We start from the raw sequence: 121896 nt of genomic DNA on the forward strand, positions 1-121896 counted from the left end.
TGGTGTGGGATGTTAATGACAGGGACACATGGTTGGCAGGGAGTTCTCCAGGGCATATATCCAGGGTACATAAAAATGTTTGGATATTTTCATAGTGGATACAATTAAAAACAACAACTGAGGGAGTGCTGAGTTCCTAGCCAGGGGAGCTCTATCACAGTCCCTAAAGGAACAGCAGCAATCCCCCAAGTGCAACGGCAAAGACCAAAAAAGAAAGAAGGTCCAACAAATGAGCCCTTGATACTAATGACTATGCTTGTGAGCCTGTGCACCTGAAATAAGAACTAGGCCTAGAGCTGCAGGGTGCCTAAGAGTTACCTCCTGAGAGTCTCCGTGTTGCTCAAATGTGGCCAGTCTTGAAGCCAAACAGCGTGTAAATGTGTTGCCTTCCCACCAGCGTGGGACATGACTCCTGGGGATGAGCCTCCCTGGTGCCGAGGGATTACTACCAAGTACCAGCTGATGATGTAACTAGAAAATGACCTTGAATAAAAGGTCAACTCGGACCAGCAGAATATAAGTCTACAAATAATACCAGGAGTTAAAAATGCTTTTTGACTTGAATCAAGGGGGAAACGGAAAGGACAAATGAGTTTATATGGCTATGAGTCTCCAAAAAGAGCCAGGAGGTTATCAGAGGGGTTGCCCTTATGCACACCTCAGCAGAGACAGATAAAGTAGATACAACCCCGGGTATCGGTTCTTCTGAGGGCTACAGAGACCCACGGGTTCTATGGACATGGCAGATGGAGTTCAGTGCCATGTCAGTTGGCCCTTCTTTGGAGTTTGTGTTTCTGTGTGATGGAGCTGGAGTCAGATGTGATCTTTTTTCACAAGCATCTCCTGTTACTTTTATCAGAACTGTAGTTGGTGCTGGGGTTTAATATATACTCAGGGGACCTGAATCTCTGGACTGACCATATGACAGCCAGGCCCTGAGCCTCAACAGACTTCAGCTCCTACACTCTGGTTTATTGGACTTACCCCACTCAGCTAACATGGAGTTGAAGGTCAACCACCACACCATGGAGCCAAGAGTACCTACAACTGTAAGCAGGAGGATTGCATCCAGCATCCATGTGGAATCTAAGCCCCCTCTTGATATAGATGTGGAGTGGACACAACCATTCCAGAGTCCACAGGATGGAGAATAGAGTATGGATTAGAGTGGACTTGCTGATATTCTATTCATGAACTATTGTGATTAGTAATGGAAAGAAATGTGGCATTGATGTGGAGAAAGTGGCCATGGTGACTGCTGGGGGTGGGGAATGGAAGAGATGAGATGTGGAGGTGTTTTCGGGACTTGGAGTTGTCCTGGGTGATGCTGCAGGGACAGTTACCAGACATTGTATGTCCTCCCATGGCCTAGTGGGTGGAATGTGGGAGAGTGAGGGTCAATGTGGACCATTGACCATGAGGTGCAGCAGTGCTCAGAGATGTATTCACCAAATGCACTGAATGTCTCATGATGATGGAGGAGATTGTTGCTATGGGGGGAAGGAGTGGGGTGAGGGGGGTGGGGAGTATATGGGGACCTCATATTTTTTTAATGTAACATTAAAAAAAAGACCAAAAAATAAAATAAATGACCTTCCAAAGTCCAGGAATGACTTGGATTTGTCAGTTTGTTTTATTTGAAAAGGCTTGAACAGAGAGCTCAAGTCAGTGATCCCTTCAGAGATGGCTAAAAAGGGGCAATAGGTTACATTAGTCAGTAAACAGCTGATGGGCCGGAAATAATTTAGAAATTATGAAGGTTTTAATCAAGTCGTCATCTCCCACTACCGACAGAAGCAGGATGAAGCAAAGAATCCTTGAGCAGAGAGAAAAACCCAGAGCTGGCCTTCGCGAGCGTGAGGCGGAAGCAGGTGCGAGCCCCGGCTTGACTGGCTACTTGGAAGCCAGGCTGGGTAGAGAAGACACAGCCTGCCCTTGCGGCCCCGTGCGCAGGGGGGGCCGCTGCTCCCGCAGTGCAGCCCACCGTGCCGGCAGGGTCCCGACATCCCGAAAAGTTTCTACTTGAGCCCAAAACACCCTAATGATAAAGCAGTAATTGAAAAGCCACGAAGATCAGTGAGGAACCCGATTTTATTTCAAGTCTTTCTGTCAAGTGTATTAGGATCTCTTGTGTCCCAAATTACCGCAGAACTTCGTGGCTTAGAAAGACCCCCCCTGACGGGCTCGGGCGGTGGACCAGGGTCTGCGGCTTAGCGGGGAGCCCAGGACCCCGCCGAGGCCGAGCCCGGCGTCCTCCCCGTGGCCGCCAGCAGGTGCGCGCAGGTGCGCCCAGGTGTGCGCAGGTGAGCCCAGGTGTGCGCAGGTGTGCCCAGGTGAGCGCGAGGCCCCCGCGCCCGCACGCCCCGCCCCCACGCCTCCCGGTGGCGAAGACGGGCGAGGGCGCGCGGGTGACGCCCCGCCTGTCAGGGGAGGCCGGGGGCAGGGCCGCTCCGGGGCCACCTCGGGGTCGCCGGCGGGGCGGGGTCCTGCGTGCAGCGAGACCCCCGGGCGGCGGGCTCGGGAGCGGAGGCCGGCTCCAGCCTCGCGCCCCGCGCCCCGCGCCCCGCGCCCCGCGCCCCGCGCCCCGCGCCCCGCGCCCCGCGCCCCGCGCCCCGCGCCCCGCGCCCCGCGCCCCGCGCCCCGCGCCCCGCGCCGCCCTGACCTTACCGGGGCCTCGTCAGGGCGGGATTCGGTTTCTCCAAACTGCAGGAGCAGGAGAGAGAAAACCCCACCCTCCGCGCCAGCCGTCCGCGGCCCCGCTGGGGAGGCGCCGCCCCTCCGGGCGTCCCAGCTCTCGGGGGCAGCGGCGGCGACAGCGCTCCGGCCGGGGCGCGCCACCTGCTGCCGTTCCAGCGTCGCCGCGCGGCCCGAGGGCAGCCTGCCCGAGCCCCTGCCCGAGCCTCCGCGCCCGGAAGGCCTAAGCGACTGTTAGAACCCGCCCCGACCCGTGGGAGAGCGCAGCCTTGGTCCTGGCAGGCGCGCTCCCCACGTCTCGTTATTGGGCGTGTATGTTCTCTTCTTACAGTTTGAGGCAACTGAAAAGCAGTGGAGCTAAATCCCAGGGTTAACAGTGCAGGTGGTTCGCCTTCTCCAGGATAAGCCAGTGATGGCTTCTAAACCATTTTTAAATCTTGACATACAACTATGAAATCAACCACAAAGAATAATTCGTATACGATACAATAAAACCTGCGTTATTAAGCACTTTATCAACTGAAATTAAGTTTGGTAACATTTTTTAGATTATCTAATATAAATCTTTAATCTAGTAACTAATTGCAATGTTCACATACTTTAAAAATAATGACCTTTGATTTTACAGAGCCGTTTCCATCACCAGTAGGCATGTATCCAGCCCCTGCTGTATTCTCTGCTTTGTGCTCTCTGGTGATTTTTGCACAGCAGGACTTCAGGCAGGTGGGAAGAGCAGGCTCCCTCCAAGAGCACAGCCCCCCGAGGACAGGGACCGTGTCCCGGGGAGGCCTGGCAGGGGGGCGGGGTTCAGAAATACAAAAGTAACAGCTGGAGCAGATTGATATGGTCATGAATTCCAAAAACAGATCATGGATTATGTTTGTCATCTGGTCTGTACCTGGGCATGATTATGATTGGGGCTTTGATTGGGCCACGTCATTAGGGCGTTGAGTCCCCTTGGTGGGTGGGGACTCACAGATAAAAGGCGAAGGACGGAGTTGAGGGCTTTTAACGTTGGAGTTTTGGTGTTGGAGTTTGATGCTGAAGCTGGAGCCCCAGGGAGAGACACAGAGCCGTTCACCTGAGAGTCTCCAGCTGACCTTGGAGAGAGGCAAAGTCTAGAGAGCCTCATAGTCTACAGCTGACCTTGTGGAGAAAAGAGGAGCTGAGCCCAGAGAGGAGCAAGCCCAGGAACGTAGGAGCCCGGGAAGCCTGAGCCCCCGCAGACGTCGGCAGCCATGTTGCTCCAAATAGACTTTGGTGAGGGAAGCAACTTACGCTTTATGGCCTGGTGTCTGTAAGCGCCTACTCCAAATAAATACCCTTTATAAAAACCAGCTAATTTCTGGCATTTTGCGGCAGCACTCGTTTGGCTGACTAATACACAGGTCTAGTGAACATTTTGACTTGAGTTTTCTAAACATGAGACCCTACACGTAAGTGTAACTGACCTGTGCCCTTCAGCCCTGCTCTAGAATGACCACTGGTCTCACTGAAGGGCTCAGTGATGACAGGGACCAAGGGCCGGCAAACTGGCCCATCAACTGGGAAGAGCTAAAGAATATAGACAAGACAGAAATCACATGTGACCCATGCAGCCTCAAGCATTTACCATCGGCCCTTTACCAAAAGAGTTCAGCTGCACTCAAGTGTGTAGACTGATTCAAACATTTTGGTGAAACTTTGGCCAAATACAGGTGAAATAGTAGTATGGTTAAGTAAGCTCCCCTCAGACCCAGCCCCCTGCAGATAAAACCAGGAGCTCTGCACAAAAATAACAAATAATATTAGCCACAACCTTTTTTTAAGAAGCCTGATGGCACTAGAGAGAGTAAAGAAGAAAGAAAAGCTGCCAATTCCGGGGGAGAGTCAACACTTGAAGAAAGGGCAGGAGATCTGTTTCCATCTTCACAGCTGCACCACGCAGGGCAGCTCAAACGCGGATAAAAACATGCAGTCTCCACCGTGAAAGAGCAAAGGACGCAGCTCAGGGCACCCAAAGCTGCTCAGAGAGGAATATCCCAGAGGCGGGGCAGCACACCGAGGCCGCAGACTGTAGACTCCTAGACCCCCAGCTATTTCCTGACACGTGCAAGCTTGGGGCAGGCTGCACGCAGCCCGCGAAACAGAATAAAGACAGATAGGTTGAAAGTAAATGGATGTGAAAAGATGTACCCTGTGGAAAGTATGTATGAGAGATGGCACTGCTGTATTAATACCAGACAATGTTCTAGACCAGTATTACTGGAGACAAAGTGATTAAAGGGGAAGCAAATGTGGCTCAAGCAACTGGGCTCCCATCTTCCACATAGGAGGTCCGGGGTTCAATTCCTGGAGTGTCCTGGTGAAGGAGAGTTGGCCGGTGCAGAGAGCTGGCACAAGAAGATGACGCAGCAAAAAGGGACACAGAGGAGAGATGACAAGAGATGCAGCAGACCAGGGAGCTGAGGTGGCGCAAGAGAGTGAGCACCTCTTTCCCACTCCAGAAGATCCCAGGAACAGTTAATAAATAATCTTTTTTTTTTTTTTTTAATGATAAAAGCGTTGAGGGAAGCAGACTTGGCCCAGTGGGTAGGGCATCTGCCTACCACATGGGAGGTCCGCGGTTCAAACCCCGGGCCCCTTGACCCGTGTGGAGCTGGCCCATGCGCAGTGCTGATGCACACAAGGAGTGCCAGGCCACGCAGGGGTGTCCCCCGCGTAGGGGAGCCCCATGCGCAAGCAGTGCGCCCCATAAGGAGAGCCGCCCAGCGCGAAAGAAAGTGCAGCCTGCCCAGGAATGGCGCCGCACACACAGAGAGCTGATGCAGCAAGATGACACAACAAAAAGAAACACAGATTCCCGTGCTGCTGATAAGGATGGAAGCGGTAATGGAAGAACACACAGTGAATGGACACAGAGAACAGACAACTGGGGGTGGGAAGGGGAGAGAAATAAATAAAAATAAATCTTTTTAAAAAATCCTATTTTAAAAAAAAGCATTGATTCATCAAGAAGACAATGCAATCTTGATTGTGTATATTTCCACTAATAGCACTTCAAAATAAAGGAAACAAAACTTGAAAGAATGAAGGGGAGAAATAATTACATAAGTGTAGTAGATTTTATCACCCTTTTCTTAGTAACTGTCAAAACAACAGCCAAAAAAAATCAGTAAATTCCCAATGATCTAAACAATACCATCAGCTACCTTGATCTAACTGATATTTTCAGAGCACTATATCCTCCAATACCCATTTTTGTCAAGTGCACATGGTATATTTTATATGAAAGCCATATGCTAGGATGATAAAACAAGTTTCAATATATTTAAGGGGATGGAAATGATATGGAAAATGTTCTCACTACACTACAATGGAATTAAATTAGAACTCCTAAGATTTTAGGAAATCTCCAAATATTTGGAAATTAACACACTTTAAAAGTAACTAATGGATCAAAAGAGACATCACCAAATAAATTAGAAAACAGTTTGAAATGTGTGATAAAAATACAACTCAAAATTTGTGGTATTCTGCTAAAGTAGCGCTTAAAAGGAAATTTATAACTTTTAAATTAGAAAAGAAGAAAGGTCTAAATTCAATGATCTAAGTTTTCACCTGAAAAGAGCAAAACAAACTCAAAGAAAGTAAAAGGAAAGAAACAGTAAAAATAACAACAGAAATGAACAAAACAGGAAAAAAATAATAGGGGAAATTAGCAAAGCCAAAAGCTAATTCTTTGAAAAGATGAACAAAACTAACACATACCTCAGGAGACTGACGAAAAAAAAAGAATGCAGATTACCCATATCAAGAATGAAAGAGCAGTTATCACCACAGATCCTACAAGCATCAAAGGCATAAACAAAGTATTGCAAATAACTTTATGGGAACAAAGCATAAAAAACCAAAGTTGCCAAAACTCTTTTAAAGAAGAAAGATAACCTGAAAAACCCAATATTCACTTAAGAACTTACTTATCAAAACTCTTCCCGCAAGGAAAACTCTAGGCCCACATGATTTCCCTGGGGAATTCTATCAAACATTTAAGGAAGAAACAACACAATACACGTGAATACACAATATTCATCAAGAAATAGAGGAGGGGGTAGCTTCCAACTCTTTTTATGAGACCAGCTTAACCCTAATACCAAAGACAATAAAAACAAGAAGAATATATATCCCCTGTGAGCCAGATGCAAAAATACTTAACAAAATATTAGCAAGCTGAAACCAGTACTACAAAGAAAGGACAGTATATCATAACTATGTAGGGTTTATTCGCAGAATGCATGGATAATTAAACATTTGAAAAACCAGAGTAATTCACTATAACAGCAGAAGAAGGGAAACCATATGATCATGTTAATAAATGCAGAAAAAGCACTTGACTTCCAGTTGTCTAAACACTCGTCAGTGTGGGAACAGAAGGGAACTTCCTCAATCTGATAAAGGGGCATCTTCCAAAAAAAATACAGCAAATGAAATATTGAACCTTTTTCCTAAGATGAAGACCAGGCGAAGATGCTTTTCCCCACTTCAACACTGTACAAGAAGTTCTAGTCATTCTAATAAGGCAAGGAAAAAGGAAAAAGCATAAAGCTAGGAAAGAAAGGAAACTCTTCTATCTGCAGATGGCAAGATTGTAGAAAATCCTAAGAAATATACAAAACAACTACTAGAATAAGTGAAATTAGCAAGATATAAGGTTAATATACAAATATCAACTATATTTTATATGCTAGCAATAAATAATTAGAAAATGAAATTTTTACACAATTCCATTCAAAATAACATCGGAACACATACAACACTTAGGAATAATCTTGTAAAAAATGTGTAAGAGCTCTGCACTTAAAATCTCAATACATTGCTGACAGAAATTAAAGGCCTAAATAAATGTAGAGATTTATCTACATTTACCATGTTTGTAGATTAGAAAACTCAATATTGTTAATTTGTCATTCTCTCCACTGATCTACAGATGCAATGCAATCCCAAGAAAAATCTCAGCACGTGCTTTAAAAATAACTGACACGTGGGAGAGTGTGGACTATGGTGTGGACCACAGGCCATGGGGTACAGCAATGCCCAGAGATGTACTCACCACATGCAGTGGATGTGTCATGATGATGGGGGAGAGTGTTACTGTGGGGGGAGTGGTGGGGTGGGGGCAGTGGGGGTGAATGGGGACCTCATTTTTTGAATGTAATATTTTTTAAAAAATGAATAAATTGAGTAGAATTTGGAAAAATAAAATGAAATAAAACTTGATTATAAAAAAAATAATTAACAACGTGATTCTAAATTTAATACAGAAATACAAAGCAACTGTAATTTCCAAAGCATACTTGGAAAAGATGAGCGACGTTGAAATTAAACAACTTCATTTCAAGACTAACTATAAAACTATATTTAATCCTAACAGTATGGCACTGGCACAAGGAATGACAAATCAACATAATAGAAAAGAGCTCAGACTCAGATGACACACAGCCCAGGCTGTTGACAAAGGCTTCAAAGTAAATAGGAAAGGAGGTCTTAGCAAATGGTGCTAAAGCAACTAAATATCCATAGTGAAAAAAGAACCTTGACCCCGTCACACACCATACACAAATATTAATTTGAAATAGGTCAGAGGCCTAATGTAAAACCAAACACCATAAATCTTTCCAGGGAAAACGGAGGAGAATATCATCATGACTTGGGATAAGCACAAGTTTCTTAGGTTACGGAAATCAGTAACCCAAAAGAAAAGTTACAAATTAGACCTCATCAAAACCAAGGCATGGAAGGGGCATGGAGTTTTCCTTTTTGGAGTAATGAAATGGTTCTAAAATTTTTTGTGGTGATGAATGCACAACATTGTGATTATAACTAAAAGTCACTAATTATACACTTTGATAGATCATATGGTATGTAAATACATCTCAATAAAACTGCTAAGTGTTTTTAGAAATGAAAAGCTTGCACTTATCAGAAGATTTCATTTAAAAAGGGATAGTCCAGCCACAAATTGCGGGAAAAATTACTCACAAAACACATATCTGACAAAGGACTAGTATTCCAAGTTGAGAATTCCTATAACTCAATGACACAAAACCCAGTTTTTTAAAAGCAGGCAAAAGATTTGTACAAACATTTCACAAAGCAAATAAACCCATCCTCATTATTCACAGACTCCGCATTTGTGAATTTCTACTCACTAAAATTTATTTGTAAGCCCAAAACCGATACTCAGTGCTTCACTGTTCGTGGATACACACAGTGGAGAGCATCTGACACGTTTCCAGCGAGACTGAACAAGATGACACTCCTTGTGTCAGCTCTCGTTGCTGGGTACGAGCGTCCTTTCACAGGATATTTAGTGCCTCTTTTTCACGCTGGTGGTTTCACTGTTTAAAATGGCCCCCAAGTGTAGAGCTGGAGCCGAGTCCCCGAGCACAAGAGGGCTGAGATGTGCTCTACGTGCATAAGCTTCACGCAAGCGTGAGTCCCGGCGCTGCTGGCTGAGTTCACTGTTAATGGGCGAACAATGTATACATATAAAACTCAGGTGTCTTTAAACAGAAATACACCTAAAACCAGATTATACACCATCGTGAGTGCAGATGTTGTGACCAAAGGCTTTCAGGAATCTACCCTGAAATCCCCCTGGAACAGTGACTTGCCCCTCAGCGTTCACAGCACTTCACAGAAGATGACTATCTCCGAGCAGCGAGAACCGACTCGTGCATAAGCACAGCACGGGGTGAGACACGGTAACCTCAGTAGTCAGCAGGGAAAAGCAAATTAAAAGCACAGGAGACCAGCACAGATCCAGCAGAATGGCTACAGTGAAAACGACTGGCCCACCACGTGTTGGTAAGGGCGTGGGACAGCGGAACGCTCACCTATTACTGGTGTGAGTACAGAATAATACAAGTGCTCTGGAGAAAAGCCTGGCATTGTATTATAGGACTAAACAAATATATACCTATCATATAACCTAACAATTCCACTCCTAGGTATTTGCCCCAAAAGAAATATGTATCTACAAAGACTTGTAAATGAATGTCTAGATTCGTAATAACCAAAACCAGGAGACAGCCCAGCGGGCCACCGTTAGCGTGGACGTGCTTTGTTGCACACATACGAGGATCACTACCCAGCGGTAACGGGACAATTTCCAACACGTGGAACACTATCTCAAAAACATTACGCTGAGTTTCTAGTAGCCCAATGCAAGAGAGTAAAAACTGTGTAAAACCATTTATGTGAAATTCCAGAACAGGGCAAATTAGCCCAAGATAGAAAAAAGCCAAACGTGACCTCTGCAGGCTGGAGGTGGGCTCTAGGAGGCGCGGGAGCAGCTTTCTGGGTTGGTGGTCTCTTGCTAAGAGGTTTGGGTCATATAGTGTGTGTGTCAGAACTCCAGAGCACACGCTTAAGACCATGTGTTCCAGTGTGCAACACCAGTATGTAAAGTTTACATTAAAAATAACTTTGCCCTCTAGTTCAATGGTATGTGTGCTTATGTATTTAGAAGTGTATTAATGTCAGCTATTTATTAATACTTTGAAATCCACCCAAAATAGGATGGATAAAGGGGTGGATAGATGGAGAACTATAAAGCAAAAACAGTAAAATGTTAACAGTAGAATCTAAGTGGTAGGTATACTGGTTTATACTATAAAAATTCTTTCAACTTTGCTGATGTTTGAAAATTTCCATAATAAAATGTTGGGGGGCGGAATTAAATAGTTTAAATTCTAACATGACAGCCCTAAAATATGACCAGGATATGTGTACCCTTTTACAAATATGAAGACAAATGGAGAAAGATAAAATAATTAAATAAAACAGGTCAAGAAACAGGAGAAATTAAATAGCAAACCAAGCCTGGCCCTAGAGCACTTTCCCTCCCTACTTTAGTGACCGCTCCTAGAAACAATTCTGTGTCTTTAATTCTTCTTGGCACTCTTTCTTATTCCTCTTTGTCGACAAAAATATAAATACAAAGAATCGTAAATATCAGGCTTCTCAGCCATTGTGTGCCAGGCGTCCTTTAAATATACCCACATCAGCTGTACTTCAAGAGCGCTGCAGTGCCAGCTCCTGTTCAGCCCATGTGCAGCTGTGATTTCTGTGCGACTCTCTTCAGTACTGTTGTCAAATCATCATTCATCAAAAAACCACTGAACACGTGCTAATCTCTAGTCTCAGGGCTTCATGGAAGCAGAACGACGAACCATACGTTGCATGGTGTGGTGAAAAAAGAGGGGAAAGAGGCAAACGTTGATTTCAGTGAAGGGAAGTTTTCCTGAAGGTGATGCTTCACCCGAGCCTTAAACAAGCTGACACTAAAAACAAATGGGATGCAGAGAGCCACACATAGGTTTACAGGATTTGTAAGTACCCAGTAACTTTTATTAATTTTTTTTGTGTGCCAAACAGTAGGCTAAAATTCTTTACATATACCATGTTACTTGATTTTCATAATATCTTTTAAGAGGTTGGCACGATTTTTGCCCATTTTATGGATGAGATTAAAGCTTAAAAGAGGCAGCCTGCTCCACAGTTGAACGGAAGACCCAGGATTTGAACCTGCAGGCTAACCGCAGAGCCATCGCTAAGCCACGGCACTAACCTCTTAACCACAGTTTTGCAAATACTGCTGAGCCTTCAGTCTGAGTGACTGACAGGAAGACCAACAGCTAACCTTTCCTGTTTTGGCTTTCCTTGTTAATTCCAAACCAGAAAGAGGCAGTAGGACCTAACGACATGTGCCAAATCCTTGAACATAAGACACGCAAGCTAGTCATGCACACGCTAAGAGAAGGAAAAACAAGGAGGTTGGCAGCCAAAAATTCCAGGCCAAATAGGAATTTTCATACTCCATGACATTTTTCTGCAAACTTAGCAACTCAGGAACTGGTCAACTGTCAACCGAGTGGGGGCAACACTGTTAGTTCCCACCGCGCTCTTAGGATGGTCAGTGAGAACCGAGCTCCCGGCGGCAGGGTCCAGAGGCCCCCAGCGCGGCTTTTCTCTCGCTTCTCCACTCATTTCCTCTAAAGCCCGTGACTCATGTTCCCTCCTGGAGGACGTGCTCTGCTCTTAGAGCTGAGCTCCCAGGACGTCGGGCTCTTAGTGGACGAGCCTGTAGACCAGATGCCTCGGGCTGATGGGAGGCTATGGGGGGGCTGTTCATCTCGTCGTGGATGACCTGAGCTGTGTGTCCTGAGCTGTGCATGTGGGACAGTGAGAGCTGCAGCCCTGCCCTTGGTAACCATGGCAACAACGCCAGTCCCCGGAAAAAGTTTAGCAATGCAAACTCTATAAACTTTAACTATTCAGGGAAAATGCAAACCAAATGTGCTAAAAGCTTACCTAGGATGTGGAAGATATATGTTAATTCGAGCTTATTGAGCACTGAAACAAAGAACTATTTGGCCCTTCCTCTGTATAAAAAGAACCAAAAATCTTGTTCAGGGCTTGGATTTGAACAGAAAGCCCAGCTAGCTGTAAATGAATTCCTTTTTTCCCTTCCCAAAATTATTCTGAGTCCTGGCCTTTTTCATATACAAATAACTGAACCTCTCTCAACATCTACAACATCTGGGATTTGCAAATGAAGGCCAGAGAAGGCAGCATTTCACTTCCAGATCCCCAAGGAAGCCGGGAGGGCTCAGGTGAACCCCAATTTGGGTGCCCCTGGATTACATTTAATCCAGAAAAGATGTGTGTTCCGCCAGAATCTTCCCGACGAAAATCGAAGAAAAAATCTGGGAACGAAAAATACTCCAAACACAGAAATCGGTAAGACTCCCCAGGGAGCATAGTCAAGAAAAACGAACTTTAAATGTTAGAAGAGGAAGTCTGATCCACTTCCGAGAAAGCCCTAGTACCTCCAGGAATTTGGTGGGAAGCCGTTCTCTCAAGGTCTGAAAGGAAAGGAAAAAAAAGGAAAAAAGCCTGGTGTTTGGGTCTGTCTAACTGCATGTTAACATCTGGTTCTGGTCTTGTCTCCACTGAGGTAGTGAAGGCTTGATTATAATAAGAAAGGATGTTTATAGGTTCGAGCCCTAACATCCTGGAAATTGGTCTGGATTTTGAGAAACGTGGTTACAGGAAAATGAATTGGCTTTCTAGTGAAGCTTGGTCTGGGTATAAAGTTAAACAGTAAAAAGGTCTAGCCGGAATCTTTTGTTATGGTGCTTAATTGCAAATGAATTTGCTGTAAAGACATCAAGCATAAGCAGGAGATTTAGTGTTTTTTTTTTTTTAAGATTTATTTATTTCTCTCCCCTTCCCGCCCCCCACCCCAGTTGTCTGTTCTGTGTCTGTTTGCTGCGTCGTCTTCTTTGTCTGCTTCTGTTGTTGTCAGTGGCACAGGAATCTGTTTCTTTTTGTTGCATCATCTTGTTGTGTCACTTCTCGGTGTGTGCAGCACCATTCCTGGGCAGGCTGCACTTTCTTTCGCACTGGGTGGCTCTCCTTACAGGGAGTGGGGCTCCCCTACATGGGGGACACCCCTGCATGGCAGGGCACTCCTTGCGTGCTTCAGCACTGCACATGGGCCAGCTCCATATGGGTCAAGGAGGCCCGGGGTTTGAACCGTGGACCTCCCGTGTGGTAGATGGACGCCCTAACCACTGGGCCAAGTCCACCACCCCTGTTTAGATATTGTTGAGTGTTCTCTCTTCCTAAAGTTTGTAATGGCTGCGGGGGCAGCCATGCCAAGGAAAATATAAAACTTGTAAGTCAGATTGATAATTTTTGTACTTCTGTCTGTGTCTATTAAATACTGGTGTTAATTTGTGTAATTATATAAAGTGGTGAATTTGGTTAAGCTGGAATCCTCCCTTGCCTTTGGCAAAGGAGTGAATTGACTGTAGTTTATAAAGCAAAACCGCGGCGTCTGAATGTGTGTGCACATGCTCTGCTGTCTTGCCTCTCTGGGTCCACCCATTTGCCAGATCCCAGGGATTGTCTGTGTCAGTGTCCGCGCCATGCACCCAAGTTTTTTAAAACTGGTCCAGTCAAGGTAGCTGATGGAGCCAGTAACTTAAACCACAGCCCTGCCAGGGCGGGGGGCGGGGAGGGTGGTGAGAGGGGAGAGGCACCGAATTTGAAAAGTTCAAGCCATTTTAGCAACCTGGAACTCACCACCATTACCTTCCCCCGTCCTCCCTTTAGAAGGATACATAGGGGGAAAAACCAGAAAGCCTGGGACAGGGGGGAGTGGCTTGCCCACTTCCAGTGATCCACGCCTTCTATTCATAAACCACATTCCTACTTAATCGCTATGCACCCGACTGCCTGGAAGGGGGGAGGTGAAGAGGGGCACCAAGCAATACCAGAATAAATGCAATAAAATTCCCTCCCTAAAGTGTCAAAGGCCACAATAAATTGACTTCTGCCCAGGTTCTGCTTTTCTGAATCTCTCTCTTTGTAAGTCTATGTAGAAATGCTTTGAAATGTTTTAAAGCTGTAAACTTGTCTAAAGGAAGGAGGCTATTGCTTGAAAACAACAGACCTCTAATCATTTGATAGCCCTTTTAATGGTCTGGCTGGGAACAGCAGTAAGGGTCATAAAAACTGCAGGTAAAAAAAAAGGTAAATCTGAAAACCCAGAACCTCTTGTCATGTCTCCTTAAAAATTGAAAAAAATAAAATAAACCTCAAACTTCTCAGTTTAAACTCAATTGCACCTATAAAAGGTATAAATAGTAATCAAAATAAGACCTCATGTGCCATCAGTTAGGGTCAGGGAGTTCCTTAAAATGCTAAGATATGGAATTCTTTTGTTTTAATCTGTGCTTAACTTTCAGTTCAACTTTAAAACCTGTGTTTGGATTTTGTCAGTTTGCTTGCGCCTAAAATGCACAGTAAAAGGTAACTTAAAAGCAATCTTTAAATGCCAATATTGTCTTGCTAGGTAATTAAGTGCATAACCCACAGATGAAATTTGTTCAGTTACTAGGAAAACAGGAAAGCATCGCAATGTTGTTACTAATAAGGTTCTTGTAACTTAATTAAGGTATCCAGTTCATCTTAAAATAGAACACACTAAAAACTGTAAGAATTAAAATCATTGTATAAGTACCTTTATATATATATATATACATATAAATCTACAACTAAAGCTATTAAAACAGAGTAAATGTGGCCATTGTAATAGTGATACGGAATTAATTTGCCTCTATTTATGGCTACTTCATCTAATTATTTACTGTAATAGTGGTGGTTATTACTCAAACTTATCCTATAGTTATTTTATAACTAATTTCACCCCTGGTCTTCAACTATTGTGATGGTAATTATAAACTGTGTTTGCATTTACTTACAGTTCCCGCAGGTCTGGCCCACCTTTTACAAACCAATATAATAATTAAACTTTAACACTTATAGTTAAATTTAAAAAGGGGGGTGATGCATATCATTTTTGTGCTATTCTAAATATTTTTAGTCTTCTCATTTCCTCTTTACCCTTTTAAAGGAAAAACCAGTCTTTTTCCTTGACCTTTAAAATAATATAAATTAATTCTGATTGGCCCGTTTCCACCAGAAATCAGAAATAACTGTTGCCAGGTTTTCCAGGAGTAAACCATACTCTTCTCAGTGCCAGGCCTCACTGAGTACCAACCCCCCCACATTGTTCAGGCTGTCTCAAAGGAAGAAAAAAGTAGTAAAAGCCACCTGGTTTCTTTCCAATCTAAACAAAAGCCCAAATGCTTGCCAGGTTCCCTCCAAACAGCGATGCAACTAGGAAAGTCAGTGAGGGAACTATATTTTAAATAAACCAGCAAAGAAAAAGGTTTTAAATAGTGTTTCTGTATAAAACCATTCCTGTCTGCCTATTTGCTAAAGTTAAATATGCAGTTACATAAGTAATATATATTTCTAAAGCCTAAATTAAACGGTATAAAAGGTCATGTAAAAATTCTAAATACAGAACTGTTGAAGAGCTATGAAATCCCTATTAAATCATAATTAAAACAGGTTAAATAATTGCTTTATATTCCAGCGCCTAAAAGTTAGTATGCTTTTGAAATTATTCCGTTTTAAAATTATCAAAAACAAAAGGTTTTAAGCCCCTGTAAAAAAAGAAAACAACATTCTTTGTTTAATCAATAACAATTTCAACTTGTTTAGCTTAAGTACTATATCTTGGGTTTATGATTACCAGGCTAATAAGTTAACATTGTATGTGTTGAATCTTTAAAATAATGGAAACTGTAAGCTCGTGTCTAATGAAATTAAATAAGTATAAAACTGCTCTCTCTTAAATGCATGAGGTAGATTCCATTGGTTGCCAATTGTAATCTGGAGTAAATTTGCCAGTCTATAATTGTGGTCAATTGTAAAAAGTTTGCAAAAAAACATCTTCCAAACTGAAGTATTTAAATGGTTCTAGTTCTAGAAACCATTGTTAACTAAAAACCTAGATTGGTATTGATAGCAAAGAACTAACTTCGTGATAATAACACCTGTCTGAAGATCACCGCACAGTGTAAATTTAAGTAAATGGTAATGAAAAGTTACCTTGATTCCATTGGGAATCGTCTGTTTTCATTTTTACTAAAGTAAAATGCCTGCTAATATCTTCATGGTAAAAGTGTAAAAAAGTAAACAGTCATTTGATATATGATGTCTTGCATTAAAAATGTTTAAAAATATATAAAATCAAAAGATAAAATTCAACATTGTCAAACTCTCTTGTGCATTCAAATCAGCCCTTAAATACATTACAGGTTGCCCCTCCATATGAGTTACTGGCTAGGCTGGTCACTGACTAGCCAAACAACAGAAATATTTACTACATCACGCCTCTGGTAGTGCTCCTGAAGTTGACGGAAACTACTTTGCAGTTTCAAACTCCTGTAGTAGCCAACAAGGGCTTGTTACAGCCAAATGTACAATGGATATTGCCTTCAGCCTGGCACTGTTACATAGTGCCAGAGAGCGCTATGCACCAGGCCAGTGAAATGCTAGAAACTACCTTCTTAGCTTCTGTAGCAGTTTGATATAATTGGTGAATTCCAAAAAGAAATGCTGGATTATGTTTGTAATCTAATCTGTTCCTGGGCATGAATGAGTTATGAGTAGGGCGTGGGGTGCCCACCCCACCCACAGATAAAAGGCATGCGAAGAACAGAGTCGAGGGCTTTCAATGCTGGAGTTTAGATGTTGGAGTTTGATGCTGAAGACTTAAGCTGGAGCCCTGGGAAGTAAGCTCACAGAGGAAAGAGAAGTCAGTCCCAGGAAGAGAGGAATCTTGGATCCAGAAAAAGGCAAGCCCCAGGAACGTAGGAGCCCAGGAAGCCCGAGCCCTCGCAGACGTCGGCAGCCATCTTGCTCCAGACAGACTTTGGCGAGGGAAGTAACTTATGCTTTACGGCCTGGTGTCTGTAAGCTCCTACCCCAGATACCCTTTATAAAAACCAACCCATTTCTGGTATTTTGCATCAGCACCCCTTTGGCTGACTAATACAGCTTCTCAAGGATCAATGATGCTGCGACTTGCTCACTGTGTGAAGAACATACTAAGTGGAGCCATGATCACCAGAATACTGTAAGTAAAACTTAAACACAATTGGCATTACAGCCTGCTCCCATGGAGAGATTACATATGAAGTATTACAAACCTGAAACTTAAAACCATTAATTGCAACTCAGAATACTTATGCATTAATACATTAAGTGCTGTACCTTTATCCTGTTCTAAATATATGCCTAATAATTATAATGTTATCTTTTCTATTCTAAATCAAGTACAAAAGTACATGAGACATTTTAAATTCCTAGTAAACTTCATTTTCTAAATAGTTAATAAACATGTCTATAAAGTAAAATAGCCATCTTAGCTAAAAACAATGGGGCCACCAGTGGCTTACAGGTAACCTGCTAATTAATACCAGGCTCAGCCACCTACTACTCTACTGTACTCTATTGTGTAGCAAAACGAGGCTTGCTTGCTAGTGATGGGTGACCTAGTGAACGATCAAAATTACCAGGAATTGTACAATTAAAAACAAAATGTAAAAAAACTTCATCTGCAGTTCTGATCACTCTCACCAGCTAAAAACTAAGAGAATTCCCAACTTGGTGCACTAATCCTGAATGAAACCAACTGCCCAAAAGTTGCCAATTCACCAGAAGCCACTGACAGAGCACATGAGTGCCAACCGTTAAACAGCCTGGAATTCATCTTCAGAACAAAGGTAAGTACCTAACACTGTTATCTATTATAATTTCTCTCTGAAAATAAATAACTTAATATATATTTATATACTGTTCTCCACCAACTTTTAAAAGGGGTGCCATTTTTATAAGCACCTAACCTTGTCTACCTCTGTAATCCAATTTCCTCTTTTAAAAACAGGTATTCCAAAATTCTAATTAAGTTTGTTTCTTCCAGAATGAACATCTTATTAACCATGTGAAAACTTCATCCAGCTTCATACAGAATGCCAGATCCATCTTCCTCCAGTCAAAATAAAATAACAAAGTTTTTACACCTTGGTAGGTAAGGACTACAACCCATGGCCAGCAGGAAGTAGTTACAGAAAAGAGATCCTCTCCCTTCAGCACCCCTTTACGATTAAAGGCGTAAACTCTCTAAGGATAAAATAAAATTAATAAATGGATCTGGAGCCTGGCAAGAAATCCACGTTAGCACCAATAACCCCCAGGATTCTGCTGTCCAGGAAGAGAACTTCTTCTGAAAACAGGATAAACCCCGGATGTTACCCAGGAACTTTGCCTTCGGGCCCTCACTGGGAAACTGAGAGGTGGGACAATCAATGAAAACAACCAACAGCCACCCACCTCATAACTCAAACAATAATTATGCCAAAGCTTAGCAAGTTAAGCTGGCAAAAAGGGGGGAAACGATGTAGGCTTTGGGGGGGGGGGGGGGGGAGGGGGGCTGTTCATCTCTTTGTAGATAACCTGAGCTGTGTGTCCTGAGCTGTGAGTGTGGGACAGAGAGAGCTGCAGCCCTGCCCTTGTAACCATGACAACAACTCCAGTCCCTGGAAAGAGTTTAGCAATGCAAACTCTATAAACTTTAAATATTCAGGGAAAATGCAAACCAAATGTGCTAAAAGCTTATCTAGGATGTGGGGGATATATGTTAATTCAAGCTTACTGAGCACTGAAACAAAGTACCATTTGGCCCTTCCTCTGTATAAAAGAACTCAAAAATCTTGTTCCAGGCCCCAGTTTTGAACAGAAAGCTCCCAAGTCCTGCCGGCCATAAATAAATTCCTTTTTTTCCTTCCCAAAATTATGAGTCCTGGCCTTTTTCATGCACAAATAATTGAACGTCTCTCCGCCTCTGCAAGGGCAGGCCCCCTTCCCCGCATGGACACATGGACACATGGACACGTGCAGAGGGCGCCCCACCACCGCGCCCACACCCACCACCGCGCCCACACTCGCTCTTGAAGTTTCCGGTCAGAAGGTCTGCTGCGGGGTCACACGCCATCCCGCCTCAGGCCTTAAATGAGACAGTTCTTCTGTTTCTGGGCAATACCTGGTTCCAGAAGTGGATGCAGGTCCGGCCGCCGGGCCACCTCGCCAGGACCCCACAGCAGCAGCCCTGACGCGGGCTCGGCCCTTCCGGGGCCAGGCAGGCCCCTTCTCTCACGTCCCTCCTCTGTCCCTGCTGAGGAAGGTCACAAAAGACCCCAAGCTGCTTGAGGTAAGGTCTCCGTTCACTTTATTTTATTTTTTTATAAAACACCAACCTAAGACCATTGTGCTCACGATTGGAGAAAGGGTGGGTGGGTGACATGACCTGGACGGCAAAGAACTTCCTTCCCCTTCCAGACGTCATCAGCTCAAGCCCGCGCCCCGCGCCCCGCGCCCCGCGCCCCGCGCCCCGCGCCCCGCGCCCCGCGCCCCGCGCCCCGCGCCCCCGCGCCCCGCGCCCCGCGCCCCGCGCCCCGCGCCCCGGCCCCCAGCGGCGCGTCCAGCCCGGGGGTCGTCGCGGACCAGCCGAGGGGCAAGGACGGCCTGCCCGGGCGGCCACGACCCGGCTCCCCGGCTCCCAGGCCACGTGCCGGCGCCCCCCCGCCCACCGGCGCCGACGCCCCGGAAGCACCTGCCGAGCCCCGCGACACGCCGCGTCCGCCGCCAGAGCCTCCCCCAGCCGAGCCCGCGCTCCGCAGCCCCGACGCCGCGCCGGTCCCCGCCGCTCAGCTACCCGTGGGCCTTCCAGAACCTTCCAGGCCCCACAGCCTGGCGGCACAGGGCCCCAAGTCCTTTCTCAGCAGACCCCGCCGAGGAGACGCTCGAGTGTCCAGTCAGGCACACAGCGGCGGCCGTGGAGGCGCCAGCACTACCCCAGGCCGCCCCCGCGGGGCAGGGGTCGCGGCGGGGCAGGGGCCGGGCGCTGGACGCGGGCAATGGGCCGAGCGGCGGCTCCCGAGGCCGAGGCCGAGCGGCCCCGCAGCCCCTTCCCAGCGCAGGGCGCGCCCCGACGCCGCGGCCTCCACCCCGGCCTCCACCCCGGCCTCCACCCCCGCACCTGGAGGCTGGGGAAGCGGAAGCCTCCCCCAGGCCCTGCCGCGCCCGCGCACCTGCTTGGGCAGTTTCAGCCCAGGGAGCAGAAGTATTAGTGCGGAGTGGAAACAGCTTTGTGGGGTGTTAGCTCCTGTTAAGGTAAAAGACAGCATGGGAACCCACATGGCAAAACACGTCCCCACGATTTTCCAGCACGTACCAAACCCCAGGGGCTCCTGGCGCCAGCGCGGCACTTTGGAGTCCAGGAAGTACAGCGGACGCAGGCTGCGGTCCAGAAAGGCGGGGGAGGAGGCCCCGGGCGCGGGCGGTGCCTCCGCGCTCCGCCCGCTCAGCAGGGAGCCTCCCGGGCACAGGCACCCCGGCCCACCGCACCCCCACCCGCCTCCCGGGGAGGGAGCGGGGCAGGACTAAGGACGGGCCGAGCACGGCAGGCGCGCGGCTGCTGCCCACGGCCCGGGGGCGCTGGGTTGGGTGGGGGACTGGCCGCAGCACGGAAATGGGAAATGACCAGCGTCCCGGAGGGCCCCGGGGGGCTCAGCCACGAGAGCGCAGCCTCCCCCGCGGGCACGTGCGCGCGCAGGTACACACCAGCACACGTACACGTGCACACACACGTAAATAAGCCTTGAACGGCAAGTCTGAAACGTTTTAAATAATAGTTGTTATTGAACTGCAAAACCACGAGGCAGCTGTCCTGGGCCTGCGCGCGCAGCCGGGCCCGCGCCGACCCCCGGGCCGGGCCCTGGTGGGGAACCCCGGCCGGCCAGGGCTGCGGCGGGGGCAGCGCGGGATGTGCGGGCCCGCGTGGCCGACAGCAGGGCCCGCGGCTCGTCCCTCCCACTCGTGCCGCTCCGGCCAGGGCCTGGGCCGCAGCAGTGGGCGTGCCCGGGCCCTCGGGAGCCCGCCCCTCGCCCCTCGCCCTGCGCCCCTCGCCCTGCGCCCTGCGCCGGAGCGCCCGGGGCCTAGATGAACTTGAAGCACTTGGTCTTGTCGTGGGGCAGGCGTGTCTTGAAGAGCACGGAGTCCACCCTGAACTGCGTGTACAGCAGCGGCATGTAGCCGTACACCCTGACGAAGAAGTTGATGCAGCGGTGCCGCTCGTGGAAGTGGGAGTCGTCGTGGGACAGGGCCTGCGGGCATCCCGGGCACCGGAAGGTCCACCGCGAGGTCACCTGCAACAGAGGACACGGTTACGAGGCAGGGCCGGCTTCCGCCTCCGCCCGGCGGACCCCGGGCCTCCCCTCTGCTCAGGGCGGGCTCCTCCTCCAGGCATCGCCCAAGGCCTTTTTCACAGCGCCTGAAAAGCCAGGTCTAGCCCGATCCCTGCGTGGGTGCGCACCCCGGAAGCAGCCTCACACGGGCCTCGGCGGGGGTGTGGCCCAGCTCCACGCGGGAGGGTCTCGGTCCTACTCCTGGAGCCCTGTGTAAGAGGGAGACGTGGTCAGGAAAAGCCAGGACGCCAGACGCCGAAGGCGAAGGCCGGCGGGACCCGGAAGGGAAGGGCGCGCCGGGGGGCCGGGGGGCCGGGGGGCCGGGGGGCCGGGGGGGGCCGGGAGGCCGGGGGGGCCGGGGGGCCGGGGGGCCGGGGGGCCGGCGGGACCCGGAAGGGAAGGGCGCGCCGGGAGGCCGGGGGGGCCGGGGGGCCGGGGGGCCGGCGGGACCCGGAAGGGAAGGGCGCGCCGGGAGGCCGGGAGGCCGGGGGGCCGGGGGGCCGGGAGGCCGGGGGGGCCGCGTGGGCCGCGGACCCGGGCGGCAGATGGGGCGCTTGAATCTTTTCTTAGCCTCAAAAACGTGAGCTAATAAATTTCCCATGTTTAAGGCAACCTGTTGCCATGGTATTTGGTTGAGCAGCCAAGGAAACTAAAACAGGGCCTATACATAATGATAAGCTTTAAAATGCTTTGTTGTTGTTTATCTCAGTAATTTGACTTCTAGTGTTTGCCTTGGTTGTACATCAAGATGGAGGTACAAAGTATCAGCAGTAAGGAGGCTAAATAATTATAAAATACTATACATCCATTTAAAAAATGGCAACTTATTAGGAAATTTCAAGCAATTAGAAAAGCATGAAGAATAATGTAACTTCCAAATAATGTGGCAGACCAAGTATCATTTTAAAAAACTCAGTATAGAACACCTGAAAATACAGGATAAAATATATAAACCATCTCTAACTATATGGCTGAGCTTGCAGTTGAGGGAAGGAAATCCTTAAGAGGCCAAAATAATGAAAAATCCTGACTGCAGTGAGTAGCCAGGAAGTCTGGTTTCTAACAGGTTGAGGACGGCAACAGGTGTGGGTGCACGGGCAGTCAGGCTTGAGATGTTTTGAAACACGGACCCCGAAAAGTGATCTGGTCACCAGGCAGCACGGCCAGAGGACGCCCCACAGAGAGATGGAGAAGTGTTTCCTTCTCTGGAGAAGTCCCTCTGAGCTCAGGACCACGCTGGCCACAGCCTCCCACACGCCACAAGCTGGAATTTGTTACAAGAGATTCTGCACAACTCATTTACATAAAGGTCAAAACTGACCCTGGAACAGAAAAAAGACCTGGGTCAAGACCAGAGAAACCTGAATACAGTCTGGACTTCAGTAAAAACGATGTGCCGGCCCTGGCTCTGAGTGGTGGCAAATGTGCCACACGGGCACACCTCGAGATAGCACAGGTCCAGTTCCAGACCAATGCAATAAAACGAATAGCGCAGGAAAGCAAGGCACGTGGATTATTTTGCCTTCTCAGTGCCTATGAAAGTTATGTTTGCATGAACCTGTAGTTTATTAATTGTACAACAGAATCATGTCTAAAAAGAAAAGAATGCACATACCCTAATTAAAATGTGACACAAAGTGAGCACACGCTGCTGGAAAAATGGTGCAGATAAACTTGCTCTTTGCAGGGATGCCACAATCCTTCAATTTGTAAAAAGTGCAAAATCTACAAAGGGCAATAGACAAGGAGCAATAAAGTGAGGTATACCTATACTAACGTGAGACATTAAAATAGGGGAAAGCGGATGAAAGGTATACAGCACGCAGCATATGGTCTATGGCACACAGACAAACAGGCCAACAGAACAAGGACTCCTTAAGCAGACACGTACAGACACAGGAACTAGTGCTGCAGCTCACTGAGGATGCCTGATTTGAAAACTGGTTATATAAGAGGAAAAACTGAAACTGGATCCTTATAACATACACAAAAATCACCTCCAGAAGGATTAATGAATTAAACATGAAAGAACAAAACCTAAAATCAGAAGATTCTGCAGAGAGTATCTTTATGACTTTGGGCTATGGCACATTGAAAACTAATGAATTACAGCTACTAGAATCAACAGTAAGCTCATAAAAATAAGTTTTAAAAAAGCAAAACGCAGAGGACTACTTATAGTTTAATTTCATTTAAAGTTCAAAAATGGTAAACTATATCATTCAGGGATAAACACATATATGGCAAAAGCATATTTTTTAAAGGGGGAAATTCAAGGTAATGGTTCCCTGCTGAGAGAAGGAGCAGGGGGCTTTGGAGGTGCATCTACAACGCGGTGGGCACAGCTGGAGTTATACTTTCTTGTTCTGAATGTTGAGTATATGGAAGTTTATCTAAAGAAGGGCTGTGTGGTTAAAGAATTACATATGGGCATTAAATGTACTTGTATATATTCTACATACTCAAACAGATGAAACATTTGCTACTGCTAGCTTGAAATATATAAATGAAATGTTATGTTTTTAAAAATGAAGAATACAACACTTATGCACCCATGAGTTTTGTCAAATAACATTCTGACATATTTGTTTCGGTTTACATATTTTTCTTCCTTTTCTTAATAAAGAAATAAAAACACTATAAACAGAGTTGATGCCTTGCATACTCTACCCCCTGGTTCCTCTCCCACTAGGTCATGGGAGTAGGATTCATTTTCACTTGTACTTTATAACACCAAAATTACCTCAAAACAGAGACGCACACCACTGCCTGCACCCTCCAGGGCTCTATAATAGATTCAATTTCTACCACCTGTAGCAACACTTGGTAACTATCAGACTTTCATTTTTGCTCATCTGATGGGTGTAAAATGATATTCCATTGTTTTAATTTACATTTTCTTGATTATTACTGAAGTTGAACATCTTTCCATATGCCTATTAGTCATTTAGGTCTCTCCATTTTGTTGCTTTTTTATACACTTTATTAATTTGTCTATTGAATTTGTTTCTAATTTACTTAGAAATTCCTTCTTCTGGTATTCTTTTTCATTTGTACGCATTGTAAATATCCAAATCTGTGACCTGTTTTTTCACATATGGAATATGTGAATAAAGTTTTTAATTTTACTATATTCAATTAATCTTTTCCTCTGTATTTTGAACTTTTTGTTTCTTAATATAGTTCTCTTTGCCTATATTCACAGAGATAGTTCCTATAATTTTCATTTTGAGGTTTTAAAGTTTTTAATTCACACTTAGTTCATTAATATACCTGCAATATATTTTGTATATCCATATGGATATCCAGTTATTCCAGGCCTAATTTGTAAATGTCACCTCTATTCTATCACAGAACAGGTCTCATATATGCATGGCTCTATTGCTAAACTCTACTTTGTTCCAAAGACCTGTTTATCTCTGTGCCAATATCACATTGTCTTAATAATGTAGTTTTATTATTTGTCATGATTTCTGACAAGGTAAGTCCACAAATACTGCTGCTGCTACTACTTCATCACCAGTATACTGGCTATTCTGGCCTGTGCCCTGCAATGCACATTTTAGGATGTTTGTCAAGTTCCGTACGAAATCACCTGAAACCAAACAAAATATCCTAGTAGGAATTTGATCAAAGTTACATTAAATTTTTAGGTTTGGGAAGAACTACTATCCTAATCATAGTCTTCCTATCCATGTATATGGTCTCTGTGTCCATTTATTTAGTAGATAACATCGTCTTGTTACTGACTTGAATGGGAATTTTCGAAGTTTCATCAAGTATGATCTTTGCTGTGTTATTAAAGTCTGAACAATTCTTAAAATTTCTCATATTATAGTTTTCAAAGTTGCCTTTCCCCTATCTTGATTCTCCCCATCCTGCATTTTTTTTTAAAGATTTATTTTTCATTTCTCTCCCCCCATTGTCTGCTCTTTGTGTCCATTCACTATGTGTTCTTTTGTCTGCTTGCATTCTTGTCAGCGGCACCAGGAATCTGTGTCTTTTTGTTGCATCATCTCACTGCGTCAGCTCTCTGTGTGTGTGGCACCCCTCCTGGGCAGGCTGCGCTTTTTTTTTTTTGCGCGGGGTGGCTCTCCTTATGGGGCACACTCCCTGCACGTGGGGCTCCCCTATGCGGGGGACACCTCTGCGTGGCGTGGCATTCCTTGCATGCATCAGCACTGTGCATGGGCCAGCTCATCACATGGGCCAGGAGGCCCTGGGTTTGAACCCTGGCCCTCCCATGTGGTAGGCGGACGCTTTATCAGTTGAGCCACGTCCGGTTTCCCCTCTTGCATTTTTGTTGGACCTTCTCCTTATAGCTTCCATGTCTCTCGCCTCTCCCTTATTTTCTGTCTCCTTAGATCTGTGATCTTTCTCAGATAATTTCTTCACATTTATCTTCTACTTCATTTGTCTTCTTTTCATCTATGTTTGCTCTTTTTATCTTATTCACTGAGATTTTAATTGCTATAATTTTCATTTCCAGTGGTTCTATTTAGATCTTCCAAATCTGCTTGTTCTTTTTTCTTAGTGGATTGTTGCTTTTTCTATTTTCAATTCCTTATTTGAAATAGTTTTATCATTTTAGTCACTTTAAACCTACTTATTTTATAGTCTATCCCGTAATTTTATTACCTGAAATTCTTGGAGAATTAACCTTACTGTTTGTCATGTCTGTTGACTCTTGCTCAGGATCAACTGTTTCCTCGTGTGACTGATAATCTGGGATCATGAGCTCCTCATCAATGTGGCATATCTGTGGGTTCCTATGTGGCCTGAGGTAAAGGAAAGTCTAACGGGTCATGGGAGATCATTTGTAGTCTAAGTTTCATATTGCATGAGTCTGCAAATTAACGGAGGCTCAGACCTAGGTTTAGAAATTCTCAATTTGTACATATTCCTTTTGGGAAACGGATGTGGCTCAAGCGATTGGGCTCCCATCTACCACATAGGAGGTCCAGGGTTCAATTCCCAGGGCCTCCTGGCCCACACAGAAGTACTGTCCCATGCAGAGAGCTGGCGCAGCAAGATAACGCATCAAAGCGACACAGAGGAGAGACAATAAAAGACACAGCATACCAGAGAGCTGAGGTGGCAAAAGAGATTGAGAATCTCTCTCCCATTCCAGAAGGCCCTAGGATTGGTTCCTGGTGCCACCTGAAGAAAAGACAAGCAGACACAGAAGAACACACAGCGAAGGGACACACAGAGCAGACAACAAGGGGTGGGGGGAGTAAATAAATAAATCTTTAAAAACCAAAACAAAACATTTTCCTTACAACTTGCCAGAGCTCAGTTTTAAACACACAATTTGCCCATGGCAATGAGTAGATCTGAGATGTCAGTTCCAACTTCCTGCCTTTGAAAGAACCAAGGGCTCTTTACTCTTTCACATAAGTGACAGAAACCAAGCCTCCAGATGACAAGTGACAGCTTCATGCTTACCTCGCTGGCTTTTAATTCCGCCTTCCTCTCCTGCTCCTGGCAATCCTCTTACTTTTTAGAAGCCCAACTACACATTGCGGGGGAGCATAAAAAATATGGTAACAGCTATTACCACTTCTAGTTTTAGGTATTTATAGTGACTAGATCTTTATGTTACCTAGTCCACCATACTGCCAGAACCAGAAAGTTTACTGCCAAGTTTTTAAAAATCAGACTGCAAAAAAAGTAGATGATTTTAAAAAATAAAAATACAAGAAACAACCACCAGACAGGAAACCAGAGAGCCTAATGCAATACACCACAAGGTTTGTGTGATTTCTTTATCCTTCTGAATATATCTGTCTTTCCCAAATAATTTTTAAATTGTAATTTGAGGAAAAATTTAACAGTCCATATCATAATACACATCTAAAGAGTAATCACTGCCAGTGGCCAGCACTTGCCATCAGATCCAGGCCCCCAGAATCTGAACTGAGAGGTGAACAGGGTCAGTGCTCCACGCTGCAGCGCAGCTCAGAACGGAAACGCTGGGGAAGCCGCGCGGCTGCTAACTGCTTTCTCGTCACCCCTCCCTCTCACCCACTGGCAGCTCTCAGGGAACCCTCAGGCTTACAGACAACAATGAGTTTTCACTTTCCGCCAGCTGTCACTGGAACAGAGCTATGTCAAGAATTTAGATAAGAATATTATCAAACAGCATCGAGATGCAGCATTTCACTTTGTTCAGCTAACTAAAAATCTTCCTCCTTCTCCCAGATATCAGCACCTAACCTCAGCAGGAAGGCCCTTAACTTGTAAACGACTGGCTGGCAGAAAAAGCTACTGGTTTCCAAATGTTTTAAATCATGTAACCCATCAATAATTTTTGAGACTAAATCCCCAATACATTTCTAAAGTATATAAATATAGTAGTGTAATACATCATAAAGCATACAAAAAAAGAAATCAAGGAGAAGTAACAACTAAAGATAAATGGAAGTTTGAGTATTTACTTAACCATTACTGTGGATCCTTTCATGCAGAAACATTCCAGGTAACTCGGTCTGACTAAGAGAATATACATGTTATGCTTAGTTAAGAGTAAGGAAACTCTTTAGCCAATGTTGAGTCCTATACTACAACGTTCTTTACTTTCTAGTCACCTCGGCCATCTACAATCTCATGCCTTCTACGTGAGTTTTTCATCCTTTATCTAAATGAAGCCTATTATATTTTCTAGATCTTTCTCCTCCATTCAAAGGTAACAATACATTATTCCAGGCAACAGTACATTAATTTCCTGTTCTTTATTTAATTGATAATATTAAGATATTAACAAATCAGCTGCTAACCATATTAAACAGCCAAACCTTCCTAACTCTCGCAAGGAAAAGAACAGTTTGACAGTGTAATTTTGATGCAATTAAAACAGGAAAAAAAAATTGCTACCTTTGAGCATAAACAGTACTTATACTTGATACTACTAAAATTAAATTTAAACAATTAGACACAGAATTTGAAGGAATTAACTCTAAATTTGAAGACATTTTTAATTTATTGAGTCTTTGATTTTAATCTTGAAGTCCTCCTGTATTCCAATAAGATTGAGAAAATTCAGAGAATACTATTTTTGATATTTTTACTTGGTAATAAGAATGATGCAAAAAAAAAGACAATTAAAATTTAAAAATTTTAAAAAAAGAAATATAAAGAAAAAAAAAAGAACCATGCATATAACAAAATAAAAAAGAGAAAAAAAAACAAGATCCATGCACACAATGGCCAAAGTATTTGCATCTTACTCTCTACAGTGAAGGCTTAGTTAATGAAACACTGGCCTAACAATTTAGTAGGTAAATACACTGTAGTGAAGATGTAAAAGTCATCATATCTGTGGGTGTTATCAGGTGACTAATGCTATTATGATGTGCTTTTTTTTAAATTTCTCTTCCCCCCCCCCCCATTGTCTGCTCTCTGTGTCCATTCGCTGTGTGTTCTTCTGTGTCTGCTTGCATTATCATTAGGCGGCTACAGGAACCGATCCTGGGACTTTCTGGAGTGGGAGAGAAGCGATTACTCTCTTGCACTCCCTCAGCTCCCCACTAATGCTATTACTAGATACCTAATCAGACACCTGAAATTTTCATGGAGTAATATTTTCTAATCTACTAGCGAGGCATAAAAAGAATCATACATCTTGCCTGAAGTACAGTACCTGGCTACATAATAAAAGACAAAGAAAGAACAGAAAATTCACCAATCATTAATTTCTAAAACCTCTGCCTCCCTAACCTTAAAATTTACCCCCAAAAATGTGCTTTTGATTTTTTAATATCAGATCTACCACTATTCCTGAAAATGTACTATTTTTATATAAATAACTGTTACTATTATCATTCCCAGTAAAAAAAAAACAGAAAAAAAAAGTCTGATGCATTATTTTGTTAATTATTTTTCTTTTGTGAGTTTTTAGCAGAAGTTTCGGCAATAGAAAAAATGATGGGGCAATCAGGAGTTAAGCTGTAAACCTCTGCCACACCTGGGAAAAGATTTATTTAGTACAAATGGACGCATAAGGCCCCCAAATGCCTTTCTCTCTCTCTCTCATGCTTTGTTGCACGAAAACAGTGTGCTCTGGTTATCACACTGTTTACCACTAAAAACCACAAATTTAGTTATTATTACATGCTAGTGGTTACTCAGACTTATATTCAAAACGTAAGAATCAACTATGCACACAAGTATTATTTACATATGGTGCTAATGACATCCATGAAGATAAACTTAGTGTTTTATAAAATTGGGTTTTTTTAACAATAATGAAAATAAGGCCTTCATTAGTTTGCTGACCTTTCTAAGGACATCGGGTGTGAACCCATGACATAAGCAATGGTAAAGCACATTCATAAATGTTGTATTTTGAATCAACAAGCAGATCCTCTAGTATGGACGGCTGTGAGGCCCTCGGCAGGCCCAGCGAGGTCTGCTGCTGTAAGACCTGGGGCTACCCTGACCTTGCAGGCACCTGAGCCTGCTGCCTGAGGAGACAAAGGGTGACGGAACTGGTCTTTCTGTATGCTGTGAGAAGGGTACATTCTGGCCCTAACCTATTCAGTGACTCAAAGACAAAAATAGAACCCAAAGCTTTACAACACTGGGGGCGTTTTTGTTTTTGAGCAAAAACCTTATACAGTACTTATTTACATGCCAACCACAGTTCTTAAAGCTTTCCACATACTAATTCAGAAATTCTTTAATTTCTGTGCAGTGGATATGCCCTCTGCTCCACTCCAGCTTGGCAATCTGGTGAAGCCTGTGGACCCCTTCTCAGAATGAGGCTTTTAAATGCATAAAATACATAAAATTGCAAAGGAAGCACATTATATTGAAATACAGTAATATACGGCTTTAAAAAAATATATAGTAAATAGCAAGACCTAGAAGGTCTAACAACTACCATAATTTCAGAGTAATGACGAACATAATACTTTGAGTTATTTGCAACAAAAGTAATATGATATGAAAAAAATACCTATGATTTCTACTGGCAACGAATCACAGTTACAGCGAATGCCATTATGAAGGAAACAATATATATCAGTTAGAGAAAGGTGGAAATAAAAATGTAGTGTTTTTCCCATCCAAGTTCCCAGCCTTCTCATTTCTATGCAGGGACACCTTGAGGTAAAGGGCATCTGTAGGAGCAACTCGCCAGGCCCTCGTTTCCTCCCCATCCCCGCCCTGCACAGGAGGACTCTGAGGTGTGTCGGTTCAACCAGGGCGTGAGGCAGCGCCCCCGGAACCCCTCCAGGAGGCTCACCTTGATCGGCGGCTTCCGAGTGATGTGGGAGACGAGGAAGTTCATGGCGATGTCCTCGCAGTTGGTGTACTCGTCCACCATGTCCCGGATGGCCTGGGGCATCACGAAGGAGTACAGGTAGGCGTAGTACTGTTGGAGGAGAAAGACCCACACGCAGTGAGCGGCGCTGCTGCCCGAACATTCAGGGAGCAGGGACTGGGACGGTGACAGCCTGCAGGGCAGGGCCTCTCTGTGGATCCTCTACCACGAAGAATTATCCCATCCCACCACCGTTATTACTCCCTTTGACAAAGAGAGCTTCACTTAGTCTCTTTTGTGCCTCGGTCATTTTGCAATCAATATCAAGATTTGTAAATCAGGGCAGGCACTGGTTGAGTTGCGCAATATCCCATCCCTGTCAACGGCAATAAAGGATCAGTAAGGAGGAAAGCGTGGTCGTCTTCCCAAACCTCCATAAACCATGGTCCTGTAAAACACCCATGCCCTTAGCGGCTTCCTTATGGGCTCTGGAATCTGACCACAACTTCCTGCCCCTCCACTGGCTTCTCCCTGCTCCCTGCCACCAGCATGTCTTGTAGGATTTATTAAAAATGTCCTCTAAGTGGTCTCTGCTGCACACTTGTTTTCCTACAGACTATTCTTAGCGCAGCAAAGTGATCAAGTTTTTAAAGACAGGAGAACGGAGTGTCTGTCATGCCTTTAATCTAAGCCCTCCAAGAGCTAAAGCCTTTAAAATGTCCTACAAGATCCCACAAAGTGGAGCCACTTCACACCTGCTAATAAATACAAATTGCTAAATTTTCAGGAGTTTTGCAAGTTGACTGTTAGACACAGCTATTAAGATTCTCTTTATATAAATTTTAAATGCTACATTAAAAACAAAGGGGAGATGTCACAAACATGACGCCGTGAGGCACCCCTGAAAAACACTCCCCAGAGATTTAGGGAATACAAGACCAACCCCAGGTGCTTAGAACCCTGGAGGACGGCAGACGCTAGAGAAGGACTGGACGATGGGAGTAGAAAAACGCCAGGCGGGAACCACCCGGGTGCCAGGCCAGGTGCCACCCCCTCGGGCCTGCGCGGAGCTGCAGACAGCACGGCGGCCCCTCCACGCAGTGCCTGCAGTGGGGTCACACCCCACGCACACGCAGGAGTGGAGCACAGGAGCCACGTGCAGCCACAGGGCCACAGGGGTAGAGAGAGCGCGCACAGCAGTGCTGCCAGGTGTGCTGCCCCTCACCTGCCCGGCCCCCGGCGGGCACCGCGGCAAGGGCTGAGGCGGCCCACCTTGCCGACCCGAGCCCACCTGGCTCCTGAGGCGGCCCACCTTGCCGACCCAAGCCCACCTGGCTCCTGAGGCGGCCCACCTTGCCGACCCAAGCCCACCTGGCTCCTGAGGCGGCCCACCTTGCCCACCTGGCTCCTGAGGCGGCCCACCTTGCCCACCTGAGCCCACCTGGCTCCTGTAACGGCCCACCTTGCCGACCTGAGCCCACCTGGCTCCTGAGGCTGCCCACCTTGCCCACCTGAGCCCACCTGGCTCCTGAGGCGGCCCACCTTGCCCACCTGAGCCCACCTGGCTCCTGTGACGGCCCACCTTGCCGACCTGAGCCCACCTGGCTCCTGAGGCGGCCCACCTTGCCCACCTGAGCCCACCTGGCTCCTGTGACGGCCCACCTTGCCCACCTGAGCCCACCTGGCTCCTGGGGTGGGACACCCCGTGGGGAAGAAATAAGAGTTTTGTTTTTGTTTATTCTTATTGTTTGAATAATGAAAGCTATCTAAGAATGAAGTGACGAATGCACAAATATGTGATTATACCAAATACCACTGATTGTAGACTTTGAATGGATTTATGCTTTATAAATACGTATCAATAAAGTTGATTTGTTAAGTAAAATACACTAAAGGCATTCAAAAGATTTGAAAAGGCAGAAAAAAGAATCATGAAATAGAAGACAGGACAACTGAAATCATACAGAGAAAAGAACAGAAAAAATTGAGCAGCAGCTCAGGGATATGACTGACAACATGAACTGCACATACACTTCATGAGTGTCCCAGAAGAAAAGGGGAAAGGGCCAGAGGGAATATTTGAGGAAATAAAGGCCAAAAATTTCCCAGCTCCTATGAAAGACATAAATATACATGTCCAAGAAGCACACCTCAAAAGAGAATAAATCTCAATAGACCTACTGCAAAACACATACTAATCAGAATGTCTAATTCCAAAGATGAAGAGATAATTCTGAAAGCAGCAAGAGAAAAGCAATTCATCACATACAAGGAATTCTCAATAGGACTAAGTGCTGACTTCTCATCAGACACCAAGGGGGCAAGAAGGCAGTGGGATGATGTATTTAAGGTACTAAAAGAGAAAAACTGCCAGCCAAAAATTCTTTATCCAGCAAAAATGTCCTTCAAAAATAAGGGAGAGTTTAAAGTATTCACAGATAAACTGAAACTGAGAGATCATCAACAAGAGACCTACCCTACAAGAATTACTAAAGGGAGTTCTGCAGGGTGAAGGGAAAAGTCAGGAGATAGTGGCTTGGAGTGGTATAAAGAAATGAAGCCTATCGGTAAGGATAACAAAAAGGGTAATCTGCAAAACCCAATAGTACTGTGTCCTCAAAATACAATTGAACAAGAAAAAGTCTTATTTCCATAATGGGCACATGAAATATAAAGAGGTAAAGTGAGACACAAGCCACATAAAAGGGGACACCGCGATACGGGAGCAGGAAACACGTGTGCTAGTGAAGTAAGAACCGTGTTTATAGTAATAACCTATGTGCTCATGGATTAAACCCCAGTCAAAAGACAGAGATTAGCAAAATGGGGGGAAAAGTATGCTCCAGCTATATAGTGTATACAAGAGACTCACCCTAGACCCAAAGACATAGCTGAGCGTGAAAGGTTGGGAAAAGATATTCTATGCAAACAGGAACCAAAAAAAGGGCTGGAGTAGATATAATAATATTGGACAAAATAGACTTTCAGTCAAAAGCTGTTACAAGAGACAAAAAAAAGGACACCATATATTTTTTAATAAGGCCAATCAACCAGGAAGAAATACTCAAATATTTATACAACTAACCACAGTGCCCCAAAATACCTGAAGCAAAACTGAAGGGAGAAAAAGACACCTCTGCATTGGTAGCTGGAAACTTCAAGATACCACTCCCATCAATAGACAGAACATCTAGATAGAGATTACGATGGACACAGAGAATATGAATAATATGACAACTGCACAGACCAAACAGACATATACGAACACTGCACTCCAATACAGAAGGATGCACATTCTTCTAAAGTGTACATGGGTCATTATCCAAAACAGACCAGATCTTGGGTCACAAAGCAAGTGTCAATAAATTTTAAAAGATGGAATTCATACAAAGCATCTTCTCTGAACATAATGGAATGAAGCTAAAATCAGTAACAGGCAGAGAACTGGAAAATTCACAAATATATGGAAGTTAAATAACACACTCTTGAAACAGTCAAGGGGGTCAAAGAATAAATTACAAGGGAAATAAGTAAATTATCTTGAGACGAATGAAAATGAGAACAGAACACATCAAAACTTATGTGATGCACTGAAGGCAATACTGAGAGGAAAGTTTATAAGCCTAAATGCTGTCAGGAGAAAAGAAGAAAGTGCTAAAATCAAAGACCTCGCCGCATATGGGAGGAACTAGAAAAACAGCAGCAAACTAAACCCAAAGCGAGCTGAAGGGAAGAAGTAACAAAGACTAGAGCAGAAATATTAAGAAATGAAATTCAGGATAAAAAAGCAATGTAGAGAACAAACAAAACCAAAGTTGGTTCTTTGAAAAGATCAATAGAATTGGCAAACCCTTAGCCTGACTGACAAAGAAAAAAAGAAAGATGCAAAAAAATAAATTCAGAAATGAGAAGGGGAACATTACTGCTCACCTCACAGAAATAAAAAGGGTCATAAGAAGATACTACGCACAACTGAAAGTCAACAAATTAGACAAGTTAGATGAAATGGACACATTCCTAGAAACACAGGAACAATCTATTCTAACTCTAGAAGAAAGGGAACACCTAAACAGACTGAGTACAAGTTGAGACTGAGTCAGTCAACAAAAATCTCCCAACAATGAAAAGTCCAGGACCAGATGGCTTCACAGGTGAAATCTACCAATCATTCCAAGAAGAATTAACTCCAGTTCTATTCAAACTCTTCCAAAAACTTGAAAAGGAAGGAACACTACCTAACTCATTCTATGAAGCCATCACCACCCAAATACCAAAGCCAGATAATATACTATAAGAAAACTACAGACCAATTTCTCTTATGAATGTAAATGCAAAAAACCTCAATAAGTATTTTGCCCAGATTGTAGAGGAATAAGACAAGGATGCCCACTGTCACCACTGTTATTCAACATTGTGCTGGAAGTTCTAATCAGGAAAGAAAAAGATATAAAAGGCATCCAAATTGGAAGGAAACAAGTAAAACTTTCACTATTTTAATATGATATGATCCTATATATAGATAGTCCTGAAAAATCTATAAGAAGCCACTAGAGCTAATAAATGAGTTCAGCAAAGTGGTGGGATACAAGATCAACATGCAAATATCAGTATTGTTTCTATATACTAGTAATGAGCAATCTGAGGAGGAAATCAAGAAAAAAAATTATGTTTACAATAACAACCAAAAGAATCACATATCTAAGAATGAATTTCACTAAGGACATAAAAGACTTATACATGGAAAACCACAAAGCATTTGTAAAAGAAATCAAAGATCTAAATTCCATGCTTATAGATTGGAAGAGTAAATATTGTTAAAATGTCATTTCTACCTAAAATGATTTAAAGATTCAATGCAATCCCCACCAAAATTCCAACAGCCTCCTTTGCAGAAATGTAAAAGCCAATTATCAAATTTATTTGGAATGGAAGGGGCCTCAAATAGCCAAAAACATCTTGAAAAATAAGAAAGAAGTTGGAGGACTCAGACTTCAAAACTTTAAAGCTTATTACAAAGTTAAAGTTGACAAAACAGCATGATACTGTCAAAAGGATAAATATATAGACCAATGGAATAGAACTGAGAATTCTGAAATAGACTCACATCCATGGCCAACTAATTTTTGATAAGGCTGCCAAGCCCACTCAGTGGGGAAAGAACAGTCCCTTCAACAAATGGTGCTATGAGAACTGGATGTCCACATGCGAAAGAATGAAGGGGGACCCCTAGCTCACACCATATACAAAAATTAACTCAAAATGGATCAAAGGCCCAAAGGCAAGAGCCAGGACTAAAAAGCTCCTAGAAGAAAATCTAGAGAAGCACCTTCAGGATCTTGTGTTAGGAGGTGGTTTCTTAGACTTTACACCCAAAGCACAAGCAACACAAGAAATAATAGATTAATAGGACCTCATCAAAATAAAAAACTTTTATGTATCAAAGGATCTTTTTATAAAATCACGGAAGGGAAAAAAAAAACGTAACCAACAGGAGAAAATAATATTTGCAAACTACATTATCTGTTAAGAGTTTAATATCCAGCATATATAAAGAAATCCTACAACTCAACAATAAAAAGACAAACAACCCAGAAGCGGGCGTGGCCCAGTGGTTAGGGCGTCCGTCTACCACATGGGAGGTCCACGGTTCAAACCCCGGCCTCCTTGACCCGTGTGGAGCTGGCCCATGCGCAGTGCTGATGCGTGCAAGGAGTGCCGTGCCACACAGGGGTGTCCCCACGGAGAGCTGACACAACAAGATGACGCAACAAAAAGAAACACAGATTCCCATACCGCTGACAACAACAACAGAAGCAGACAAAGAAGAACACACGCAGCAAACAGACAGAGAGCAGACAATGGGGGTGTTGGGGGGGGAAGGGAGAGAAGAAAAAAAAAAAGACAGCCCAATTAAAAAATGAGCAAAAGACTTAAGTAGATATTTCTCCAAAGAGGATATACAAATGGCTTAAAAGCACATAAAAATTTGCACAACATTAGCCATCAGGGACATGTAAATCAAAACCACAATGAGAGGGAAGTGAATGTGGCTCAAGTGATAGAGTTCTGCCAGCCATGTGGGAAGACCAAGGTTCGATTCCTCGGGCCTCCTGGTGAAAAGGAAGACAAAGCATGCCTGCGCAGCAAGCCAGTGCCTGCGCAAGTGAGTCACGCAGCAAGATGACAACGCATCAAAGGAGAGACAAGGGGAGGTGCAGCAGAGACCAGGAGCTGAGTTGGCATGGCTGACAGGGAACCTTTCTCCCCATCAGAGGTCTCCAGGATCAAATCCCTGTGAATCCTAGAGGAGAGAAAATGAAAAGAGAAGGCAACAGATAGCAAAAACAGAAGGGCAGGAGGAGGGGAAGGGGGACAAATAAATTAATCTTGAAGGGGAAAAAAAACCACAATAAGATACCAATTCACACACTAGAATGACTACTACTAAAAAAAAAAAAAAAAAAAAAACACAGAAAATTGAAAGTGTTGAAGAGGATGCAGAGAAACAGGAATGCGCGTTCACTGCTGGTATCAGTGTGAAGTGGTGCGCCCGCTGTGGAAGACTGTTTGGCAGAAGCTCAGAAAGGTTAAGTATAAAATTATCATTTGATGACTTGACAATCCTTCTTCTACAAATATACCCAAAATAAATTTAAAGGAGGGACTAACAGATACTTGCACACCAATGTTCATAGTGACATTATTCACAATTGCCAAAAGATGGAAACAACCCAAAAGCTCATCAACCATGAACGGATAAACAAAATGTGACATATAAATATACAACGGAATATTTTTCAGCTGTAAAAAAGGAATGTAAGTCCTGACAATGTGACAACATGGAGGAACCCTCAAGACATCAGGCTGAGTGAAACAGGCCAAACACAAAAGAACAAATATTGTATCATCCCACTGCTATGAGATAATTAGAATAAGCAAACTCAAAGAGCGCCTAGAATACAGGTTACTAGGGGCCGTGCTGGGGGGTAGGGAAGGTGTAGTTAATGCTTAACTTGTACAGTGTTTCTATTTAGGTTGATTATAAAATTTTGGAAATGGATGGTGTAAAGGAAGCACAGTTTTGTGAGTGTAATTAACAGTACTGGGTTACATAAATGAATATGGTTAAAAGGGGAAATTTTAGGTCATATATACGTTACTAGAATAAAAACTAAAAGATAAAACGTAGGACTGCACAACACAGTGTATCCTATTGTAAATGATGGACTACGGTTAGGAGCACGATTTTAATATTCTTTCATCAGTTGTAACAAAGGTAATACACTAATGCAAAATGTTAACAATAGGGAGGCGTATAAGGGAATGCTATTTTTTTTTACGTGATTTTTTCAGTAAACTTACAAGTTTTCTAATTAATTTTTTTAAAAATATAGAATATCTATAACTTATCCTAATTAAATTCCTAATTTAATTTACTACCATGCTTTTGAGGTTATTAATAGCTATTGTTTCCGTATGGTAAAAATACTGTATGACAGTGTGCTACTGCATGTCTTGCCATAACTACATGCTCAGTGACTTATGTTGATAATTTGAAATCAACCATGGTAAAAAGATTTATACCAAAAATATAAAAATACTATACAACAGGGCACATGCTAACTGCAATGTGTTGCAATATGATGATAAAGAAACAGGTGAATTATCCAGTTAAATTCATTTCTATATTTTATTACCTAAAATAATAGAATCTATGTAATGAAATAATGAATTATCATTAATTATCATCCCAGAGGTATGCTGGTTATCTTGTAGCAAAGTACTTAAGAACTGGTAAACTTAAAAGATGAATTATAAATTTTTCTTTCACAAAAAGACAGGTGATCCAAATTTGCTGACCGTCTCTAAAATGGTCAGTAGCTATCATTACTATACTAATGGGCTATTACTTAATTAAACACAATTCATACCTTCAAGAGAAAGTTGACATTTTAGTAATAAGGAAGAACTGCCTTAAAAAATAAAACTATGGAGAAAACATTTTGAAAACAAATGTTTAGAAATATTTCCATCATTGAGATTTTCATGCCAAAAATCATGTCAATCTATAAAAACTTGCCTATCTGCACATTTTAAAACATATTAATAGAAAAACTTTAATAATCTATTAAAAATCTCCCAAATGAGGAGTTTCAATGGACTTAAAACTTACTCTAAAATATAAAATGAAACATCTTCCCATGGTTTGCTCAAGAAACTGAATGATACCATAGAGGATGGAAATTACTACTCCAATTTCAACAAACTCTGCAAAACTGGTAAATGAGATTTTATATATCATGAGTTAGTAAGTATAGCAATATGGTGTTTCTTTCAGAGACACCGATTAAAGCCAAGTATAAAAAAAGAGTTTAGGGGAAACGGACTTTGGCCCAGTGGTTAGGGCGTCCGTCTACCATATGGGAGGTCTGCGGTTCAAACCCCGGGCCTCCTTGACCCGTGTGGAGCTGGCCATGCGCAGTGCTGATGCGCGCAAGGAGTGCCGTGCCACGCAAGGGTGTCCCCCGCGTGGGGGAGCCCCACGCGCAAGGAGTGCGCCCGTGAGGAAAGCCGCCCAGCGTGAAAAGAAAGAGCAGCCTGCCCAGGAATGGCGCCGCCCACACTTCCCGTGCCGCTGACGACAACAGAAGCGGACGGGGAGACAGGACGCAGCAGATAGACACCAAGAGCAAGACAACCAGGGGAGGGGGGTAATTAAATAAATAAATAAATCTTTAAAAAAAAAAAAAAAGAGTTTAGGGGAGTGCATGCAACTCAAGTGGTTGAGCACCTGCTTCCCAAGTACGAGGTCCCAGGCTCGATCCCCGGTATTTTCTAAAAACAAACAAACAGGGAAAAAAAAAACCAAAAACTTTCATTGTGGAGCAGATGCAGCTCAGTGGCTGAGCACCTGCTTCCCATGTACAAGGAAGGTCCTGAGTTCAATCCCCAGTACCTCATAAAAAATTTTTTTAAGTTTAATTTAGAAACAGACTTTTGACTTGCCAAGTCATATGGTGTTAAACCAAAATTTTCAAAATCAGGGAGATGTGGCTCAAGCAGTTGGGTACCTGCCTTCACATGGGAGATCCTGGGTTCAGTTCCTGGTGCCTCCTAAAGAAGAAACAAGCAGACAATGAGCACAGACAACGAGCAGACAGAGCAAGCCATCTCAGGGCAAGGGAGATTTAAAAAAAAAAAATTTCCCCCAAATAAAGAAGCCTATTCAATCATATTGCTCTCAATAAAATTTAAGAATTTAAAGAGAACATTATTTTGCAACTTTATTTCATCTTTTTTTTTCACCTTTTTGCTTTTTAATTTCTTCTTTATCTTTAAAGAATGCTTTAAGATAGTAGCACATATGAATGGAGGTATACCTCATTTTATTGCCCTTGGCAGATACTGCTTTTTTGTTACAAATTGAAGGTTTGTGGTAACCCTGCTTCGAGCAAGTCTATCAGCACCATTTTTCCAACCGCATGTGCTCACTTCTTGTTTGTGTCGCACTTTGGTAATTCCTGCAAACTTGCTCATTATTTTATCTGTTTTGGTGATTTGTGATCTTTCATGTCAATAACATAATTGTTTTGGGGCACCATGAACTGCACCCCTTTAAGATAGCAAACTTGACTGACAAATGTCTGTTCTGACTGCTCCACCCCCAGCCACACCTCCTTCTCTCTCCTTCTCCTGGGCCGCCCCATTCCCTGAGACACAATATTGAAATCAGGCCAGTTTATAAACTTACAATGGGCTCTACGTGTTTAAGAAAAAGGAAGAGACACACATCTCTCACTTTAAATCAAAAGCTAGAAATGATTGAGCTTCATGAGGAGAGCATGTCAAAAACCGAGATAAGCAGACACGTGGGCCTCTTGTGCCAAATGGTTAGCCAAGTTGTTGAATGCAAAGGAAAAGTTCTTGAAGGAAATTGAAAGTGCCACTCCAGGAAACATACAACTGATAAGAAAGCAAAACAGCCTTATTGCTGACATGGAGAAAGTCTGACGAAGATCCAGCTAGCCACCGCATTCCCTGCAGCCAAAGCCCAGTCCAGAGCGACGCCCCACCTGCCTTCAAGCCTAGGACGGCTGAGAGGTGGGAAGCTGCACAAGGGCAGCCTGAAGCTAGCCGGGGTCTGTTCATAAGGTTTAAGGAAAAAAGGCACCTCCGTCACATAAAAGTGCCACATAAACAGCAAATGCTGAGGTAGAAGCAGCAGCACGTTATCCAGAAGATCTAGCTAAGGTAATTGATGAAGGTGGCTACACTAAACAACAGATTTTTCAGTGTAGACGAAACAGTTTTCTACTGGAAGAGGACAGCGAGGGCTTTCACAGCTAGAGAGAAGGAGGCTCTGCTTGCCTTGAAAGCCTCTAAGTGCGGCTGACTCTCTTGGTAGGGATAATGCAGCTGGTGATTTTAAGTTGAAACACATTCACACTAACATTCCAAAAATCCCATTCTCAATGAAGAATGTTACAAATCTAGTCTGCCTGTGCTCTATCACTGGAACAACAAACAACAAAGCCTGGATGACAGCACATCTGTTTACAATATGTTTTATAGAATATTTTAAGCCCACTGTTGTGACCCACTGCTCAGGAAAAGATTCCTTTCAAAATATTACTGCTTATTGACAGTGCACCTGGATATGTAACATGAGATGAAATGTTTTCATACCTGCTAACACAACATCCATCCTTCAGCCCATGGATCAAGGAGTCATTTCACCTTGGCAAGTCTTATTATTGAAGAAATACATTTAGTAAGGCTATAGCTGCCATAGACAACAATTCCTCTGACAGATCTGGCAAACTGAACACCTTCTGGAAAGGGTTCACCATTCTGGACGCCATTACGAACATTTCTGATTCATGGAAGGTGGTCAAAATACCAGCACTGGCAGGAGTTTGGAAGAAGTCAATTTCAGCCCTCATGGATGACTTTGAGGGGTTCAAGATTTCAGTGGAGGAAGTAACTGCAGAAGTGGAAATAGTAAGAAAACTAGAATTAGAAATGGAGCCTGGGGAGTGGGTGTAGCTCTGTGGTTGAATGAATGCTTCTCATGCTCAAGGTCCCAAGTTCAACCCACCCCCAGGCACCTTGTTAAAATAAAAAAAAAAGTGGTGCCTGAAGATGGACGACGTGACTGAGCTGCAATCTCATGAGGAGGTGTTTCTAATGGGTAAGGAGAGAAAGTGGTACACTGAGATGGAATCTACTCCTGGTTAAGATGCTGGGGACACTTGAAATGATGACAAAGAATTTAGAATATTATACAATTTAGTTGAAAAAGCAGCAGCAGGATTTGAGAGGACTCCAATTCTGAAAGAAGTTTTACATGGGTAAAATGCTATCAAACAGTATCACATGCTATAGAAAAATCTTTCATGAAATGAAGAGTCCATCTATGGCAGCAAAAAACTTCACTGTTGTCTTATTTGAGAAACTGTCACAGCCACCCCACCTTCAGCTACCCCCACCTGATCAGTCAGCAGCTGTCAACAGCAAGGCAAGCCCCAACCCCAGAAAAGATTACGACTCACTAAAGGCGCAGAGGATGGTGTGCAGTTCTTAGCAATAAAGTACTTTTTAATTAAGGTAAATAGATTGCGTTTTTTAGACATAATGCTACTACACTCTTAAAAGACTACAGTGTAGTGTTAAGTATAACTTTTATATGTCCTGGGAAACCAGAATATTCATGACTTGCTTTATTGTGTTGGCCTGGAACCAAACCCGCAATCTCTCTGAGGCATGTCTGTATATAACTTATACATATACTCGCAAGGCTCATATGTTAAATACCTTCCTTGATTAGGTACTTATGATCAAACCTTGACTGCTCTACATTATGGATTACCAACTTAATTGTTTCCAAGGGCCAAGCAAAAGGCAAATAAGTGGTGTTTTAAAAAAATGGGTATAAGAAAAATGAGTGGTGGGGCATGTAAAGGGGAGTGGCTACTCAGCTTCAGCTAGTTGGTACCATAGGAACACTGCCCAGTACGACCCTGATCTTCAAATTTTTTCAGGTCCAAATCTTCTTGTAAATCTTCCAGATTTTTAAAAGTTGACTGCTGGGCATACTCTGGGGTCAAGCAGTCTGTAAGCTGCTAGTTGGTAACCTCTGCTCTAGATTTCCGAGTAGAAAAATTACAAAGTTTTATTAAGTAGATTAATTATTTGCAAGGGAACCTGTTGTAAATTTTAAAGAGCAATTGGAGAATTCAAGAAGGCAGACCATTCAGAAGACAAGTAAATTCTCAAGGTATGAGTAAACAATGTTAAAATCAGTGGCTCGGGAAGCGGACTTGGCCCAGTGGTTAGGACATGCGTCTACCACATGGGAGGTCCGCGGTTCAAACCCCAGGCCTCCGTGACCCGTGTGGACCTGGCCCATGCACAGTGCTGACGCACGCAGGGAGTGCCGTGCCACGCAAGGACGTCCCCACATAGGGGAGCCCCACGCGCAAGGAGTGTGCCCCGTAAGGAGAGCTGCCCAGTGCAAAAGAAAGTGCAGCCTGCCCAGGAATGGCACCGCACACACGGAGAGCTGACACAGCAAGATGATGCAACAAAAAGAGACACAGATTCCCATGCCGCTGACAACAAAAGCAGACAAAAAGAACACACAGCAAATGGACACAGAGAACAGACAATTGGGGTGGGGGGAGAGAAATAAATAAAAATAAATCTTAAAAAAAAAAAAAATCAGTGGCTCTAAGATGAGCAAGTAAGAAAATAAAACCCACAGTGGAGATGGTTTCTCAGCTAGTTGCTGTCTAATACTCTAGCCCTTTCATCCTATTTGCAATTCCCAACCCAATAAAAACGCATTCCAAATTTAGAAGATGAGTGCTAGGGTGAGGCTGGGGAATAAGGTCTACATGCTGGCTTCACGTATTTTTTTTAGGCCCAGGGCCAGGGATTAAGACCAGGACCTTGTACGTGAGAAGCTGACTGCTCAGCCACTGAGCCCCAGGGGCTCCCTCACACAACTCTTTTGTTTTTAAATATCTATTTATTTATCCCGCCCCGCCTTGCGGCTTGTTTTGCTGTCTGTTCTCTCTGTCCAATCACTGCACGTTTTCCTGTGTCGCTTGTCTCCCTTTGTTGCATCATCTTGCAGCGCCAGCGCTCCGCAGGGCACAGGCGAGCCTGCCTTCACGAGGCGGCCCGGGACGTGAACCCAGGGCCTCCCACATGGCAGCCGGGGCCCAGCTGATTGAGCCACAGCCGCTTACCCCCTCACACGATTTTTAAAATGAAAAAAAAAAAAAAAAGCTGAAAATTTAATGACTGGGTCAAAATGGCTATTTCAAAGTAGTTGCATCAAAATGTCCCATGCTCAGTGATACAGGCCTATTACAACAGAGAAGAACAGATTGAAGGAATTTTTTGGTGATAAAATAATCAGAATGTGATGATGGAGGCAGTTTGTGGTGATCGATGTCCCCCACAAAAGGCTTCCGACCCAACCCCCTGGTTGCGTGCGTGTGGCCCTATTTGTAGCTGGGCCCTCTGAAGACGTTATTAGCTCAGGGTGGCCCAAACCGGATGAGGGAGAGCACTGATCCAGGATGGCTGAGTCCTCACAAGCAAAGGAACCTGGACACAGGACAAAGCAGCGGGCAGAAGCCACAAGTGGACGTCACAGAGCTCAGAACAGAGGGAAGACGCTGCCACGTGCGCCGCCACGTGACAGAAGAGCCCGCGCTCAACGGCTGGAGCCAGCCCCAGGAGGCCAGAGCCTTGGGGAGAAAGTGTCGCCTTGATGACACCTCAATTTTGGACTTCTGCTAGCCCCAAAACTGAGCACCAATAAATTCCCACTGTTTAAATGAACCCACTATATGGAATCTGTTTAAACATCCGGGAAAATAAAACAGAGGGTAAGGGGAAAAAAAGGAAAGGTCAAAGATGACTTTCAAAGTTTTATCTGAGGTGACCTGGAAGATGCCACCAAATGAGACATGAAACAAATGAGAAAAAAGATTTGAGGGAGCTGAGGGAGTATGATGAACTTTTGGGGGGGAACTTGAATTTGAAGTACTTGAGGGATACACAGGACATGTCCTAAAACAAATACATGATGGGGAAGCGGACTTGGCCCAATGGATAGGGCGTCCGCCTACCACATGGGAAGTCTGCAGTTCAAACCCCGGGCCTCCTTGACCCGTGTGGAGCTGGCCCACACGCAGTGCTGATGCGTGCAAGGAGGGCCTTGCCACACAGGGGTGTCCCCCGTGTAGGGGAGCCCCACGCGCAAGGAAAGCTGCCCAGAGCAAAGGAAACTGCAGCCTGCCCAAGAATGGCGCCGCACACACAGAGAGCTGACACAAGATGATGCAACAAAAAGAAACACAGATTCCTGGTGCCACTGATAAGGATAGAAGCAGTCACAGAAGAACACACAGCGAATGGACAGAGAGAGCAGACAACTGCGGGGTAGAAGGGGAGAGAAATAAATAAAAAATAAATCTTTAAAAAAAAAACAACTAAATACATGAGGACAGATCTCAGGAAAAAGGTTAATGTTGAAATACAGAAATTCAATACAGGTGCTAATAAATGTCACAAAACCTTGAAGTTTGAGGGGATGCGTAGGGCGATATGCAGTCAGAACAGCAGAGACACAGGCCAGAACCCTGAGACAGTGCAGCAATTAGGTGGAAGACAGCGAGGTGGACGCGTTTGCCTGAGGGTACGGAGTTGCCCAGGTGGGTGAAGGATGTGGAGAGGAGCCAGAGGACCTGAGTCAGGCACACGGTTCCGGTGACTGCGAGGAAGTGAGCACAAGGCGGCAGGTGATACCACGACCCGGTGGCAGAAGCCTCAACGAGTTTTTAATACGATAGCCGAGAAGTAATTGTCTAGAAGTGTCACTGGTCAGCAGTGAACACGGTTCTCTACACTTTTTCTGTCCAAAGTACAAATTTGTTGAATGATTAGCCTGTCCTCAGAGAAGAGCTCAGTGTCCTCAGTCACCGAGACGAGGAGGCGTCTGTGGGGCAGAGGGTGTGGTGCTGCAGTTCTCTCCGAGCCCAGGAAGGACGCGGAAGGCAAGTCTAGAGCAGCACTGCACAGCAGAAGGCAAGCCTCTCCCTCTCAGGGTAAACCTTCCAGCAGCCAGCGTACATGAAGGCGAGAAGAAACAATGCAACTAACGAGTAATACATTTCATTCAACTCATTTCAATATTTAACCACATAAAAAGTATTAATGAAACATTTTAATTCTTTCTCTCATGCTAGGTTTTCAAATCCTAGCACGCACGTTACACTCACAGCACATCTCAACTCTGGGCGGTCACGTTTCAAAGGCTCCAAGCCACATATGACTAGTGGCTGCTCAACAGAACAGCACAGCGAAGAGGGCAGTTAGGTCAGGAGCAAGGAGGATAGGATTCAGACAGCAGGACGAGAGGGTATAATGACCGCAGGGGTGGGCATTCTTGGACAGTCAGTGAAAACCAGAATGTGAGGCATGGTGAAACTCAGGCGCTCTGAAGCAGTTTGATATTATTGATGAATTCCAAAAATAAATATTGGATTATGTTTGTAAACTGGTCTTTTCCTTTGGGCACATTAGAGTGCACTGAATTCAGAGGTTTTTCTTTTACTTGATTAAGTAACAATTGAGGCTTTGATTGGGCCACCTCAGTAGGACGTTGAGTCCCTGCCCCCTTGGTGGGTGGGGCCTCACAGAGAAACTGCACAGCAGAGAAGGGAGTTTGGAGTTTAGAGCTGGAGCCCCAGGAAGCAAGAGAGAGGAACAGAACAGCCAAGCACCGGAGAGAGACACACAGCTGGTTACCTGATGTCTACAGCTGGCCTTGTGGAGAGAGGCAAAGCCTAGAGAGCTTCATAGTCTACAGCTGACCTTGTGGAGAAAACAGAGGAGCTGAGCCCAGAGAGGAGCAAGCCCTGGGAAGGGAGGAGCCCAGGAAGCCTGAGCCCTGGCAGGCGTCGGCAGCCATCGTGCTCCAACATTGGAAATAGACTTTGGTGAGGGAAGTACCTTGTGCTTTACGGTATCTGTAAGCTCCTACCCCAAGTAAATATCCTTTATAAAAGCCAGCAGGCTTCTGGTATTTTGCTCCAGCACCCCTTTAGCTGACTAAGACAGGCTCTAAGGTTCAAACAGAACTTTTAGAGCCACAGCAGACAGAGGCTCGCAGTGCTGCCAGGAGTAACGTCGTAAGGCCAGTGAGAAGACTGCCGGGTTCAGCCTCGTGCCAAACAGGCTGCGCTGGGGACGGCAATCTTGGAAGCAGAAGTTTTTTAGAGGTCTTTTAACCCAGTGCCCCAACTTTACCAAGGGAGTGCCAATGCCCAGAAAGATAAACTGATTTTCCTGATTGCCCCCATGCATTCTCTCATCCTGACATTTTACTCCAGAGTTCCTCTAAAGCATTTGATCACCATCTTTCACAACAGAAGTAACTTACTTCTAGGTGGAATGGACTTACCCTGGTCCCAAGCCTGCTCGTACCTTGTGAAAGAAGGCGGCGCCTGTCAGCACCATGGACAGCTCACACGAGTAGTTGGAGTTGTAGAGCCAGGACTGGTGAGGGAGGTCCCACGCGTGGTACCGGCCGGGGAAACCCACGATACGGTCCCGTGCCTCTCGCCACACCCTCAAAAAAACCGCAAATATATGCACACACCTTAATACAAAGCTCTAAGACTACCAAACTTTTAAAATTATTGCCTCTATTCTGCCTTTAGGCTTTTACTGCTATTTTCCTTTTTTAATTTTGGTAACAAAATCAATCATAAGCCAAATAGGATTAGAAACATATTTAGCTTCCTTAACAAGCACCTGCTTATTATCTCTAATTCTGGTAGAAAACACCTCCCCATCCTTATGGAAAGACCCTAGCGGGTCTCAGAGTGGGGCATGGACACCAGCCTAACAAGCAGGAAGACGTCTGTTTCTACTTTCATCTTAATTCCTTTTCAAAACTTTTTGTTGCTAACACGCACACGTGAGCACAGTAGGACATGTACACCGCCTAGGCCTACTGCGCGCTCACCTTCACCGAGCATAAGCAGGCAGGATGCTCAGAGCCCACTGTCCACGGCGCAGGCACCACTGCCTGGAGAAGGCGCCACCAGCCCTGAACCCTGGCAGAGCAATCCTAGGGAGACACCTGCAGTCCACAGGACCATGCAAGTGAGAAAACCCATTAGATACAAGGAGCAGACTAGAGAATGCAATGTTTTCAGCAGAAACTTTTATATCATCCCCAAATTTACAAGTAAAGAAGAACAGTCCTCAGTCCCACCTTCCACGGAACCCTTCGGCCGTGCAGAAGGCTTCAGGAGCTCCTCAAACAATGGCATGTCACTGCAAATGAAGAGTAAACTGCCCTCATCACTTAGTGGAACTTCAGATCCTAAAAGAAGTGAGACTCCATTTCAAAGAGTTCAACTCCTAAAAAGACTGAGCAACTAATCTACTCCAATAGATGAGAAACTATAACTTTTATTACTATATAATAGCATTCTGGAAGGGCTTTCTGCCACCTCCCGTAAAACTCCCTGCTGTCCCCATGCTAATTTATCTCAGGTGACACAAATTTCTAATCTAAAAATCTGTTAAGGGATCAGATGTGGCTCAAGCGGTTGAGCACCTGCTTCCCACATGGGAGGTCCCAAGTTTGGTTCCTAGTGCCTCCTTAAAAAAAAAAAAGCAAACAAATGAAAAAAAACACCTCAGGGGGACCGATATGACTCAGTGGTTGAGTGCCACCTTCCCGCATACCAGGTCTCAGATTAATCCCCTGCCCTGGTACCTCAAAAAAAAACAAAAAAAAAGTCTCTTGTTTTCAGAATATATTTTGACATTTACAAACTGTAAGGAATGTTCATAAATAGCACTGGTATAGTCAATTGGTACATCGATAGTTCTAAAACTACTGATCTCCTCAAATGCCTACTGCTCCTTCTATTCCTGAAATATCAGCAGAAGAAAGAATAGGAAACTTAATTTTTTCAGTCATTTGGTTTGGTTGATTTAAGTGAACACGAGGTAGAGAGTTCGTAATACCACAGAATCTCATCTACTATATGTCATTAAAACATAGCATATTATTAAAGGCTGTCAACCATGAGATGGTCCTGTGAGGGTTAATTATCAAATAATAAGACAGGAATCAATGTGGAAGCACTGGTAGGAGATAAATTCAACTTGAACAAAAGCATAAATTCCTGAAAAGATGCATCAAGATTTTTAGAAAGCATAACTTTGGTGGAGATTTGAAAGTTAAGCATTCAAAAATATCTATTATAAATAATTCTATCAATTTACACATAAATTATTGCATGCAATTAGTTCCTTTACATTACACTAAAAACTTATAATACACTAAGTATTTTTAACCTATGTGCCATATCACAGGTCATCTTTTAATTTTTCTCTTTATTTTTTGTACTGGGATCAGGGATTGAACCCCCGACTTGTATGTGGGAAGCCAGAGCTCAACCACTGAGCCACACTGGCTCCCCTGAGTTGGTTTCTTTTCATGGGTTTGCTTGTTGTTTGCTTTTAGGAGGCACCAGGGACTGAACCCGGGACCTCCCATGTGGGAGGCAGGCGCTCAACTGCTGGAGCCACATCCACCCCCTATCCTTTATTATTGATCAGAGACTAATTCACAGATGATGAATTATTCTTCAAATGTGAATTACCTACACACTATATTAGGAAAAAGTTTCAAAGGTAATTTTGTAATTCAAGCTGAAAAGCAAAGAAAATTTGCTGGATAAATTAAATGGTACCAAAGAAAAATTAAAATATAATGAAAGCAAGATACTTTTCCCCTGAAGAATCTGAATCATGATTAGTTCATATTTTTAGTTAACATTTCACATTTAAATACTATCACCTTTGAAATAACTGCATCAATACAATACCAACTTTCTCAAACTCTGGCATACCAGTTACTACACTGTTGCCACATTAGTAAAGTCAGCTAAGTAAAAAACAAACAAACAAACAAAAAAACTATTGAGGACCCACAATGCCACATATTTCAAATAAGGATGATAGGTTTTTGTGCATCTGTGCAACTCAAAACAGGTTTTCAAAAAGTTTTTTTAATAGAGCAAAACATATTATTGTTTTACTTAACGTTGATTTCCTATTCTTCAAAACATAGGCAAAAAATGGCTTTGAATAAATATCAGTAAATAAGATATTACAGTACATTAAAGTAATAGGAACTTTAATATACAAGGAAACATTTTATATTTTGTCTGTTTTAATTCCATGGTTTTCCTTCTGGTTTATTAAAAACTAAATGACTTGAAACTCAATAAAAAATGTAAAATCAACTAATAAAGAATATATAAAAAAACGTAAAGTGATATTTTGCTTTTTATGTATCTAAAACACGAGTCTCTTTTCCAAAGCCTGTTTATTATATTATCTAAAGTTGGCAAACATTTAACTTACACAAGTTCCACTGTAGTGAAAAGCAAGTTACAATTCATACCAATTGTATGTCTCTTATTGTATATGCAATTCAAACAAAGCAACTTATATATAGTTAATCCATTTTCTAAAGACTAAGAAAAGCTGATTAAATATAATAGTCAATTATCATACTTCATTATATATGCTGTGATAGGCTAATGTGTCAAGTTGGCCAGGTAATGGTGCGTAGTTTTTTGGTCAAGCAAGCAGTGGGCCAACTGTACTACAGGGCATTTCCTGGACTTCAGGCATCAGTGAGTTGATTGTATTTATGGCTGGTTACATCTGCAATCAACTGAGGAGACTGTCAGTTGAAAGCTCTAAAAGGAGACGTGACATCATTCTCAGAGAGAGAATCCCCGTCTGTACTTGCGACAGCCCGTCTCCTGGGAACTCGTCAAGGACCTTCGTCGGCGCCCCTGGCTTGCAGCCTGCCCTGTGGAATCTGGACTTGTGCATCCCTATGATCACGTGAGAAAATTCTATACAATCTCATACTGTTTACAGATACCTCGCCTGTTCTGTTTCCCTGGAGAACCATGATTAATACATATGCTGTAACTATACTGTGCATACTTAAATTCTCACTGCAACACTACATAATACTTGGGTTTACAGGTAAAATAAATATTACTTATCACAGTAATTTTTTGAACAATCCAGTCTCCACAAAAGTGAATGTGTTCTTTTAAACCCGGGGTTCTTAACCTTTTTTGTTCCACGGACCCCTTTGCCAGTCGGTGAAAGCCACGTACCTCTTACTAAGGCCACACTATACTGTGTATTATTTAATAAATAAATCACACCAACATGTCCCCACAGAATGTTTTTTTGAATTTCAATTCAAGTTCACAGACCCCTTGTTAAGAACCCCCGTTTTAAAGGAAGTAAGACAGACAAAAAACTCGAAAAACTGTAAATGATTGTGAGGATGTGGAGAGACAGGAATGCTCATTCACTGTTGGCGGGAATGGTGCAGCTGCTGTGGAGGACTGCCTGGCAGTTCCTAAGGAAGTTGAATATAGACTTGCTATGGGGCCCGGCAATACCGTCGCTAGGTATATACCAGAAGCACTGAGAGCAGTGCCATGGACAGACATCTGCACAGTGACGATCACAGCAGCATTATTCACTATTGCCAGAAGATGGAAACAACCCAGAGGTCTATCAACTGATGAACGGATAAACAAATTGTGGCGTATACACACGATGGAATATTATGCTGTGGTAAGAAAAAATGACAACATGGATGAACCTGGAGAACATTACGCTGAGTGAGGCAAGCCAGACACAAAAGTACATATACTATATGATTTCTCTATTATGAACTAAATATATTATGTGAAATATGAATATGGGTAGAATTGCACCTATAAGACCATTTTTCCTGGAAGCCAAACAAATAAAAGTTAATACCACAAAATGTTAATATCAGACAAAAAAAATTACACTAAGTGAAGGAGACCAGACACAGAGCACAACAAATTGTATGATTCTGTTTATATAAAATGTAAATAAAATATAAATCAATTCATAAAGATAAAATTAGATTAGTGGTTAAGAAGGGCTGGTGAAGGAATGCTAAGGGGTGTGGAGTCTTTGGAGTAACGAAATTGTTCTAAAATTTTTGAGATGCTGTATAACATTGATTGATTATACTAGTGACTATACTAAAGGCCACTGATTATACACTTTGGATAGATCATAAGGTGTTTGAATATATCTCAATAAAACTGCTTAATAAATAATTGTGCAAGAGTAGCCAGAAACAGTAGCTGTGTACAGCAGGGGAAACAGAGAGATTGAGAGGTGAGGAGTTTTCTTGTCTGTTTATTATTACTGAAATAATGAAAATGCTCTAATAATGACTGAAATGATGAATGTACAACTTTGTGATTATACCAAATACCACTGACTGTACACTTTGCATGAACTGTATGCTTTATTAATATGTATCAATAAAATTGATTTGTTTTTAAAAAGGGGGGGAAGCAGAGCTTTGCGTTCATACATACTTGCATGCCCACAGAAAATTTCTAGAAAGATACTCAAGAAACTATGAAGGCCAAACAAACTTACTTTTCATTGAAAACCCTTCTGTACTATCTGAATCTTTGAAACTATGTATGGTTACTACTTTTTCAATTTAAAAAAGTTTACACTAAAAGGTACATCAGCACAATTGTTACATGAACTATTTGGGCTGATGTAGCTGAATGGCCATTACAGAAAACATACCACCTTTAAGTATAGCATGTTCAATGAAGGCTTTTTCCTTCTCTCCAAAATAAAATGTTAAGGAACCTACACTCACAGTAACAGGAAAGAAAAAAAATCATTACCAACCTCTGGAAAAGAAAACTCATAAGACAGAGCTGTGAAGGTGTAAAGAAAAAGAACAGCATGAGATTCAGTAATGGAATTCAAATTTCTGGATCCAAGGCAACAGACAGATACTTGGAACCAGGAAGAGAAACCTATCTTCCATCCACAACCCCTCCCGTCTCTTAGGCTGGAACTGCCGGTGGTCATCTTTTGATTAGAGAAGCTGTGAGTGCACAGTCGTGCAGCACTTAGGGGAGTCCCATGCACCACCTCAGCACCAGAACCGTGCACTGGTGTGAGCATTTGTTACCATTGATTAGAGCACTTTAAAATTCACACAGCGTAAAATTCAACCCTTTAAAGTAGACAGTTGTGGTTTTTAGTATATTATTTAACAGGGGTGTGCAAACATCACAACTGCAATTTCAGAATTTTTTCAATACCTCAGAAGAAATCCCCTATCCAGTAGCAGTCACTCCCTATTCCCCCTCTTCCCAGCCCCGGCAATCATTAATTTACTTTCTATTTGCCCATTCTGGACATTTCATTATAAAAGGAATTATATAACACGTGGCCTTTTGTTTTTGGCTTCTTTCGCCTAGTTTTGACAGTTGCTTCAGGCCTTCGTTCCTTTTAATGGCAGAACAATATCCATGTAATGGCTGCACCACATTTTGTTTATGCACTCATCGGTTGATGACCATTTGGGCTGTTCATGCTTTTTGACTATTTTAAATAATGCTGTTATGGACATTTGTGTACTGTTTTTCATGTAGATGTATATTTTTTCAATTCTCTTGGGTGTCTCCTTTCTTTTATCTGTTCCTTAAGAAGGTATCTGGCGGGGAGGGGAGAAGGAGTGGATGTGACTCAAGTAGATGGACGCCTGCCTCCCACATGGAATGTCCAGGGTTTGGTTCCCAGTGCCTCCTAAAGACGATGTACAGACGCAACAAGGAGACTCAGCAAGCTGACACACAAGGGAGCCATCGGGGGGAGGGGGGCTGGAAAATTCTATTTAAAAAAAGATTTTCATTGATTCAAGAATTTCAATAAAAATTTTCATTAAAAAAAGAAAGTATCTGGGGAAGCAGATGTAGTTCAAGTGGTTGAGCACCTGCTTCCCATGCATGAGGGCTCAAGTTCAATCCCTGGCACCTCCTGAAAATGAAACAAAAAAAAAACAAAAAACAACCCTCATTTAGTCAAGATCTGTATTATCTTATAATAGGAAAGATTTTAAAGAGGGAAGATTCTTGTTATTATCTGGCCCTTCCTTTTGAACCTAGTACTATTTCCCCTTAGGCAAAATAAGCAAGTTGGGGAGATTATAAAAGAAAACTTTTAGATCAAAAGATGACCAAACCAATGAGCGACAAAAGGTTAGGATGTATAGCCAGTGATAATCGACCAGTTCCAAAACCAGAAGCTAAACCTTAAATTCCCAACGGTTGTTAAGAGAGACATTAAAAGGTCAACCACCACACCATAGAGCCAAGAGTGCCTACAACTGAAAGCAGGAGGATTGCATCCAGCATCCATGTGGAATCTAAGCCCCCTCTTGACATAGATGTGGCGTGGACACAATCAATTCAAGGTCCACAGGATGGAGGAATAGAATATGGATTAGAGTGGACTTACTGATATTCTATTCATGAACTATTGTGATTAGTAATCGAAGAAAATGTGGTATTGGTGTGGAAAAAGTGGCCATAGTGGCTGCTTGGTGTGGGGAATGGGAGGAAGAGATGAGATGCGGAGGCATTTTCGGGACTTGGAGTTGTCCTGGGTGGTGCTGCAGGGACAATTACCGGACATTGTATGTCCTCCCATGGCCCACTGGGTGGACTGTGGGAGAGTGTGGGCTATGACGTGGACCACTGACCATGAGGTGCAACAATGCTCAGAGATGTATTCACCAAATGCAGTGAATGTCTCATGATGATGGAGGAGATTGTTGCTATGGGGGGAGGAGTGGGGTGAAGGGGGTGGGGGGTATATGGGAACCTCGTATTTTTTTAATGTAATATTAAAAAAATTAATAAAGACAAAAATAAAAAATAAAAAAATAAAAGGCTTCCTGTTATTCTCTCTTCAGCTGGAAACCTGCTGACAAATGGCATGGAAAAAGTTAAATCTTGGTAAACTAGGAGCCACAGAAGATAGTAAATGCCAGCTATTTTAATAAGCGTCAAACTCATCAAAGAGGGGACCACTTCTCTAAATCATTCTCCAGGATCCGGGGTGTCTGGCTTTCCTCATCTGTTCCTGCCTCCCACTCCTTCAGCATGCTCTAAACTACTTCTTGCTGAATCAGAAATACAGCACCACCTCCACAACCACAAAGACCACTTCTAGAATCTTTGTGTGGTTTTCTTCCTTTCATAAAACAAGTGGAGAGAGCTGGCTTTTATTACCATGGTACAAAGAACATCCTCGATCACAGCTAGCAAGGGACTCTTACTTCAGTAATATACTTGGGGAAGCGGATTTGGCTCAACTGATAGAGCGTCCGCCTACCACATGGGAGATCCAGGGTTCTAACCCAGGGCCTCCTGACCCGTGTGGTGAGCTGGCCCACAGGCAGTGTTGATGTGCACAAGGAATGCCGTGCCATGCAGGGGTGTCCCCCAGGCAGGGGAGCCCCACATGCAAGGAGTGCGCCCCATGAGGAGAGCCGCCCTACACGAAAAATGTGCAGTCTGCCCAGGAGTGGCACCGCACACACGGAGAGCTGACACAGCAAGATGACACAACAAAAGAGGCACAGATTCCCTGTGCCACTGACAAGAATACAAGTGGACACAGAAGAACACACAGCAAATGGACACAGAGAGCAGACGGGGGGGGGGGGGGGGGGAGGAAGGGGAGAGAAATAAATTAAAAATAATAATATACTAGGAGGAAAAAAAAGAAAAAAATAGTATACAAGGAGGAGGTCAAAAGAAATATAAGAGGCTGGGTGGAGGAGAGGAGACTTTTATGCTCTAATTTGTCAGAAATATGTCAAATCATTCATAATGGATAGATTTAAGGTGGATACAGCAATAAAGCTGTGGCTCCTGCACTTACAAAGCTAAGCCAAAGGAAGCCCATGAGGTAGGTAGGTCAGGCTAGGGTTTCGGCAAATGGAAGGAAAGCACAGAGAAAAGAGCCCTCTACCCTGGAACTACTCCTAACTTAAGATCTCCAAGGAAACCTATTCAAATCCTTCTCAAACCACCTACAGAGAAGAACTGGTTTTCCCTCCACTTTACTGCAGAATTAAAAATTCTGTAAAGCACAATAAAAGTGAATTATATAGTTTCTTTCTGTTTTTTTGTTAGAGAAATTGTGGGTTTACGGAAGAATCACATGTAAAATACAGGATTCCCATATACCACCCTATTATCAACACCTTGCACTGGTGTGGTACATTTGTTACAACTGAAGAAAGCATTTTCATAACTGTACTATTATCTACAGTCCATGGTTTAACTTAGGGTTCACTGTGCAGTGCAGTTCCATGGATTTTTTTTTTTTAATTTTCATTCTAACATATATACAACCTCAAATTTCCACTTTTAACCACATTCAAATATATAATTCAATGCTGTTAATCACAGTCACAATGTGTGCCAGCATCACCACCATCATCAAAATGTTTCCATCACAACAAATAGAAACTTTGTACATTTTAAGCCTTAACACTCTATTTCCTACCCCCACCCCATCCTGTTAACCTATATTCTAGATTCTGACTCTATGCATTTGCTTATTACAGTTTCTTAAATATCACACCAAAAGCACAAACCAAAGAAAATACAGATAAATTATTCTTTATCTTTATCAAAATTAAAAAGTTTTTTGTGCTTCAAAGGATACCATCAAAAAAGTGAAAAGACAATTCAGCAAAATGGAAAAAATATTTGCAAATCATATCTCTGATAAGAGTCTAGTATCTAGAACACATAAAGAAGGTCTTACAATGCAATAACAGATAAATAACCCAATAAAAATTCTGAATAAACATTTCTCCAAAGAAGATATACATGACGATATACAAATAGGGAACAAACAATAAACTCGTGAAAAGATGCTCAACATCATTAGTCACCAGAGAAAAGCAGATCAAAACCTCAATGAGATACCACTTACACTCACCGTAATGGATATAATCACAAAGCTAAATGATAACATGTACGGGCAAGGATGTGGAGAACCTGGAACCTGCACTCGGCTGACGGAATATTAAACAGTGGAGCCGATTTAGAAAACAGCCTGGCAATCCCTCAAATGATTAAACATAGTTTCCATATGACCCAGCAGTTCCACTCTTAGTTACATACCCAAGAGAAATGAAAAAATGTTCATGGCAGCATTATTCCTAATAGCCCAAAAGTGGAAACAACCCAAACGCCCATCGACTGATGAATGAATGAATAAATGTAGTGTAGCCCTGCAATGGGCTATTACTCAGCAATGAAAGGGAATAAAGTACTGATTAATGTTACAACATGGCTGAATCTTGAAAATACTATGCAAAGTAAAAACAGCCAGACAAAAAAGGCCACGTGTTATGATTCTATTTATATGATATGTTCAGAATTGGCAAATCTATAGAGCAGAAAGTAGATTAGTGGTTGCCTAGATGGGGGGGGGGGGGAATGGGGAGCTGGGGAGTGACTGTTAATGAGCACAGGATTTCTTTTGGGGTGATGAAAATATTCTAAAATTGACTGTGGTGATGGGTACAAAAACTCTGTGAATATGCTAGAAACTGCTAGGTTGTATAATTAAATATGTGAATTATATTTTAATAAAGCTGTTACCAGAAAATGAATTGCAAGAAAAATGATCACACACTTGAATCTCACAGTAAATGTCAAATTGTTTTAAAAGTTTTAAAATGCTTACTTTTAGTTTTTGTACTTACCTCATTGTGGACAGGTAACATAACTCTCCATAGACCAATACACTAATCCATGACACACTTTGATTAGCCCTGATCTACTCTATTCTTTCATGATAAAGTGTCTTCAAGTGGGATATTTAATCCCTAATAAGCACTATCAAGATTTTAAAAAATAAAATTAAAATTAAAAAAAAAAAAAAGTAAAATGCAGTGGTTGAGTAGAAGTTCTGGACTTAGACAAATCTGCATTTAAACCCCAGCTCTGCCATTTATTTTCTGGCTTTGTGATTTTGTCACTCTTGGATTTTAACTACTCCTATATAAAATGGAACAATGAGGATTAAATGAGATAAACCAGGCAAAAATATGCAGCTAGTACTGGAATAGAATGGGCTCAAGAAATGTTACCTATTACCATCATCACCACTACCACTGCCTCCTCCTCCTTTTTCCTCATGCATCTTTCCTTCCAGCCCACCTTTCCCCAAAGCTTCTGGCATGTAGATTCTAGTCCTTTTCTACTGCCACAAATATAGAAATGTTATTACCTCCTGCTGGTAATCATTCCCCCTTCCTCTAACAATAGAACCCTCAATTTCCCTGTGTAACCACCCTTTCTCCCCTACTTTCGGTCCACACAGTTGGAGGATGACCTACGCCCAGCTCGAGGAGCAGGCAGGTAACCCTGGTCTAGCCAATCAATTAAGGCCAACAATCCCTTCAACCAAAGAGAGCTATTTTAGTTCTCCTTATGGTTTCTACTCAATTTTTTTAAAAAGGAAAAAAGAATTCCATTTTCCTGGCCTCAGAGGGAGAGCCTGTCTGAGACCAAAGCCAACACCGAGCAGAGCAAAAGCAGGAGATGAAGAGAAAGAGACAAGCCCTCCAGCATCACCTGCAGCCCTGGGTCCAGCTATGTCCTAAGTTAGTCCTCACCACCACTGGAGATTTCTCAGCTACGACAGTGAAGACGTTCATTTTGCCACCTAACCCAGGTTTCAGAAAGTTTTCTGTCATTTGCAAACTACAGTGTTTCTTGATTAAAAATCAGCCCCTCACCGAAACCCAAACATGATTTCGTCATGGCGGAGGTGAGCATCATCGTCAATAGACAGGATGGCCTCTGTCTCAATTTCATTCCAGGGCAAGAATCGATTGTTCAAACTGTTCTTCTCAGTACGGACCACCTGCAACGAGGAAGAAGGCAAAGAACAAAAACACTAAATGTCAATGCTCCATTATAGAATGCAGAACTAAAACTGCCTCTGTGGCTAACTTACTGAGTAATTTTGCCTGATTACCTACCACTTGTAAAATCTAGCATATGTCTCCCAGGAATTAAAACTGGCTTTTAACTCAACAAATATATAAGGATGTCAACTTTAACTTTTACTCATTCATTAAATTGTTTTGTGGGGAAAAAAAAGCTAAAGCTAAGGATCATCTTACATATATGATAAGTACAGTACAAGGAAATTCTTTAAACTTTTCCAAAAGAACACAAGGTGGCAGAATTGAACTGAGATTAGAATTCCTGGCTATGGAATTCCTGGGCTAACGAAGCTTGGTCATAAACTTTAAAACCTCTCTTAGAAATAGTAAAAAAAATAACAAATAAAATACAAAACAAAAAACAAAAAAACCTCACTCAGAAATCCCTTGAGCCAATGTCATTTGTGATGCCCAATTTTAAGGCCTTTTTTCTCAAATCAAAAAGCAAGAAGAGATGTGAAGTGGGGGCATTTTCGGGACTTGGAGTTGTCCTAAATGATATTACAGGGACAGATGCTGGACATTGTATCTCCTGCCATAATCCACTGAATGTACTGGGGGAGAGTGTAAACCACAATGTAAACTATTAACCATGTGGTGCAGCAGTGCTCCAAAATGTATTCACCAAATGCAATGAAAGTGCCACAATGATGAAAGAGGTTGTTGATGTGGGAGGAGTGAGATGGGGGTGGAGGGTTTGTGGGAACCTCTTCTATTTTTTAATGTAACTTTTTCTGGGAGCTATGTTATCTCCAAAAAAATGATGGGAGTAGAGGGTGGGGAGTGGGGTATATAAGAACCTCTTATATTTTTTAATGTAAAGTTTTGGGTGATCTATTAACTTTTTAAAAAAAGATAAAAGAATAAAATTTTAAAAAAAGCACAAGCCACACAACTGATATTACTTCACTTTTGCAATTTCTACTTGAAATGCTGACTATACAAACAAGAGTTTGCTCACTTTTTTTCAAAGTATATCGATTCAAGAAAACAGTCTCCATAGCCACAGCAAATCCCAATTTAAAGAACTTCTATCCAAGGGGATCTATATATGAAAAGCAATATTTTCTTTATAAAACAAAGAAAAGTGCCTCAAAGAGTAGAACTGCATTATAACTAAATATATTTAAACTGTATCTCAGAGAAGCATAATTTACCTATAATGTGGGTGGTAACTTTGTTATTCACCTTGCCCCCCCCAATACTGAAATAAATGGGTATAACCATAGTTGGTACTTTTTATAGTTCATTTTATTTTTATGGTAATTACATCGAATTAATCTAACTAATGAAGAACCACCATTTTATCCACACACACACACAAAAAAAAAATGAGGAGAAGCTCTTGAGAAATATCTTTTTAGGAAGCCAGGAAGGGCCATCTTATTTTCAAAAGAACATTTTACTAGTGCAAAGGGATAACCACTAACTAGTTGATGAATGTAATTATATCAGGTCTTTAAGTTTATCACTAGTTTCACAGGTAACTCCACATCCCCACTAGTATTCAGCTTAAAATACCTTTTCCTCCACTTTTTTAATACATAAGTTTTTTATTAGAGAAGTTATTTACAGAATGATCATACAGAAAATACAAAATTCCCATACACCTACCCTGTTACTAACATTTTGCGTTAGTGTGGTGCCTATGTTACAACTGATCAAAGAATATTATAATTATGCTATTAATTACATGTTCAATGCTGTGCCTACCATCAGCATCATTCACTACCAAAATTTTTCCACCATCCCGAATAAAACTCTGTACCATTATTCATTAATTCCCTGTTCCCTACCTTCACCCCAGCCCCTAGTAAACTGCAGTCTAGCTTCTGACTCCACGAGCTTGTTTATTCCAATCATTTCCTAACAGTGACATGATACAATACTTGTCCTTTTGTGCCTGGCTTATTTCACTCCCATCACGCCTCAGCTCAGCTGTCTCCTGCTGCATTTACTGTGTCTGAACTAACCACTTCTGCCATGTCCTTAAAGCACCGTCCCCTTACTACAATTAATTGATGGCTAGAAGGGACTTGGCAATCACATGGGCCACCTCTTTCCATACATGGACAAAGTGAAGCCCAGAATGACTGTCCCCACCTGGCAAGTGGCAGAGCCAGAACACTCATACCTTCTGAGTCCAAGTCCAGACCTTTTTCTGCAAAACTTACACTAACTTTGTAAACCTCATCAAACCAAAGTCACCATCGACTGGAAAATACATTGTTAATCTGTGTACCATCAAGAAAGAAAAACTGCCAATTAGGAAAACACAAAATAGTTTATCACTTAGAATGCTACTTTTTAAAAAGAGCTTTTAGACTTTGCCTCAGTTCCAGGGCAGTTCCTGCCCAATTCAAAATTAATAGATCCACTACCCTAGATGACAGATATCAGAGCCAAGCAGCAGATGAAAGAAATCCATCCTGCCCTGCAGCATGTCTGACCAGTGCACAAACCGCTGGGTTAGCAGCCGAGGGTCTCCCAGACTCAGCCTTAGGAACAGGACAGACACATGAGGCTGGGGCCGGGAAGGCCTGGGAGGACAGCAGAGCCTCCCTGAGCCGCCCTGGGCTGTTCCCTGCAGAGTGGGAAGGCAGCCAGGGAAGCAGGACTAAGCCAGGTTCGGCAGTGGTAAAATGCTACCAATTGTAAAAAGTATCCCCGTTTCAGACTCGTGAAAAGGTAAAAGAATGTGCACCTTAGAATCAACGGAATATGGAAGCTCTTCACTCCTTCTCCCCAGCAGACTGCCCGAGGATCATGACTTTTTTTCCTGGAGTCCCTAGTAGTCACTTGGCACAGAACTGCAATTCTGCCAGTTCAACTGAACAAAGCTCTTCCTCGACTAAAAATTATTGAAAAATTCGATTCTTGAATACTCATTTGTAGATTATCAATTCTGTAAGGGTTAATCACCAAGAGGATTAGCTACACAAAATTAGTAATACAGAAATACACCACAGGTCTTAGCATTCCAAGTGTGATTCAAAAACCATCTCCACCTAGGGGCTTGTTAGAAATGCAGAACTCCAGGCCCACTGCAAACCTACTGAGTAAGAACCTTCATTTTAACAAGAGCCCCAGGTGATTTCTACGCACATTAAATTTTGAGGACTGGTCCACAGGAAACAGCATGGTCTTTGGAGCCAGTCAGAAAAGCGTGAGTTAAAATTCCATTTCCTCTACTTAACAGCTATATAAATATAAGTAACCTCTCTGTTAAATCAACACAGCACCATGTTGTCTGCAAAGTTGTATTTATCAGTCAATCCTGGCTGAAAAGCCTATAAACAACATAACTCAATCTAAAAACAACAGAAAACTAAGATGATCGTTTGATACCTAGAACATATCCACAATTATGTGTCCAACTTTCAAAACAAAGCAAGATGACCTGCTTGTTCTTTGGAAGACAGATGGAGTGACAGAACTGAAAGTCTAATGTCAAATATGTTTTGGCCTAGATTTAACATTTAGTTTTTTGAGTGAGTTTATTAAAGCCCATTACATGAATTCAAGAGGCAAGAAGAGAACAATTATGGAGTCCAGGAATAAAACCCACACCTACTACCTCTGGGTTGTATGACAGCAAGATTTTTCAGGTGTAGGGAAGCAAAGAAAGAGCTATTAGGAAAAAAAGAAAAGAAAAGTTTTAAGGATTCACAGGAATCCAGCATTGAATACTGCAGCTTAACTGTGTTTACCTTGCAAACAACTGAGGCCAATGAATCTGCTCTAAGAGTTTAGAGTGGGGGTTCTCAGTCAGGACTGATTTCACCCTCTCAGGGATGTGAGCAGTATCTGGAAACATTTTTGATTGTCATCACTGAGGAGGTGGAGAGATACTATTGGCATCCAGTGGGTAGAGGCCAGGGACGCTGCTAAATACCCAACAGTGGACAAAATGGCCCCACAACAAAGACCTGTTCAACCCAAAGTGCCACTGGCGAGACCCTGATGTAGAGGGAACCACAGCAGACAGCAACACAAGCAGTGCTCTGAAGTGTAGTGTAGTTCATTACCTAAGGACAAGTCAGCTTTTCTCATAACCACAAAGAGATTTCAGCCCTTAAAAACTTTACAAGTAAAAACTAAAGTTAAGGGTGGGGGGAGAGTAAAAGCTTTCTTCTAACAGTTCTGCTTCAAAGCTATAGTGCTTAGTGTCTAAACAGAAACTCAGCAAATCAACCACTATCCAGTCTAAGTCAGAAGGACAGAAGAAGTCAAACATTTCTAAATGTAGATAAGCACATCAGCACTGGCCTCTCAGTCTGAGAACTGGCAAATCAAACTTAAAAGAAATGAGTCAACTAGAAAGAGTGTGTTACTTTTAGGAACGAGTCACATTTTTTTTGTTGTTTTGTTTTAAATTAAAATACCCACCCCCAGCACTGGCTATTTATTCATGTTACTATGGCATAATGCCCTTGGATACCTTGTAATTGATAATACCTCAGAACTTGTGAACATGTTAGATCAAGTTTTCATTTTATTACTGACCAAAACGTGTAAAGTACCTGGCATACAGTAGGTGTTCAACACATGCTTTATAAATGAATGAATGGGAAGGAACATTTCATTCAGCCCTGCCCATTCTATTTTCAGAATATCAACGATTTGAGAAGTTTAAGTAGCAAACCTATAGATAAACACTCAACATATTTAATATAAAAGAATTATAACTAGAAAGGAAGTAGGAAACCTCTTGGTATTTAATTTAGTTTCCTACAGCAGAAAGTTCAATCCACAACAATCAAGTCTGGAGTAAGGCTCATTTGATACTCATTTCCATGTTTCATAGATAATGCTCCCTGATGATTCCTCACTAGTTCTTCTGTTTATCATCATTCATGAAAGCCATGACTTTGTCACCTCCCTCCTTTCTTCTCATCACAATGGAACAAGATAATCATGGCCTAGAACCCTACCATATGCAAGTCTATTCAAGTGCCATACCCACTGAATGGACTGGGAGAGAGTGTAAGCTACAAACTATAGTCCATGCTGTGTAGCAATGCTTCAAAATGTACAAATGCAAGGCAATGCATCTGTGGCAATGAATAGTGTGGCAATGAATGTACCACACATTCATTGTTGTCAGTGTGGGGAGTGAGGTATATGGGAACCTCTTATATTTTTTAATGTAACATTTTGTGTGATTTATGTATCTTTAAAAAAAACGATAATAAAGGGGGGGGTGAATAACCCGTAACTTCATTAGTTGTCACCTTAGATGATAAGGAAGTCTGGAATTCATGGATGCTAAAGACAACTACTCTAATAGGGTCCTTTCTCCTTGTAATTAACAAGGCCTCTCCCTTCTAAATCCAAACAGAATTGAAAATCCATGTTAACGACCAAAGTATCAATTCATGTAATACATGTATGATTAGCTACCATGTTAAGTTTGATTACCAACTATCAGCAAATCTCTCTTAATATCTAACAAAAATAAATATAAGTTGTTCCTTATGAACAGGAAACAATGGAGCATTCCAACAATTTAGTAAGTGATAGTTGCTCAAATGAAGCAAAAGAATTAATTTGTATTCAAAGGGAAGAACTACCGAAAAATGGGAGATTTTATCAAAGCAGCTCGTGACTAGCCATAGGTAGGACTTTGATGTTGGTAGGCAGAAAAAAAACAAGACATGAGAAGATTAAGTGAATCAACCCAAGTCATAAAATAGAAGTGATAAAATTAGAAAATGTAAGTGGAAAATATAAAGCACCATACAGGGAAGCGATGTGGCTCAACAGATAGAATGTCTGCCTACCATATAGGAGATCCAAGCATTAATACGTAGGGCCTCTTGGCTCGTGTGGTGAGCTGGCCCATACACAGTGCTGCCGCGCAAGGAGTGCCCTGCCATGCAGGTGCCCCTGAGTAAGGGTGCCTGCCGCGCAATGAGCAGCCCCTGCGCAAAGAGAGCCACCCCATGAGAAACCGCAGTCCGCCCAGGAGTGGAATCACACATGGAGAGCTGACACAGCAAGATAAAACAACAAAAAGAGACACTGATCCCCAGTGCCACCTGATGAGAATACAAGTGGACACAGAAGAACACACAGTGAATGGACACAGAGAGCAGACAATCCGAGGAGGGGAAATAAATAAATCTTTTTAAAAAAATAATAAAGCACCATACAATTACATAATGCCACCTACTAAGTTTAGTGATTTCTCTCTTTAAGATTAATTTTGGCACAGCCAAGCCCAACAATCTCCCATCTTCAACAAAAGGTATACATACACAATACACTCCTGGAATGAATTCATTCTACGCCAATCCACCACAGGGGTAAGAAAGGTAAGCAGTAACTAACACTGGCAGCCTGTCCTCCCCTTTCCTGTAGCTTAAACAGCAGCTTACCAAAGAGTTCAAGAAACCAGGAAAGGAGGCCCAAGAAAGGCAGGCAATCACAGGGGTCTATTTTTGAGCACCCATGGGAAACAGTGCTTGAAATGCTCAAGAGGAAAGGGGATCAACAGAGAGAGGGTAACTGAAAAATAGGTGCTTTGAAACTTCTTGATTATTCAACAGACTCATTCATTCAACAAACTCAGTGGAGGTGGCAAAAAGGAGACGAACAGGGTAAGAAGACAACATCGTGAATTGGTTTTCCATTTATAACTTTCAATATGGATCTTACACAGCATAGTTTTAACTTATGACACATATCTACTTAACTTGTAAGAGAAAAAGTGACCAATGATCCCTGCAGAATTAGGAGATAAAATAACATAGGTTAGAGGCTCAACATCAAAGGAGAGCATGCACACGATGACAGTAACTAGCACAGAGTAAATGCTCAAAACTTGATAGCAATTGTTGTAATATGAGATGAGCACTTCTTCCTATCTTAATTTTTATATATAAAATATAATAAGTTTGTGCTTTCCCAAGAATGTTAGATTTAAAGAAAAAGAAAACACATGCACTGAACTAGTCCTGAGATCTAGTTCTAATCCAGGCATTAATTAGTCTAGGGACCTGAAATTCTCTGCCTCAAAATCCTTACTTTGAATTAGCAAAAAGAGAACATACAAACTAAGAAGGGGAGACCTCACCTAACTGTCCTCCAAGTAATTTTTGCTACAATAAATCATTTGTGCAACATGACATTTTAGGGCAATTTCTTTAAACATCTTTAATTTTTGCTGTAATTTCTGATTTCTGATGGTTTTCTTCTGCATAATTCTCCTTCACAGCCATTCAGCCCATTTTCAAACAGAAAGGAGAGCCATAGCTATAGCCACCAAGCCATTCAGTAAAATTCTGTAAAAGAGAAGAAAATACCCAGCTATCTAGTGAAGTCTACCAGGTTTTATACAATCTTTGCCTGGTAGAAAGTGGCCAAGATATCTCTAGTTAACTTCATCTAGAAATCACAACTACAGGAAATTACCATTTGATTCACTCACGCAATACTTTTAAAAAGTAGAGTGAGCACAGATAACACACACACACACACACAACGTACCAACTTTCTAAGAAGTGCACCTTTAGAATCCTCTCCACTCCTGCCTGAGGCCTACCAGAGGCATTAAAGCCTCTAACATCCTGTCTGGCAGAGAATTCCCAGTTGAATATTAATGATGCTAAGCACTTACCACCTAGGCAGCTTCTCCTTCCAGTCTTCCTTCTTTTTCCCTAGTAGACTCTCACAGAAATACTATTAAAGCAATTTCCCTGGCATATTTACGCTCCCAAAAAACAACGCTCTCCTTGTTCAATTCTAATTATCAAGGGCTGGGAGGGAGAAAAGGGCAGTGACAATCTCGTCACTCTGTTGTACAGCTGGGAAGAATGACGTGTTCTGGCCTCACAACTGAGAGCCTGGGAGTCTACTCAACATCCGATTTGCTCGTCTCTGAACTCGTCAACCCCACCACCACCACCCTAGCCCAGGCCACGACCTCCTCTCGCCTCAACTACCACAAAAGCCACTCCGTACTTCTCCCAGGGCCCTACAGAAGCCATGCCCCCTGTTCAAACCTTCCAACGGCTTCCTAACACTTGGAAAGAAACCGGGACTCCTCACCGCGGTCTACATGGCCCTCCATGTCCTGGACCTGCAATCCTCAACCTCCTTTCTAACTCGCCCCCTCAGTCCTCCACCCGATGAACTGGGGATTCTTGCCATTTCTTGAACATACAAACTTCTTGCCCTTGCCCTTCTCTGTAGAGTCCTCCAGAATCCCCATGACCCTTTCTCTCACTGCATTCACACACCTGCTCAAATGCCACCGCTCCACACGGATTACCCAGGCACCCTGTATAAATCAGCTGCCTTTAGGGAGAAGAGAATTAAAACTGCTTTAAACTGAGGGACTGGCTTTCAAAAGATTGTCTTAGAAATGCGTATATGGTGTGAAAATGAGCAACGTCTTGAGTGGGCTCAACGACATTGTTAATAAATGAAAGGTGTCCTCATCAAAAGAGGCCAAGTTTAATTCTCTAGAAAAACAGATTTTGAGGTCATCCTTCTTACTATTTTTTTCTTTTGGTCAGACTATGTATCATAAAGGGAGTACATGGAGGTTTCTGCCTACAGTACAGCTGAATAAGCTCTTGCCAGATTCAGTCCTCCCACAGATAACTATAAACTCTGGGCAAAAAATACCAAAAAACAATTACCTGAAGGTATCAGCAAGTGAACAAAAGAAGGAATGTTATGGAGGGAAGTTAAAATTCACAAGGAGGTGATGGCGTGGGGAAAGCTGCCTTTGTTTTCATCCCGACAGTGCTAGGAGGGCAGCTGAGACTCACCCAGAACTGTCTCCTGCCCTGAGAGTGCTAAGCAGGGAGCTCAGACTCACCCGGAATCCATCTTTTGGGCCTGCAGACCAGAGAACAGTGTTTAGAGCAAACAGAGCCCCTGGAAAAGAAAAGGAACATTCCAGAAAAGAGAGAGCTATGGAAGGAACTCCAAGTTCTGTACACAAACTGCCTAATCTCTGGCTCCTCCTAAACCCTGAGGCGTGGTGCAGCTGACCAGCAGACAGCTAATGATAAAAGAACTGACAGGAGGACAAGAATAGTGTGTGTGGGGGGGAGAAATACCTAAAGCAACAATGACCAAAAATTTCCTAAAGTTGATGAAAGACAAAATGTACATATTCAAGAAAATTAAAAAAAGAAAGCCAAGCAGAGTAAAAACCAAAGAAAATCAAGCCTACACATCAGTCAAATTGCGACTTTAAAAGTAGCAAGGGAAAAACACCCCATTATCAACCCGCACAGGGGAGCACCACTCTGGATGACCACTCACAAATCACCTGAGTGGCGAAGGCCTGAAAACCGTGGCGCAGCGCCTGTAAAGCAACTGGAAAGCGGTGGTCTCCAGTCCAAGCAGGAGTTTCTCTGAAAGATTAGATTTCAAATCCCTTAGCACAAGCCACTCTCTAGCAGGCTTCTGTGAGATCGTCTCTGCTGTTACACTCCAGGATCCAAAGACCCTGATGGAATTGTTTATGAAACAGGCAAGAGACAGAGGGAGCGCCATCGCCCACCTTCACATCCTCTGTCCGGCATCCTACACCATTGAGAGATCGACCAGCTGGTGGCAAGCGCCCACCTGGCTGCGAGCCCATCACCTTGCCCAGACAGTACCCCACCTGAGCTGTAATCCTCTTTACCTACAGCATTTTGGGGGCAGGAGTGCCCGAGGACAGTGGCAAATAAAGCCAAATCCAATGTAGCTTCCCCTTACTCGTGTACATAATTAAGACAGGAACGAGGACTTTTCATATATAAATTCTATTAGGTACCCCTAAGATAATCTGCCTCTTCTTAAACATCTGTGGCTCAACAGATTTCACAGGTCACAAGTATCTATCATCTATGCCTACTGCTTAGTTGAGAACACAAGCATAAGAGAAAGACAAATCGCCCAGCATTTTCTAAAACAGCACCCAGGTTCCTGGGTTGATTCATTCTGCCAAAACGCGGATTTCAAATCATTTCCCCAGAGGACTGGAATCGAGGCTGCCTGGGAACTCCTCTGGTGCCACATCTCATGAAGGCCTGTGAATCAGACCATAACGGCCAGCTTTCGTCCTTGCCTGGGCGGGAGAGGGGACTCTGAGATGGATCCTAACAGTAAAGGCCATTTGGCTCTTGGGGAGAGAACTCACCCTCTCTATCCCTGACTCATGAGTAGAGCTGGCTCTATGCCCAAGAGAATCTCAATTACTGCCCAGAACACCTGCATCTCAAGCAGAAAACATAGTCAAAAGAAAATTGAATAAAACTCTCCAACTTGAAATTATTTCCTCTTTTTCAGAAGAACTAGAAAAAAACTTGTATTCCTAATAGGAGAAAACTATTGAGAATGGCCTCCTATTTGAACAGTTTCTGGCATTTTCCAGTGAGGCATCATACTATTGCAATGGACTGTATAATAATCAAAGAGAAAAACTTATTTCCAAAAAAGTTAAAAGAAAGGATTAGTTCTGTTAAGTTCTCTGATGAATTTCAGTCATTGTTAATCTAGATGTCATCAGCTTTCTTACATCCTATCAAACTCAAAAAAAAAGGAAAACAAATGCTGCTTTTTGATTTTACTATTTGAACAGCATCAATTTTCACAGAACAAATGCTTTTTATTATAACCACATTCAAAAAATTGTAATTGAGAAAGAAAAAAATGTGAAATTTATTGGAGAAGTCTATAAAAGAAATCTCCCCATTTATGAAATGTTTCCTAATACACAAATTCTAGAACCCTACACAGTCCTTCAATAGACTTACACTGTAAATTCAATAAGTAATAAAATACAAGAAGAAATTAGCAGCAGTAGTAAGAAAGGCCATTTAAAACAAAAACTGCTCATTACTTTGTGCAGGAGAAAGTAAGTAGTAACAGCCATGATATAAGGGGAAACTACCTCAGGGATATAAAAAGCCTTTATAAATATCAGTGAAGTTCATTAAAAACTGTATATATCTGATGGGGGGGAGGGAAGAACAGCCATCCTCAGTCATGTCTTTTCTCATTAAATGCATATATTTATGTTTAGATACAAACTGGCTTCCATCTCTTTTGACATGAGGAAAAAGTGGGAATCAAATAATTATTAAACACCTCTCTGGATCCCTTCCATATATTAGCTCACATTCCTTTTTGACCTTGAGGTCAAAGAAGTCAATTAACTTATCAAAAATCACAAAATGAATACTGAAACCCAGTCAAGTGATTTAAACTGTTTTAACTCCAAACGTACACTTTTTTTCCATTAAATATGCTACTTTTTAGAAAATATTTTACATCAGTTTCTGGTGAAAAAAAATTTAATTCACCCAAACATTCACCTTCTAAAAAATCTTCCCTAAAAACTGTACTAATTTTCTTAATCAAGCTTCTAGAAATACAAGGCCCATCAGACCAGTTGCCCTTCTTTGCTGTCCTTTTCTGGAAAGTACCCATGCTGCAAGGTAAGTAGATGCAACTTGCCTAAAACTTGCTCTAGAGCCTCACATTTAAGAGATGGGCAGGGGAGTGGATAGAGCTCAAGTGGCTGAGCACCTGCTTCTCATGTATGAGGTCCTCCTGTGGAGGGTGAGAGATGGGCAAAGGGTTGCCTTTTAGATTAAGTTCAGTTCAACAGGTGGATAAACGAAGTACTCTAAATTAAAGCCCTAACCTACCTATTTGACTATTAATTTTCCTGTAAAATACAAAACCCTAGCCATGACAGATGGAGAAAAGAATGAGAAAGAACTCCCAAGACACTCTAGAACAGAGGGTTCAGGATCTCCAAACCCCACTTATCACACCCTAACCTTCAGTCTTCCAAAAGAATTCTGTATTTGGTAAATGGCACAGGTCTTGTCCCTAAATCCTTTGGGAAGTGATCATTAAAACTGCAGCTTTTAGAATGAGACATACTAAAGTTCATTACCTCCATTACTAGCCATTATCTTGGACAAATTAACCTCTCCAAGCCTCAGTTTCCACATATATAAAATGAAGAAGTAGCAGCAGATAATAACATGTCATGTAAATACTTATTGTAGTGCCTGGCTCCTAAGTGCTTCATAAATGTTAGCTTTATCATCATCACCATCATCGACATCTTTCAATGAGATGAAAGAAGTCTATGAGACGAATGGAGGGGTTTTGTAAAAGTTCATGGGACCAATATCAATTTCAGTTTTGGAAGGTCCTACGAGATTTAGGAATTGAAGAGAAGAAATGGAACTGGAAAGGCCTGAAAGAACTGAAAGAGAAACCAGCAGAACTTTCATGGGGAAAGGGATATATATATTCTTCCTCGCTACTAAAAGTTAGGACAGCTAAAGTAAAGTCAGAAGGATGGGAAAGGGACTAAGAGTGAAATGCTATTTCATGCAGTGACACAGGCCGATCCTTTTCCTATTACCATGATGGGGACACCAATGTCAGGCCACAGAAGGTCCTCGGAGGGCAGCTTGGGAGAATTCCACACCACCACCACTTTGTTCAGGTACGGGAGGCCATTCAGCCTCTCTAGAGAGTTCATGAGCACTTCCTCCCGCTCGTACGTCAACATCACTACTGTGAATTGCTCTCGTGGAACATTGCCTCCGAGTGCTGCTTGAAACTCCTTGCCAGAACCCCCGGCTCCACCACCAATAGGCCGAAATCCAGTGCCAGAGCCTAGAAATTTGGCCTCTGAGGGCAACACAGGGTCAAAAGGCGTGTGGGGAAAAAGATGAAAAGGCCCTGGAGCAGAGTTCCAGCTGCGGTAGAAGTCAGTGACAGTCAAAGTGAAGTTGCGGAGGTATCTGGGCGAGGCGTAAGGCGGCTCTGTTTCTACTGGCCCCAGGTCCAGGTCCCCATTGTCAGCCATGTTGGGGTCAGTCCCAGCCGCCTTGCCCGAGCGATGCGGGATCTCAGCGGCTGCCTCTTCCCGGATGGGTGCAGCTGGGATCTGTATGCGCGTCCTGATCACAGCCAGCACGGTACTGAAAACACTATCGGCGGTGGAGAAGTAGGTCTCCCAGAGGAAGCGGCCTTGCCGCCGCATGGCCAGCAGATCACCATCCGAGAGGCTCCGTAGCAGGAAGTGGACCTCAGTAACGCGTGGCTTGGGCACCACGAGGGCGGCCTCGTTCCACTGAAGCACGTCCTGATAAGGAAGCTGTACCTGCTCTCCCAGCACGACGGGGACAGCGCCAACCTCCAGGGCTTCAAAGAGCCGTGTTGCACACCCAGATGAAATAAGCAGGTGAGGATCCCCAGGAGTGATGATGAGGGCGAAGGTGGAGAGCTTCAGTAACTCCAGGCGGTCTTCTCGGGCCCCACACAGGGCCCACTCGGTAGGCAGGCTGGGCTTGGGCTGGTTTTTGCAGGTGAACTCCACCAGGACTTGATCCAGCTTGCTGTCCTGCACTGCCTTCAGGGTGGCAATGATTCGATCGTCGTAGTCGGCCGGAGGGTCACCCTCCATTTCTTCCTCAAAGGAGCGGGCCTCCTGAAGGCTGGACCGCAACGACTCGATCTTCTCGCCCTGGAAGGTAAAGAGGTATTTCCGCTTAACGGGTACCTGCGGTGGGATGTCCATGAAGTTGGGCTCTGACATGGCATGGACTAGTGGTGATATTACCAAGTCGAAGCCAGGCCTGTACTGGGCAGCATAGAAAGTGGACTGTGCCACCATGGCACGGCCTGTACTGACGTTATATAGCAAATTCTGTGTATCTGACTTCCGTGACAGGTTGATGATGACATGGTTGTGCCCATCTGTCCGCCAATGGGATAGAGAATACAACTGCTTCTCGAGTTCAGCAGGCCGCAGCACTACCGGTTCCTGCATTTCTCCCACTAATATCACATAAAGGCAGGCAATGTCAGCGTCCTCTGTAACATAAACGTTTGCTCGTGCTGTCGCCTGAAAAGCCTGCTTGACCAGGGGATCCAGATAGGGGCCAAAGGCAGACTGGTCACTGTCATAAACATAGACGGGAAAACCAGACGTGAGCGGGCAGCGAGAATAATCAAAGCAGCTGTGCAGCCGGCAGCCCCGCGTGCGCTTGGGCGGAGGAAGGCCGGCTTCATCCTTCTCTGGGAGCAGGCGGATGGGCAGCGAAAGCTTGGGCTGATTCTGGGCCATCAGCTCTTTGTAAGAATGTTCAGTCTGGCTAATGACATTCTTGAGCTGCAGCAGGTCCTGCTTGGCATTCTCAATGCTCTTCTTACAGGCTTCGATCTTCAGATTCAGCTTGGCAATTTCCGTGTTCAGCTCCTGCCGCTTGGCTTCCAGCTGTAAGAGCTCCTCACTCACAGACTCACGGATGCGGCAAAGATCCAGCACGTGCTTCACCTCGCAAAGCTCGTTTCCAGCCCGTGGACCAAAAATCCTCTTGCCTGCCTCATCAGCTTCATCCAGAGTGGTGAGATAATAGTGAGCAATGAGAGGGAAGAAAACCAGAATGACGAAAAGCGTAAAGCTGAGCCACGTGAGGCGGATTCGGTTGGACCACCGCAACATGCAGGTTTGACTTCCATTCCCCACGCCCCCATTCCGCAACATGGTATAGCCTGTCATGAGGGCCTTCGTGGCTCTGCCCACTCGTCACGTTGGGTCCCTTGCCATAACCATGAGTTTCTACTAGACAAAACTCAGCTTCTTGTAACCACACGTTTCTTTAAGAGTGAGTGTGCTCTCTGTACAAGGCACCAATGTGAAGGAGTATTCATTTTTCTCGGTGAATGGAAATGGTCTCTGCCCCGATGGCAGCAGGTTTTAAGTTCTGGTTGTTGACCAAAGAACATGTCCTTACTCTACCACACAGTGAACGGTTCCACTTTGCTGCTGAGATAAAAGGGAGCAGGTTCCTGGTAACAAAACCCAGGAGAAACGCCCTGGAAGCAGACGGACTTTTTCAGTTGCCATAGCTCTTGTTCCTCGGTTTTGCTGGCCAATCAATATGCACAGTGAACAGTCACAGCTAGAAGAGAAACAAATGTCAGCCTGCAAAAGAAAGAGAACTTTTCAGTCTTTGAAAGGTTGTTAAAAAAAAAACAAACCCTTGTACATTCCTAGAAAATGTTTAAATCTAGTAAGTTGGAATACGTGTGTTTCACAGAATGTAAGTTCAATGTGGATTTTGTTTGGTATGAGTATTTTACTTGAGTTAAAAAAAAAATGGGGGGAAGCAGACTTGGCCCAATGGATAGGGTGTCCGCCTACCACATGGGAAGTCTGCGGTTCAAACCTCGGGCAGGACTCCTTGACCCATGTGGAGCTGGCCCATGCGCAGTGCTGATGCGCGCAAGGAGTGCTGTGCCACGCAGGGTGTCCCCTGCGTAGGGAAGCCCCACGCGCAAGGAGTGCGCCCAGTAAGGAGAGTCGCCCAGCGCAAAAGAAAGTGCAGCCTACCCAGAAATGGCACTGCACACACGGAGAGCTTACACAAGATGACGCAACAAAAAGAAACACACATTCCCAGTGCCACTGATAAGAAGCGGTCACAGAAGAACACACAGCGAACGGACACAGAGAGCAGACAACTTGGGGGGGGGAATAGATAAATAAATAAATAAATCTCTAAAAAAAATGGGTATTATGAAATGTCACAGCTCCATTCACGATTTTGTCTTGTTCTTCCAATTAACTTACACAACTTTCAGAGTTCTCATATTTGGAAGGCTGGAAAGGCCCAGACTTTGAAAAAGTGTCTTGTTTTCATTTTGTTTTTTTAAATTAAAGCTATATAAAGCTGTGGATTAAACAATAAATTTCTAAATTAAAAAAAAAAAAAAGGAATGGATAAAAGGGAGCCAGTGTGGCTCAATGGTTGAGCACTAGATTCCCACGTACGCCCCAATCCTCAAAAAAAAAAAAAAAGAAAGAAAAAATAAATGGATAAGGGTTAGTTTCCCAAAGGAGCTTCAGTTTAAACACATGTGCGCACACACATTGCTCCTCCTATGTAACTGGATCTAGAGCATTAGAGACCTATGAAATGATGATCAACTAAATTCACCAAAGGGTAGAAATGTTTGAAACAATGTGTTATTCTAAACCTAGGCGTTATCTTTAAATGAACAGAAACGTCTTCTAATCCAACCTAGGTAGTTATATTCATTCCTAACATGAAAAGTCTCCTTTTGAGCTATTAAAAAAATCAAAACAAAACAAGTAATAAGGACAATAAAAATTTTAAAGTGAAACTATCATGGAAAAGCCTAAATGTGCATAATCCACATTTCAATAAGTAACAGCTCCCCAAATATCCCCCCTAAAATGTAGGTCAATATTTCTAAAATACTAGCACTATCCTTTTGGTTCATATGTTCAAATCTCTCTAAGCTTTCAAAAGAAAATTCTCTGTACTTAACCAGGATCAAGTCATAACAAAGATAAATAAAATTTTTAAAAAATCATAACAAAGAAGAGTTTTTTAAAAAAGAAGACATAGTGAAGGTAATTCAACTAACCAATTCCTTACCATATGTTTCAAGTATCTTCCTTTCTCTGACTTATTTAAATTATATGTACTTCAGTAAATAATTTCTTGGAATAGTGAAGTCGAGTTTGCTCTCCTGCTAAAAAAGAAAATAGAAAAGTGACACACTTAGAAAATTACTCAATAATGAAGGTACTATTGAAGAATTTACATACCAAAACACTATGAAAAGGCTTGCTTTATGTATACAAGGGGACCATAAAATATACCACCCAAACAGAAACACTCTTCTAAGTGAAAAAGGGTACTATTAATAAAACACTGGGGGGAAGCAGACCCGGCCCAGTGGTTAGGGCGCCCATCTACCACATGGGAAGTCCACGGTTCAAACCCCGGGCCTTCTTGACCGGTGTGGAGCTGGCCCGCGTGCAAGGAGTGCGCCCTGTAAGGAGAGCCGCCCAGCACGAAAGAAAGTGCAGCCTGCCCAGGAATGGCAGTGCATACACAGAGAGCTGACACAGCAAGATGACACAACAAAAAAAACAGATTCCCGTGCCGCTGAAAACAACAGAAGAGGACAAAAAGAACACGCAGCAAATGGACACAGAGAACAGACAAGTGGGGCGGAGGGGAGGGGAAGGGATGGGGGGAAGGGGAGAGAAATAAAAAATAAATCTTAAAATAAAATAAAACACTGGGACAACAGGCATAAATTGGTTTTCTCACAGACAAACCAGATATATGGTTATCTATGTGTTCTAAGACAGAATAAAGCCAAACACTAAAATGTGGAAAAGTCCTCACCTTTTAGAAATGCATCTAAATTATTTACAGATGAAATGGCATGTCTAGAATTTGCTTCCAAATAAACTGGATAAGGGTGGTGAGAAGTGTTTAGAGGTATAGATGAAACAAGATCAGTCATAAACTCACTGTTGTTAACACTGAATGATGGGTAAACATGGGATTACTCTCAGGTTTTATATATGTTTGAAATTTTTTCATACTAAAAAAAAATAAAAAATACAGAGCTGAAAGACATATAAAGAAAAAGTCATTTGGAGACTGACTATATATGTGATCTAAAATTGCTAGCACCAATTTATAAATAAGCAGAGCCAGGAAGAGAAATACATGCTCTAATAGAAACCAAAATTCAAAAATGATTCCAAAGAATTTATCTCCATTAAGTTCTGTCACTTTCACTGCAATAAGGCTAAAGTGCCATAAGCATCTGATAACATCAACTTTTCTTCCTAAAAAGCTAATGAAATTGTTTCAAGCACAAGAGAAAAAAACAAATCCTCAGGCTCTCTGTCATTCTCTGGAAAATGTCAATGAAGGTACTAGGTCTTAAAATAATCTCACTGAAACATTGATAAGAAGAATCCGTAGAGATTTTTACTCCAAATATAACTTACTGGTCTTATTAATTCTAAACATCTGCTATAGCATACAATGCCTGATTTGTCACCCTGCTTCCATGCTTGCCCCTACCATGCATTTGCCACACAGCAACCAGAATTACCTTCTTAAAACATGAACCAGACCATTCTTCTCCCCTCCTCAAAAATTTCCAGTGGCTCCCCGGTATACTGCCAGGGTCTTCGTAAACAGCTCCTGAGAACCTCTCTAGTCCCATTGCCATCACTGTTTTCCCTGCTCATTCCACTTTGGCCACGCTGTCCTCTTTCTCAAAACCTCTTTGAATTTGCTCTTCTTCTTCTTTGAAAATGTTCTTCCCTAGGCTTTCCATGGTTGATTTCTTTTTTGTTCTTCAGGTCTCAACTTTCTTGGTATTGCCATTTGGTGTAGTCTTTCCTCCTTCTGATACTCTCTGAAAACGACCTACTGATTTCCTTCAAAATATATCTTCCTTGGGGAGCTAGTGTAGTTCAGTGGTTTGAGCACCTGCTTCCCATAGATAAGTTCATGGGTTTAATCCCCAGTACCTCCCCGGTACCTAGGAGTTGGCACATTCCTTTACCTAGTAATTACCTACCTTCCCCTCCAAAACGTAACTCATGAGGGCAGGAGCCGTGTCTGCTTGGATACCTGCTATATCCCCCAGCACCTAGCACAGTGTCTGGCACCACACAAGCTCTCTTATGATGAACAAATGAGTTATATAATTGATCACTTCTCATTCTACACACTCTCAGCTCTTCCCTTACTTCCACAAAGCCACAGTTCTTGGTGTTCTTTCTCTTTCCCTGATTCATTCCCCTCTGCTGGCACCAGCCTTTCCCATCTCATCCCTGAATTTGTTCCCCAAGGCCCTCGACACAGCCCCTTAATTAATCTATCCACTTCTCTTCTTTTTTTGGGGGGTGGGGCATCCTTTAATTTCTTTATATTTATTTTTTCCATCCACTTCTAAATAACTTCTACCATAATCTATAACCATTACTCAAAAAGCTACAACTCCAGCCATAGCCTTTCTGCTTTGCACTAGTAGTTCAGCATTTCCAAGTCTCCTAAGGATATCTCTACTAGGTACTTTGTGGTCATGTCATGCCTCCAAATACTTCCTCTTTCCAGTAACTTAATTGTGCCTATAATACTACATTCTTCATGTCACGCAAGCTGGAAACAACATGATACACAGGAAAGAAAACAGATCCTCCTCCATTCATAGATCCCTGCCACTATCATTTATTGTACTTAATTGTCAGTAAGTACAATTGTTTAAGTACAATTGTTTCTCTTTCTTTCTACCTGTGGAAGCATATATGCAACATAATCTTCCCATGCCAAACTGCCCCTTCCCAAGCATATCATTCAGTGGGATTCACCTTCACGCTGTTGTAGAACCATCACCACCATCCATTAATAGAATTTTCCTCTCACCCAAGAGAAAGTCAACACTCATTTTGCATCAACTCACCATTGCCCCTGCCTCCCACCCCTGGTAATCTGCATTCAGCTTTTTGTCTCTAGGAGTTGGCATAGTCTCAGACACTATCTTTGAGATTACCATGGAGCTTAAATTTAACATCCTAAATCTGTAACAACCTCACTGGGTGGTACCATCTGAACTTCAACAGCATACACAAACCACACTCCTATGCCCCTCTACCCCCACTTTTACGTAGCTCTCGTCACAAGTTACTATATATACAAGTCCAAAGCTATTAAATTTATGCATTTGCCTTTTAGATCCTGCAGGAAGAAAAAGCAAAGTTACAAACTAAAAATACAGTAGTACCAGCATTTATATTTACCCACATTGTTACCTTTACCAGAGATCTTTATTTCTCCATGTGACTCTGATCTGATCTCTTATAGGGTCAGTCCAGTGGTGACAACCTCCCTCAGCTTTTGTTTTCCCAGGAATGTCTTCATCTCTCCCTCATTTTTGAAAGACAGTTTTGCTGGACATAGAATTCTTGGTTGGCAATTTTTTTCCTTTCAGCACTTAAATTACATCATCCCTCTGCCTTCTTGCCTCAGTGGTTTCTAATGAGAAATCAACACTTAATCTTACTGAGGGTCTCTTGTATATGACATGTTGCTTATACCCTGCATCTTTCAGAATTCTCTATCTTTGACATTATTTTGCATACATGTATATATTGGTACACTTGATGGCATCCCACAGGTTCCTCAGACTCTGTTTACTTGCCTCCATTCTTTTTCCTTTCTGCTCCTCAGGCTAAATGATTTCAAAGATCTCAGCTTTAAATTCAGATACCTTCTTCTGCCTGCTCCAGTCTCCCACTGTGTCCCTCAAGAGAACTTTCAATGGTTGTTACTGTGGGTTTCAGCTCTGTTTGGTTCCTTTTCATAATTTCCACCTCACTATTGATATTCTCTTTGTGTTCATCTACTGTTCCCTGATTTCCTTTAGTTCTTTGTCCATGTTTTCCTTTAGTTCACTGAGCATCTTTAGACATATGTTTTAAAAGTCTTGGAATGTCCAAATCCAATCTTCCTTATTGACGGTTTCTAATGCTTTAATCTTCTTTGTCTGGATCATTATTTCCTGTTTGTTTGTAGTCCTTTCTTGAAACCCGGGCATTCTGATATTTTAGTGTTATTACTGAAATTTAGATTCTGGGACGTCTGTTCCTTAAGCTTGACTCCAGCTAGTGTTATGACAAGAACTTTCCTTGAATGCCAGGAGCAAACAAAGAAAAAACAAAAAAAGGGGTGGGGAGGGAAAGGAAGGAAAACAGGCAACGCCTCTGCCAGTTCCTCACGTTTGACCTGTGTGAGTGCGCTCCCTCGGGGATTGCCTGCACAAGGCCTTTGGGGAAGAGCTCCAGCAGAAGCACAGGGGCCTCGCTGATCCCCTGCGCAGTCCTGTCTCAGGAAGCAGTCCTGTCTCAGGAACGTGCACGTGGCCCCAGGAATTCCGCTGTTCACTGGAACGCACGCCCCTCTCCCTAAGGAAGTTTCCTCACAGTCCCAGGCACTGGCCCCAGGCAGGACGACTGCTCTCCCAGGGCCTTCTTTAGAGGACTGAGCCAGCCGCCCTCCACCAGGGCAAGCTCTGACAGAGTGCCTCAGGCCACCACCACACTGGGCAGCCAAGCTCGCTGGACGCACAGCTCCGCTGCTCCGCTGGGGAGAGGCCAGCCAGGCCGCCGAGAGAGCCAACCACTTTTAAGTTGCCTTTTTCTTGATTCAGGACTGTTGCTGTAGTTCTTTAATCGTTTTTTGTTTTCTTTTTTTTAGCTTTCCGGAAGATGTTTCTATCAATTCTTCCTGGTTATTCAAAGCTTCCATGGAGGAATAGAGCCCTGAGGCATCTCAAGCCACCATTTTCTCAATTCTTTTCTACAATAAAAATTATTGTGGCCATAATATGTGTAATATCTTTGCATTTATCCTTTCCTTTTATTCTACTGCCTCTATCTTATTTCTGGCCCATAACAAACTACAATATGTAATTTTACATTCCCCATAAAATTATCCTGTATGTTACCCTAAATCAATAATTTTATTTCATCTAATACTGCTTCAGCTGGAATGATTTCAATTGACCTTGCCTTTGAATTCACCATCCCAATCTGCTATATCCTATTAATTCCATTCAATAAATTCTTAATATTAGGTACTGTACTTTTCTCAGTTCTAGAATGCCCATTAAGTCCTTTTTTAGAAATTCCATTTATCTATCAAAATTCTCCAGTTATTTATTTTTTCCATCTTTTTCTTCGGCATATTTATAAGAATTAAATTCTTATTTAGATTTACCAACATGTTTACCAAATTCTTTGCTCAGCCATTCCATTCCTATTTGCATTTCATTTGTTCTTTTAGGTTGTTTTCTTCTTCTGGAAGTAGTTCCTTCATTGAGAGTCTGCTGGTGGTAAACTTTGTTTTTATTTCTGTGAAAACATTTTATTACACCTTCATTCCTTAGTGATGGTTTAGCTGGATATAATTCTAGATTGACAATTCTTTTCCATCAGTACTCTGAAAAATCCTCTGGATTCCAACTGTCACCCCCTATCAAGTTCATTAATTCTTTCCTCAGCTAATTCTAATCTACTAGCCACTGAGTTTTAGTTTCAATAACTATTTTACATTTCCCAAAGTTTTGTTCTTTTTTTAAGATCTGACTTCATTTTTATGACAGTATCTTATGCTTTCTCATGTTTTCTCTTCCTCCTCTTCATATCTTAGTTTGTTCTATCTACTGATTCTTGTTCATACTAGAATGGTGAATTGTTTCCTCACATGCTTTGTAATTCTGGGTTGAGTTCATCTTTGGGGGTGCTTTATTTCTGAGAAATCTATGTGCCCTGGGTTTAGGATGTGTCCTTCCGGAAGAGTTTGTGTTGACCTCTGCCATAATACCAGTCTTACCACTGGTAATATTACCATATTACCACTTTCTATGTCAATTTCTTAGCCTGGAGGTTCCCCAGACCACAGTGGTATCATAAATTTGAATGCAAACCCCTATGAAGGGAAGGAAACCCTTGATTATGAATTCTCAGTGAACGTTCCTGCCTCCCCTCTATCACCACCAACACTACTACAAATTGAGGGTCCAGGTTAAGGAAGATATCTCTGTGTATATACAGGCAGATTTTTTCTTCATCTATGTAATTTTTTTACTGAATGTTCAGCCCTTCAAAGATCCATGCTTCATCTAGTATCTTCAATTCAAATCTCACAGGCTCAAAACTCTTTCTTGTTGCTGTGAAAATTTAAAACCAATTTACTAAGACTAGCAAACGCCCTAGGGGGCTGTAGCATCAGAATGTTTACTAGATGCTTTGATTTTCAATCCTCAAACTTTCCCTTTCTTTCTTGAGGGCTCAATATGCATTTAAAAGGACCTGTATTTTTAATTTTAAGAAGGTTTTCTATTTATCTAGTCTATTATTTTGCCAAAATCTGAACCCTCCTTCAGTCTTTTTTTGTTAGCCCTTCTATACATGTATAAACAATGCTTACTAAAATGACATCATATATTTTCTGTAACCTTATTTTTTCACATATATCAAGAACAGTTTCCCACATCATTAGACCTTCTACTACCATAATGAAGAGCTAAATATCATCCTACAATACAGAAAGGCCGTAACTTATTTAACCAATCCCTTCTAAATTATTTACGATATTTCTTTATTATACTCAATGCCATAATGAATATTCTTGCCTCCATCTTTGCACACATCCATGGTTATTTCCTTAGGAAGAATTTTGTGATATGAAATTGATAGGCTAGAGTCAGAATATCTTACCCTTTCTTATAATTGCCTACTAGAAAGATGACAATTTATCTTCCCATGAGCAACACAGAGCATCCATTTCCCAACAGCACACCAAGAATATCTATTTGCCTCCCTACACTTCCCATTCTCTCTTACAGTTTGGTTGGAGCTCTAAGACTCGTTCCTGCCAAAGGGAATGTGAACAGAAGCAATGAGTCACTTCCAGTACAAGGCATATAGGACAGACATGGCTTCTCTCTGTCCCCCTGGCTCCTGAGAGACTGAAATTTAAAAACTACAAAACAGTTCTAAGACTGAAGAAACCCAGATCCCTGTGTCACCATTAAGGAGAACCACCTGACCCACATACGACTCTGGGGTGAGCAAGAAAAAATACTTTTGCTGCATTAAACCATGAGATTTCAGAATTTGCAGCTGAAGTTAGCATTAATTAACCTAACTAATTCAACTGAGTATTACTGTTTAAAAAAAACAAAAACAAAAAACTTCTAACAATGTAACAGGTTAAAATGTCACTCTAACCAATTTTGATTTCTGGGGTCAAAGGTCTTTTGTTATTTACTGAGTATCTATATTTCTTTCAAGTGCTTTGTCCATTTTTCTATTTTTTAAACTGTTTTTGTCCCCTACTCATAACATCACTCTTCTGCCTCACGTTTAAGGTCCTCTATAATCAAGCCCTGATCTATCCATCCACCATTATTTAAACTATTCCACATATGTTCAAATATTTTCAAGTACTATCCCAATATAAGGCATGTATTGGCCAAAATCTTGGCTCGAGTTGTGCCCCTTCTCCAGTCCTTCCCATCTCACTTTCCCAATACATATTCTGAAATTCTTTTGGAATGACATTCTCCCTCTTTTCCACTTACCCAAATTCAATTCCCCTTTGGGCCCATTTTCAAGTCTCATTTCTTTCCTAAAGTTTTCTGCAACTACAATGGGATCTCAATTCATATCAGATGATTCAGAACTTAACCAACTGTTCATTTTCATTTAGTTATTTGGTTCTCTCCAGCTGGATTAAAAACTCCTATAAAGAGGGTTTATTCTTCCTTATTAACCACTTTTTAAATCCCTCACAGACCACCACATAGTGCGGTCTTGTATAATAAATAATTATATTGGTTAAAATATTGTAAAATATTGTAAATATTGTAAAATGAAGAGAGAACTTCAGGGCTGGGAGGCTTGAAGCCCAGCTGAACTACAGTTAGATTACAGCTCCTGATGCAGCTCAGCTCTGAGAATTTGGGAATATTACATAATCTTTCTGAGGCTATTTCCTCATTTTTAACATGATGGTGAGAATTCCTACCTACCTCACATGGTTATTATAGAGACTAAATAAGATAATATACACAAAAATGTTGAGTAAACTACACTGCATTGGTTCCCAAACGAGTGTCAAGCAAGCTAACACTTCCAGGAAGACGGCAGATTAGAAAGACAAAGGACTATCTCCTCTTCCAGAAAATTAGCTAGAGGACAGGCAGAAACAGCCTGGACAAAAAAGTTCTAGGGTGTAGGACACCAGGGGAAGGCTGGACACCACCCAGAAGAGAGAGGGACAGAGGAAAACAATAAGTCTGAGGTGGTGCTCAGTAATCTGTTTTTGTAAAGACCACTCCAAATGAATCTGACATGGACTGGTTTTGATAAATATTGCATGTAAAGAACTGTATAAACAGAAAATATTGTTAATATTTATTTATATTACTTTATATTGCTCTGAGTAGATGGAGTAGACATACTTCTCCCTATTCCCTGAACATTATATATAAAGCAAACACAAGATTTGGAAAGGAGGAGAGAAGGCAGACTGGCGAAGGATCTTGGGATCCAAGGAATGACACAGTGATGAGTTTCCTGGGTTTTCTTTTTGACTCAGATAGCCCAGACTTGGAGCTGAAGAATGCAGCCACCCAGAAATACCCAACAGAACCCAACAAAAGTCTGCGCTCTCTAGCCAAAGGAAAACTGTTAGAGGGACAATGTAACTACTCCTGCCAAACACCACAGGAAAAAAACAAAAACAAACAAACAAAAAACCACCTGTGGACATATCCCTTTCCATGTCAGCAGAGGCTTAATGGGGAGCCTTAACTTCAAGCCTCGCAAGGCTAGCAAGGAGCCCCAACATCCCTGTTGGGAGGTATCAGCAGAGGCCAAGAGCCAAGGTTCTCAGCCCCAGTGCATCCGTGAAGACCACATGGGGAGCTGTTCCTCCACCACCTCGCAGTAACAAAGCACCCCTTTGGCTCCCCGCTGGGGTGCTATCTGAGGAGGCCTAGGAGGGAGAAGGGGGGACTTTCACCATTGCCCAGCTATCAGAAGCCGCCCCCCCCCATGATGGCAGTGCAGATCTGAGGAGCTGGGACTCCAACCCTGCCCAGGAGAAAGAGCCCACCTTCAGCGTCTACAGAGGCTGCCTGGGGAAGCTGGACGTCTACCTCTACCTGGCAGCAGCAAGGCAGCATGCTGGCCAGAGCAGTGTCAGAAAAAGCCAGCTGAAACAAGAGTGTAAACAAGATCCGGAGTCTCATAACAAAAATTTCCATATTTGAACAGAAAATCACACTCATATCAAGAACCAAGAAAGGTATCAAACTGAGTGAAAAAAAGACAACGAACAGATGCTAATACCAAGATGGCAGAGATATTAAGAGTTATCTAACAAAGATTTTACAGTAACATGATAAAAATGTTTAATGAACAATAATGAACAGGTATGAAGCAAATGAAAAACAGGAAGCCTCAGCAAGGAAATAGAAAGTCTCAGCAAAGACAAAAAAGATATAAAGAACCAAATGGAAATTCTGGAAATGAAAAATAGATCTGAAAAAAAAAAAAAAAGTTCAGTGTATAGACTCAGCAGCAGAATGGAAGGACAAAGTAAAGACCTAGCAAAGACTCAGGAAGTGGATGTGGCTCAACTGAGAGAGCATCTGTCTGCCATATGGAGGGTCCAGGGTTTGATCCCCAGGGCCTACTGACCCATGTGGTGAGCTGCCCACGCACAGTGCTGCCGTGTGCAAGGAGTGCCGTGCCACGCAGGGGCACCCCCGCGTAGGAGTGCCCCATGCACACAGAGTGTGTCCCGTAAGGAGAGCCGCCCCACATGAAAAAAGCACAGCCCGCCCAGGAGTGGCGCCGCAAACACAGAGAGCTGACGCAGCAAGATGACGCAACAAAAAGAGACACAGTTTCCCAGTGCCACCAATAATGCAAGCAGACGCAGATGAACACACAGCGAATGGACACAGCGGACACAGGGGGGAAGGGGAGAGAAATAAATAAATCTTTAGAGAAAAAAAAGAATTAGCAAATATGGAATAGCAAAAATTACCCAATCCGAACAAAAAAACAGACTGAAAAAAGAGAATGAACAGAGCCTCAGGAACCTGTGAGACTATAACAAAAGAGCTAACATGGGCGTCGTCAGTGTCCTAGAAGCACAGGATAAAGAGGCAGGGTTGACAAAGTGCTTAAAAAATAGTGGCCGAAAACTTCCCAAATTTAGCAGGAAATTTACACCAAAAAGCTGAACAAATGCCAAAGAGGATAAATGCAAAGAAACTGATGGCAAGATATATCAAAATTAAACTTCTGGGGAAGTAGATGTGAGCTCTCACCTACCACATGAGTGGTCCTTGGTTCGGGTCCCAGAGCCTCCTAAAGACAGCAAGCTGGCGTGAAGGGGAGGCACAGTGAGCTGACACAACAAGATGATGCAACCAGAGACACGAGGGGGAAAAACATAATGAGAGACACAACAAAGCAGGGAACAGAGGTGGCTCAAGCGATTAGGCACCTCCCTCCCACATCAGGGATCCCGAGTTCAGTGCCCAGTGCCTCCTAAACAAACAAGGAAGATGAACAGACATAGCAAGTGCTAACAATAAGGGGGTGAGGAGAACAAATAAATATAAATCTTAAAAAAAAATTTTTTTAATTAAACTTCTGAAAACTAAATACAAAGAAAAACTCTTGAAAATAGCCGATGACATCTTACCTACAGGGGGAAAACAATTCAAATGACAACAGATTTAGGATCAAAAATCATGGCGGTGAGAAGTGGCAAAACAATTTTCAAGTGCTAAAAGAACAGAACTGTCAATACAAAATTCTATACTCAGCAAAACTATCTTTCAGGAAGGAAGGGGAAATCAAGACATTCTCAGATGAAGGAATGCTAAAGAGAATATGTCACCAGCAAAACTGCCCTAAAAGAATAGCTAAAGGAAGTTCTTGACATAAAAGGAAATTACCTTTAAAAGAACCTTGGAACAAGAAGGAAGAGCACAGTTAAAAATATGGGTAAATAGAACAGCCTGCACTTGTTCTCGAGTTTTTTTTATCTTTGACAGTGGAAGAAAAATTATAACACTGTCAAATGTAGCTCTATCTGTATGTAAATATTTAAGACAATTATATTCTAAATGGGGGGAGTAGAAAGGAAGTGAGGTTTCTACACTTCACTCAAACTGATAAAATGATGCCAGTAGACTGTGATGAATTTTATATATTTTATATATATATATATATATATTTAAAACAGCATGGTACTGTCTTTATTTTTTAAAGATTTACTTTATCACCCCCTCATTTTTTGTGTGCTCACTGTCTGCTCGTCTTTTCCTCAGGAAGTATTGGGAATGGATCGTGGGACCTCCCATGTGGGACAGAGGTGCTCCATCACTTGAGCTTACTCAGCTCCCTGCTTTGTTGCCTCTCTTATTGTCTTTCCTCTTTTGTGTTTCATGTTGCGTCATCTTGTTGTGTCAGCTCACTTCACCTGCCCATCACATCAGCTCATTGTCTTGCTCCTCTTCTCCAGGAGGCACTGGGAACCGAACCTAGGACTTCCAATGTGGTAGGCAGGAGCTCAATCACTTCAGCCACATCCACTTTCCTATATATATATACAAAGTAATAACCAGAGCAATCACTAAACAAGCTACACAAAGAGATACAGCCAAAAACACAAGAGATATAATAAAAATGAAATTCTTTTAAAAATGTTCAAATAACCCAGAGGAAGGCAGGGGAAATAAAGAGAAAAACAAAACAAGGAGAAAGCAAACAAACAAATAAATAAATAAGATAGCAGGCTTAAGTCCCAACATATTAATAATTACATTTAATATAAATGGTCCAAATATACCAATTAAAAGAAATCGGCACAGTGGATTTAAAAGCATACATTGTCTATAAGAAACTCACTTCAAATGTAATGATATAGGCAGACTGAAGGAAAAAAAAGATATGATGCAAACATTAATTAAAGGAAAGCAGAAGGGAAGCAGACTTGGCCCAGTGGTTAGGGCGTCCATCTACCACATGGGAGGTCCACAGTTCAAACCCCGGGCCTCCTTGACCTGTGTGGAGCTGGCCCATGTGCAGTGCTGATGTGCGCAAGGAGTGCCGTGCCACGCAGGGGTGTCCCCTGCGTAGAGGAGCCCCAAGCGCAAGGGGTGCACCCTTTGGGAGTGCAGCCTGCCTAAGAATGGTGCTGCCCACATGGAGAGCTGACACAACAAGATGATGCAACAAAAAGAGACACAGCTTCCCGTGCTGCTGACAACAACAGAAGCGGATAAAGAAGACGACGCAGCAAACAGACACAGAAAACAGACAACCGGGGTGGGGGGGGTGGGGAGAAGGAGAGATAAATAAATAAATCTTTAAAAATAGAAGGAAAGCAGAAGTGGCTAATTAATGTCAGATAAAATAGACTTCACAGCAAAGAAAATTACCAGGAACAGAAAGATACAATATATAAAGGTAAAAGGGACAACCCACCAGAAAGATTTAGCAATCCTCAATGTGAATGGACCAAACAACAAAGCTGCAAAATATGTGAAGCAAAAACCAATAGAACTGAAAGGAAAAATAGACAAATCTGTAATTACAGTTGGAGACTTCAACACCCCTCTCTCAACAATGGATATAGCAACTATACAGCAAGAATAAGAATTCAACACCATCAACCAAAAGCATGGAACTGACATTTAAAGAGCACACTCAACAGCAACAGAATCTACATTCTTCTCAAGTGCCCACAGAACATATACCAAGACAGACTTTGTTCTAAGTCATAAAACACATCTCAACAAATTTAAAATATTGAAACCAGAGTGTTTTCTCCAACCACTCCAAAAAATCTCCAAGTACTTGGAAACTATACACTTCTAAATAGTCCATGAGTCAAAGAGGAAGTCTCAGGGGAAATAAAAAAAAAAAAAAAACGAGAAACAAAAAAACACCGAACTGAATGGAAATGAAAATATAAGTTTGTGGGACACATCTAAAGTAGTGCTGAAAAGAAAATTTATGCATGAAATGCTTACAGTAGAAAAGAGGAAAAGTCTCAAAGCAACAACCTAAACCCCAATTTCTAGAACCTGGAAAAAGACCAAAATAAACCCAAAGTAAGAAGACAGACGGAAATAACAAAAAACAGAAATCAATGAAACCGAAAATATGAAAACAATAGAGAAAAAGTCAGCGAAACAAAGATTTATCACAAGTCTTCATAAACCTCTTGTAAAACTGACAGAAAAAAAGAAAAGATACAAATAACCAATATCAGGAATTAAACAGATATCACTACAGTCCCTACAGGCTTTAGAAAGCTAAGGGAAGGGAAGCTGATGTGGCTCAAGCAACTGGGCTCCCGTCTACCATATAGGGGTCCAGGGTTTGAGATCTAGGGCCTCCTGGTGAAGGCAAGCTGGCTCATGTGGTGAGCTGACCGCAGGGAGTGCTACTCTGTGCAGGAGCGCTGGCACAGCAAGATGACGCAACAAAAAGGGACACAGAGAAGAGATAATGAGAGACACAGCAGAACAGGGAGCTGAGGTGGTGGAAAAGAACAATCGCCTCTCTCCCACTCCAGAAAGTCCCAGGATCGGTTCCCGGAGCCACCCAATGAGAATACAAGCAGACACAGAAAAACGCACAGCAAAGAGACAGAGAGAGCAGACAATGGAGGGAGGAGGGAAATACATAAATAAATAAATCTTAAGAAAAAAAAAAAAGGCTAAGGGAAGACTATGAACAACTCTACCACACATAAATTTGACAGTTTAGAGGAATGGACCAATTTCTTGAAAAACACAAACTCTTAAAACTCACCCAATAAGAGAGAATTTCAATGGTCCTAATACCTGTTAAATAAATAAACTTTGAAAATTAAAAACTGACAAAAAAGAAATCTCCAGCTCCAGAGGGCTTCATTGGAATATTCTATTAAATATTTAAAGAAGAATAAACACCTATTCTACACAATCTCTTCCAAAAAACAGAAAAAGAAGTGACACTTTCCAGTTCATTTTATAAAGCTAGACTTGTCCTAATACCAAAATCAGACAAAAAGAGTACAAAAAAAAACCCAGAAAAATCTCTCATGAATATAGGTTAAAAAATACTTAACAATATGTTAGCAAATAGAATTCAGTAATATAGAAAAATAATTACATTATGAAATATTTAAGTAGGGAAGTGATTTTTAAATCAATTTTGATACATATTAATGAAGGATAAATCCGTCCAAAGTATACAATCAATGGTATTCAGTATAACTACGTATTTGTGCATTTATCACTTCAGTCAGTCTTAGAACACTTTCATTATTCCAATAAAACAAAATGCAAACAAAACTCATCATCTCTCAATATCTCTGTACATAGCTATTCTTTTTCTTTCTCTCTAGTATATCTGTATTAAATTTTGTAAAATAGTCTTACATATGCAACAGCACTCATATTCATGTTTTAAATGAGACTTTACTATCTTATACAGTCCCATGTTACAGTCCTTAGCTTTCCTTCTAGTAATATCCATGACCTTAGACTTTACCTTTCAACCACTGTCATGGGAAGTGATCTCTTAGTTAATATTCTTATCCAGAAACATAAAGATTCTATTTATGCAAATCTTTTATTTCTTCTATCAAAGTTTCACCATCCCTCCCCTCCCCCCTATCTCATACTAAGTGAACTGGTGAATATTTTAGATTTTGTAATAATCTACTCTCTTGGTTGGGAAGCGGACTTGGCTCAACTAATAGAGCATCCGCATACCATATGGAAGGTCCAGAGTTCGAACCCAGGGCCTCCTGACCTGTGTGGTGAGCTGGCCCATGTGCAGTGCTGCCAAGCAAGGAGTGCTGGGCCATGGAGGGGTGTTCCCCCCATAGGGGTACCCCATGTGCAAGGACTGCGCTCCATAATGAGAGCCACCCTGTGTGGAAAAAAAAAAGCGCAGCCTGCCCTGGAGGGTGCCACACACACGGAGAGCTGACACAGCAAGATGACACAACAAAGAGACACAGATTCCCGGTGCCGCTGGCAAATATACAAGCAGACACAGGAGAACACACAGTGAATGGACACAGAGAGCAGACAATTGGAGGGGGAAAGGGGAGAGAAATAAAATAAATAAATCTTTAATAATAACAATAATAACCCACTCTCTTGGTTCTCCATCCTGACTGCTCTCCGTTTCACCACTCCTTAATAGAGTTGCTCCCCTGGAGTTTGTCCACAGTCATCGTCATCTCTCTCTCCCTCTACATTTTCTTGGCAAGCCCTTAGCTTCATTTAGCCTGTCAAATTTACCTCTCCAATCTTGACCTCCTTCCTGATATCCCTTTTCCAATGATCAGCTATACCAACACCTATACCTTAATGTTACAATAGCAGCAGGGGCACATCTTCCACGAGTATAAGGAGACTCCAGTAGTAAGCATCTTCTCTAAGTAAACAGCAAATAAAAATTCAAAAATCTTTATAAAAAGTTAAAGATTTATCATTCAGATCATGGAGGATACCCTATTTTTTATTTATCAAAATTTTTTGCTATAAATGCAAAGTGGATTTCTCACCTGCTGGCCACTGGGTTCCTGGAAAACTGAAATGGTGAATAGTCCAAGAGGTCAGCTAAGAAGTCAGGGATTAGAGTTTCTAATTCAGAATTCTCTATTTCCTTGTATTCTCCATCTTCTCACCCCCTACTCCTCAATATGCCAAAACCCTCAATTACTTCCTTTTCGTTGTGGCTGCCTTCTTTTCTAACATTGCTTATCAAAAAGGCAAACTCTTAATTATCAGAAGGAAAGTTAGGTGTATTATATTAGGACCTTGCATTCAACAGTTCATTCACCTAACCACCATCCTCTGGCTGAAGTTTTCTTTTTAAGCTAAAACACTCCATGGGAGAGAGAAGGAAGATATAAGGAGGGAAGGAGTGAGTAGCTGCCTCCTTTTGGGCTGCTGTTTTGCATTACATCTGAAAGGGGGCAAGAAACAGAGGGGGAGCCTAGCCACTCTCCACACCTTCCCAAATGAAACCTTCAACTAACTTTCGTATCTTAAATAATGACAACTGCTATGCTTTGTTGAATGCATACTCTGCTCTAGGTTAAATATTTATACACCTCAAATGCTTAATCATCACACCAATTACCATTTTAACACATGAAAAAAATTAAAGCACGCAGGCTGAGCAACTTGTCCAAGATCACCCAAATTCAGTGGTGGGACCAGGAATTCCAACCAAAGGACCACGTTCTTCACGTCTTAAAAATTACGTTTAACTGCCAGAGCACAGTGCATGTGCACACATGCACACACTGCATAAATTTTTGAGTTATCTATTTTAAATTACTAATGCTCTACTGTATAATTAAAACACATGGTAAAAAAAATACACCTAATAGACAATAGAATGATTTTAATAATTTTATCAATTACAACAAAGGTAACCACTGTTAAAAAAAAAAAGTACAATTATTTTTTAAAAAGCACTATCAATAGAAACAAATGTTCCACACCAATGCAAGGTGTTGGTGGTGAGGTGGTGCATGGGAATCCTGTATTTTATGCACAATTGTTTGGTAAACTTACAACTTTTCTAATTAAAAACAAAACATGATACTCCAGAACATAAAGCCACACTATACTCACATTTAAAGTATCTGCTAAACAAAATGATCTTTCTGAAGCACAATTTGGTAGCCAGTAATAAAAGTCCTAAAACCGTGCCTTTCTTTGGCCCTGCAGTTCCATTTCCAGAAATTATTCTTAAGAATCATAAATGAGGTTAAAAGGATGTGTGTTAATCTCTGGAAATGAATAGAAAAGGTGAAAGCCCAACATAGTGTTTGTAACTAGCAGTACTATTCGGTGGGTATGAATGTGGTTTAAAAGGAAAATCTAAGGTCATGTATGTTACTAAAAAGAAGGTTAAAAAATGTAACATGGGACTGTATAGCATAGTAAAACCACATGTGAAATATGAATATGGGTAAAACTGTATATATAAGACTGTTTTTCTTTGAAGCTGAACATATGTATGTTAATACTAAAATAACAAAATGTTAATGATCAGACAAAAAAAATTATGCCAAGTGAAAGAAACCAGACACAAAGTACTACATATTGCATGATTCCATTTTATAAAATGCAAATACAAATCAATTTATAAAGATGAAATTAGATTAGTGGTTACGAAGGGATGGGGAAGAAATGCTAAGGGGTGTGGAGTTTTTATTTTTGGAATAATGAAACTTATAAAATTTTTTGTGGTGATGAATGCACAATATTGTGATTATACTAAAAGTCACTGATTATATACACTTCAGGTAGATCATATGGTATGTGAATATACCTCAATAAAACTGCTTAATAAAACAAAACAAAGAACCACGAATGTAGTGAGATTTAACGTAAAGAATGCTCATACCAGAACTTACAAAAGCATACAATTTAATAAATGACATCACTTCTCTGTACTACACTGGCCAGAGTACAGTGAAAGTACTCTTCACCTTGCTAGTAGGAAGGTGATCAAAAAAATAATTTGGCCATTTATAACAAAAGTCTATTTATTTTTTTAAAAGTTTATTTATTTATTTCTCTCCCCTTCTTCCTCCCCCCACCCCGGTTGTCTGTTCTCTGTGTCTATTTACTGCGTCTTCTTCGTCCGCTTCTGTTGTTGTCAGTGGCACGGGAATCTGTGTTTCTTTTTGCTTGCATCATCCTGTTGTGTCAGCTCTCCGTGTGGGCAGCACCATTCCTGGGCAGGCTGCACTTTCTTTCGTGCTAGGCGGCTCTCCTTATGGGGCACACACCTTGCGTGTGGGGCTCCCCTACGCGGGGACACCCCTGCGTGGCAGGGCACTCCTTGCGCACATCAGCACTGCGCATGGGCCAGCTCCACGTGTCAAGGAGGCCCGGGGTTTGAACCGCGGACCTCCCATGTGGTAGGCGGATACCCTAACACTGGGCCAGGTCCGCCACCCAAAAAATCTTTAAAATATTCCTATTTTTTCACTCAACAATTTCACTTTCTAGGAATGTATGAATGTATTCTATGTGAACAAAGATTTACATATAAAGATGCAATCGCCAAAGAATTCTTTATAATAACAGGAAAAAAAGCTACAAATTAAATGTCTAACAAGGAGTAATATCATAATAATATTGCTAATATCATAAATCCATGTCATCAATATGACAATCATACTGTCAGTAAACTTTTCAATTATTTAAAATACAGAGTGGAAGCGGACTTGGCCCAGTGGTTAGGGCATCCGTCTACCACACGGGAGGTCCACGGTTCAAACCCCGGGCCTCCTTGACCCATGTGGAGCTGGCCCACGCACAGTGCTGACACGCGCAATGAGTGCCCTGCCACACAGAGGTGTCCCCGCACAGGGGAGCCCCATGAGCAAGGAGTGCATAACCCAGCGCAAAACAAAGTGCAGCCTGCCCAGGAATGGCGCCACACATATGGAGAGCTGACACAACAAGATGACGCAACAAAAAGAAACACAGATTCCCGTGCCACTGACAACAAAAGCAGACAAAGAACACGCAGCAAATAGCCACAGAGAACAGACAACTGGGGCAGGGGGAAGAAGGGGAGAGAAATAAATAAATAAATAAATCTTTTAAAAAATAAAATACAATAGGAAAATGTTCACAATGTTAAATGGAAAAACACAGGTTTAAAACCATATATTCAGGGCAGCAGATGTGGCTCAGGTGACAGAGAACCCGCCTACCACACGAGAGGCCTGTGGTTTGGTTCCTGGCGCTTCCTGATAAAGAGAACCAGCTGACATGATGGGCAGGCACAGCAAGCTGACACAACAAGATGATACAACAAGAGACATAAGAAAGAAAGACATAATGAGAGACACAACAAAGAAGGGAACAGAAGTGGCTCAAGCGATTAGGCATCTCCCTCCGACATCGGAGGTCCCGGGTCCAGTTCCTGGTGCCTCTGAAAGACACAGCATATACCAACTACAAACAACAAGGGGGTGGAAAGAAATAAATGAATAAAATCTTCAAAAAAACCCATGTATTCAATATGATGCAAATGTTAAAAACTTTTAATTTTTTTATATTTCTAATAGAAAAAAATGGAATAAAAAACAGCAACGGAGGCACTTCTAGCTTGTGGACTTATGAGTAATTTTGTATTCTTTAACTTTTCTCTTTCTTCATGCCTCCTAAAAATGAGTGCATTATTTTTATAAATCAGGGGAACCTGTGGAGAAAAGAAACAAGTTTTTCCATAAGGTCTTCAAATGGATTTTACTAAAGTGTCTTCCCAGAAGAGTCCAGCATTAAGTGTCCTGAGTATGAACCAGTTTCTCTAAGGTTTCCATTTCTCAAGAAAACATTTTTATTTTGTGCTGGCTATGGAGCTTTACGATTGATATCACCAGTCCCCCAGGTCTCCCTAAACGAAACAGTGCAACTGAAGCTGAAGTTTGCTGAAGCCATGCATAAATCAGCAGTACTGACTCAGGCATCCCACCTCAACCTGCACTGGGTGAGTTCGACCTGAGCCTCAAGTTTTCCTTCCCTTTATCATTACCAATCTTTCTGATTCATCAGGCCGCCTAACTTCACGATTCCTTGACCTTTACACATAAACTCCTTGTCCTTTTTTTAACTCACAAATTAAAGGATTACACTAGATGACCTCAAAGATTCTTTAAAAAGATTCTAGGACTCCACTGACTTAAAATAGTCTTGCACACAGAAAGCACATTCGTATTTGTTTTATTAGTGGCTGGGGCTGGGGATTTCAACAACATACCCCCTCAAGATAGCAAAGCTCTCCTCTAGTTCATCTCTAAGATTTCAAGCCAGTCGCTTTCCTTTAAGGCACCCCTCAAGTTTCCATTAGGTTCATTAACAATGGCTTGGGTCTTCATCAACAATTTTCTCCACTGTAAGCCACAGTGCTTTTATATTTCATAGCTCTACTTCAGAAATAAGGAAAAGGAAGTCATGCTGGGAGGAGTAAATTAACATTGGGTAAAAACACAGCATCCCAAAAGATTGTATCAGTCTGGAATAACATATTTCTAAGCAGATGAAATTTAAAAGAGATAAAGGCAAAAGTTCAGCACTAAGCTCCAATGATTTAGTTTAACACACAACACAGTTGTGATTTCAGCTAATTTCAGTGAGTCAAGGGTGTATGATTACTTAGGAAAAACTACCACCCTCTCTTCTTGTTGCTGTTGTTTTAACACAGCACAGTGTTGAAAACAAGAGGGAAGGTTACCCCCCTCCACCGTGCCAGTCAATGCTGTACAGTGTATTCCGTGGTGAGGACCAACCACACTGTAAGGGGGACGGTAACAGGTAAATAGAGTGAAGACACTAAGAAGTTGGTGAGGGAATTTGAAACTATCAAATAAGAAACATCTGAAGGAACTGGGAATATTTAGGCAGCAGAGAAGAAGATTATGAAAAGGATGGCAGTCTCAATGTCTTCAGAGGCCCGAAGGTGAAGGAAATGCATGAAACTGGCAGGCAGGGGCTTGAGCAAAACGGAGAGTATATTTAGCATCTATAGCAGTTTGATACGGACATGAATTCCAAAAATAGATACTGGATTATGTTTGTAATCTGGTCTGTCACGTGGGCATGATTAAATTACGATTAGGGCTTTGACTGGGTCACATCATGAGGGCATTGAGCCCCCACTGCTTGGTGGGTGGGGACTCACAGATAAAAGGCAGGGCAAAGGACAGAGTTGAGGGTTTTTGAAGTTGGAGTTTTGATGCTGGAGTTTGATGCTGAAGCCTTAAGCTGGAGCCCTGGGAAGTAAGCTCACAGAGGAAAGAGAAGCAAGTCCCAGGAAGAGAGGTACCCTGAGCCCAGGAAGAAGCAAGCCCTGGGAAGAGAGGCACCCTGAACGCAGAGAGAAGAAACACCCCGGAAGGGAGGAACCCAGGAAGCCTGAACCCTCGCAGACGTCAGCAGCCATCTTGCTCCAACAAGTGGAAATAGACTTTGGTGAGGGAAATAACTTATGCTTTATGGCCTGGTATCTGTAACTTATGCTTTATGGCCTGGTATCTGTAACTTATGCTTTATGGCCTGGTATGGCTCCTACCCCAAATAAATCCCCTTTATAAAAACCTACCAGTTTCTGGTATTTTGCTTCAGCACCCCTCTGGCTGACTAATAAAGCATCTAAAGAAGCATAGCTCAAAAATGTGAGCTCTGTGTCACCAAATTCTTGAATTTTTTTTTTTCTCCAAAGAAGGCAGAAATAAAGATTTTGGTTAGGGCATCCGTCTACCACATGGGAGGTCCATGGTTCAAACCCGAGGCCTCCTTGACCCGTGTGGAGCTGGCCCATGCGCAGTGCTGATGCGTGCAAGGAATGCCCTGCCATGCAGGGGTGTCCCCGTGTAGGGGAGCCCCACATGCAAGGAGTATGCCCCATAAGGAGAGCCACCCAGCAGGAAAGAAAGTGCAGCTTGCCTAAGAATGGCGCCGCCCACATGGAGAGGTGACACATGACGACGTAACAAAAAGAAACACAGATTCCCATGCCGCTGACAACAACAGAAGTGGACAAAAAAGACACAGCAAATACACAGAGAGAACAGACAACCAGGGTCGGGGGGGGGGGGGGGAGAGAAAGAAATAAATCAACCTTAAAAAAAAATAAAGATTTTAGGTAAAACGTCCCATTTCTAAAAGGTGGCTACCAAGCTAAGTTCTCATGTAAGTTGGGCAGATCAAATAATAAGTATGCAGGCTATATTTGATCCAGGCACCCAGCGTGACTTGGGGAAACAGGAGGATAGTTGTCAAACATCTGAAGAACCCACAAAGGAAACAGGAATAAGGGTGACCATCAGGGTAGACAAACTGCAGCTCAGTTTAAGGAAAAGTACTAAAAAACAGACTACAGTTTGGAAAGGGATGCCCAGGCAAGTTTATTCTCAATGCACATATTCAAATGGGGACAGGCAGTAAAGATGATTGACCAGTTCAAGAATTCTGCCACTTACTACCTATGTGACCTTGGTCAAATAACTTACCCAAGCCTCAGTTTCCCTTCCCGCCTCTCATCCCCTCCAAGAGGGGACATTCTAACATTCAGCCTCCTAGCTCTCTACTTAATGTAAAGATCAGAATCCATGTGAGAAGAAAATTATGAAAGTAGTATGATGGCAAAGAATTACAGTAAGTTATGAAAACTTTAATTTACTATCATAATGTATTCATGTCTTACCTCCCTTGTTATACATGTTAAGGGTATATTCAAAATCTATATTCATTTTCTATTCTCCTGTGGAAGGAATGTTAAAAAGGAAATTGGGCGGCGGACTTGGCCCAGTGGTTAGGGCATCCACCTACCACATGGGAGGTCTGTGGTTCAAACCCCGGGCTTCCTTGACCCGTGTGGAGCTGGCCCATGTGCAGTGCTGATGCGCACAAGGAGTGCCGTGCCACGCAGGGGTGTCCCCCGTGTAGGGGAGCCCCACGTGCAAGGAGTGCACCCCGTAAGGAGAGCCGCCCAGCAGGAAAGAAAGTGCAGCCTGCCTAAGAAAGGCACCGCCCACATGGAGAGTTGACACAAGATGATGCAACAAAAAAAGACACAGATTCCTATGCCGCTGATGACAACAGAATCGGACAAAGACAGAGCAAATAGACACAGAGGACAACGGGGGGGGGGGGGGGGGGGGGGCGGAGAGAAGTAAATAAATAAACCTTAAAAAAAAAAGTCTTAAAACATGTTTTGTTTTGTTTTTTTTTAAAAAGGAAATTGAAGAAGAGGATTAAGATGCCAACGTAAGAGAAAACAGCCAAAAAAGCAAACATCAGGATGTTAATCATCAACATCACTGACCAGTCTAAAAAGCACTGGGCATTGGGCACAGTCAAGAGAAGGAATAAACAAAAGTAACGGCATTTGTACGTGGGCAGTACTCTATGGAAGGCCTGGACAGACTACACTCAGCAGCCTGCTTTTGTAAATAGTCTCAATGGAACACAGCCTTGCTCAATCGTTTACATGTTGTCTATGGCAGCTTTCACTCTACAGAGGCAGAGCTGAGTAACTGCAAAGCCTAAAAATACTATCTTGGCACTTTATAGAAAAGTTTGCTGATCCCTACCATCAGGTTACAAACCACAGAGCAGAGGTTCTTAACCAGGGGTCCGTGAGCTTGAATTGAAATGTAAAAAAACATTATTCTTGTGGGGACATATTGGTGTGGGCGTGATACTGTTCTTAAACAATACACAGAATAGTGTGGGCTTAGTAAGGGGTGTGTGGAAGAACAAAGGTTAAGAAGCCCTGGCCTAGAGGTTGGCTGAATGGTAAGATTTTAATGGGCCATTTGGGGGCAAGTGAGCAATACCCTACATGTGCATTATGGCCTAAGTGCAGGACAGGAAGTAAATGAAGTTTCCATAGTCCTTTTATATTGTCAAGGTTACGAATGCTTTAAATTCTGCTTCTCCTAGTAACATCACCGAAGATACGTGAAAGGTGAAAGTGTGGAAGGCACGTGGGTCCATTTCAGGTAGGAAAAGAGCAATGCTTACAGTAAGTGTAGCTACCTCAGTCCCTCCTGAGTTCTGTAACCTCATCTACCTTCATTTTCATTGGTCCTACAAGAAAAATCCTTTTTTCTCTCTTATTTAGTTTAGCATCCCTATCATTACAGTTTTACAAAAGAAAGAGTTACCAAAAATTAACAGGTAACAAAACAAAAATGGAAATGTTAGGCATTTTCTGAGCTAAACCTAATACCCAGCAAAAATTAGTTGGCAGTTTTAGGACTTGAGGAAAGTCCCTGCTTCACAGGCCTTTCCTCACTCTCAAGTAATTGCTAAGGAAAAGCCACTTACACCTGCGAGAGGAGGATCAGGTGGAATCCTCTTCCTTTTCCTCCTAACACCTCCCCTGGTTCAGGCAGGGACCCCCCGCACAGGCTGCACCGCCTCACCGCCAGCTGCGCCGCACTGGCTCTTCACTCCACAGTTACGCGGGGCCCTGGATAAGGTCTTATTAACACGGCAAATGAAAGTTTAAGAAAATGACCTTTCTTTCATCATAAAATAAATCACCCTGCTAAGTAAGGTGCTGAGAGCGCCTAGCTTTCCTCAACGCCCCCACTTCACTACCCCAGGTGCTTGGGATACCATTATAGTAAATGTTCCAGGTGCAAGAGTACCCAGCAAAAAATGGAAAATTGCATGACTGCAACACACTACGATAAAACGCAGAACAAAAGGAAATACGGGGATCTCCGTCTTCAAAAGTGAAACAGCAAATTGGAGGAAGAAGAGGATAAGCTTGGAAAAGAAATGCTGAAGATGCCGCTCAGTGACTCACGTACGTGGGGAGGAAACAGACATGTGCTATTTATTCCGCGTTTCCCCCGAGTGGAACCAACCCGGCTTCACGAAGCCCTCAGAATTTTTTACAGAGAAAGAAAAAGAGACCACGTTGGGGGTGAGCGGAAATCCACCAAATCCGAATTTCTCAAGCCACAGAGACCTTCTGTATTGGCTCCTGCGGGAAAGAAAGAAAGACGCCCGCAGCCCGCCCGCCTCCGAGGCCCGCCGGGTCCGGGTGCGCGGCCTCGCCCCGGGCCGGGACAGCGGCGCCTGGACCCCAGGCCGAACCGGGGCTCGAGGCGCGGGGGCCGGCCTCCAGCGCTCCGGGCCCGGGAGCCGGGGCGCGGGGCCGCCGAGATGCTGCGCTCAGGCGGCCGCACCGACAGGGCCGAGGCGCGGGGGCTGGGGCTGCACAGGGACGGGGTGCGGGCGCCCGAACCGCCTCAGCCGAGGCCACGGGGACCTCCGGCCCCGGTCGCCGGCGGCCCCGCCCCGCGGTGCTCCCCCAGCCCGGCCGGGGAAGGCCCCCCGCGCCGGCGGCGGCCTCCGGCCTCCTCCAGCCGCCCTCCGGCCTCCCTCCCCGCCCGCCCGGCACCCACGCCCCGGCCGAGCCCCTGGACCATACCCCGGCCCCCCGGGCCGCCGCCCCGGCTCCTCAGGTCCCTGCCGCCGCCGCGGTCCCGCGGGGTCCAATCCAGGCCGAGCAGCTGCCGCCCGCGCGGTGCCGGGACCGCCGAAGCCGCCGCCGGCCAGGCCGCGCCGGGCCTCGGGCGCCCCCTGCCGGCAAGCGGCCATTTCCGACCGGCGACTGCGGAACTTGCCGAAGCGCGCCGGGCCGGAAAGGGCCGAACCCGCCTTCGCCGGCTCGGGAGGCGGTGGGGCAGGGGAAGACGCGGGCCGGCGTTCGCGACTTTCCGGAAAGGGCCCGAAGGGTCGCCGGGCCTCGGGCCGCCGCGGGGGCTGCCGGGGCGAGCGCGGCCTTGTGGGAAGCGGCGGCTGCGGGGTCGCGCGCGTGAGTGGGAGCGGGCAGGGCCTTCCAGGCCCTGGACGCCCTCGTCCTTCCAGAGTACTCGGTGCGTGCGGGGTCGAGCCCGGGAGTTCGGGAACTGGGTCAAAGCCGCTGCGGTGTCAGCAAGGTGGCCCTGAAACTGAGGCCAGCGCCCTCGCCTATAGAAATAAGCCTGTCCCGTAGTGAAAGGCTTTCTCGACGAGGCGAGCCGTCTCCGGCGATGCTTTAAACGCTTCGGATATTTAACCACAAAGAAAGGGCGGCTGAGGTTGATGCTAATGAAAAGTTCCGGGGGTGAGCAGATGTGGCGCCGTGGTTGAGCGTCGGCTTCGCACAGAAAAAGTCCTGGTTCAGTCCTCAGCCGGGTACCTAAAATATATATATATATAAACCGGGGGCTCTGCGAAAACAGCCGGTTAATCCGAGTCGTGGGGACTGATCTACCAGAGCTAACGGGAAAAATAGAACACAGTTAAATATTTAAGAGCCAAGCCCTGTGAACGAAAATTGCACGTGCTCTACACTCTAAGAAATAGTGATTGTTTAGTTCCACATTTGCAAAATCAGGTCAAGACTTTGGATATGTGACGGCAGGAGAGAGGGAAGGAGCTCCGCCAATTCTGACTGAGACCCCTGGTCACTGTTGTTGACTCAGGTGTTTAAACGTCTTTGACTGCAGTGCTGAGGTCAAGTTTGAAGGTCGGTAGGGGGGTAGATTAGATAGGTTACATAGATAGATAATTTTTTAATTTCTCCTTTTAATCCCCGAAGGTCAGGACTTCTGCTTCTACCCAACCAGGCCTGCAGAAGCTGGGCTAAGGCCACTGGCGCGCTTCTGTCGCTGTGCTCGGGTGGTCTGTTCTTTCAGTCATACTGCACCTCTGGAGACTAGACTCCTCAGCCACTATCCCAGTCACGTTCCTGCTCAAGCCCAAGCCCCTCCTCCAGCTAGGAGGCGGAGAAAGCACTGAAGATTGATGAGCTTCCCACAAGGGACAGTGTAGGCGTAAGGATTCAGTTTGCAAAACTAAAAAAACATAGCAACAACCTGTTTTCCAGAGCACATTCTTCACCTCGCCATACCCAAATCAGCTCCTCCTCTTTTTGTTCTCCTTTTTCTTCCCTCTTTCCTGACCTTTTCTGACTCTCCTTTTTATTTTACTTTCTCCTCTCACCTCACTCTTTCCTTCTCCTTTCATTAGCATAAACAAAGTCTTACCACCATCAAAAATGTATAAAAACAACCCCTTATGGGAATCCTGTATTTTATGCATGATTATTCTGTAAACCCAGAATTTCTCTAATGAGTGGGGAAAAAACTTTGACCAATTTTGTTGGAAAATCAAAGAAGAGGAAGTAAATTTTTAAAATCAGAAACATTCCAGGAAATGAAACAAGCGAAACCAAGTTTCATGAATAGCCTAAAACTGTCATTTTTTTACCCTTCATCTACTTGGCTCTCCTCCAGGGGTCTGTGGCAGCAGACAGATTCTAGCAGTGTGGGAGGAGACAGGAGAAGACACTGTAAGAATTACCAGGTGTTAGCTCATCTTCATACTGGCATGAGTCGACCTGCAGATACATGCTACCTACAGGATTCGGCCTAAGTGTATTCTTATGCATCTGAGTAACTTCACATATTCCAGTCCCTAAAGCCCATAATTTGATTTTTTTTTTTTTTTTTTTTTTTTGAGAGGTACTAGGCGTTGAACCCAGGTCCTCGTGCATGGGAAGCAGGCACTTGGCCATTGAGCTACATCTGCTCCCCTTTTGATTTGATTTTAATAATAGCCGATCTTTAGGAAGGAATGGGATACTCAACCAAAGACGGGCGCACCTTTTACTCCATGGTGCCCTGACTGCTGCTGACCTCCCTCTCTTCTGGAGCTTGTGCGCCTGTACTCTCCTGCTTCTCCTTCCTCTCAACCGGTTCTATCTCAGGATCCTTTTGTGGATCCTGTTCCTTTTCCTAACTCCTAACAGATGTTCTCTCCTTAGGCTACTTTCTTTGTCTTCTCCACTCTTTCCTGACTAATGCAATCAGATGCTTTGCATCATTTCCAGCTCCAAGCTGATCACATGCTGCAGAGCTCCATTAATTTCATTCCAGACATCATTACATCATAATCCTCATCCTAGTTTGTGTACTTTATGAATACCTAATTGCCAGGCAATAGGCTAAACCCTTTGTGTATAAGTCTCATTTTAATCCTTACAGGGAGGTTTCAGGATAAAGATGAGGAAAGCTAAATAGATAAGGTGCCCAAGATCACAGAGTAGGGTGCAAAAAAACACATGGAGTTCTAAATCTTTGTAACTCCAAAGTCAATATTCTTTTTTTTTTAAGATTTATTTTTATTTATCCCCTCACCCCATTCCTCCTGTTGTCTGCTCTCGGTGTCCATTTGCTGTGTGTTCTCCTGTGTCTGCTTGTATTCTCATTAGGCAGCTCCAGGAACCAATCCTAGGACCTTCCAGAATGGGGGAGAGGCGATTACCCTCTTGCGCCGCCTCAACTCCCTGTTCTGCTACATTTTCTTATTTCCTATCCTCTGTGTCTCTTGTTGCATCATCTTGCTGCTCCAGCTCTCAGTGCTGGCTGGCACTCCTGCACGGGGCAGCATTCCAGCATGTGTCAGCACTCTGGGTGGGCCAGCTCGCCCACTAGAAGGCCCTGAGCATCAAACCCTGGACCTCCTATATGGTAGATGGAAGCCCAGTTGGTTGAGCCACATCCATTTCCCCAAAGTCAATATTCTTGATCAGTATACTGGTTGTCTCACCAGGACCTGAAACTTAATTTATCCCATTCTGAACACATCTTTATCCCTGCTCTCTACTCTCCTCCAGTGTCATTATTTATAATGTCAACCATTATCCTTCATAACACAAACTCAAAACTTAGCATTATCTTTGACTTTTTATCCCACATTCCCCAACTTTCATGACTTAAAGCCTTTACTTGTAGGATTTCTACCATCCCTCCTCTGCAATCCCACACATACTTCCCTGGTTCAAGTCCTCATCACTCCTCTCCTGGACTGTTGCCTAATACCCCCATTTTTGGCTTAGAAAATTCTCTTTACAGCAACTCTCCTCACAGAAAGAGAGCCAAGGTAACAAGCACACAACAAATCTAGTCTTCATTGACCTCTTCCATATTCTGATGTTTTACAACACTCTACTTTGGATTTTGGGACTTAACCAAAACTAGCTTTGCATATTTAATAGCCATGTTTGTAAATCTTTATTTGCTCTAAGGAATCAGGGCTGACCCACCAAATCTTGGGAAAGGCAGGAAAAAGTGTGGCTTTGGTGCCCGAAAGCAGGGGTCTGTTGGCCTTCTCTCCAGAGCACAACCAGGGGCCCAACACTGACAGTCCTTTGGTTCTGAATTTTAAATTCCCAGAAGAGACACCACTGGCCCCACTTGGCGTGTCTAGCCCTCCATCAACCATCTTTGACTCAGCACCAAACAACTTGGTCTAAGCATGGATACTGGTGGCCTCTCCTGTATGTAGGTCCTATTCCAGAAAAGAAGGAGGCACCTGTACTCATTCATTCATTCACTCAATGGTTGAGCACTCATAAAAATATATGCGAGGTTCTTTCATGTATGCAAAATGTTTAATACATGGCCCTACCCTCACAACCTGAAAGTCACCAGAAAAAAAAGCATAGGGACATTTACTCATAAGAGACCATCAGTTCAATTAAATGTGATGATAGATAATTCACCATGGCCTGTATAAGCCTCTGGTGGTAAAAATAATAAAGTATACATGTTCAACAAAAGTCACAACAGCACCATTAGGATAGACAAAAACTGAAAACTGCTACCTATCAGTGGTAGACTACATAAATTAAGCATGGTGCATTCACACAATGAGCAATGAGAATGCTCTATAAATGTGTACAAAATACTGATAAGCAAAAGAAACCAGACAAACAAAAATATCTATAGCGTTTGATTCCATTTATATTGAGTATAAAATCAGACAAAGCTGATCGGCCCATAAGTAGTAGTAACTAGAAGGAAACAAAAAAGACATTGGTAATGAGCTATTTCTTGAGCTGGACGCTGGTAACACAGGTGTATTTGTTTTGTCAAAACTCATCAACCTGTACTCTTACCAGTTGTGCCTTTTCTATATGTATATTATACATCAGTAAAAAGCTTTTTGAAAAGAAGTCATCAGTGGTGAAAGTGAGAGCCTTTAATCTCCCTCAGACATCTTCACCATGATTATGCCAGAGTTGCCAATTACTGCCACCACCACCCTCCCCCACTCCACCAGCTCCTTCGAGAGCTGAGGCCATCATCAGCCTTTGGAAAGCACTACCGTACTTACCACCTGTTGGGGACGGACTCCTGTACCCGCAAAAGACAAGTTCAAGTCCTAATCTGTGTTCCTGTGGGTATCAACGCATGCTAAACAGAACCTTTGAAGGTGTTATTATCAATTAAGATGTGGAATCATTTGCCAACAGGATCTTCAAGGAACCTATTTAGATGAGACCAAATTGAATCAGGGTGTGCCTTAATCCATAAGAGTGAGTCCTTCTAAGGAAAGGAAACTGGACACAGACATCAACAGAGACCAGAAGTCAGAAGCAACCAGAAGTAGAAGGCAGAGAGGCTGGTTGTCACGTGGTGGAGGATGCCTTCAGCAGGACGCTACAACACTCCAGAAGTACCTTGATTTTGGTCTTGGAGCCTCCAAAACCTCTGACAATTCCTGTTAAGGCAACCCGTGGTGTGATGTTTCTCATGGCAGACTGGCAAACTAAGGCACAGCATGGCCTCGTTCCTGCTGGTCCATTTGATTAGACTTCCTCTAGACTGGAAAATTAGGCAAGACTCTGAATTCAAATCAGTGATGGAGAATGCTTGATCTAAAAAGTTACGTAAGCTTGGTAAGGGGGGAATTTTTCTGGGCATAAGCACAGGGATAAGCCAAGAAAGCAGGTCTGTAAAAAGCAGAGGAACATAGAGGCAATGCAGAGGGAAATAAATTAACCGAGGAGAGATGGAGGAAAAGGCTCAGGTGCTGCCAACGTATCTGTTCAGATACCCACGTGACCCAGCTGTCCCTGCAGGTCCGCGAGACCACTTCTGTGGCCTTACTATAAAGCCCCGTTTTATTTAAGATTCCTGTTCCTGGCAACCAAACACACCGTGACTAAGGTTACATTCTTCCCTGAAAACCACTGAATACTTGTTTTCTGAATACTTGTTGTTTTCTGAATACTTGTTGTCTGAATGTGCCAGACACTGCTCTCAGCACTTTTTGCCTATCATCTCACTTAGTCCTTATAACAACACTACACCATCGGTAAAATTATTATTCCCATTTTTACAAATGAGGAAGTTGAAGCCCAGAGAATTTAGGTTGCCTTCTAAGGGTGGAGCCAGGATTTAGACCCAGCAGTCTGACTCCAGAGCCTGAAATCTTCACAACTGTGCTACGCTGCAGGGTAAGGGAAATGCTGAAAGTGGCAACGTGAATTATACGTTGTAGTAATGGACTTAACTAAGGCATCTGACTCTGCTAAATAAGTGCAAATGTAGAAATGACACAGCAAATTGGCTGTCCAGAGAAGTTGGTAAGCATTTATTTCTTTTCACAAGGAAATTAGAGTTGTAAATGTTAGAGAAATATAAAATGTATAGTGTGACAAATTATGCTAAACAAGACTGTGTTCTTATTCCAGGATTAGTTTTTAAATTTATTTTACAGGTTTCAACAAAATGCTCTTACGGAGTCCCCACTGACTGTTTTTTGTACAATGTTTAATGTCCAGGAGATAGGGATTTTAGTCCTGTAAAAGGAAAACTGATGAGAGGAATTACTTGACGCCTTAGGGAGGGAGGCACCAACGGTCACTTTCCACAACGTTGGCCGCCAGACCCACAGGCCACTCAGCAAGGCTTCTAGATCCATTGCAAGTTGTGATGACCCTCAGCAGCCTTCAAAAGTGAATTCAAGTGAGATAAGAACTTGTTCTATCTGTAAGGCTTTGATTTTAAAAGAAAGTGCTGACAGCCAGGTTTCAAGATCTTTTCTATACATAAATAATCAATTTTGTGACTTATAATTGGAACAATGCATGACCATTTCTAGATTGAGGCTCCAAGGTTACCCTTCTCTCTGGACTATTAATGCTAAAAAGACAAAAAGGTCAACTGCTAGGCTCCACAGGTAGCAGTCATCCTGCTAAATGGCTCATTCTGGAAATGACTTTGCTTTTGGACTAAAGGTCTGGCAGGTAGGGCAATTTCAGTGGTTTGCAAATAGTTTATGGAAAAACACTAAGTTAACATCAGCTCCAAAATAAAAAAAAAAAAAACAGACAACAGGCACAAACGAGTAAAAGCAACAAGCAAACAGATGAGGAAGCCATAAATCTGCTGATTCATTACCCCATGTCATAGCATTTGCTGTCTTGTCGTGTAGTGATGGAAAATAAGTGTTGTATTAGTTTCATATCAGGAAGTTTAGCCTGGGTCCAACTTAGCCACACAAGACATCTAACCTGAAATGACCAATTAAGATTCAAATTAAGTATTAGTCTCACATTATAACACAGTGTGTCTGTCTCTAAGATCCTTTCTTCCTTGAAGATCTTCTCCCTGCAAAGAGTTCTTTGATCTGTGCCTATCAAGTGAGTACAGCTCTACGGAGCTTTCTCAAGCTCACTCTTGAGAAAGAGCGAGTATTAAAGCGCCATCAAAATGTTTTAAGCATGTTCCTGGAAGACCCATATAATGATACAAATGTTCACTAAGGAAACACAAAGGCACCTAACATTTACCCTAAATTATGCCAGCGAAGGGCAAAAAAATGTGCTCAGTTTGACACAACATGCCACAACATGGTCTGACTGTTTGAAGAACTTAGCATAATGAAAGCTATAACTGAAGAAAAGAAGTAAAATTAGCCAGCGCACAGTGCTGAACTCCAGTACCACATTTGTGTGCAGCTCTCTGGCTCCAGGATTGCCCTTACTTCCAAAAAGCATCTGTAGACTCAAAAAATCAACTGCTTACTGCTTTAACTTAAAAATATCTCATGCGGGAAACGGACTTTGGCCCAGTGGTTAGGGCGTCCGTCTACCATATGGGAGGTCCGCGGTTCAAACCCCGGGCCTCCTTGACCCGTGTGGAGCTGGCCATGCGCAGTGCTGATGCGCGCAAGGAGTGCCGTGCCACGCAAGGGTGTCCCCCGCGTGGGGGAGCCCCACGCCAAGGAGTGCGCCCGTGAGGAAAGCCGCCCAGCGTGAAAAGAAAGAGCAGCCTGCCGAGGAATGGCGCCGCCCACACTTCCCGTGCCGCTGACGACAACAGAAGCGGACAAAGAAACAAGACCAGCAAATAGACACCAAGAACAGACAACCAGGGGAGGGGGGGAAATTAAATAAATAAATCTTTAAAAAAAAAAAAAGTATTTAAAAAAAAATATATATCTCATGCAAACAAGGGTGATGGACTTGGACCAGTGGTTAGGGTGTTCGCCTACCACATGAGAGGTCCGCAGTTCAAACCCCGGCCTCCTTGACCCGTGTGGAGCTGGCTCATACGCAGTGCTAATGCGCGCCAGGAGTGCCCTTCCCCGCAGGGGTGTCCCCCGCGTAGGGGAGCCCCACACACAAGGAGTGCGCCCCATAAGGAGAGCTGCCCAGCATGAAAGAAAGTGCAGCCTGCCCAGGAATGGCACCACACACACGGAAAGCTGACACAAGATGACTCAACAAAAAGAAACACAGATTCCTGTGCTGCTGATAAAGATAGAATCAGTCACAGAAGAATACACAGCGAGTGAACACAAAGAGCAGACAAAGGGGGGGGGGGACTGGAGAGAAATAAATAAAAAATAAATCCTTTTTAAAAAATGGTAAAATGTCATACAGGTTCTTAAGGAACATCAATTAACTTCTTAGTTATCCAAGGTGGCTAAAAATCAAAATTGAAAGTGTAATTTCTAAAAGTAACTCTTCTAAAAACTTTTTAAAAACATTTAACTTGTTAATAACATTTGGACTTTATGTATAAAAAGACAGTAGAGTCTCAAAATAAAGATGTAGAGGTTTAAAGCCCATTCATGAAGGTTTGCCACAAGATTTTATTGAAAGTTTTTCTTAATTTTCCTAAAGATTGCTCAAAAAATTAATGCTCACTGTAAATGGGGAAAGCATTATTCTAAAGGGATCCAATCAGTCCCAGAGCATAATAACCCCCCATCCAATCCAAGCCTTTAGTCTTGCAAATACTAAGCCATAGGCCAAAAATGGAAGCAAGAGAAAATGTGACCACATTTCTACAAAGCCATCAATTCTGTGAGCAAAAAACTAAAAATCCAAAATTTATCTCTGATGGATAGTATCAGATATTTCATCCTCATGTAAAAAAGTGATACACATAACGACATCATGAAAGTTACTAAGGGTATCTGTAAGGTGAGGAGGTGATTGTTTTTTGAAAGGATACTTGACAAAAATAATGCAAATATCAAAAATATCCTAATTAGAAATATATTAACTAAATATGAAAATTCTTTAAAAGTTCAAACATTGCTTTGCATTTGTATTACTTTTATGTAATTTAAGTATGATGCCATGATGCCCAATTTTATCTTCTGTTCCATATTTAAATAGCTTAAGTAATAGATACCTAAGTATTAGTAGAAACAAATTAATAGCAAAAAGTATCCCCCAAAATGATAAATTGTGTATTTGCCAACTCTTTGGCTTCCTCCCAGCTCATGAGCAAAATCTAGTGAAATTATCTTCTCTACATATACACCATTTCGAGTTCTTTTTTCACTTAATTGAAGAGGCTATTGTGTGCTACGTAGTCATCTGTAAAGCAAAGCACTGTGGTCTCCACTGCCCTGGTTTTAGTTTGCTTACTCTGACTTTTTAGTTTCCCATTGCTTTTTCTACTTTTCTTATATTAACCAAGGTACTCAGTAAACAGAATAATCTACCTCAAGCAAGGGAATCAACTCTACAAGTTGTAGGATTAATCATTATATGTAAATATGGTATTTTATGAAATTTGAGAGAAGACTGGTAAATTTCTATTGACAGAATCCCTAACCCTAATTGTCCAAATCTTTACCAGACCCATCTCTACCCCAACAAAGGAAAATATCTCATATTTCACTGAGAAAATAGAAGACAATAGACATGATCTCTTTCAGATTTCCTCCTCCCCATCTTTAAACCTACCTATAAGTACTGGAGTGAAAAAATATATGATTTTAGCAGCTGAGGCCAGAGTTCCTCTTTGGGATGGCAAATTTCTTATTTAGGAAACTTCCATAATAAACCACTTAAGGTATGGAAGAAGAAAGTTGGCTTAGGATAAAGTCATGAAACAAAGAGGTAGCTAAAGAGATCTCCATTTTTTAAATATGACCCAAAACTGGCAGACTAAAAGAGCAGAAGAGGTGGGAGGGAGCGAAGAAGGAACAGGGCTCAACCAACAGCACAGAAAACTGGATATTTTCCAAAATGGCTGAGAGCTATTTTTCTAAAATATAAATCTGACTCTATCTCCTTGCTTGCACATCTTCAGCATTTCCCTTTCTCCTGTGGAGCAAATGTGGTAAAGCTCCAGCTGCCTCCCTGGTCCCTTCTCCCCTAACCCAGTTATTCCAAAGCACTGGCTTGTCACCAGCTACTTCATGTACACACCAGCTTTCATCCTGCACATGCTTTATCCACTTATTGTAATTCCCTTCTCCACTCCCAAATTCTTTTCTCCAACTGGTGAGCGTCATCATCCTTCAAGGTCTCCTCTAGAAGCTGCCCCTTAAGGCTGAAACCTATTCTTAATTGGTTCAGAACAAAATTAACTATTTTATATACATATGCACAGATAAAGGCAGAGAGAGAAATGAAAAATAGGGAAGGGGCAAACTGTTAAAAAGTGGCTAATCTAGTAAAGGATAATTTCAAGTTTACAAAAAAAGTTTCAGGAATGCCATAAAATTCTGGTCAACTTGAAATTTCTGTAAATTTGAAATTATTTCAAATTATTTCAAAATTACAGAAAGAATGAGGCAATCTAACTGTGAGGAAACTATCAAATAAACCTGGAGAAAACATTTTACAAACAAATGATCTATATTCTAAAAATATCAATAACATTAAAGAAGAAAGGAATGAGGAAGGCATGGAAGATGGGAGGAACAGAAGAAGGGAAAGGCTGAAGAAATACTCAAAATTAAGAAGACTAAAGAAATATGACCACTAAATTCAATGTGAGATCCTGGATTGGATGTTAGATCAAAAACCAAAAAAAAAACCCAATTATTATAAAAGATATTATTGGAACAAGTGGTGAAATTTGAATAGGGACTCTAGTATATAATGCTGTGTCAGTATTAAATTTCCTGAATTTAAAAATTGTGCTGCAGTTATTTAAGAGAATGTTCTTATATTTAGGAGAAACATGCTGAAGTATTTAGGAGCAAGAGATTATGATGTTGCAAGTTTAAAATGTTTCCACAAAATAATAATGAGTGGGCTGTGTGTGTCTAGGCAGAGGAGTCCAACAAAATGTAGCAAAATGTTAACATCTGACAAATCCTGGTTAATGTTACCATTAGAATACTTCTGTGAATTTGAAATTTTTCAAATGAGAAAAGTGAAAATTTTAAAAAGCCTTCTCTTTTTTTAAAAATTATTATTATTTTTATTGTGGTGAAATATGGATAACATAAAATTTGCCATTTTTACCATTTTTAAGTGTGCAATTGGCAATTATATTCACAATGTTATGCATCCATTACCACAGACTATTTCCAAAAATTTTCATCACTTCCAACAAATATTTATTTTTATTTTTATTTTTTTATTCATTTAAAATATATATTACATTAAAAAAAATGAGGTCCCCATTCACCCCCACACGCCACCCCACCACTCCCCCCCCCCCCCCCACAGCAACACTCTCCCCCATCATCATGACACATCCATTGCATTTGGTGAGTACATCTCCGGGCATCACTGCACCCCATGGCTGTGGTCCACACCATAGCCCACACTCTCCCACGTTCCATCCAGTGGGCCATGGGAAGACATACAATGTCCAGTAATTGTCCCTGCAGCACCACCCAGGATAACTCCAAGTCCCGAAAATGCCTCCACATCTCATCTCTTCCTCCCATTCCCCACACCCAGCAGCCACCATGGCCACTTTTTCCGCACCAATGCCACATTTTCTCAATTATTAACCACAATAGTTCATGAATAGAATATCATTAAGTCCACTCTAATCCTTACTGTATTTCTCCTTCCTGTGGACCTTGGCTTGGTTGTGTCCATTCCACATCTATGTCAAGAGGGAAAAAGTCAACTCTTACATGAAACCTTTTCCCACTCTGAGATAAAAGTAATATTGTCTCTTCTAAGTTGCTGGAAATGTTTTTTATCTTTACTGTAATATGCTCATATTGAATTGTAATTACTTGTTTAAGCAATTATCCTATTCTGTTCAATGGAGAACTTCTTGAGGTAGGAACTTAGATTGTCTTTTGGAATTTAATAATAGGAAGGGTATTCTAATTTGGGATAACATGTTGTTAGCATGGGATTGCTAGAATGCTTTATGCTACAGTGTTGGCTTATAAGAAAACGTGGCAGGGCATTCATGAGATGGTAACCAGAATAGAACATGACTCTTAGGTGTGGAACATGACACAGCGTTGGCTGGAGGCGACTTAATCAACCCACTGCTCTGTCCTTCAGGAGGCCTCCTGCAGGCAAGATGGAAGGCCCACCACCGGTGCCCGCAGACCCACAAATGAGCTCGAGCGGGTGTGGGGGAGAGGTCTCGTGCCTGGGCTACCCCGCCTGACACTTCTATCACATTACTACCAATACACGAAGCAAAGGAGGGAAGCCCCATTCCTGGCTGGCCAGAGATTTGATTATAAAACCCAGTGGGTTAGGAGAGCAAGCCATTGGAAAGCATAGAAGAAAACATGCTCTTCCTATCTCCCCAGGCTTGCTTTGATCCAGAAAACAGAAATTTTCTCTTTCCACCAGCTTTCATCCTCTCCGCCCTTTATTTCTTACTCCTCCTCATGGAAGAAAAAAGTTACTTAGATGGCGATGAGATGGGGGCATAATCGGTGCGCGTGCGCTGCCCTGGCTTCCCGCTCTTCCCCAGGAGTCCCACCCAGGCCACGTGCGTTCCTCTTTCCTCCTGGCAGGAAGCCGGGACAGCAGGTTCCAGCCCCTTTGCCTACGTTTAGGGGAAGTTCAATTCAGGGAGAAAGAAATCAGAAGTCTGTTTTGATCCCAGGTCCACGCCACCTTCTCCAGGCCGGCCTTAGCAGCAGGAAAGCTGACCTCAACTCCCAGCACGACTCCACGGCCGACATCATTGGGTTCAGGACGCAGAAACAGGAGGACTGAAGGCTGCACTCCGAATCCGAGCAGCACCTTACCAATCTTTGATGCCACCGCTTCTCGAGGTACTTGGTCTCTTACAAGCCCTCAGAAATGTTTGTTATCTTGAACTCAGAGGCATGTAGCTGTTCACAGCTATTAAGGTTATTTTCCTTTAATCCTACAAAGCGGTATTATTAGAAGATAATCCCAGTTTGTCTGGTTGCCTCAGGGCTCGGAGGCAGAAGGAAGCAGCTTCAGCTGGTAGAGGAGAGAACTGTGACTTTGTGCTTCACTGTGATTGCTCTACTGGGAGTGATACCCCAAGGGAGCCGCCAAACAGCTTGACAGCAATTCTAGAAAACGCAGTAGAAACACAATTTTAGCAACAATGATCAAACATTTCCAAAAATTTCTTTATACTTGAAATGGCTTGTGTTGCTGAAAATCTATTCATTTCTGTTGATTCATCTGTAGAAAGCCATCTCTTTATGTGTATCTACATGGAAGTTAGAGCGCTGGGAGGATTTTGGCAGCAAACCAAAGGCTCTGAGGCAGAGTGGGAAAGTAAAAAAAGTAAAAGCAAACAGCAACTCAAAGGAGTTAGGAAGTTTTTTTTAAAAATCCTTAAAAAGAAGACAACAAAAGATACAACAAAAAGAAGGGGAAGCTAAGAGAAAATCAACTTCAAAGTGAACACAATAACCTTTTAATATTTTTACTGTGGCCACCTCAGTTCTCTTTTTGCACCATTCCTCTCATCTCTTCCCTGAATTTGCTCAATAATTATCCGCTTTCCTCTGGGAACCTGTCTCCACTGCTTCCTTCGCCTCAGCCTATAAACAAGAGCGAGTTTCTTACGCCCCTTTAAGCTACCTCAAACGCCCCCCCCTCCTCTTCACAGCACTCCAACAGCCCGTTCCTAAGCTTCCCGTGGCGCTTGTCTGAAATGCATTCTCAGGCCCATCCAGACCAGCAGTCAGAGCCTCTGCTGGGCCGGGCAGCACACTCCGGGCATCCGCGGCTCGCTCGTTTGAGGGGCACTGCGGGCTCTTCGGTCCCCACCCCCTCAGCCCTGAAGATTCTCTCTGTCCATCCCTCCAGTGTTTGCATTTCCCAAGACTCTGCCCTGGGCTGCTGCTCTTCTCACACTCTTCACTTTCTCTAAGTGATCTCATCCACCAAAAGGTTTGTTTTGCGTTTCTAGGCAGTACTGGGGCTTGAACCCAGGACCTTGCACATGCCAAGAACACTCTACCACTGAGCTACGCCTATTCCACTGCTTTGTTTTGTTTTAATGTGGGTATACACCAGTGATTCTCACGTTTATTTCTCCATCCCTGGTCTCTTTTCTGAGCTCCTAAATTGTGCAGTTGCTTTCTGGACCTTTCTACCAACTTTTTGCACAATTTTCTGAACTCAGGATATCTAAAATGAACTCGACACCTCCTAACGCTGTGTGTCGACATTAGGGCTCTGGGCTGCGGCTCTGCCGTTCAGCTAGTCAGCTTCCTGCTTGCTCTTATCGCGCACCGGCAGCCTCCACGTACGGCCGTTCTCTCTCTCCTGCTCCTGTGTGGGTCCTGTCCCTCTCCTCCAGATCACTGGGAGAGCTGCAGCTGCTCTCCCACCTCTTCATCAGTGGCGGATGTGTTGACATCACGTGAGTTTAAAGAAAGGCTCTAACCAACATTTATTTTTTATTTTATTTTTAAAATTTTTAATCTCTACTTTTTTGCTCATATCTCTGTAATCTTTATTTTTTCTGTTTTTTTAATTAAAGTTAATAGATCACAAGGAATGTTACATTAAAAAACATTTTCAAAAAACACAAAAAACATAAGAGGTTCCCATATTACCCATTCCCCACCTTCCCACCTCATCATTTTTTAAAATTGTATTTTTTGAAGATATACACATCACAAAAATGTTATATTTAAAAATATAAGAGGTTCCTGTGTACCTCCCACCCCGCCCCACCCCAATCTTCCCACACCAACAACCTCCCCCATCATTATGGCACACTCATCGCACTCAGTGAACACATTTTTGGGCACTGCTGCTCTACACAGATAATAGTTTACTCTGTAGTTTACACTCTCCCCCAGTACATTCAGAGGGTTATGGTAGGACATAAAAGTCCAGCATCTGACCCTGAAATATCATTTAGAACAACTCAAAATCCCAAAAATGCCCCCACATTACATCTCTACTTCCCTCTCCCTGCCCTCAGCAAATACTGTGGCCACTTTCTCCCCCTCGATGCTAAAATTTCTTGTATTACTCATCACAATAGTTTTATAGTAGAATATCCATAAGTCCACTCTAGTCGATATTCTATTCCTCCATCCTGTGGACCCTGGGATGGCGATGTCCTCTCCACCTCTAGATCAAGATGGGGCTTAGCTTCCACACGGATGATGGATGCAATTCCTCTGCTTGCAGTTGTAGGCACTCTTGATTCCCTGGTGTGGTGGTTGACCATCTTCACCTCCCTGTTAGCTGACCTGGGTAAGTCCAATGAACCAGAGGGTAGGAGTCCCACTCTGCTGAGGCTCAGGGTCCAGCTGGCACATGCACAGTCCAGAGATTCAAGTCTCCTGAGTATGCACCATCCCTAGCACCAACCACAGGTTCTGTAAAAGTGACAGAAGAGGCATGTGTAGAAAAGTCACATCTGAGTTCAGCTCCATCACACTCAGGAGTACAAATTCCAAAGTAGGGCCCTCTGCCATGGCACAGAACTCCAAATCCATCTGCCATGATCATATACCCTGTGGATCTACGTAGCTTTCAGGAGAACCAGCACCTAGGGTTGTAACTACTTTGGCTCTCTCTGGGGTCCTGCTGAGGTGTGTGTAAGTGCAATCCCTCTGATGACCTCCCGACTCTTTTTGGAAGACTCTTAGCCACATAAACTCATTTGTCTTTGCCATTTCCCCCTTATATTCAAGGTAAAAAGCAGTTTTTAACTTGCTTCAACTGCAGGCTGAGATAGTCTGCTGGTCTGAGCTGACTCTTTTATTTGAGGTCTCTTTCTAGTTGCTTCACCAGGTAGTGGTTGGTAGTATCTAACCAACATTTAGAAGTGTTTCCAAAGCAGGAACTAAGGTCTGTCAGGAAAGGGTTCAGGATTTGCTTTCATTTTAGCTTTACTCTTAAGATTCCTACAGTTGAGGGACTATCCAACTATCAAAATAATATTGAGGTGGCGCTGGATAAAAGTGACCTTCTAAACCACCTATTTTATGCTTTAATTTCTACTTTGCTAGAAAACAGCATTCTTCCTGGCAACCTCTACCAAAGTCCTTTTTAAAGGATGTCTGTAAGTCAGAATTTCGATGGAGGTGATTCAGATTTGTGACTCAGTGATGACTTCAGCCTCTGTGCCCTCAGCCCTGGAAGTGAAGTCAGTGTTGAGACGTGCTGCAACGGGACACCTACTTGTTAGAGGCCCATTGTCACGTCCTGAGCAATGTCAGTTTTCTCTGTTATTATCTGAAAATAGAGAAGTTAGAGAACAACGCAAGAATCCGTGATTCGTGAGGGCCCCATTCCAATTCTTCTACATGTGCTATTGCAAAAATGACAAGGTTTTCTTTTCTTCATTTTCTTCCCATTTTGCACAACACGCATGCACACACTCACACAACATACATCCCTTCTTTCAAGCTTCTGAAAACGTTCAGACATTCTTTTCAAAATAGAAAGGCTATGGAGGACATATCAATTAACCTATAAGAGTAAGAATACTATGCAGGAGACAGTAACTTGAAGAGAGGCATTTGATAGGCATGAGGTAGCAGACAGGCTGTATAACATTAACACTCTACTCCACTGTAAGGTAACTGCTTAAATAAATATGCCATAAAAAGAACGCCAAGGGGAGCGGATGAGGCTCAAGCGGTTGAGCCCTTGCTTCCAACATGGGAGGCCCAAGGTTTGGTTCCAGTGCCTCCTAAAAACGAAGACAAACAACAAGCAAACAAATGAAAAAAACCAATTCAGGGGAGCCAACGTAGCTCAGTGGTTGAGTGCCAGCCTCCCATTAAGAGGTCCTGGGTTCAATCCCTGGCCCTAGTACCGCCCCCCCCCCAAAAAAAAAAACCAATGGACTTGATGCGCACCAATATTAGAACAAAGTTAGGGCATGTCCTTATAGCTACTGCAGTGCAAACTGAAGGAATATCAGAACACTCTTCCGGGTCAGAGAGATCACAGAGGGCCACTGGGATTCTGCTTGTCCTGAAGGAAACAGTGCCGTGCCACAGAGTTCTGATCCTTGCTAGATGCGTACGGATCTGGCAGGCCCAGGTGAATTTGTATATGGTTATAAAAAAGGGAACACTGTTGGGGCTGGCTTTAGGGGATCCAGAGAATCATATGAGTTGAAACAATGCTAATGTTAATAATAGCTTTCATTTAGTGAGCAGAAATAATTACAGTAATCGTTAACAATTCTGGGAGGAGGTTTTGTTCGCTTTCTGTTTGTTTGTTTTACTGTCTCAATAGCTTTCAGTCTTTTTTCCCCTTAATCAAGTGACATGCCCAGAGTCACACAGCTAGTGGGTCGCAGCACTGGGATCTGACCCCCGTGCTTGTGCTTCAAAGCCCGAGCTCCCAACCACGATTCGTTTCTGCCTTCCAAAGCGCTGTCGTTAAGGAAAGGTCGCCAGTCAGGACCCTGCCCAAGAAAAAGACAACGCCTCACCCTGGGCTCTCAGTCCAGCTCGACGGCGGCCTTGGGCCAGGAGCCCAGGAGCCCAGATGGACAGGACTGGTCCAGCCTGCACGCCTAGCCAGCCGAAGGCAGGACGGACGGGCTCCAGCAGAACAACGCGCTCTCGTCCCCGCCGCCCCAAAGCCTCTGGTGGCCCCAGCGCACTGAGCGTTACCCCAGGTCTTCAGTACAGTTTGCCCCAGAATTGCTCAGGACGCTGGAGTATGGGAAGCTCTGCGCGAGTTAAGAGGATAAGCCAGAGCATGAGGCGGACAGAGAGGGCTGGGATGCGATTTTTTAAAAAAGATTTATTTATTTTTATTTCTCCCCCCACCGCCCCCAGTTGTCTACTCTCTGTGTCCATTCGCTGTGTGTTCTTCTGTGACCGCTTCTATCCTTATCTGTGGCACCAGGAATCTGTGTCTCTTTTTGCTGCGTCATCTTGCTGTGTCAGCTCTCCGTGCGTGCAGCACCATTCCTGGGCAGGCTGCACTTTCTTTCGCACTGGGTGGCTCTCCTTACGGGGTGCACTCCTTGTGTGTGGGGCTGCCCTACACAGGGAACACCCCTGCGTGGCACAGCACCTCCTTGCATGCATCAGCACTGCGCATGGACCAGCTCCACCCGGGTCAAGGAGGCCCGGGTTTTTTTTTGTTTTTGTTTTTTAATTCCTCTTTTTATTTATTTATTTATTTATTTAATCCCCCCCCCCCCCCGTTGTCTGTTCTCTGTGTCTATTTGCTGCGTCTTGTTTCTTTGTCCACTTCTGTTGTCGTCAGTGGCACGGGAAGTGTGTGCGGCACCATTCCTGGGCAGGCTGCACTTCCTTTCGTGCTGGGAGGCTCTCCTCACGGGCGCACTCCTTGTGCGTGGGGCTCCCCTACGTGGGGGACACCCCTGTGTGGCATGGCACTACTTGCGTGCATCAGCACTGCGCATGGGCCAGCTCCCCACGGGTCAAGGAGGCCCGGGGTTTGAACCGCAGACCTCCCATGTGGTAGACGGACGCCCTAACCACTGGGCCAAGTCCGTTTCCCGGAGGCCGGGGTTTGAACCCTGGACCTCCCATGTGGAAGGTGACGTTCTATCCGTTGAGCCAAATCCGCTTCCCTAGAATACGATTTTAAGAAAGAAAACGGCCTTCCTGTTGAAACTGGTGAGCTGGATACAAGGATCTCTCTCCTCCCACCCACTGGCTCACTGAAAGGGTTAAAAAGGTACTCTGAAAAAGAATGAAATAATAAAAGCAGCACAAAGGAGGAACGGCTGCCCTAAGGGGCCTGGAAGCTCGGGAACTCCTAGTGGGCAGGAAGCACTAGGGACGAGAGGGACAGAGGCCATGACCCAAGAAGGAAAAGCTGGGCCTTGAAGAGAAAGCCCTGGAAGCTCCAGACTGGAGGCAAAGGAAAGCACCACACATCCCCCGGACCCAGCACTGGGATTCCTGGAAGAGCGGCCAGGAAGCCGGGACACCTGTGCTCTCCACTGCACAAATCTGGCTTTTGCCCTCCAGCTAAAGTTGGAAAACAGATCAAGATAAAACAAACAAAAAATACTTGATGATTAAGATATGATTCCAAAATTTAAAAGAAAAATTCAATGGAAGAATTAAATTTATTAGAATGTACAAAGGCTTGGGGAGTGGGTGTGGCTCAGTGGTTGAGCACCGGCTTTCCACATGGGAGGTCCTGGGTTTCAGTTCCGGTGCCTCCTAAAAACAAAAGACAAGCAAACAAATGAAAAAAACCAGCTCAGGGGGAAGTGGATTTGGCTCAATGGATAGAGCATCCGCCCACCACATGGGAGGTCCGGGGTTCAAACCCAGGGCCTCCTGACCCGAGTGGAACTGGCCCATGCACAGTGCTGATACGTGCAGGGAGTGCCCTGCCACGCAGGGGTGTCCCCCACTTAGGGGAGCCCCACGCACAAGAAGTACGCCCCATAAGGAGAGCCGCCCAGTGCGAGAAAAGTGCAGCCTGCCCAGGAATGGCACTGCACATGTGGAGAGCTGACACACCAAGACGATGCAGCAAAATGAGACAGACTCCAGGGGCTGCTGACACAAGTGGACACAGAAGAGCTCACAGGGAATGGACACAGAGAGCAGACACCTGGGGAGGGAGAGAAAAAAACCAGCTTAGGGGAGCTGATGTGGTTCATTTGAGCGCTGGCTTCCCACATACAAGGTCCAGATTCAATCCCCCACCCCAGTGCCTAAAAAAAAAAAAAGAATGTACATGCAAACACTAGTTTGTGATTAGACAGTAAAGGAAAACTTTCACAATAATAAGCAAAGAGACAAAAATGAGGAAATGGGAGAGAAAATATAAGACTCATGGATGATAGATGCAGATAATTCAATGTTCCTTTAATAGGAATTCTAAAAGGAGAAAAACAATGAAGGAGAGGAAATCATCAAAGATATAAGAAAATTTTCTGTGAGCTGAACAGAGAACCTAAGTCTGCAGACTGAAAGGCCAAGAACCACACTTAGTTACACGGTGGTGAGCTTTAACTCCAAGGGAAAAAGGGAGTCTTTGAAAGTGTCCAGTAAGTGGAAATATATATATGAAATAATTAAATTGATATCAAAATTCACCAACAATAATGGTTGCTAGAAGACAATAGAGCAATGGCTTCAGATTCCTGAGGGGAAGAATCCTTGGAACTCTGAATTCTATAGTTAAGAAATCATTCAAAATACAATTATCAGACCTGTAAAAATTTAAATGTATACCATCACAGACCCTTTATGAAAAAATTTACTTTAGATGTTTGCCCCCTCAAAATGAAAAAAAAAAGAAAAGTCCAGGAAAGAGAATGACGTGGGTTACATTAAACACTGGCAGGTGATTTTATGAATAATGAGTTTATTAATTAATTCTTCTATTGTTTTGTTGATCATGTGCAGTTTTTTCCATATCCTGGCACTGGCTGAGAAGTCAGTTACTAAACTCTAACTCAGACTTCGTGTTTATTCCTTTAATAATACTCCAATCCCACAAATATTTCTCCCTTTGTTTAGTTCTTTTCATACTTTTGGTCCATAGTCCTGGGGTACCATAGAACCCTAGTTATCCAAAGAGCTCTCCTGAATATTGGACTTTTTTTTTGTTAATGCTTTAAAATCCCTGATTCTCTTTAAATGTTTATTATTTTTAAAAATCTTTCTGAATATGTTATTCCTCTATTTTACCAGAGGAAATAATACAAAGAGTAAAAAGTACAGTAATGGTAATTCTAGGAAGATGGCGCCAGAGCAGGCAGGCAGGGCTCAACTCTCTAGTGAAAACAATGAAGAAATGGCCAAAAGCTGTCTGAGGGACCTACTTTGTAGATCAGCAGACCAGGGCAGTGCCACACAACTCCCAGGAGGGGGAGGGACAGAGAGACGAAGAAGCTAAAACAACAAACTCTTAAGTTACTAAAACCCTATGGTGGCTGGGAAGGGCTCCCCTCCCCCACCCTCAAGGCATTAAGCCTGGATAAAACCCCTGGCTCACTGCAGCAGACTCAGAAGACAAAGACATTTCCTTTCCTGTCAGCTGTTAACAATGAAGAGGGAAGGTGAGTCAGAAGGCTTCTCTTCAGTGAATTCAACCAGCAAAGCCCGCTTTAAATCTTGGCTCTGGCCAGACCAGAAACACAGGAAAGTGGAGGTTGAAAGAAATACCTCCATGGAAAGGGTTGCCTATGAGTGCCATCTGCTGGCTGGCCTGGAAATTACAGGGGAAAAAACAGCTCTTAGGCCTCTCTTTAGCCCCACCCCTGGAGAAAATCTACACCTGAGTAGTGAGTAAAAAAACACACTAGGCAAGAGACAGAGATTGGCCATCAGAGTAAATTCACCAACATAATTAGATACCTAGACATCAGAAAAAATTACACACCATGCTAGGAACAGGAAGAGATGGCCCAGCCAAAGGAGCAAACAAAATATCCTGAAGAATTATAGGATTTAAGACAACTAATCAATTCAAAGACTTGAAGGAAAATATGACTAAAGAGATCAAGGATATTAAGAAGACACTGGGTGAGCATAAAGAACAATTTGAAAGCCTTCAAAAAAAAAAGTAACAGAGCTTATGGGAATGAAAGAGACAATGGATGATATTAAAAATACATTAGGGGGAAGCGGACTTGGCTCAACAGATAGAGCATCCGCCTACCACATGGGAGGCCCAGGGTTCAAACCCCGGGCCTCCTTGACCTGTATGGAGCTGGCCCACATGCAGTGCTGATGCGTGCAAGGAGTGCCCTGCCACACAGGGGTGTCCCCCATGTAGGGGAGCCCCATGTGCAAGGAGTACACCCTGTAAGGAG

The 121896-nt window shown here is 43.0% G+C and overlaps 1 protein-coding gene and 1 long non-coding RNA gene across 7 annotated transcripts; one reads left to right on the forward strand and one right to left on the reverse strand.

Moving 5' to 3' along the window:
- Nucleotides 1–20835: 20835 nt before the first annotated feature.
- EXTL3 (exostosin like glycosyltransferase 3) lies at nucleotides 20836–100195 on the reverse strand. Of its 6 annotated transcripts, none has more exons than XM_058288071.2 (8): nucleotides 100068–100195; nucleotides 75100–75193; nucleotides 71046–73619; nucleotides 58439–58566; nucleotides 47173–47317; nucleotides 39745–39783; nucleotides 30652–30780; nucleotides 20836–21365 (listed from the first exon to the last, which is right to left on the reverse strand). In XM_058288071.2, the coding sequence occupies exons 3-8, from the start codon at nucleotides 73191–73193 to the stop codon at nucleotides 21156–21158; spliced, it is 2799 nt and encodes a 932-aa protein (XP_058144054.1). In that variant the 5' UTR covers nucleotides 73194–73619; nucleotides 75100–75193; nucleotides 100068–100195; the 3' UTR covers nucleotides 20836–21155. The 6 variants fall into 6 exon arrangements, 5 of the variants coding, with proteins under 5 accessions (XP_058144054.1, XP_058144056.1, XP_058144053.1 ...); XM_058288073.2 differs by having other exon boundaries at nucleotides 71046–73596; nucleotides 75100–75196; XM_058288070.2 differs by having other exon boundaries at nucleotides 75100–75196.
- Nucleotides 100196–100415: 220 nt separating this feature from the next.
- Nucleotides 100416–104672, forward strand: LOC139437603 (uncharacterized). Its single transcript, XR_011647446.1, has 2 exons — nucleotides 100416–100515; nucleotides 101223–104672. It is a non-coding gene; the product is annotated as an uncharacterized lncRNA (long non-coding RNA).
- Nucleotides 104673–121896: the final 17224 nt, after the last annotated feature.

The sequence above is a fragment of the Dasypus novemcinctus genome, chromosome 25 (genome assembly GCF_030445035.2).
Source record: "Dasypus novemcinctus isolate mDasNov1 chromosome 25, mDasNov1.1.hap2, whole genome shotgun sequence".
Taxonomy (NCBI): Eukaryota; Metazoa; Chordata; class Mammalia; order Cingulata; family Dasypodidae; genus Dasypus; species Dasypus novemcinctus.

Excerpts from the sequence above, each read along its gene's own strand:
- EXTL3 (XM_058288071.2), bottom strand. The coding sequence starts at position 73,193 with ATGACAGGCTATACCATGTTGCGGAATGGGGGCGTGGGGAATGGAAGT. Across the intron at positions 30,781-39,744 it reads CCAGGATCTCCCATGTGAAG|TACTACGCCTACCTGTACTC; the intron begins GCAGGTACCCAA and ends CTCCTCCAACAG. Across the intron at positions 21,366-30,651 it reads CTCGGAAGCCGCCGATCAAG|GTGACCTCGCGGTGGACCTT; the intron begins GTGAGCCTCCTG and ends CCTCTGTTGCAG.